At 38.8% G+C, this 126,233-nt stretch overlaps 3 protein-coding genes across 4 annotated transcripts in view; 2 read left to right on the top strand and 1 right to left on the bottom strand.

Moving 5' to 3' along the window:
* Nucleotides 1-11,419: 11,419 nt before the first annotated feature.
* LOC6033770 lies at nucleotides 11,420-107,618 on the top strand. Its single transcript, XM_038254269.1, has 15 exons — nucleotides 11,420-12,160; nucleotides 18,868-19,650; nucleotides 68,440-68,659; nucleotides 68,732-69,712; nucleotides 69,780-69,905; nucleotides 73,722-73,841; nucleotides 73,906-74,066; nucleotides 74,136-75,680; nucleotides 75,757-75,824; nucleotides 101,011-103,812; nucleotides 103,879-104,252; nucleotides 104,322-104,474; nucleotides 104,535-104,638; nucleotides 104,708-104,855; nucleotides 104,926-107,618. The coding sequence occupies exons 2-15, from the start codon at nucleotides 19,517-19,519 to the stop codon at nucleotides 106,282-106,284; spliced, it is 8,295 nt and encodes a 2,764-aa protein (XP_038110197.1). The 5' UTR covers nucleotides 11,420-12,160; nucleotides 18,868-19,516; the 3' UTR covers nucleotides 106,285-107,618.
* On the bottom strand, nucleotides 78,140-80,736 carry LOC6033764 (uncharacterized protein DDB_G0271670). The gene is made up of 2 exons (XM_001844123.2): nucleotides 78,857-80,736; nucleotides 78,140-78,794 (listed from the first exon to the last, which is right to left on the bottom strand). The coding sequence occupies exons 1-2, from the start codon at nucleotides 79,874-79,876 to the stop codon at nucleotides 78,273-78,275; spliced, it is 1,542 nt and encodes a 513-aa protein (XP_001844175.2). The 5' UTR covers nucleotides 79,877-80,736; the 3' UTR covers nucleotides 78,140-78,272.
* A 10,707-nt stretch (nucleotides 107,619-118,325) lies between the features above and the next one.
* The window catches only part of LOC6033766 (acidic phospholipase A2 PA4), a 43,745-nt gene continuing 35,837 nt past the window's right edge, over nucleotides 118,326-126,233 (top strand). Inside the window, exon 1 of one of the 2 annotated variants that reach the window (XM_038256204.1) lies at nucleotides 118,326-118,818. The gene's annotated coding sequence lies outside the window, so the exon portion shown is untranslated. The remainder of the gene's footprint in view (nucleotides 118,819-126,233) is intronic. The other variant, XM_038256205.1, reaches the window with a different exon arrangement.

Raw genomic sequence — 126,233 nt, 5'->3', positions numbered from 1 at the left:
TGGTCCTATGTCTTTCGGTTATGTCTCTGACATACCATCTTGAACTTTTTTTTAAGCTCGCGGACCCATTTCGAATGATCTTGTGAAAAGACCCATCTGTCAAGTTAAGTTTTAGCGAAATTGTAAATTTCGTCAAAAGTTTTTGGACGCGTAGAAATTGACTAAAGTAGAAAACTGTAAAGAAAGCAAAAATATAGGTAATCAATATGAGTTCAAAAATCATGACGTACATTTTTTTTTCATGGGCTGAGCCTCAAACTTATTTTGCATAAACATCCTTCGAGAATCCGGGATTCAAACTTATGACATTTAGGTTACAAATCTGAGTGTCTAACATCTAATTAAGGCAGACGAAAATTTGTTGATACTGTTTTGAAATTAAAGAATAATTGTTGAAAACTTTTCAAAGTTTGTGTTACACCTTTTAAAAACTTAAATAAGTAAATAACATTTCAATAAAAATACACAGCAAAAAAAAGTTGAATTTTGGAATGTTGAAAATTTAGTTGGTTGAATATTAATCATTTTTTGAGTAATACTACATAAAAAATGTGTAAAAATGTGAACCTGATGAATATTCATCAGAAACTGATGAAAATTCATCAATTCCTGATGTAATATTACACATATTTTTTGCCACAAAATCTGTCACCATTTCCTGATGAATATTACCATCATTTTTTTTTCTGTGTACCTTGATAAAATAACTTTTTTTTAATTTCATTATATTTGGCCATAACATGTTCAGGCACCTCGACCCTGACCTGACCTGAAACTGCAATGAAAAACTTATGAGTAATATTGTTTGTTATTTTTTAAGTTTTGATGATTTTTTAAACCAGCTTTTTTAAACCAGCACTGTAAATGAATTTATTTTGAGAAAACTTTGTTTTTCTCAAATAAAATTCAGTGAAATCACCAGTTGGTGTACAGATTGATTATTCCAATTCATAGTTGAGTTCTCATTTTCCAAATTGAGCTAATGTGCTTACTACAAAAAAGATGATTTCGTAAGTAAACTCTGGAATAGCTTGAAGGACCTAAAACTGGGTAGGTACTGCACAACCGAGCTGATTACGACGTCGATGGTCCTGCTTTTTCCCTTCTGTTTCATCCCTTTTATGTATAAATATCGACTGAGTTGTATGCCATGCCATCTATTCATGTTGCGCAATAGTTGCCCTACAACGGAGCATTTCGAAAACTATCTGCTGCTCTCAGTTTAATATGGTGGTGAGCTATTTTCCTCATTCCCGGAGACTTTTCCTAGCCATATAGCGCAGCAGCACTTCCGCTTATATTGTCTGCGCTTATCAAGGACTACATAAAACTTTCCGCCTCTGAGCTGGAAGCCCCGGAAGCAAGAACGGAACTAAAGGGACCAGCAGCAGGGACGAACAACTAGATTATAGACATTTGGGCCGCTTTATCAACCCCCTTTCCCGGAGGACGAGGCAGACTGGCTGAAAGGATATAACATATTTTAACCCCTCAATCAGTGGCAAAAGCATGTGATGTATGTATTGTATTCCGTACTAGAAACAGGTGCATTGAACAAGAATTTATTTTCAAATGCATGCATTATAATAGTTATTATTATTATTATTATTCTGCACACACCATCCCAGGACCAGGACCTGGCAAGCGGACTTCCAAGGACATTAGTACATTATATAAGGATTTATGTTTTTCCTCCTGCTTCCCGCTGTTCCGCAATGTAGTACAGCAGTACATATACGGGGAGGTATGTGCAGGGGCATTTATTTTTATTTTCACTGTTCCAGGATTTCTTTCCCAACATGTATGAAAACCCTCCATTAGGAATTTAGCAAGAATGCTGTTTCTGCTGCTGAGCTGCCTCTGCTGCTGACAGAGGAAATTTCATTTTATGTTATTTTTCAACTTCTGGCTCTTCTCCGGACTTGATGCTTTTTAAAAGCTGACCCGTGTCGGTGTCCTTCATGGCCCTTCCGGCCCCATCAACCATGGAACATGGGAGGATGTTCGGAATATGGTACTCTTGCTACTGCTGCTAGCTGCTACGTTACATGCATGTATGTTATCCTTTTGGATGGAATAATGTCTAATGTAAGTACGAGAAACCCATATCGGCAGGGTCATACTTATTTTTCGTTAATACACGTTGTAGTACAGGGTGGTTTTGGAAACTTTCCACAAAACTAAATTGGCCTCTTAAATTGAACCATAACATTTTCAATATCGATCGAAGGATATCTGTTTCGTTATTAATACAAATGAACTCAGAGCCAGACTCTGAGTCATTTCTTCCCTTCGAGTCTTAGTATGAGCAAAATTTATATTGCGCATCATGGAAATATTTTTGATGTTTGTTCGTTTCTTTGGGCTAACTTTGAAGTATGTATTACTTTAAAAAATCTAGATAGAATGACAAATCGAAGGACGCGTTTCCGGGTCAAACCAAATATTCTGATATCTACACGCAAACGAGAAATTGGGATGCCCTCCAAATTTGAATTGTGTGGGACAGCGGTGACATTGCGCAGAAATCCCTTCCGATTAGAACGGTACAGGTTCTTATTCTGGACTTTTTTTAGTAGGTCCTATAGTTCCGCGAAATTCGATTCGGTGGTCCCAAAAATGGCAATTTTCGTCAATTGGGTACTAAAGTCCTATGTCAATTTTTATGTACAACGGTGAAAAACACGATTAAAAACAATTTCTGATCACTTTTTTTCATTTTAATGCAAAAAAATATATTGACAAGACAACATTTTTTCGATGGATCAACTATGGTCCCCTTGGAACGAGCTGTCAAGTAGGAACTTTTATGTCAAGAAGGACCGCGAGGTTAATTTTTCAAAATTGATTTAAAAATCCATTTTAAACTCTTTGTGGTCGTACAAAGGGTCATTGTACTCAGAAAAATAAGCTTTATCGCTGTAAACAATAATATCGCCAATCCAAGCTTCATTTTAGGACCCAATTTTCGCAAAAATCACCTTTTTCAAAAAATCATAACGCCTTACCATTTCAACCTATTTTAGTTGTCTTAGATGCAATTGAAAGGTGTTTAGTTGGCCTTTCATGGACAATAATTTGAGGGCAGATAAAACCAGCCAAACTTTTGAAAAAGTCGCATGAAAACTTATAATGGCGTTTTGACCGTGTCTAACCAAAGAGCTGTCTGAAAATATTTTTATCGGATTCCCCGGAAAATTTTACGTAACATACTCAAAAACTGGGGGTGTTTATTAACAGGATTCCGAGATATAATTTTTTGAAAATAAAAACTGGTATTTTCGACGCGCCGTGCGCAAAATCGAGAAAATGACAAAACAGGTTCCGTCTTCAAATTAGATAAGTGCAGTGCTTCTGGGGACGCGCAGTCCTGTTTTTTCGCGATAATTTTCATCGTAAATGATCGTAAAAATTTATTCCAACTGGCATCGATCGATTTTATGAAGAGTAAAGCGTCATTTATTTACTATTTTTGAAATTTGCTCGCGTTATCTAAATTGAAAATAGTAAAAATATACTGATAAGTCCAGCCCATAGCACTACTGCTCGGCTGGCACGCGTTCGATAAAAAAAAACTTTTTAAATGATCATTTATCTATCTTTCCGCAGCCGGCTGCCTAAGAATTAAAATGTTCAACCGATAAACAAAATGCTCATGGTCACATCACTGCCACTCGTGAATCCTGACCTCATACCCATCTACTAACCCCCTCAAAACTCATGTGATACTTTGTCGGAGATGCAGTCGATTGGGCGGTCTCTATCACTCAAGTATCGGACTAACATTCCCATCCACTTCCCCGTGACCCTACCACTGGTCGTGGCCGGCGCCGGTATTGATCAGCATGATAGGGGCCTTTGAGAAGTTGCGAAGCGAGGAAAGATAGCTCCCACTTATCTTCCACGGCTCGTGGATGTAACTTCTGGAGGTCCTGGTCAATAACGGAGTAGCAACTGCGGGTGGGCACCTATGCTTATGCTTATGCTTATGCTTAAACAGGTTCCGTCTTCAAATTACGAAAATTTTGGTCCCCAACCATGTATACTGCCCATGATCGCATAAATGTCCCATATGCATTTTCATCACTTTTGAGATATTGATGCAGTTTGGTTCAAAATCGTGTGCTCTTTCAAAAGAGCCTATAACATCCAGTACTTTGTTCTAGAAATCAGGAGGAAATCCAGTTTTTCCGCGAAAACTTAACACGTAGCCTTATGTGTGGGACAAACTTCAAATGCGTTTTTCTCAGCTGGCTGTTTTTGCATATGGGCCATTTATGCGAACATGGGCAGTATAGGTCATCGCTGAAATTTTGAAGCTATCGCAGTTTTAGTGAAAAAAGATGTTTTTTCCCGTTTTCGTCATTTTATCGATTTTGTGTGCGGTGCGCCGAAGATCCCACTTCTAGTCCCACTTTTTATTTTCAAATAAGCATATCGCGGAATCCAAATGATGATCACCTTGTTTTTGTTACGTATTTTTTTTTAGGAATGGCCAAACAAAAAAATGCGGGTCTATTCAAATATTTTCCAAGGAACCCCCACAAAAATGTTATTCCCGACCGGAGACCTTTTCAAATAGAATTACTGTATATTAATTTATGAATTGTGTGCTCTATTTATCGTTTACTAAATGTGAAACATTAAAACGCGTTTTTCTCGGAACGTCAAAAAGCGCCATTGGGTCTGGAGGTGAAATTGAGTCATAAAAATTTCAGCATTTTTGTATGACCCAATCTGATGATGGTTGTTAAGTATACAAAAAATCATGTACATTTTTTTACCGGATTCAAATTTTTCAATGGGGTCCAAAAGCGCTATGTATATTTTTATGTATAACGGTAAAAAACATTTTTAAAAACCACTTCTGATCATTTTTTATTTATTTTAATGCAAAAAAAAGACAACACAACATTTTTTCGATGTATCAACTATGGTCCCCTTGGAGCGAGCTGTCAAGTAGAAACTTTTTCTGTCAAGAAGGGCCACGATTTTTTTTTCATTAGTTGAAAAATCCATTTTCAATCTTTTGCGGTGGTACAAAGGGTCATTGAACTCAGAAAATTAAGCTTTTTCATTGTGAACAATAATATCACAAATTCAGGCTTAATTTTAGGACCCAATTATAGTTGGAATTGGAAAGTTTCAACTTCTCATATTCTAATATTTTTGCCAACTCCACTGTATTGATTAATTCAATTAACAAGTTCTGTGACCTCATGGTTAATTTTCTATTAAATTTTGAAATGCATTTTTTACAGTCCAGAATGGATTATCCGGAGACCTTGGAATGGTGACCAAAATGGCGTAGACGAAATCTAGAATACTTTTTCAAAACAACGAATGCGCCATGGGTTTCCTATGTAGATAGGACCTTTTGAATAAGTAGGCGAGAAATACACCCAACCCCACTTTTTCGTTTCAGACTTTTTTAGTTTGTACCCCGTTGGTTAGTCAAAGTCAAACTAAAAAGTGATGAACTGTCACTTTTTACACGGTGCTCACGCAGACTATCCAAACAAATGTTTGGTAGTATGTATGTATGTATGTATGTACGATCCCCATACCCGCAAGCAACTTGGTCCTGGAACACATGTGAGCGCTAGGTGAACAATTCGTTCATATTTTACACACCCACGTGCATAAGTTTTTTTTGCGTTAATTTGTATGCTACAAAAACCGGCGCATAAAATAAAATGGGTTCCCTCTTCCATCCCCAAGTGCCGGAAATTTGTAGCGGGTATAGGGACACTTTGTATAGACGCCCTTGTTCTCATCACGTCACGGAGGGTATGGAGCGCCAAGAAATTAAAAATCATGCCCCCTCAGTCGAACCTTCATTAGAGAAGCAGGCAATCCACAACTCACAGCGAACGACCAAGGGAACACCCTACCGCGTATTTAGTAAAATTTGCGTGGTTGGTCTTAAATGGATTGCATGAATGTTAGAGTGAGTGAATAGTAGTTTATGCAACAAGTTGCAAAAAGAGGATTTTTTCAGCACAAGTCGTACATTTATCCAACGAGGTTCACCGAGTTGGATAAATACGAAGAGTGCTGAAAAAATCAAGTTTTGCAACAAGTTCCATACAACATTTTTTGCAAATCCGAAAACACCCATTAAGCGAAATTTTAAGTCAAATTTCAAAAGTCAAAAGTAGAACTTTTCAGCATTTATTTTGAAAAGTGTTGCTATTCGATTCTGTTATTTTTGGTACAGAAAAGTAGGCCATTTCGTGGTTCAAGAATGACAGGAAAAGTAAGTAGTTTCACGACGGAATTGCAAAAAGTATATTTTGATATTTATATGGGAAAGATCTCATCAAATCGGGAAGATTCAGTTCCGGCATCATCGGTCTTGAACCTTGACTTGAATCTTCTGGGAATTCTGGCCTTGATTTGCTGCACTACCGAAACCGGAACTGGTACATCACCAAAACAGAAAACAACTTCCTGGTTGTCGGTAACATCTTGAGGGATGCTGGAGTTGATGAAAGCTTCCGATCCCGGCTGATATTCTTGTACATCGAGACTGGAACCACAGCACCCAGACGTGCATTGGCACGCTCTGCACTGGCACTTCAAATTTAGCACTGACACCAAGTGCAATGCTTGCTGTTGCTGCCCAGTGCTAGTGCTATTATTTAGCACTCATAGGATTTTTTGTAATCGAATATAAGTTCCGAAATTCCGAAAAAATTGATCAATAGCCACCGCGAACTATTGTAACTGCAAAATACCTTTTCCAGATCCTTCCATAAACAAAGACTGTGAGGGCCCGCAAAATTTGCAAAGTTTTCAAAATTAAAATACTGCTACCTTCCTATTGCAAACCTGGCCACGTCCTATTAAGTTGAGAACATCAGGAACCGATTTTTGGATACGTTTACAGTGACCACTTTCACTATTTTTTTACAGTTCATCATTTTGATTCCAAGACAATAATCTGCGTTGATAAAAAAATATTACGTATTAAACTAAAGGAAAAAGAAAATTTACCTTGGAGAGTTCAGAACCATGGATCTTTTACTTACTTGTCATGAACACTAGCACTACACCAAATTTACTGATGAAAGTGATTGTTGTAAGTTTAACACATTCTAGATAACGGTGACAGTAGATTTCAAATCAACAATTGAAAAACCAACCTGGTTACCATTTTTGCTAGAGTGCCAGGGCGAGTGCTATAGGTTTTTTTTGGGATCGTAGCAATCGGGACATCCCAACACATTCATATAGTAGTCTACCATATGCACTGATGCTATACGCACAAGATCCGGGGTCAAAATAAGACGACCTCTTGCTTGTTACGGCGGTAGACTCGTAGATCTTAACTCCAGGGAGTCCTTGGATGACCATGGACATCCCAACACATTCATATAGTAGTCTACCATATGCACTGATGCTATACGCACAAGATCCGGGGTCAAAATCCGACGACCTCTTGCTTGTTACGGCGGTAGACTCGTAGATCTTAACTCCAGGAGTCCTTGGATGACCATGAACATCCCAACACATTCATATAGTAGTCTACCATATCCACTGATGCTATACGCACATGATCCGGGGTCAAAATCCGACGACCTCTTGCTTGTTACGGCGGTAGACTCGTAGATCTTAACTCCAGGGAGTCCTTGGATGACCATGAACATCCCAACACATTCATACAGTAGTCTACCATATCCACTGATGCTATACGCACATGATCCGGGGTCAAAATCCGACGACCTCTTGCTTGTTACGGCGGTAGACTCGTAGATCTTAACTCCAGGGAGTCCTTGGATGACCATGAACATCCCAACACATTCATATAGTAGTCTACCATACCCATTGATGCTATACGCACATGATCCGGGGTCAAAATCTCACGACCTTTTGCTTGTTACGGCGGTAGACTCGTAGATCTTAACTCCAGGGAGTCCTTGGATGACCATGGACATCCCGAAGTACCCATAGACCTTTGAGATACATAAAATTTTAGTAAACAAATAAATCAAAAAATATGTTTTTTAAATAAATTAATTTTAAACTTTTATTATTTATTTTTATAATCGTACAAAAATGCTAGCTGTGGACCCTGAGAACTTGACAACTTTTTTATACATTTGTATTGGTTGTTTCCGTTGTGCTTAAAGGAAATGGCTATGCACCAGGCGCTTCCATATTCTTGTAGATGGCTCATATAATTGGGAGGAGACGCATGGTTTTTTTTAAATTGTTCGATTTTTTATGTTAAAAAATTTACCAGATTCGCATCAGTCCGCGTGGACATAAAATCAAATTCTGTCGATTGCATCGGATTCGGGGATGCCTTTTCTCTCAGGAACGGATGAGATATCGTCAATCCCTTGACACAAGTTTTGTTTTGTCGAGTAGTGTAATCAGCTGATCGAAATAATTGTGTTGTTGCTGATCGTCAGTACCCGATGAAAAACATAAAAATCAACACCGATGGCCGAAGATGACGGTGGGTCGGTTCCACGGTTGGTTCCGTTTCCAATGGCAGAACTTCATGTGCCAAATCATGCGGCAGCATCAGCAACGACGCAACACAACCGAAACGACATAGACTAAAAAACTGGTCCTCCCGTTGCTTCCAAGTTCTGTCTAAGATTCCTCCTCCACCGAAATCTCGATACCCCTGGTCACGAAAACACCAGTAGTGACCGCTGAAATAGGAAAATCAATTCAAATCTACCAGAATTGGTCCCCATGATGGGCGTTTGGAAAACCGCGGGAACGTGTCCACGGAGCAGTTAAGTTGCACCAAACAAACCACAAAATCATACATCGAAACAGAATCAAAGAAACTCAACTCTAGAAGAAGATTGAGTGGCGCCCACGATCGACGCAACATCGCCAAAACGACGACCAGCAGCAGCAATCTGAGCAGCAGTTCACGAAGGATAAGCATCAGGTTGCTCCGAAGGAGATGACTCCACCATAGGATCCGGCTTCCTCCGCAGTATCGGGCGCCTCAGCAGCAGCCTCAACATCGGCGGGCTGTTGAGGAGTCCTCTCGGGTTAATAGTGCGGCAAACGGTATGTCCTCGTTAGTCAGCCGCTCATATGACCCTGACCAAGACTGCCCCAATCATGTCCAGCAAAGCCTGGACTGTGGATCATCGTTAGAATTCTTGAATTCCATCATAATTGTTTTGTTTTCATTTGCTGCCTTACACGTGCTCAAGCTCAACTTGAAAACACACATCACACACACTAAGAAAAGACGGGCGAGCTGTCACGACAGCAGCGACATCAGCGCCGGGTGAGTGGATGCCGCAACAAAATTGCATTTGAAATAACCGTTTTAGAAGGACGATGGTTCGGCACTCGAGTGTCCCGTCTGTTTGTCTGTGCTTGAACCCCGATCTACCGCTTATGAGGCGGAAGCGTTATCAATAGGCTACGTGGCTCGGTCATCTTGCATGGACCTTTTAAAAAGTTGTCAAACCTGATGCAAAACCATTTTTGTTTTATACTATCTAATGGAGTATTTATAACCTGAATCATTCTGTTCAGCTATTCAAGTTTAATGTAAAAATCGTAAAAACGTATCAAAATCCGCTCACCCTCTTAGGTGGATACATGTTTATCAGTCTTTCATTCTCGCTCTTTTTTTTCATTCGGTTTCGACGTCTTCACTCTATTCACAAAATTATAATACGAAGTTATAGAAAGCCAGACCGGTTGTTTGTGCGAAGAGCAGAGAGACAGAAGAGAGAGAGAGAGAGCGAGTTTACGAACGAAAGAAGAGCGATTGATCTTGAAGCACGATGTGTTGATGAAAGGAAGGGGAATGGGAGGATGGGAGGGGAGAGAGAAGAACTCAGCTCGGCAAGGACCGTTAGCCAGAGTGAGAGCCCAGCAGTGGTGAGATCGGTAACTATGGGTCATCCCTAAATTCCATTAACGTGATATTCACGGATATTCACCGATTCTTGTGAATATCAGTCGAGAAAATTCACTATCATTGAGAAATGTCGTTTAAATCTCCCTAGACGTTTGCTATGAATGAACCATTGAGCTTCACAAACACGTGCCCAGAAGGCCAAAATAGCAGTGGTGTGCGTTTGCTTTCGCGCTTCATATTGGAGTAAAATGTCAGCCATTTCGCACTGAAAACGGGTACGCTGTAAAATGTTCAACCTATTCGTGAGTAGCTTTCGTGGCAGTGCGGAGGGAAATCGATACAAAATTGTTACGCAAATTTGGTGCATCAAAGGGCGTTACATTCGCCACTGATCACGGTAAGTCCTGTAAAGTGAAGTTCAAGAACAACAAAATTTTCCAAATTATTTTTTCTGAAGTGTACCTCGGCACATCGTAGCCGTTTTCAATTCTTATGCACCGTCTATCGGCGATACTGTGAACTTGTTCATTCGACTCCCGATGGCCTAGTCTTCAGCAGTGTTGGCAGCCACGAGGAGGGTTCCATTGTTGCGCAAAGAAAAGGTATTGCACTGGTAACATAATTATTATTATTAATTATTCAATGCATAATATGGTCCTAAAGCCCCATGCCAATTTGTATGTACAAAAGAAAAAAACACGATCAAAAACCATTACTGATTACTTTTTTCATTTCAAATCAAAAATAAGGAATAAAAGTAAATGACAAGACAACATTTAATTAATTTTATTTCTCATTCACTGTTCATTATTTTTTAGGTAAATTAGATATTATTTTTTTACTATTTTCATCTATTAATTTTGTATTGTTGTTTGCAACTTTCTGTTCTGAAACCATTTTCATAAAAGTTCCAAACAGGTGCACGTTTTCCTTTAATCGGCAACCCTGCCATTCATCTGTGTGTACTACAATAACAACAACAAAAGCAACAACACAGCCAGCCAAGTCTCTGCTCGCTGTTGCGGCTTTACGTTTTTGTACGGGATCTTGAGTTTCTTGGGTGGTGTGGTGGTGGTGGATTGGGTGTGGAGAGCGGGAGAGCCAGAGAGCAACAACAACAACCCGCCAGCCAGGCCAGCCAGCACCGCACGACGAAGAAGCCTTTGCCGTTCGATTGCTCTCTTTTGGGATGGACGTGGTGCGAGAGAGGAATGGTGAGAGGTGTGTGGAGTGGGAGAGGGAGAGCGAACCTGGGGTAGCTGCGTGGTGTATTTGCAAATGACGTAGTTGGTTTGGTGGTAGTGCCTTGTGGGTAGCGGTGTGGTGTACACCCTTACCAAAAATCATGATTTTTTGAGTTCCAAATCCCACTTTTCATACGATTTTATGAGTTCAGGTACTACAACCATAAAAATGGTTATATGGGTTGAACTGAAAAAATCGTATGAAAAGTGGGATTTGGAACTCAAAAAGTCATGATTTTTGGTAAGGGTGTAGTTTTGGAACGGCCCTCGTGCGGTGAGAGAGGAGAGCGCGAGAGAGTGAGCAGCCGAAGCAGAGTTCGGGAAAAGAAAATGGCCGCCGCCGTCGTCGCGTGTGTGTACACTGGCAGCTCTTTGGAACAGCAGCCAGGCTCTGGCCAAAGACGTTTTTGTTTTTCCACGTAAATTTTGCACCTCTGCCTGCAAGCCGCCGTGGTTCATCGACACACACACGGGAAACCGGGAAAGGCCCGGAGATTGGCTCTGTACGAAACGGTTCGCGCGGTGTGTGCAGTGATTTTTCGCGTGTGCGTTCCGAAGTTCCCGGAGAACCGTGTTTCGGGGTTTCGAGTAGGTCGCGCGTTTGCCGGAATCGGTGCACCTACCCCTTGAGAGTGAGTGAAATTCGCGGAGCAGCTGCTGGCCACGGTTCCTCGTTTCGGGTGCCGGAATTCTGTCGTCTCCGTCGTGGTGTGGCCCTGACGGTTGGTCATTGTCGAGGATTGTTTGACGGGAAAGCCCCGGGCTCCGGGTGGCCACCGGACCTAGTAGGCTGTGGAAGCTTCGGCTGGATTTCTTCGGTGGGTTGCTACGATCCGAGAGATTTTTTTTATTGGACGTCAGTCAGTGTGTGGTGCTGGATGTGGCCTGGAGAGGAGAGGCAAGAAAACAACTACGTAGTTGCGGGAAAAAGAAGAAGAACGCAGCAACAACAACAACAGCAGCAACAACAATAGCAACACACACAACAGCAGCAGTAGCAGCAAGCAGAAGAAGAAAAGAGGCGAATTTCTGTGTGTCTATTTCGCGCGATCGGGAAGATGAAGTGAGTGTGATGGGTGGTCCGGGAAAAACAGGGAAATTTTACGGCCAAACCTGGCTGACCCCCCTCCGATAATGTGTGCCAATTCCAGTGAGTTTCCCCCGGGCCCAGGAGGACACTTCCGGGGAATCGAACGCGTGTGTGTGTGTGTTTGTCCCATAAGGTGTGAGAAGTGTGATTTTTTCGTAACCGTGACCACGTCGTAGAACCTGTGTCCACGAGGCAGCTTTATCCAAGGTAATATCACAGAATGCAGGCAGCTGATAGCAATCCCGGTACCCGGTCCATGTGGCCACATCGTACGGAAGTAGCACGCAATTTGGCACCGACATGTGACTCCGCAATATGTGTGTCATCATCGTCATCCGTTTCCCCCCTCGGATTCCCGTGGGCCATGTGATTGACTGGTTCGGCAGAATTCGAAATTTTGCGGGGAAAAAGTGTGCGCTGGCCTCGTTGGGGCCTGGGAAAGTGGAATATTCCACGGGGGCTGCTGCCATGTTGGAGCACCCACCAGCAATGTGGGCCGGGGGCCAAACCTCGTGTTAAAGTTAAAGAGTTGAGCGCAGCACAGAACTTAAAGCATGTTTTTTTAGTGAAAGGAAGTTTATTGTTGCGTAGTACATTTTTTCAAAGTCCACTCGACCAGAACCTCGTGGGTTTTGGGGAACGTGGCCGAAGTAAATCGATGAGAAAGGGATTAAATTGTGACAGAATATGTTGTTTTTTTCCTTTCCATTATGCAATCAATATGGAATGTAAAATCGGTACAAAATAATTTCGAAAAATAAAAAAATAATAATCCTATCAATGTTTTGCAATTGCAAATAATAGATTGAATTTCAAATTGCATTTTCTGCGTAAAAAGTGTTTCCGGGAAGGTTGCAGTGTTCATAAATTGTTTTTACACCAAAATTTTTGCGTCCTTATGCCATGTGGAAAGTAACGAAGATTAGTGTTTGCTCGCCAGTTTTCGAGGTCTCAGGTGTTAATTTGATCATCGCTATAAAAAGATGTGATATTTTTTTGGAAATTAAATTTTGACGAAAAAACAACCCGAGCATTCGAGTGTTAATTAGTGGCACTATTTTGCTAAATAAATTAAGAAAATTTTGCTGCGGAATAAAAGTAAAGTGACGATGAATCGAAAAATGAGAATTAAGGAACGCATGAGGAAATGCAAATTTTGCAGATTTTGGGCTGACGTTGGTGTTATCTGGGGCTGTTCGTAGTTTTCGTGGTTGATAGTGATCCCTAAATTTTGTGAAAATGTTTTCATGTTAAAATGTGAAATATTGTTCGGTGGCTGTGAATACTGATTCTAACAAAATAAAATCAACTTTTTTCCAAAGGTTAATGTTCTAGTCTGCAATCTTAGATTTAAAAAAAAATATTAAAAAGTGCCTCAATCCTGGTGAAAATATAAATAAAAATATCTTGCAGAATATATACACATTTTTGTTTTTTGTTCAAATGAGACATTATTTCTGGAGCAACACGAGGAAAGGTCGGATAAGCAAAATGCTAGAGACAGTTTAAACTCACTTTAAAATTCGCAGAATTTATTTATCTTTTTCACATAACTCCAAGTATCAACCAATAGCTGGCCTCAACAGCTTCCTTTCATCGCTGTGGGCTTTTTAATATGGTTCAATAAGCAAATGTTAACGTAACGTGTATGTTAATTGTGTCGAAACATGGTCAAGTCTGGAGCAATACGAGAAAAGGGCAGATAAGCATTTTGACAGTTTAAACTATTTTGCGCCGGTATTTGTAGCACTTTGGGTGAACAGACTATGTAGTAAAAGATGATTGAACTGTTCACCTAGCGCTCATATTCGATTCCAGGACCAAGTTGCCTGCGGGTATGGAGATCATACATACATACATACATATTAAACTATTTAGCTAATTCTCAAGCATAAAGAATCTTTTTCATAAAACTCGAAGTGCTCCCCAGCTACCTCTAAACACTTCCGGGTTTGTTCAATAGTTATTTGTTGTCTCGGAATTTGCAGTCGAAGCTGTCAAAATGCTTATGCGCCCTTTTCAAAGGTTGCTCCAGAAATGAAAAAATAAGGTTAGTTAGTTTTTAAAAACGCAATAAACATCGGGATCTCAAGAACTTGTCATAGAAGCATTGTGGTTTTTTGGGAGGGACTATATTTTTCTGTAAAATCTTTAATAAGGCTTTCTAGTCAGAAATTTACCAATACATTCAAAGTATGTTTACATGACAGCTGGACGTTTGTTTGCATCAGGTTTCCTATCTCTTTCTAGCAAAAAAATTTTGTCAGACGACTTCTAGCTGGTTTTTTTTGACTGACTGCCCGATATGTCAGCCAACATACTTCGCAGGGCTGTGACAGCTACAGCTCGATCTTTGTTTGCATCAGGACACTGTGACGAGGAGTTCGTAATTTTTGAGTTAAATCATATTTTTTTCAGTGGGCCTAGAAAGCCTTATGTTTACGGCAAAACGTGTGGAAACTTAAGCTTCATCCAAAAAGTACGTCACGCCCTAGGTCGTGCGAGTTGCCAGTTATGGTCAAGGTATATAGAAAATTTTGTCATACTTTTTTCAAATGTTTTTTTTTTTTGCATAAGGCTTTCTAGGCCCAGTGAAAAAAATATAATTTAACTCAAAAATGACGAACTCCTCGTCACAGTGTCCTGATGTAAACAATGATCGAGCTGTAGCTGTCACAGCCCTGTGAAGTATGTTGGAGACTAATATCGGGCAGTCAGTCAAAAAAACCAGCTACAAGTCGCCTGACAAAAATTTTTTGCTAGAAAGAGATAGGAAACCTGATGCAAACAAACGTCCAGCTGTCACGTAAACATACTTTGAATGTGTTGGTAAATTTCTGACTAGAAAGCCTTATGGGCTGAATTTATTCACCATGTACTTTTTTATGATCATATTTGAATGTTTTCACACAGTTGTTCTTTTTCTCCACAATTTACAACTGATTGAATTTCGCAACCACGTTTAACGCAGGTCGCGGCCATCAAGAATCTGAAACAAATCTAGATTTGATTAACATATTACAAAAGACTGAATATAATTAAAATAACTCAGAAAACAACGATTTTTTCAAACAATCGGTTTAGAATTGTAACTTTGCTAACTCGAACCCGGTAAACACCACATGAAGATTGACATGAACAAATCTGCCAACTTCCAATTTATAAGTATTAAAATTCATTAAAAGCCTAATAAAAATTAAAAAAAAAAAAACTTTGAAAAAATATATTTTGATTTGAAAATCTGCCATACATATCTGCCATGCGTTGAAAGCCTTGAAACGCTGGTGCAACTGTACTGTTTTGACCAAATCTTGTTCATGACGAAAATCGATGTTCAAAAAGTTTATTTGAAAAAATAAAAAAATAGAAGTATTGTTTACGTTTTGCACATAAAACTCTAATTTTAAAATGTACGTGGGACATGTCATGACAAAATTCACCCCATATTCCAGCCAATTTGTCCATACAATCTTGAAACATCGTAACACCCTTGAATCAACTCGGTGTTTAAAAAAAAAAGTTCAGAAAGTTTGACAGTTGGCATGGCCAAATTTCAAGTTTCAATCGTTACACACTTCTCGGGTGAGTTTTCAAAAAGCCGTAAGAGCCACCGTGACCTCCGGCACTACTTTCGGTTTTCTCCAAATTGAAACAGTATATAAATTGGTTGGTCGAATACCGTTGCAAAAAGGGCTTTGTTTACCAATTGCTCTTAAGTCCTTTTGAAAACTAATCCGAGACTTTAACCATGACATATGTTCATGAAACTTTCAGAAGTGATTGGAAATCATCTTCTCAGTGGATTCAAAAAAATATGTTTGGCGGGACCGTGGTGCAGGGGTAAGCGTGGTTGCCTCTCAACCAGTTGGCTTGGGTTCGGTCCCAGACGGTGGCATTTTTCGAGACGAGATTTGTCTGACCACGCCTTCCGTCGGATGGGGAAGTAAATGTTGGCCCCGGTCTAACCTCAAGGGTTAGGTCGTTAACTCAGTCCAGGTGCAGGAGTCGTCTCCCTGGGTCCTGCCTCGGTGGAGTCGCTGGTAGGCAGTTGGACTCACAATCCAAAGGTCGTCAGTTCGAATCCCGGGCTGGATGGAAGCTAAGGTGTAAAAAGAGGTTTGCAATTGCCTCAACAATCAAGCCTTCGGACACTTAGTTACGGGTAGGAATCTCGCAATCGAGAACGCCAAGGCAGTGCCTGTAGAGCGAATAATTTTATTTGATTTTTTTTTTTGATTTTCGGATAAAATATATTATATTTCGCATGATTTCACGTGATTTGGCGGAAAGGCTCAACTACTACGGATTGCACGCATTTCGCGAAATCGTCAAAATTCACTATCCCTTTTATGATAAAATATTATCTTGTGTGAATGATCTTGAATAAACCACGTGGTCTTCATACTTCTTTTTTCTGTAGATGTTTGGTGAAATCTAATGAATATGAAAAAAAAATTAAAAAGATTCGTCAAATGGGATGGATCGGAACTACAGTCTTTGTAGAGATAGCAGTTTTCAAAGCAACCGTAAAAGCATAACATTTAATACAGATCTCTGGTTAGTTAGGAAACCATACTTATTTTGTTGTTTTGTGCTTTTTTTCTCTAACCGAAACCAATAGATACCATCAAAACATTGTGCAAAAAATAACTCAAATAGCTGTTCAAATACGCCCCAGATGATGGTGTTAGAAAGGTGAAGTTTAATCATACAAAATGTAATTATGCCAAATTTTGTAATAATTTGGTAATTTTATAAGACATCACCAAGTATTAAGTTGATCGTGATAGTTTGATTGCTAATTAAATAAAAAAAGTGGCTAAATTCTTCAAAATTTTCCGAAGCCAGAAACTGGTTGTGTTGTTGAGGGCTCCTAATCGATATACCAAAGCTACGACAAGAATTCGTTACAACGACCCACGCACAAAATCTGCCATTCTGCTGGCAGGCCGCAGCAGGTTCATTAACGAACGACAAAACAACTCCCTGACTCATGCGAGTTGATTGCGTTCCAGGTCCGCCCTGCTGCTGCTGCAGCCGGCCAACTTTCGGTTCGGTCAACCCAACCCGCTGGCCGCGGGTTTGACCGTAACACACAGTTTGGCAACGGTTTCGTGCTGCTCTGCGTTCTCGGATCGACGGTTGCGAAAAAAATGGCAACAAACTTGTCTTAGCAAGGAACAACGCCGCTTACCTTAGAAAATCAGAAATTGACGACCGTCGCTCCACGGGGCATTACATTCAATTTTATTGGAAGAACCAGTTTGGCTTTGATGGCAATAGTGAGCCGCGTGACTGGCCGTCGTTTGCGCGAAAAACCATGTGCTCCTCGCTGATCCAATCGGTTCAATGTTTGTACATTTTTGGCATACAAAATGTACGTGCCTAATTGATGCTAGAAATAAATAAAATAAAACAACAAAAAAAAAACAACTTCGTCATCGTCTTCATAAACACATTTCAACACAAAATGGCCGACCTACAAATATCTCCAATATTGCCTTGTCTCGCCCCTTTCCCCACCGTTGCTGAGGTTGGGGCTGACTGGTATTCGTTCCCGAGCCAAGAAGTTGTCGAGATCACACACGACAGGCCACGTACCGGTTGTGGCGTGCGAGAGGCGAAGCTCTGTTTGTTGTTTTTTCCTTGCTCTCCGTGGTTGCAATTTTCTTACGCGTCATCTCATCTACCCTCGCCAGTTCCCGCGACCACGACCGACGATGGGGGTGGATCTGGACCATGTTGGGTTGAGCTTGTCCTCGGAAACAGATTGATCAATAAATGATGGCAAATGGACCAAGCTTTGCCCGTTCTTGTTGGCGATAAAGGATATAGAAGTTCTAGCAACACTGTCTTATGTTAAAACTACTTACTGAAGTGTAATTTTTAACATTCGGATGTAGATAATAACTTCTGGAACTGTCTACTACAAATCCTTGTGAAAGCATTTGAAAATAACTTATTCAGTTGTTAAAAGTTGGCAACACTGCCACATGAAAAATGTCCACGCAGGTGGAGGGGGGGATGGTCCCCAAACGATTTTTATAAATATTGAAAATATTTTAAAATAAATCTAAAATTAAGATTACACATAAAATCAATTTAAATTAAAATCTAAGGGCAATCGTGAATTTTGGGTCGTTCGAAAGTGCCACCACCCTTGAAACATACGTTCCGTATTTCGTATTGGATTTCCTTTCCGGGCATCGAAAAGCCAGGATGTTTCGGTCATCCTGTACTGCTGCTGCTGGGTCGTGTCGATAACAAAAACCGGGACGAAGCCGCCAGTGCCGATGCATCCACGACGGAATGAGGAGAAATGGCGCGGAGAGCCGAGACCTGAGACCCCGGACAAGACATTGATCAGATTCAGGAAAGCACACACGAGCCACGGTCGGTGGAACCGGTCTCGGACGACCCCGTCGTGAGGGATAATCATGAAATCATGCAAAAGAAAGTTGAAAGGAGACAAACAGGAAAAATTCGTCGAACTCGTGGCGTGGCAGCGGTGCTCGTTGAAGAGTTAGTTCGTTCGGACGACGACTTTGCTGAGTCATGAAAATCACACTTCTCACGCACCCCTCTTCACTTCCAAGCCTGTCGACTATCACACATCATTCTGCGAGTGTGTTTGTGCTGGAAATTTGTTATTAATTGGCGGTTCTTTTTCTTGCTTGCAGGTGCACAAGGTGATTGCGGGCGGGTTTTCCTACTCGTGGTTTAATTTTCGCAGAGTTTGGGAACAATCGCACGTCGCCGTTTCATGGAATGATGAGCCCGCGGAATGAAGCAGTGATTGTGTATTCGATGTGCAAATAAATCTCTGTAAATATAGCTGTGCACCGTGTAGTTTTCTCTAGGCAGAAAGTTAAAGTTGCGAAAGTGAAGTTGCAAATGACGTACTAGTAAAGTAGTCTACCTAAGGAAAATACAAATAAAAAAAAATCCCAATTTATTCGTGAATCCATGGAAAAAGCCTGCAGTCTTAATGAAGAAGAGAAAAAAAGAAATGTTGTGTTCCATCTGGTGAGAAGCAGAGTCTTGTGAAATGCTCCTTGCAGCAGTGTTACTCACAGCTCTGAGTATGAAAAGTGAAAAGTGTAAAAATTGCAGCTAAAAGTGAATAAAAAAAATCCAAGCTTTGCAAGCTTCTATGAAATTGTCAACCAAGCGCAGGAAGAAGGAAAAAAGCAAGCTCGCCGTAGTGGAGGGAAGAAGAAAACGAAGAAGCAAGCATTTGTTTCGACGACGATTCGAGAGCAAAAAAGCGCATTCAAACCAACCAACTGTGTGGACAACTACGGAAAAATATGCTGACTTCGGAATGAGATGGAAGCGGCTATACGTTCTGTGCAGCAGGTTGGGCCACCAGGCCAGAGGGCCGACACTGGCCCTTCTCCGCAGCCTCCCCCAACGATGTCATTTCAACAGCGTGTGCCACCAGGTGCTGCGCAAATTCATAGGTGAGTTCATAGCTTTATTTACCTTTTTTCCCGGGGGTTTCCAGTGTGTTGAATTATTTGTCAATCCGTTGATGACATTACTGATTATTTATTTATTTTAAAATATGTGTGACCAAAAACAACGTCACAAGCATCCAGAAGTTTGGCACAAAAATACCTTACCGTTACAAAATGCAAAAATCCTAATCCTGATAAGTTATTTTATTGTAATATTTCGATGATCTAAAATAAAATAAAAATCAAATCAAATTATTCGCTCTACAGCATTGCCTTGGCGTTCTCGATTGCGAGATTCCTACTCGAAACTAAGTGTCCGAAGGCTTGATTGTTGAGGCAATTGCAAACCTCTTTTTACACCTTAGCTTCCATCCAGCCCGGGATTCGAACTGACGACCTTTGGATTGTGAGTTCAACTGCCTACCAGCGACTCCACCGAGGCAGGACCCAGGGAGACGACTGCTACACCTGGATTGAGGTTAGACCGGGGCCAACATTTACTTCCCCATCCGACGGAAGGCGTGGTCAGACAAATCTCGTCTCGAAAAATGCCACCGGGACCGTCTGGGACCGAACCCAAGCCGACTGGGTGAGAGGCAACCACGCTTACCCCTACACCAAGGTCCCCGTATGAACTTATGAACTTATGTGTAATTCCCCACAAAATGCGGTTTGAAAAGTTTCGTGAAAGTTTCGTGAAGATATATCATGATTCAAGTGAGTAGAAGACGATTTTTGCCGATTTACAATGTATGTAAAACGAAAGGGTATAGGCTTTTAAGGAAAAATAGTTAGAAGTTTCAAATATCTAGCCGTACATTTGAAAGGGTCGAATGAAAACTTAAAATGCCGTTTTGAAGGTCTACGGATCAAGGAAAAATGTTCATAACATATCAAAAAATGGTGATGTTATTTTTTCAATATTCCGAGATACGATATTTTGCAAATAAAAACTGGGTTATCGATGGGGTCAGATCTTTAACATGCCTGTTTTTCTGTTATAATCTTTTTGGAATTCCGTGGGAACTTTTAATGGAATTACATGACGGGATCCAGACGATAGGTCGTATGATCGATCTAGACATCTTTTTCATCAAAATATCTGAGATCCGGCCTCAAAAAAGAAAGAGTATAACTAACTCTACTAACTCTAAAAATATATCGTAAGGGGGTTTCTTACAAAAACCGTCCTTTTTACAATCTTCCGGACTATTATTTATTGGGCTAAAGCTGGTATAAATATTATTAAAAGTTTTGTAAAAAAAATCGGCCTCAAAAATCAGGGGGCAAAATATTTTTTCAATAAACTAAAATTTCAATGTAAATTCAGGTGGTATTAGCTGAAATCAATTCAAAATGCATTCCTTTGTGTTAATAATCATTTTGAGCATGTTTAAGTTTATTAAAAAAAAATAATAAAATTTTCGATCTACTGTACCGTAAAAAGTTTTTTATTGGCTAAAATTGTTGTTCTCGTCAAATCTTGCTTTTCAAAACTTTTTCAGTCAAATGTTGAAAATATGACTTGTAATTCTATTTTTTTATTCCTTTGCCCTTAAGGCCGTTGCAAAAAGCTTTCAAAGTTTATGTAAGTTATGTGCCCTAATGGAGTAGAAGGCAAGCAATAGATTTGATGGTCTTGCAACACTGTCAAAGGATTGTATGGTTTAAAAGACATTTTAATATTCATTTTTGCAGATCCGTTTTGAAAATAATTATTTTCGTAGAATGCTATAGTGCTTTGAATAATTTTTAGTCCATGTATTGAGTCAAATCTTAAACGGTGATTTGACTCAATACATGAACTATCATCAAACCAATGTTGAAAAATATTATTTTTCCAAACAAGTTTAACTTTTCAGAATCCATTTCAGTACTGAAAAGTAGAACTTTCTAGCAAAAAGTGTTTCTATTCAATTTTGTTATTTTTGGTAGAGAAAAGTAGGCTTTTTCGTCGTTCGAGAATGACTGGAAAAGTCTTTTATTTCACGACAGAATTGCAAAAAAATATTATTACAACACTCATCTGACATTTCTTAAATTTTGAGCGAAAAGTGTTATTACGCATTCACTTTGCATCATACTGCGATAAATATTTTTCCCTACAGATACTTATTCTGCCATGACCGTCTCTATAACACGGTGTGTTTTTTAGAACAAGGTAATGATAACAAAAATCGGTATGTCTGATATTTGGCACTGTGAAAGAAGGGCTCTTTCCCGACATTTATTGAGGGGTCTGGAGTAACTTTTTTTGAAGATTATTTTTCGATTTTATGGGATATTTGTTCAAATAAGTCACAGAAAATAGTGCATTCATGTTGATATCACTCAAAACTTCTTATTAATATGCCTTGGGGACTCTAACCAACTACATTTGACCAATATTTGACCTCCAATAAAAAAATTCGAACCAAATTCACCAGATTTCTAACATTCTTTGAAATTACTTCAAAATCCAAGCTTGAATCTCCGATACGACCAAAAATTAATCTTTTCTTTGTACAATTTGTAATAAAAATACAGCAAAACATTGCCCGGATACGAATTTGAGTGTTTAACAATGCTACATATAGATTATTAAATAAATAAGCTGTTTATTACCCATTTGGTTCAATTTTTTTCCAATCCTCTGCCACATCACACTATTTCATTTTAAAACATTTTAAAATCAATCACATTGTAGAAAACAGTTTTCTGAACAAGTTCCATAAAATGTTTCTGTTTTGGTTCAATATAAGTTGAGATATGCCCAATTTCCTGAAATAAATAGTGCCTTTTTCCAAAATTACTTAATTAACCTTTCACATGATGGGCACTGCCTACTAAGACATTTTTTATGATGATAATATTTTACTAAAACATAGAAATTATAACAAATTTTGACGAAATTCATGAAAATTATTCTATAGCATTCATTACAAAACTTAGTAGGCAGTGCCCATCACGTGAAAGGTAATTAAATTATGAAATTTTGGAGAAAGGCACTATTTATTTCAGGAAATTTGGCATATCTCAACTTATATTGAACCAAAACTGAAACTTTTCATGGAACTTGTTCAGAAAACTGTTTTCTACAATGTGATTGATTCTAAAATGTTTTAAAATGTAATTGTGTTATGTGGCAGAGGATTGAAAAAATAATTTTCGGAACCTATTGGGTAATAAACAGCTTATTAAATAAATAATCTATGTTTCGCATTGTTTAATGCTCAAATTTGTATCCGGGCAATGTGTTGCTGTATTTTCATGACAAATTGTACAAAGAAAGGATTTACTTTCGGTCGTATCGGGGTTTCCAGCTTGGATTTTGGGGTAACTTCAAAGAAAGCTAGAAATCTGATAAATTTGGTTCGAATTTTGTTATTGGCGGTCAAATATTGGTCAAATATAGTTCTTTAGTGTCCCAAGGCATATTAATAAGAAATTTGAGTGATAACAACATGAATGCACCGATTTGCCGTGACTTTTTTTGAACAAATATCCCATAAAATCGAAAAATAATCTTCTTTTTGCTCTAGACCCCTCGACGAAATATTTCGGTATACCTCGATAAATGTCGGGAACGAGCCCTTCTTTCACGGTGCCAAATATCAGACATACCGATTTTTTTTTATCTCTGATGTTTCGAAAAAATACACCGTGATAATATTGATTTCGGATTAAAAATACAGTTAGCCAGTGACAATCATCAGAATTTGAGCTATGTCACTCATTTTGACGCAATAGCTCGCAGCTTTTTTTTTCAATCGATCCCGCATCGAAGGAAAAGATGAGTTGGAAAGGAAATAATAACACAGCGATCAAAATAAGTTTCTAAACCGGTATTCAGCTTGCGGGAAGCACAATCATGTATTATTTATACCAGCAAAAACTGGTTTTGAGATTATCACGATGAGATGAACAACAAGATGATGGTGGAGTGTAGGAAAAAGGAAGAAGTGGGTATGAAAAAAAAACAAGAACCGAACAAAGTCAAAACGAGTTACAGACGGTCAAGTCTGGTCTGGGTATGCGAAATTGGACACGAGGAGAAACTGAAACGACGGACCACGTTTTTTTCCCTTTCCTTACATTGTGCGGTTTTCAGTGTTTTTCCATTTGTGGACTGAAGTTATCATGGAAGTTGTTATTAAAACGAAATTATTTGCTCTAGTTGAGTTTTTTTGACTTCTTTTCTTTTGCAAGCGTATACAAATTTTTGATACCATTTTGGGAATTTTTGTTTCAGAGTCATTTCTGGACTGGTTATAGTAGGTTAAATTATCTTTTTAAACTGTTATTTATAGGATGCCTAGTAAAAACGGTATGCTTCTGTGAATTTTATTGGTTATTCCTTAATTTCAAAAGGCAATCATATACAATCTTTGCAGACTAAATACTCATATTGAATAGAACAAACCCAGACTGCGATAAGGTTATATTCACTAGCGTGCACAGGGTGGGGCAACATGGGGCAACTGCCCCACCATCCTCAGAAATTTGTTCTAAATTTGGTCAGGGGGTGTCCACAAATGACGTATTTTTCACAACGTCCATGTTCTTTAACCTCTCGTATGCCGATGCCCAGTTTAGGGTGTAAAAAACACGTCTTTTTACGTATGGTAAAAATTGCAACGGGTCGAGATTTTAAAAAATTACGAGACTAAAAAATGGAACTCGAATTCGTTATCAGGGACCAAAATTACCCCGTACAATGTTTCACGCAAATCGAAGAGGGGTGGGGGCATCTTTTTTCCCGATATCGTGTGAGTTGGCGGAGAATTACCCACATGGACCTCTGCATGGAAAAACGGGTGGTTTATTAGGCCAACTCTGGTCGGCAAATTGTTGACTCTAATATTCCAAATCTCGGTTCTATAGGGACTTGTTCAAAGTGTGGCACCTTTTGCCACAGCTCTCTCTCTCTATCATTTATCGATGTGCCTTATGAGCCGCAGTGTTATGAAAAGGACTGTTAAAGGTTCAACGAATGTTTATGTTCACATTTTAATCCATTAAAATCTATATTTCGCCACAGCTGGCTCTTATAGCTAAATATTCTATAGATAGAACAAGTAGCTCAAACATCCCTGTTCCGCAATATTTGCGGAAATTCCATACGAGCTTGGTTTTGCGTTGTGTGCAATTTCTGGGAGCGGTGCGGAATGGTTCTGCGACACAATTTCGCAGTTTTCTCCCCTCGCCGTGGTGATTTCGCTGGCCATATTCCAATTCGCAAAGCTACACGCGGGAATTTGTGTTGTTACATGAAACGAAAGGACAAATTTCATTTCTCAAGTTTCTGACAGTATGTCTCCTCAGCACGACAGAATAACAGAACAGCGCAACAGGGAACGAAGCAAAAAAAAAAAAGAAAAAAGAAAATGAAAATACTCGGCGACAGGCAACGTCTGCGATGTTCCATCCGTGAAACGTATAAATTTGCTTTTGAATGAACTAATGCCTCCTGTGTATCGACATACATATTCACCATCACCATCACCACAGAGAGCGCCGTTTGCTATAAATAATATCGCTGTGGGTAAAGTCAAGCAATCAGCTCTCAGCTCTTAGCTGGGCAGGCAACGGAGCAAGGTGGCAATGGCAAGAGGTGAAGAATGCCCTGTTGCCAAGTTTGCGGCTTTCAGTTTTTTTCTTCATTTTTTTTAATGTTCTTCTTTTGCCTGTTTCTTGTTGTTGTTATTCTTCGCTGTGTACGCAGCCCACGGGCAATGCCAGAAGAGAAGGGAAGGGAAAGGGGTTTTGCTGAGCTCTCGCGGTGTGACGGCCGGTCGGTAACAGTGCGCACACACACACAGACACACCATTCGCTCGCTAATGATAATACAAACGTCAGGCATTTCGTGGTCGATGAAGATGCAAAAAAAAAGAAGAAAACGCTCATGTCTATGGCCTTTGTAAGAGAGTTGATGGTTGTTCTTGCCTTATATTTTCCCCGTTTTCTTCTTTCTTTCTTTTTTTTTGCCACTGGCTGGCAGCGCTACCACATACAGAGCAAACAAAAAAAAAAAAAATAAATATACGTTTCATTAGGCTAGTGCATGTGAGTTGTTTTGGAAATAGCTTAGCACGGGCTTATTAACGCTGCTGGTATGAATGAGAAAATAATCCATAAATAATGTAATTATTTATCGTGAGATTACCATGCGCGAAAGCAGAAATTTTACTTTTATTTGACCCATACTTAGTTGCACGTAGCTTTGTGGCATGTATACAATTAATCAGCATGCATATGCAAGTGCAAAACACTAATACACGGCGTGGGATGCAACAAATTTAGGGTTCGCTCCATATCATGAGAAAGTCTTGCTGAGTTTTATGGCCAATCCGCTGTGAATTCTTGACTTTTAACAAGTTATACGAATCCTCGACATCAACCTTCTTTACTTTTCCTTTGAGATCTACGGTTGGACATGGCGGGCGCCGTGAATTGTCAAATATCGGTGTAACAAGCTGTTCGTCGTAGATGTATCACTCAGCATGTTATAAATTTTCCAATGAACCGTAGATCGTTCGTAGCACCTACCGTTCGAAAACTCCAAGGGCACGTTCGTCCTCTTGCCGCATCGTCCAGGTCTCGTGGCCATAAAGGACTACCGGTCTAATCAGTGTTTTGTACATCGTCAGCTTCGTGCGGCGTTGGACTCGATCGTATGTGAGGGTCTTCCGTAATCCGAAGTAGGCACGATTCCCAGCAAAAATACGTGTCCGGATCTCTTTGCTGGTGTCGTTGCCGGCGGTTACCAGCGATCCCAAGTACACGACCTCGCTCACCTCCTCCAACTCATCACTATCCACAGTTAGAGGGGTGAGACTTGGGAGGCCGACGTCCTTCGAACCCCTTCCTCTCATGTACTTCATCTACGTAATTCTCATGCCAAGTCCTAAACGTCTTGCATGTACATTCAGTCGGGTGTAGATATCTTTCACCGTCTCCAAGTTCTTTGCTACAATGTCGATGTCATCGGCAAAAGCAAGCAGCTTGCAGGACCTGTTCATGATCGTGCCACTCGTGTCAGTGTCCGCTCTTCGAATAATGCCCTCAAGGACGATGTTGAACAGCGCACAGAATAAGCCATCACCTTGCCGCAGCCCTCGGCGTGACCCAAAGGGTTCCGCTAAATCCCCCGAAACACGCACGAGACACATCACACCATTCAAGGTAGCCTTGATCAGCCGAGTCAGTTTATCCGGAAATCCGTTCACGTGCATGATCTGCCATAGCTGCTCGCGGTCGACTGTATCATAAGTAAATCTTTCTCCTGAGGGGAACACCCGTGAAGAGTATCGGGGCCGACATTTACAAAGCGGATTCAGTGACAATTTATCAAACGATTTAATGTTAACATTCTATGTTGTCTTCCTAAAATGTCGTGGTAAGGTCCAGCTTGTGATGATACACTACCTTCCCTTTACTAAGCAATCGAATCCAGAAGGGAAAGGATCACCAGTTGTGTTGGTCCGAGCCGGGATTTGAACCCCGATCTAACGCTTACGAGGCGGCTTAAGCGTTACCACTGGACTACGTGGCTCGGTCACTGTATCATAGGCCGCCTTGAAATCGATGAAGATGGTGATGTGTGGGCACGTTGTACTCACGACATTTCTCGAGGATCTGTCGGAGACAAAATAATTGGTCCGTGGTGGAACGCGCACGTGTGAAGCCCGCTTGGTAGGGCCCCACGAAACTCCTTGCATGGGGGACAGCTGACAGCAGAGTATCTGGGAGAGGATTTTGTAGGCTGCGTTGATAAGCGTAATGCCGCGGTAGTTGTCGCAGTCCAGCTTATCGCCCTTTTGTAGATAGGACACACGACACCGTCCATCCATTACTCCGGTAGCTTTTCCTCCTCCTCACCAGTTACCCCGGATCATTGCCGGCAGCTCTGTTGTTCTTCAGCTTCCTGATATCTCTCTTCACCGTCTCCAGATCAGGTGCTGGGAACTTTTCATCAGCTGCGGGCGCTCCAAGGTTGACTCCATTGCCCTCTCCGTCCGCTTCATCGCCGTTGAGATGTTCGTTGTAGTACTGCTTCCACCTTTCCAACACCTCGCTCTTGTTTACGATCAGGTTGTTCCCCTCGTTGTCTCTGCACATATCGGCTCGCGGCACGAAGGTTTTGCGGGACCGGTTCACCTTCTCGTAAAACTTCCGCATTTCGATAGCTCCAAATAGCTGCTCCATTTCCGCGCAATCTCGGTCTTCTTGCTGGCGCTTCCTAAGCTTGAAGACAGTGACTGGCCGATTCCGAGCATGCCCAGCATGGCTTCCGCTACACTGCCAAAGGCTGGGCGAATACGGCTCCAACCATCTTCGAGCGAGGCTGCGAGCTGGAATCCAATGTACTCTGTTAAATAAACTTACGAAATCACGAAAAAATGAAGCCTAGAAACCGAAAAGCTACAATATCTTACATATTGTAGGAAACATCGGTAGACAAGCTACTACAAAACAAGTATATCTCGAGCCACAGAATATATGCGCCAGCATTCTCGCGCCAGTATTCGAAGCTCAACTTGACAACTTGTCGACTTGGCGACGAAGCGTCGGAAATCGATGCAGTGTCATTTTTCATCAATTTTTCCGATGAAAAATCATACTGAATTGTAATATTTACGAAGATGGAAATGATATCCAGCCATAAAATAAAACATAGACCTTTTTTAATAAGTAAGGCAAAAAGTAAATCAATCTTAAAAATTGATCGATATCGCCGATTGATGTCAAATTTGTTTCAGATGCTCACTCTTGGTCTGGATTATGAATGTAGAAAGAAACTTTGGATAAAATTAGAAACGAAAAATGTGGGCGAAGATCACCAGGTGGATTTATACCTTTTATCAGGGATTTTTTTTATGGTAAGTTAATCAAACGGCTCTAACTCCAGAACCAAATTATGAATCTTAATGAAATTTTGGGAGGTTGTAGAGCTCTAAAAATGCATTTTTTTTAGATAAATGAAAGATATGAAAATGAAAAAATTTACCATATTTTCATTTGGAAACTGAGCAGTTCTCTCAGATTTCGGTCATTCGATTTGTTTTTTGTATTTTTTAATCCGACTGAAACTTTTTTGGTGCCTTTGATATGCCCAAAGATGCCATTTTGCATCATTAGTTTTTCAATATAATTTTCCTTACAAATTTGGCAGTTGTTCATACAAAAATGATGTATAAAAATTCAAAAATGAGTATCTTTTCTAGGAATTTTTTGATCGATTTGGTGTCTTCGGCAAAGTTGGATATGGACTACACTGAAAAAAAATGATACACGGTAAAACAAATTATGATGATTGTTTATTTAACTTATTGTCACTAAGACTTGATTTTCAAAAAAACACCATATTTTTTTTATGTTTTTATATGTTTTAGAGGACATCAAATGCCAACTTTTCAGAAATTTCCAGGTTGTGCAAAAATGTTTGACCGAGTTATGATTTTTTTTAATTAATATTGATTTTTTTCAAAAAATCGAAATATCGGTCGCAAAAATTTTTCACCTTCATTTTTCGATGTAAAATCAAATTTGCAATCAAAAAGTACTTCAGTGCACCGTTTTCAAGTTAAGGCCATTTTTAGGTGACTTTTTTGAAAATAGTCGCAGTTTTTCATTTTTTTTTAAATTAGTGCACATGTTTGCCAACCTTTGAAAAAAATATTTTTGAAAAGGTAAGAAAATTCTCTATGTTTTGCTTTTTTGAACTTTGTTGATACGACCCTCAGTTGCTGAGAAATTGCCATGCAAGTGTTTAAAAACAGGAAAAAATATGTTTTCTAAGTCTCACCCAAACAACCACCGTTTTCTAATGTTGATATCTCAGCAACTAATGGTCCGATTTACAATGTTAAAATATGAAACATTTGTGAAATTTTCCGATCTTTTCGAAAAAAATATCTTCAAAAACTTTTTTTTTTACTTAAGAACCACGTATCATCTGGACTTCAGCATTCCGCTTGTGAGACTAATTTGAAGAGACTGGAGAATCCATCGACAAAAAGAACCATATTGAGACTTTTTTTTAGAAATTCTGCTGGGAAACTATTAACTTCTCCTGGCATTCTCGAATTACGGAACGGTATACTACTCATCAAAAATAACAGTACGGACAAGTTTTTTACGTACCCATCTAAGTGCTAAAAAGCTCAACTTTTCAGCACTTTTATCGAAAAGTAATACTTTTCGTTACTATTTTGCTATTTAATACTTATGTTTACATCTTGTTGCATAAACTAATATATGGTTGTTTTTTTCTGAAATATTTTTAATTCCTTTAGAAGGAATTTCCAGGCAAGCCATGCATAACGAAAATACAGGAACTGATTCAGTAATTTCAACCAAGCATCGCATGAGAACTTTAATTTACGATTAACATACTCCCGTAGACCCGACGATACCGGAAAAGTTGAAACGGTGCAAACAATGCTCGTGCAATTCTGTATCAATGCCAGAGTTTTCACGCGCGGCCGCACACCCATCCACTCCTTCTACCAGAGTTGAGTTGTTTAGCTCTTTTCCTCTGGACAACTGGGAACCGTGATAAAGTTGCGTTCTCCAGCATGTTCCAGAAAGCGAGCGTCGCTGGTTGAATTGCTTGAACGTCATCGTCGTCGCCGTTTCCATGTGTGTTGTTCCGAGATTCCCAGTACGGTCGAGTTGCTGGTGCTGATGCGGGAATATGTTATTCGTCTTGTACATAGTCGTGGGTTTTATGTACCTTACTCTCCACAACTGCTCCAAAGCCAGCCGCAAACTTGGCTGGGTGGGAAACTTGTTCTTCTGCCCAGAAAACGCTCCAACATGGTATCCCGTTTTTGCTAAAGTACATGAAAAACTAGTCGACGTCGTTTTAGTAGCAGAGTACATAGGGACGAATGAGAATCAGACCAGCTCGCCGCTGCTGGAGAGAGATTCAACGAGGCAGATACACAAGTGCCTTAGTGTACACGACGACTCAGCGAGAGAGATGTATCGATTTTTCCATTTATAGCAGGAATGAAAATTTATGTTTTATGAGTTTTCCATGCTAACGAGCCGCTCTCTATTCAGGGTCTGCGAGCGTGTGTATGTTGTGTTATTATGCGAGTTGTTGTTCTGGTTTTTCAGCAGAACTTTGCTTTTTTCCATCTCCCAGTCCGGGCCCCACAAGTAGAGCGTTTTATACATTTTCATCGACCGGGTCTGCCTGCCTTGGGTGGGATGCTGCCATCGAAAACGTGTAAAATTACGCAGACGGAATGATTCTGATGGAATGGAAACTTACCCAGCAAAAATGGGTGTAAACCGTATTTTTCCACTCGGAAAAACTGGAATGTTCGTTTGCGAAATACATAATTCAACGAATTTTCGAGCTTTAATACAGTTTAAACAGCAGTGTGACGGACTCCTCTACATTGTTATTTGCCTTAAAGGTTTTACGTGCTTGATGCAATAGCTCGACTGTTTGTTTGAGTATGAAAAGTCATTAATACAAATTTACTTATCTTATTCAAAGCTTAATTGCTTTCTTGCAAGGATATGATTTCGACCACCGATGGCGCCCGCCATGTCATATTACAGATCGATGAAGAATGGGAAGGAATGATAGCATAATTTGGTTCTTTTTGAAGTATCCGGTGGTGTTCACTTGGTATGCAACACTAGTTGCATCGGCCTCAACCCCTTTTCCACAAGAAACCGAACCTGGATTGGAAAGGCATTCAAAAACTGGTTCTGAATAATTCGTGTTTTTTTTTAAATCAGGTTTCACACTTCTCAATCTAGCAAGTGTTAAAATCACTTTTTCACCTATAAGTAGTACTGTAATTTCATCGCAGCCTTTTAGGCGATTATCCTTGGACCATATATTTATTAATAAAGGTAGAGGAGGGTTTTAATGAAACAGGTGTATTTTCGAAATATGTTGGACAACAATTTAATAATTTAAACGACATAAATTTATTGTTGCTAGGAGAACTGAGGTAATGTTTTATGTTAGCGTAGAATACTGTTTTGAGCTGACCAGGCAGAACCAGAACGATTTTTACCTTCAATTCGGTAGATCAGTCAGTTTTTTAAGGATCTCTAAGCTATGGGATTGCCTATGTTTATATGACCTTTCCGAATAAAACTCTAGATTTCGAATGCAATATGTTTATTTAAAATTGGCGGATTTTAGTGGAACAGCTGGTGGATACTGGATAAGATCAAAGATCAAGAAGTCAAATATCGACCAAGGATGATAACATATGAATATTTTTTTGATTTTCGCTGAACATCAGTTAAATGTTGTATAGAGCTGTAGCTGTCAAATATTTTCCCTTACTGAAAAACTCAGCAAAACAAATTTTAGCAAATTTTACTGAATTTACTTGTTTTGTTTGAAGCACCATGTTAACTAATGCAATGTTTCTCTTTCTTTTTCGCAGGTAATGTTCAATCCGGGGTTAGTTTACCTGATGCCGTGTTAGTGAAATAACGAAACGAATCGGAATACGTCACGTCGTTTGAAAGCATCTCTAAGTGAATAAGTGCAATATGTATGTGGCCCAAGTGATAATTTGCAGTTTCGAAGAAAAAAAAGGCCAACAACACAGTGTGCAACAAAAGTCAATAGCAAAGTGAGAACACAGCACCCCAACAATTCAGTGCATGAAAATTCGAGTCAGTTCGAGTGGGTCAAACCATCCGTGGCAGTCCGCGGAACGACGTCTCAATTTAGATTGATCACGTTGATTGACATCGTACATTGCAGTAACTCAAGCGGGAAGGAAGAAAAAGGTCACATCAACAGCACGTCGAGTTAATCACGAGTTATCCCGAAATGCACTTTGGAATAAATGATGCAAAGAGGTCGGTTCGTAATTGAGATGTGTCAAGTTGCAATGCAAAGTTGCTGTTCTGTTTCGAATTTGGGAATTTGGGATTTCTAACTGTTATCGTTGTTGTTACGTGGATAGGGATATTACCAAATTTCATCACTATCTTATACATTTGCAATTTTCCCTAAACTTTAATTCGTGGCAAAGCACATACCATCACCATGAAAAAATGTTGAAAATGCGTTATGTGTTCATGTAACGATTTCTAGGGCCCTGGTTGTACTGGTGACATGCGCAGTTGAGTTTGTGCTTTTCTGCCAAAATAGTCTGCCAAAGGAAATTGAAAATAATTGTATTGGATCTTTAAATTCTTACTGCGAAGGATTTTTTTTTTATCTTTTTAGACGCTCCCAGGGATATTTGGAGCTACTTATTTTGAAGAAATGATTCACGCAATTGCTATGCGACCGACGCCCAGATTGTGTTGGAATGGTGGAGTCTAGCGGTGGGGTTTCTCTAAATTAAATGAGATTCCATTGAGTAGAAATGAATGAAAGCCTAATCGATATCGCATAGATTTCATCATTTGTGGTGTCATTAGAGCTCGATTGTTCTTCCTCACTGAGGAAAGGCTATAATATTGTTCTAAAATTAAACTCTTTGAAAAAACAAGTCGTAGCGGCTATATGATCTGATCTAACCTGTTCTCTAACGGCTATTAAAACAAAAGTGAAAACACAAAAAGTATGTTTTACGTAAAAAATGTATACATTTCACCTAAACTTTCTACCAAGTCATAAAGGTTGTTTTACTCTGATATTCTGATTTAGTGACACTTTGTTATTACAAAAGATATAGTGGTCCAGATAGCAAAATTAAGTAAAATTTGGACTTCCTAACTGTATTTTAGCTTGTTTGAATTGAAAGACTTTCAAATTTTGGACATATCGTTGTTCGCTTACACGGAAAGGGAATCCAGCGCCGTATCAGCAGAAAGATTTTCCTGGTTTGATTTTGCTGATATCTGCCAAACAAAATTCTAAACCAGCGAAATTTCTCGCTAAAACCAAAATTAAAACCAGCAACATACATAACATAGTTCTGCTGGTTTGTTTTCACTAATTCCTGCCAAAAATAACTGACAGCAGAAGAACTTATCACTTGTCAGAATTGATTGACGGAACACAACAAGCTTTTGAGCTAAGTGAAACAAGGAAGCAAAATTTGTTTAGTGAAGTGGTTGAGTGCAGTGCAAATGATCACTCAATTGAAATTTATTAATCTGCTGGATTATCAAAAGGTCAACAATTCGAACGCATAAGTAAACATAACCCATAGTATGAAGGGGAATTTGCCAAAACAAGCAAAATTAGGTTTGCTTTGAAAACTTTACCAACAAAGAATCATCAATTTATCTTGTAAAATCATACAATTCTCCAGATATTTATTGTGATATCGTTTGGTACAGCTTCCAGTCCAGCGGATGTTTTCCCTAACCCAGCGAAACAATCTTCTAGTTTATTTTGGCACAAGTAGATGCTGTCAATTTTGACCGGTTTCCAGACCAGCGAAAAACATTAGCGTTTCCAGGTAATTTTTCTGCTGGCTGAGAAAATAGCGTTTATTTTCGCTAGTATTAGCGAACTTTCTCGCGTTTTGGCGATGGATCCTTTCCGTGTACTTATTATGGTAACTCTGGAACCAATAACCGATGTCCTTTCGTCCGGTGTCCTCCCTACGGTCATGTCGTTGTTCTTTGACTCATCCTAACCACTCCGGAACCGGTTACCGTTGGCCGCTTGGAGGCCAATTCCAGATTATGGAAAAAATGTATCATTAGACCGGAAGTAATCCTAAGTGGCCACCTGTAACCAGTTTCAGAGTGACCAGTACGAATCGAGAACTACGGCTTGGCCGTTGATCGCCGTTTCTTTTTATTTCATGAAGTTTAATATGTGGAATAATAGGGGTTTTCTCATATTCCGGATGTTCCGTCAAGTGGCCAACTGTAAAAAAGTAACTAGAGTGGGTCAGAGAACACCGACACCGACCGTTCGATTGTTCCTTATTTTAATTTCATGATATATCGATTGATAGGGGATTTCACATATTCCGGATTTGTCATGGAAAGGTTAACACTGTTAACCCATTCAAGATGCATCAGCGAAAAACTTACTTACTTATGCGTCCTACTCCCCAATGGAGCATAGGGCCGCATTGAAGGATTTCCACTGTTGACGGTTCTAAGCTTTCGCCTTCACTTTGCGCCAGCTCAACGAAGCGTCCACAGCACTGATTTCTTGGTGGAGGCTTCTCCGCCAGGAGCCTCTTGGTCTGCCCCGACCACGTTGTCCTTGCGGGTTCCAATCTAGGGCTTCTCTGCAGATCTCGTGCGCATCCTTCCGTAGCGTGTGGCCAACCCATCTCCACTTCCGCTCTCGGATCTCGATGTGTATCGGCTTTTGCTGACACCGCCGGTGCAACTCTGAATTCGACACCCAGCTGTCGGGCCACCAAGCACGAATGATGTTACGTAGGCAGCGGTTCACAAAGACTTGTAGTTTCGACGTATTCTGGCTCGATACGCACCAAGTCTCACTCCCGTAGAGTAACGCCGACTTGACGTTCGAGTTGAAGATCCGTAATTTTGTGCGCAAGCGGATTTGGTTTGGTCGCCACAGGTTGCGAAGACCCGCAACAGCACCCCTGGCTTTCTTGATCCGTGTGGATATGACGATCTTGGTGCCACCATCAGGCGCAATCTGATTACCAAGGTACTGGAAAGTGTCGACCTTCTCAACTTGTTCACCAGCTACAGTGAAGCGTTGTGCTCGTTCCGTGTTCACTGCCATCGACTTGGTCTTAAAGACATTGACTTTTAGACCTGCCGCAGAGGAGCACGCCGCTAGGTCGTCCAGCTTGTTCTGCATGTCGTTTCCTCTCTGCGAGAACAGTACAATGTCATCGGCAAAGTCGAGGTCGTTGAGGTGCTCCATTCTTATCGGCTGCCACAGCAGCCCTCGGTTTTGCACACGGTCTAGCGCTCCAGCTACCACCTCATCGATGACGACCCCGGCTACCACGCGGATTGGGTCAGACAAAACTCCGTTGTGTAAAACACGTCAAACGAAAGCGTCGTACTGCGCCTTGATGAGGATGACAATCCTCTCTGGGACTCCCTTGCGCCCAAGAGCTTCCCAAAGGTTTTCGTGGTTGAGACGATCGAACGCTTTTTCATAACCGACGAACACCAGGTGGAGAGAATCCTGAAATTCGTTGACTTGTTCGAGGATGACACGAAGTGTCACTATGTGATCCACACATGACCGGCTACCCACTCCGGAACCCTGCTTGCTGCCGTCGAAGAGTATCGTCTATCTTCGACTTGATCCTGCACAAGATCACCTTGCAGAGAACCTTCAGGATTATGCACAGCAGCATTATGCCACGCAAGTTATCGCAGATGGCGAGATCCCCCTTCTTGGGAATCTTCACCAAGATGCCCTGCATCTAGTCGGCCGTAAATGTCACGGTGTCCCAGATTTTGCTAAATAGCCGATGCAGCATCCGAGCTGACAGTTGGGCGTCAGTTTTGAGCATTTCTGCGGTGATCCGATCTATCCCTGGCGCTTTTCCGGATTTCATACACCTCACAGCTTCCTCAATCTCTCTCAGCGTAGGTGGTTTAAAGTTCACCCGGTTGAGATTCGAGACTTGTAGCAGCTGCTCAAAATGCTCGTACCATCGTTTCAGCTGGTCAGCTGGATCGGTTATCAGCTGGCCGCTCCTGTCTTTCACCGGAATTTGCGGGTACGTGCCTTCGTCACAATGGCTGCCTTTGCATTTTTCCTCTTCTCTATTTTCTCCCAGGTGGCATCCGAGATCCACTCCTTCCTCTGGGTCCGCAGCACCCCCAGAGTATTCTCGCTTGTAGCGATGAAGGCGTCCTTGATGCACTGCCATTCCTCCTCAACAGTGCTGTCCGGGATATCCGAAGCTCGGGCTTGAAGCACACCGACAAAAGCCCTGTGCAAACGTTGCATGTTGAACCTACAACCGACTTTCTCCTCCTGCCGTACGACACCCGCTAACCGTAGTCGTATTACGCCGACGAGAAGATGATGGTCGGATGCGATGTCAGCGCTCCGCATATTCCTCACATCAAGGAGACTCCTTCTCCACTTGTGGCTGACACAGATGTGGTCTATCTGATTTTCGGTTCGCCCATCACGTGAAACCCACGTGACTTTATGTACTGATCGGTGGGGAAAGAGCGATCTCCCGATCACCATATCGTAATTTCCACAAAACTCTGTGAACAGCTCACCGTTCTCGCTCATCTCTCCGAGACCATGGCGCCCCATAATACGCTCAAGGCCCGTGTTGTCAGAGCCGATCTTCGCATTGAAGTCGCCCGCGAAGATCCGGATGTCACCTTTCGGGATCTTTGTCGACTGTACCGCTCAGCTGACTGTAAAACCCCTCCTTCTCCTGCAAGTCGGCAGCGTCGGTTGGCGCGTAAACTTGGACAAAAGTCAGGTTCCTGACTCTCGTCCTAAATCTGGCTACAATTATTCGCTCGCTTATTGGTTCCCACGTTATGAGCGCCGATCGTGCATTCGGACTCAGTAGGAATCCTCAGCGAATAACGTCAAGACTACACAGCAAAAAATCCTATGGTAAAATCGCATGCAAAAGCATGCACATCACCTTCGTCAAAATAAACACTTAATATTACACACTGCATGTATAATTTTTCTACTCACAAAAAAAAAAAGTTGCAACCGACGGGATTCAAACCCAGCACCAACAGTAAGGGCTGGCGCCTTAGCCCGCTCGGCCATCAGACCGATGAAGAATTGAAAGGATAAACGCATATATGAGCTTGACATTTCGGTCAAGTAGGTTTACCATACTGATGGGCTACATATTTCAGGGTGTAATATTACAAAGAATTTCATAAAATAATGCAACATTTATTTTACACCCAGGCCTTTTACACGCAGCTGGATTACTACTTTATTTGCTATACTTTGACATACTTCCAATTTAATGGTTTAAACACACGTAAAATATTTCATATTATATGAAGTTTAGAAAAGTCCTGCAAAAGTTGTAATAAAAAAACGATTTTGGTTAAAGTCCGGAAAATTTTAAAAAGGGTGGTTTTTGTAAGAAACCCCATCCTGTTGTACATTTTTAGAAATTAAGTTAGTAATCGTTCTGATGGCCGCCTATGAGAAATTGAACGACCTTTCCGGCAAAAATAATTTCGAGGCTGAAAAATCAATTCTGTCATATAGAAATTGCGAAAAACAACCAAAAATCCTATTTTTTACATTTTTATTTTTAAAATCGCTGAATCTTCACAAGGATTGGAAATAGGACAGTGGTCAATATGGAGACTTGTAAAATTGTCTGGAGAATCGATTCCCACTACTGGTTTTTAAAAATTTTGACGTTCAGACCACTTTTCAAAAAAACAGCTTTAGTAAATGATTTTTTTAGGAGAGACATACCATTCTGAATTTTTCGTGAGTCTTTTTGCAACATCTTAGGCTATTTTCTCAAAAATTTTGAACGAAAAAAAAATCGTGACATCACCTTAAAATTAAACATTTAAACTTAAAAATTAAAAATCTCATAGAAGTGGCGTGTATTTTTCGTTCAGTGTATTTTTTTTCAGAAAGCCCGTCTAATTTTCTACAAGTTTGACTTTGACCACTTTTTGATACGATGCAACGGCTTCGAGATACAGTAATTTTTATATTACAAAATACAAACATATTTAAATAACTTACGCCCTTCTCAAATGTTATTTTCGAGTACAATTGGCTCCATGTACACAAAAATGGCATATATAAGCCTAGGATAACATGTCTACAAAGTTTCATTGAAATCGGAGAGGGTCGGGTACAGTAGTACCAGAAAAATTCCTGATTTGAGCTGGAATTGCTCGATTACAAAAATGGTACATGCACGTGAGCGCTAGAAACCCATGTTCTGCTTGTTTTTTTATTCTACCAATGTGTCAAACAGAGGTGAGCAAAACCGTTCTTTTTTAGGAGCCGCTCATTTTCGTTCGCTCTTTAAAAAGAGCCGCTCTTTTGAACGGCTCTTTCGCTCTTCCTCAAAATTTGGATGAAAAGGTTTTTTTTCAAGAATCTTGTGATTTTGTAAGTTATTTCACATTGAACTTCTATAAATTAGGCCGTACCAAATATTTTTTGAAGTTTATGTCCCTGAGCTCTGACCAAATCGCAAAAAAATAATACACGTCCCCATCAGTTGCATTAATTAGTTTTCAAAATATCGAAGTATGATGAACTTTTTTTTAAGCCAAAAAGTAAACTTTTGTTTTCAGTTGATAAGACTTCTATTTCCATTGAAATTTGATAGTTTTTTGAAAAAAAAAAAAAAAACTGTTTTGCCCCCTGATTTTGCGGACCGATTTTGAAGGGGAGGGGTGACATAAACTTTGAAAAATATTTGTAGCGGCCATATTTGATAAAAAAAAATAAAACTGAAAACGAGAAAATGCCCTTGAAAACCATTGGTCTTGGTGGTCTCTATGTCAAGATTTCTACTCAAAACTGAACATTCGAGTAATTGAATGACATCCAAACTTAAATCTAGGATGCTGAAAAAATTGCTATTCATTTTAAAATTGCGTTTATTTCTGCAAGAATTGAACTTATGCTGATATTTTATTTGGAGAAAATATTCTGTGAACTCTTCTCTACATTCTGATTTAATAGATAAATTCTATAAACGATACTGTTCAATCGCACAAAATGATTATTTTTTTCCAAAATCTCTCAAATATTCAGTAGATTTTTGGTAATATTTGACAAATTATGCTATTTGAAATGTTCAAATTTGTATTCCGGCATTACTTTAGTGTACACTCAGTTTTACAGTTTTACAATTTTTCCATTTTGTTTAGAAAATCATTTACTTTTGGTTTAAATTTTTATAAGCATTGAAATTTTTGACATTGCATTTTCAATTCTCAAAAACAAATTTAATACTACAATTTTTGGAAATTCAATAAATTATATTTATAACAAAAATCATGCCATATTGAAACGGTTCTTTCAAAAGACCGGAGTTTAAAAAAGAACCGCGGTTCTTTTTTTGTGAGCCACGGTTCGTTCGCTCTTTTCAGTGAACCGGCTCTTTGAGCGGTACACTCTTTTTTTGCCCACCTCTAGTGTCAACCCTTTAGAAAATCCTCGAATATCATGATATTAACATTCAAATTTAGGTTAAAGTCATGAGGGGCTGCTACAGTACTTGGAAAAAAGGGCCGTGAGGATCACTGGGTTAAAGTAATTGTTTATGGCCGCTCCCCTAGGCGAATTTAATTTTTGAATAGACCGAAAATTACCTCAGGAAGGTTATTACTCTTCTCATTGAAAAGTGCCAGCGACAAAATTGGGCGAAAAGTTCATCGCCCGGAGATCGCGAGTTGGCGCGAGCGAATGAACACCGCGAAAAAAGATTCGGGGGTGCATTGGGGTTAAATGATTATTTCGTTATTCGGTTTAATTAGAAAATAATTATTTTTTCGTACATATCGCTACTTTGATGCGATGTAATTAATTTTTACAGTAAATTAGGCATTGTTATATCAAATTTGACCTTTCAATCGCACTAGAATGGCCAAATTTTAAAACAACAATGTTTGCCAATTTGACCTTTTTACCCCCAATTCCCCTTGTAGAACAAAAGAAAAGTTCATCCGCGAACTGTCAGCAGCACGCTGTTTTGTTTGCTAGATCAACATTTGGAAATGTCGAACGTTAAAGGAAATCGCTCAATAAATGGAAATTAACCGATTTTAAATGTTTGGCCGCAAATGAAAGGTAAGGGTGGCTAATTTTTGATTCCGATCTGTAAAACTTGTTCTGGCGAGGGTTCTGGGCACTGCGGCAATCGATTTTAACGGCGGGTTGCTTCCGGTTGCATTTAATTTGCGGAGAAGGTTTTCAATCCACCAGGGGCTTATTCGGGGCAACAGTCCTGTCCTATTTTTGCATTTAAATGAAAAAGTGATCAGAGATGGTTTTTAATCTGTTTTTTACCGTTGAACATAACAATTGACTTAGGGCTTTAGGACCCTATTGTCCGCCATTACGGGGTTTGTTTTCCGGTACCCCCTGAGATCATGCGTGATCAATGGAGGTCTATATGCAGCAATTCCCCACGAAAACAGCATGGAAAAAACAAAAGTGCTCGGATCGGGCTCAAAATTTTTCTGAGGGTTCCCTGGCCGAAATAATTCGACCCGTATTTTTTTGTTTGGTAATTGGGGTGACCTGCGCCGGTGGTCTGAAAAATGGAAATTTTCGTCGATTTTCGCAAAAACCATTTTTTTCGAAAAATCATAACTCCTCGCCATTTTAACCGATTTCAATTTTCTTATACGCAAATGAAAGGTGATAAGTTGGTGATAAGAAAAATAGTAAGAAGTTTCAAAATCTAGCCTAACATATGAAAAGGGCGTATGAAACTTTAAAATGCCGTTTCGACGGTGTCTGAACCAAAGAGCTTATGTCTGGAAATATTTTTAGCGGATTTCCCGGACATTTTTACGTAACAAACCAAAAAATGGGAGGAGTTCATTAAGGGACCATCCACAAACTACGTGGACACTTTTTTTGGAAAACCCAAACCCCCCCTCCCCCTCGTGAACAATTGACCATACAAAAAAAAACTTTTTTGTATGGAGCATGGACAATCGCCATATCTCCCTCCCCTAAATTGTCCACGTGGTATATGGATGGTCCCTAACAGGATTCCGAGATATGATTTTTTGAAAATAAAATCCGTGTTTTTTTACGCTCCGCGCGCAAAAACCGGAGAATGCCGAAATTGGCAAAAAATCAACTTTTTCACTAAAACTGCGATAACTTTAAAATTTCAGCGATGACCTGTTTGGGGATCAAAATTGGTAACTTTTGGTACCCAGACATGTCATCGTTGAAATTTTAAAGTTATCGCAGTTTTAGTGAAAAAAGATGATTTTTTGCCAAATTCGTCATTCTCCGGTTTTGCGCGCGCGTAAAAAACACGGATTTTATTTTCAAAAAATCATATCTTGGAATCCTGTTAATGAACTCCTCCCATTTTTCAGTATGTTATGTAAAAATGTCCGGGGAATCCGATAAAAATATTTCCAGACATAGGCTCTTTGGTCCAGACACCGTCAAAACGGCATTTTAAAGTTTCATACGCCATTTTCATATGTTAGGCTAGATTTTTGAAACTTTACTATTTTTCTTTGAAAGGCTAACTTATCACCTTTCATTTGCGTATAAGACAATTGAAATCGGTTAAAATGTCGAGGAGTTATGATTTTTCGAAAAAGTAGTTAGTCTATGTTTGTTTTTCATGCTAAACACTGCAAATATTAAACTTACCAGAAGTTCCGGATTACCGAAACTGTTGCCCCCAATAAGCCCCTGATGGATTGAAAAACCTTCTCCGCAAATCAAATGCAACCGGAAGCAACCCGCCGTTAAAATCGATTGCCGCAGTGCCCAGAACCCTCGCCAGAGCAAGTTTTACAGATCGGAATAAAAAATCAGCCACCCTAAACTTTCATTTGCGGCCAAAACATTTGAAATCGGTTAATTTCCATTTTTTGAGCGATTTCCTTCAACGTTCGACATTTCCAAATGTTGATCTAGCAAACAAAACAGCGCGCTGCTGACAGTCCGCGGATGAACTTTTCTTTTGTTCTACAAGGGAATTGGGGGTAAAAAGGTCAAATTGGCAAACATTGTTGTTTTAAAATTTGGCCATTCTAGTGCGTTTGAATAGTCAAATTTGATGTAACAATGCCTAATTTACTGTAAAAATAATTACATCGCATCAAAGTAGCGATATTTACGAAAAAATAATTATTTTCTAATTAAATCGAATAACGAAATAATCATTTAACCCCAATGCACCCCCGAATCTTTTTTCGCGGTGTTCATTCGCTCGCGCCAACTCGCGATCTCCGGGCGATGAACTTTTCGCCCAATTTTGTCGCTGGCACTTTTCAATGAGAAGAGTAATAAGTCAACGACTATTCGAGTGAGTCCTGATTAGAATCTTGATTTGGTTTTATGTATTGATAGAAGCATTACGTGCCATAGCTCTTATTGTTGGGTAAAGAGCTAAATTCTCTATAAATTTCTATGAAGAGCCTGTATCTGCTGATGGTTTTTATTACGGATTGGTATGATGATTCGTCACTATACTCCTCGCTAAGCTAATACCTTCGTTGTCCAACAGGATGAAATTTCTGCGAATGCAAAGTTGTTTAATAGCTCCGCTACGCTGCAAATAATGCCAGAACAGTTCACTAGCGCAAAGGACAGTGAATGCAGATAAATTGTAGATGCCAGCAAACCAGCCAGAAACGTCGGATGACATCCTTTTCAGGGTTTCAGACTGACTGCTGCTGCTGCCGCTGTTCTGTCCCCGGATGAATGTTCGATCCGCATTCGCACTTGTCGTGTCGTGTTGGTCGTTTTCTGGCACAAGAACCTGTACCGTCGTCGTCGTCGTCGTCGTCAGTGGCCACGGTACATGGGCGCGCATTTCTCCCAGCCACATGGCATTCGAGCCCCTGCTTTGACCTCACCTCACACCAAAAAACCAAACCAGCACGTCGTCGTCAAACAGTGCCAAGTGTAGATGTGGTGGAACAAACACACTCACACATACACACTCACACAATGCAGGGGACCGGTTTATGTACACCAGCAGCAGAAACTCCCCAGCGGATCCGGGGCCACAGCTCTGCCGCTGCTGCTTCTGCAAATACATAAGAGAACCGTGCTCTGTTTTTCTACATAAATTATTCCAGTACGCTGAAATATAATATAAAGTTTGTTGTTGCCATCACCGTCGTGTCGTGTTGAACTTTGGCGAGGGTGGACGGAAGACGGAAGGAGGCAGCGGAAGGGACGTCAAACTGGCTGGCGACGCAGTGCGGAAATGGAAAAAGGAAAGGAAAGAGTGGAAGGAGGGGGAGGGGAACGCGTGTGAGGAATACATAATAATAAAGGTTTAAAGAGGATATGCTGGAGGAAGAATTTGAACTGGGTGTAGTAAATATTTTTGCCTGGTGCCCGGTGCTGCTGCTGGTTGCTCTCAAAATGAGTGTTTATGAGAGAGACCGACCACGACGACGGTTTGATGCACGGTGTGGTGCGGTGCCCGTGCCCGTGCCGCTCCTCCGTGTGACATGACCTTGAACTCTTGGGAATATTTTTTTCCCCGTGTCGTGTCGTGGCGGGGGGTGATTGGTTTATGATTGTTGGGTTTTTAAAACTAATGATGAGTGCGGGAATTGTTTTGTCACGGTAACAGATATTCCACCTGTTAAAAATTGTCCACACGGAGAGACTGTGCCCAGAAATTTTAACAATTAAAATTGTTGATTTTACTTTCGTAAATTTCAACAAAAGCGTACTTGTTGCGGCCAATTTTCAGTTAAATCAACCAAAATTAAGTAATAATTTAATAACCTGTTTGTTGAAAATGCTAAAGGCAAAAAGCTAACAGATTTCCCGAACTCGAATGAACGTGCTCGACTGTTAGCTTTGGTTTTAGAAAAATCAAGATTTTTTGGTTAAATGTAAATATCAATTGGTTGAATATTAAAAGATGAACTTGGGTTTGTTTACGTTTGTCATTTGAAGTCAGGATTCGAACAAGAGCGGTCGATTTGTTGAGTTTGTGTTGTTAATTGTGAAGTGAGAGAATGTGAAAGGTGAAAATCACACTATTTGGCTAATGTTGAAGTGCAAATCGAAGTGAACACTGTTGCAACTGTGGAGGTGCAATTGGTGAGTAAGCTTGTTGATGATTTCTTTGCAGGTGATAAACTATGAAGAACAAGACGAGGACATTCGCAATGAGGACCTCTGATGCGAGGGGACTTCATGACAATGCTTTAAGGAAAGGGAAGGGCAGTGAAAGGAAGAGGCGGGCGAACTCTTGCACGACAATACTTGCACGGGCAAATTTAACAAAAGGTTGGTTAATCTAAGTAAGTATGGATTTATTTTTACATAACAATTTATCTGTTGTGATTTTAATTAGAAAACTGAATAATGAAAAACCTTCGTTTTTACGATGGATACAAATTTAATGAACCATTATTTTTTCAGAATCATCAACCATAAAATACATGGAAATGCGTACACATAATATTAAAATAAAAATTAGATGATGGGAAATGTCTAAAAAATAAAATTTATAAAAGATATACAAAAGAAGATAGAAATATTTTAAAAATGCTGTTAATAGAAGACTGTTAAATAAACTGGTAAGTAAAACTCTAAATATTGTTTTCAGGAATCGGAGTATGTTGAATAAATTTAATGCAAGCTTGGTAAGTAGCATTATTGATATTTCTTCTTTCCTCATCATAACTAAATTTATTTACGATCCTATTTTCAGTTTATAGCCAAAATTAAGAATTTTGTATTAAATTACTAATAGATTTTATATGTCTATTTGCAGCAAAAGGTTCACTTTGGTGTAAATTCTGTGTCCAACCACAAGAAAAATAACTAAACCTGAGACCGTTGTAGATGATGATGACTTATCGGATGATTGCACAGTGATGGTAAGTGAATACAACACTTAATTTTATACAACATAATAACTTAACTTTGTGAAAATTTGGCTCGGTTTTCTATTTTTAAGGAATTCACATCTTTTTTAAATATGTTTAACAAAATTTGTAACATGTTTTATTATTATTATTTTAGATTTATGCAACGTAATTTTTTCAAACTTTAATCAAACTTTACATGTTTTATAATAACAGTTAATAAAAAGTTTTGTTTTTATGCTTTTTAACAGTAATTTAATAACTTCATGCTAAAAAAAATTAGTACAAAAAGTTAAAATTTTAGGCAGAATAAATGCGAATATTAAAACAACCAACATTAATTTGTGGGGCATTATTAAAAAATTTACTTCAAATTCAATAAAAATATTGCTAACAATAGCTAATTATTGACTACATGTACGAATATTTTTCTGTATTTAAGTAAGACATTAGTTAAAAATATAGCTAGAAATTCAGCCCGGCCTGTATCGTTAGATAATTAAAGAAAATATATATGAACACTTACATAAATTATGTCTAATTAAGAAATGTTTTGTTATAGACCACTAATAATTTGCTGCATGCAAAAATATTTCAGTTAATACAACGAAAAAAAATGTTGAAAAATAGTTGAAAAGTATGGTCCAGCCTGTTTTTTACAGAATATTCCACAATATTTCAGCTGAAAACAAGAAAAAAATAGTTAATTTTCTGAAAAAAATATTCTAGCAGTCGACTGCTAGAATTTTTTTCGGCTATTTAGCCAACAAAAATGGCAATTCCAACTATTTTTTTAGTTACTTTTAGTTATTGGTGGTCAGCAATTTTGGGTTAACAAAATCAACAATCGATTGTTGAAAAAAAGCTGTGTAAAAAATTAACCCATACTTTTAGTTAAATTAACCAAGATTTTCTTAGATTTGCCCTGGCCGGTCTCTCCGTGCACAGTAATAAATAATGGATACATTGCAGATTCGATTGTCGTTGAACAATTTCAATGTCTGGATAGTCGACATATTTTTCTCTTTAAAAATTAAACATTTAAAGTTTGAAAAAATATGTTTGAAAATATTCTATCGATATTTGTACGATTTTTTAACTTACCTGACCTGAGTTTCACAAATATATATTGGAAGAAACAGTTTTTTTCAACAGGAGTCTGAGATTTCAAAAAAGCGTGTATGTGGTTTATGGATGGTCCCTTAAATATTGGTAGTCTAAAAATAGAACATTTTTTCACTATCAAAATAGACTGTCGGAATTTTTTGAGTGGTTTAAAGGTGAGGAGTTTCTTTATAAGGCAAATCTATCCACGTATAAGGTCAGGTTATTTAAAAATCCCTTCATTTTTTTTATTAAATTAATATTCATTTGATAAAATATTTGAAAAGATTTTTTTTCTAAACATGCAATAAAGCCTTTGCAAATATTTTTTGAAGTTTATGTTGCCCCTTCAAAATCGATCCGAAAAATCAGGGGACAAAAATATATATTTTTTAAAAAAAAACTTCCAAATTTTAATGGAAATAGAATTCTTATCAACTAAAAAATGCATTTTCCTGCGTTTAAAACTAAAATATTTGATTTTTTTTGTGAAATTCCGTTGCACAGAAATGCAAAAAGTTCGTCAATACTTAGATATTTTGAAAACTAATGATTGCAATACAACTAGGCAGGTGTAAAATGCATTCTAAATTTATTTTTTCATTAAAATGTAGAGCGTCTAATTTCCCGTCCCGGGAAAAAAATTCCCGGGAATTCCCGGGATTTCCCGAAAAAAAATATTTCCCGTTTCCCGGGAAATTTGTAGATTTCCCGGGAAATCCCGAAATTTAAGCGGATGTATACATTTTCTCAAATTTTTGGAACTATTTTTTTAAAATGCTCTGATAAAATAATAAATGAACAAACTCAACATGATTTTGTTCAATTAAATGTATTGTTTGGTTTATATATAATTAATCAGATTATCAGAAATTATGATATGGGTAATTCTCTACCAACTCACACGAAATCGGGAAAAGTTGCCCCGACCCCTCTTCGATTTGCGTGAAACTTTGTCCTATGGGGTAACTTTTGTCCCTGATCATGAATCCAAGGTCCGTTTTTTGATATCTCGTGACGGAGGGGCGGTACGACCCCTTCCATTTTTGAACATGCGAAAAAAGAGGTGTTTTCAATAATTTGCAGACTGAAACGGTGATGAGATAGAAATTTGATGTCAAAGGGACTTTTATGTAAAATTAGACGCTCGATTTGATGGCGTACTCAGAATTCCGAAAAAACGTATTTTTCATCGAAAAAAACACTAAAAAAGTTTTAAAAATTCTCCCATTTTCCGTTACTCGACTGTAAAAAAATTTGGAACATGTTATTTTATGGGAAATTTAATGTACTTTTCGAATCTACATTGACCCAGAAGGGTCATTTTTCATTAGAACAAAATTTTCATTTTAAAATTTCGTGTTTTCTAACTTTGCAGGGTTATTTTTTAGAGTGTAACAATGTTCTACAAAGTTGTAGAGCAGACAATTACAAAAATTTTGATATATAAACATAAGGGGTTTGCTTATAAACATCACGAGTTATCGCAATTTTACGAAAAAAAGTTTTGAAAAAGTTACTTTTTGCGTTTCTCTTTGTTTCGTCGTCCGTGTCTGTCGCGGGTGACCATGAAAGGCCATGATCGATGACGACCAACTTTTTCAAAACTTTTTTTCGTAAAATCGCGATAACTCGTGATGTTTATAAGCAAACCGCTTATGTCTATATATCAAAATTTTTGTAATTGTCTTCTCTACAACTTTGTAGAACATTGTTACACTCTAAAAAATAACCCTGCAAAGTTAGAAAAAACACGAAATTTTAAAATGAAAAATTTTGTTCTAAATGAAAAAATGACCCTTCTGGGTCAATGTAGATTCGAAAAGTACATTAAATTTCCCATAAAATAACATGTTCCAAATTTTTTTACAGTCGAGTTACGGAAAATGGGAGAGTTTTTAAAACTTTTTTAGTGTTTTTTTTCGATGAAAAATACGTTTTTTTCGGAATTCTGAGTACGCCATCAAATCGGGCGTCTAATTTTACATAAAAGTCCCTTTGACACCAAATTTCTATCTCATCACCGTTTCAGGCTGCAAATTATTGAAAAACACCTCTTTTTTCGCATGTTCAAAAATGGAAGGGGTCGTACCGCCCCTCCGTCACGAGATATCAAAAAACGGACCTCGGATTCATAATCAGGGACAAAAGTTACCCCATAGGACAAAGTTTTACGCAAATCGAAGAGGGGTCGGGGCAACTGCTGTGTGAGTTGGCGGAGAATTACCCATATCTGAATTATTTTTGATAATATTAATTTTTGAAGCAACTGAGAATAGATCTTGCTTAATGAGCATTAAATTATTACAATTAGTTAAGCTTTTAACAGATTGATGTTATTTCATCAAAACAATATTAACTCCTTACCTCCAAATTAAAATTGAGATTTTTTTTACGTTTTTGTTAACCATGATCAAATGATTTGAAAATCGAATTTGTGCAAAAAGAACTAATTCAATTGGTTGAATACCTAGTACTAAAGAAATTACAATTTGAAGTAAAAGAATTATGGAGCACTGGTGCAACTACAGGTGTTAGAGGGTTTAATGTGAAAAATAGAAGACTTTTTGTGGAATGATGTTAATTTATCGTATAATTTAAATCATGTTACATAATAATACAAAAAAGACATTGAAAGATTAGTTTCTATTGTTTGTTCTCAAAATATGCAAAAATATATTCAAAGCTTGTTTCAAATATTTGAAAACATTGGGTTGTTTGGAGTAGAACTAACTGTATAAAGCTTTACCATTTGTTCAAGAGCTGAAACAGTATTTGTCATGAATAACATAATTTCTGATTGTTTTTTTCTCATTTCAATAAATTGGTCACAGAGGCAAGTTCAAAATTTCTCATAAAAAATACCAAAATACATTTTCTTGTAGTTGAATGATTTTTTAACATACAGTCAAGCTGTTAATTGATCTTCACACTTATTTAAACCATTAATGTTGATGTGCTATACAATTTTATTGCATAATTTCAATTAAAACCAAGATCATAACAATTTTCAATAAATTTAAAATTTCCCGGGAATTCCCGGGATTTCCCGGGAAATTGGTTGAAAATTTCCCGTTTCCCGGGAAATTTGTAACCTCGGGAAATTGGACGCTCTATTAAAATGTGAATACCATGGCTTGTTATTTCATTTTTTATATTTTTAAAACACTTCGAAATAATACCATACACCGTAACCTGGGGTCAATCGGGACACATGGGGCGAATTGGGACAGCCATGTTGGAGCACAATATTTTGGTTGGTTTCGGTTAAAACAGACTCAGACCAACAAAATGTGTACATCCATTTCCAAATTTCAAAGCTTTAAGTGCTCCAAACACTGATGTCCCTATTCAGACTGTAGTCCCGATTCACCCCAGATTACGGCATATCTAAAGTTTTTGAGCGTTTTTTCTCGAAACACTAAATTTATTTACGGGTGTCACGAGATTGAATGTACAAAATTGGCTAAAAGTATGTGTGAAGACTGTGCATGACGAAATCCGGTTTGATTTTTTTTCTTAAAAAAAACAAATTGTTTTTAGTCGTACATTTATACGCAGCGAAGCTCTGCCGAAAAATCCGAAAACGCGATTACATAAAGCGGGGAATCAAAAAAGTTGGGAAACCATTCCTGTGTTTTTGGAATTGTAGATTGTTAGAAGCATGTTGCGATACCCGATTTTTACAACACTCGTCATATTTATCTTGCTAAGCAAAGGCTCGCCTGACAACAAACGACTGACGAATATTTATTTAGCGAGGTTGAATGGAATTGAAAATCAAGTATTTAGTCAATCCACGGTTCATATCATAAGAATGTTGAAAAGTATTACTTTTTAAAACATGTGCTGAAAAGTTCAATTTTTCGGCATCCATTCCAGTGCTGAAAAGTAGGACTTTTCAGCATTTGTTTCGAAAAGTGTTTCTATTCGGTTCAGTTGTTTTTGGTAGAGAAAAGTAGGCTATTTCGTCGTTCGAGAATGACAGGAAAAGTAAGTAGTTTCACGATGGAATTGCAAAAAAATGTTGTCGTAAATTAGACCGAAAAAAGAAACATGTATTTATGTTTAACAAACTTACGTCAGCCATATTGTTATTATACAGTGTACCATTTGATTGAGCTGAGATTACATAATAAAAATCATTGATTGAGTTAGGAGTGCGTACTTACTTACGTTTTTATCATAATATGTTGAGCATAATACTATTGCTGTTATGTGTCAGTTCACTTTCATGTGTTGAAGTGTTCCTACAAACAAGTTTAACTTCACCGTCAAGCTCGAGTGAGTTTCCTCTGTGTACATTGAGTCATGCCATTACCTTGCACTTGTATCTGCGCATTTTAATTGCCTCCGCTGCCGCCGGTCGCTGAAACTGTGAATTACTAGTGAAACGAACCATATGTGTGTTTGTGTTTGTGTGATTACTACAACACGACTATGACGATGGTCGTCGTCGTCGTAAACCGGATGGAACCGGTGTAGATTTATTTGTACGGCCAGAACGTAATTATTCAAGTCGTCGGTTCAACAGCGGAACGACTATTTACATCGTTTCACACAAAAGCAATGGCAAGACACGAAAAAAAAGTAAAATCATGGCGTCTACGACGGCTGCCAACAAAAACAGCTCGAGTTGTGCCCGGCTTTGATCGAATGAATGCGATAATTCGGATGCACTCGACAAGTTTATTTTTGTCCTCAAGTCGACCGACGGATCGTGACCTGTCTGACTGCACACTGGCACTTGCTGCCTAGAGGACGCAATAAAACTGTAATCACTGAGATTACAGTTAGGCTGCTGTGCACGATCGGCCGTATGTTGTTGTGCGAGCGCGCCACAAATTCCACCTGCGCCTGTGTCTGTATGAATGAATTAAACATGAGCCGCAGTGAGAGGGGGAAAAATATCAATTACACCATCCCCAAAGCTATCTATAACAACCGATGCAAAATACTCGGTCTGGCTGAGTGGTCGGTCAGTTGTTTGCGATAATTACCATGACTTTGTAATCACGAGAGTGCATCGTAGTAGAGAATGTTGACCAAGCTGTACACCGACTTGATTGTGTTTGACGTAATCTAGTTGGAAAATCCGGCAACAAAGCTTTTGATTGAAGTACACTGATAATGACCAGAATATGATACCGGTTATAATTACTTTAATGATAGCATTATTCAACTTTCGATTAGGAAAATCATAAAGTTTTCCATTTCGTGCGATCGATGTATTCATGACAGCAGTTTTAAAGCAACAAGAAAACTCTCGGTTCTTTTGAAGAATAAGTAAAATATTTAATACAGGATAATGAGGATAATATTTGGTGCGGGTTGTACCCAACTGGATTGTTGCACCTTTTTTTCTTTCTTTCTAAAGAAAGGTGTAGGATTTGCTTTTGGATCTGACTAAAGATCAATCTTCGTAATCCGAATATTTCTCTAGGATAGCTCATTGGATAAGTGTCCAAATAAATATTTCTAGTGCATCAATTGGCTGAGGCATACTGATAATGGTCTTTTTGCTGTCATTTGAGTGCTTTGGTTTTCATAACATTCTATTTAAAGTAAGGCCGTTGCAAATATTTTTTAAAGTTTATGTCGCCCCCCTCTCCCTCAAAATCGGTTCGAAAAATCAGGGGGTAAAAACATATTTTTTCAAAAAAACTTACAAATTTTAAGGGAAATAGAAGTCTAACCAACTGAATGTTGAAATATACAAACTTTTCAACCTTGGAACCACCCCAGCTAGTAATAGAATTCCGAGAACCACTCTAGGTTACTCGCGAGCTTAGTACACGCAAAACAGCCAATGTGAATTATATGACCATTGGTACCGAAATTTTGACCATCGAATGCTCATAAACGATCATGAGCATTCGATGCGCAACACGAATTGACCATTCGATGTTCAAAGTGCTTTCTGGAAAATTTGACAGCTCGTTTATATGTGTGCGTGTCGTCGCACGCAGAATTTTGTGGTTTCATCTATCCAACACTGGCGGCGCCACCGTACGTCTCTGCAGTAGCGATAGTGCCACTTTTCACCACCAGATGGATATAATCGATATTTAGGACGCAAACCAAAATGATGGAGGAAATATTCATCAAAACAGACCATTTTTGTTGTTGTTTAACAAAAATTAAACTAAATCAACTGAAATTACAAAAGAATTAGTTTAATTTAAGGTTTAACAACAACATAAACTCTCTGTTTTGATAAATATTCCTCCAAAAGAGAATACATCAAATAACTCCTTTTTATTAGTTGTGTAACATAAGAAATCAATTTTCCTGTTGATTTACAAATTATTACCAAAGTTCCAAGTATATCTTAGTTTTTGGTCATCTTTTTGACACACTTATATCACGAGTCTAGAATCTGATTTTGCAGGATCACGCAGGACTTTTTGCGCCGGTAGTCGATCACGTTTCTGGCGTATTGCGGCCAACAAAAGCGACACCATTAATCGTTTAAGCTGGTGCCGAGCTCAAGTGGCCACCCCCGCTGAGCAGTACGAAGCAGTTTAACAGAATGTTGCTGTGTAATACGTCGTCTTACCCACCTCCTGAGACGGGTAAATTGATCTGGATGGGTTGGTTAGGGTAGGTCCGCCTGAAAGCGTTTGAGCGGCTAGTACTCGAATTATACCACCTGAACGGGACCCATTTCTGCGAGCTTCATTGAGTGCGATGGCTTTGCCGGCTGATGATGCAGGGACTTCGATTGACCAGTTACGTCGTAAGCTACCGGTGGTGACCGACTTCCTCTTGACCTTGGCAGCTTCTGCCATGGCGACGGACACTTTGCTCAGTTCCTCGAAGCGCTGGTGAAGTTAGAGAAGCACCCCAACAGCAGTATTTCCGCGTCGATGAATTCAACTCGCACGAGCAGCACTGACTTCCCCGATCTGATGGATGCAACTGATTCCGGCGAAAAATTTTCCCTCTCGAAACCCTCTCGATGATGGTAATGTTGAAAGGGCCAAATCGATGAACCTGGAAAAATGTATTGCTTTGAATAAATTCTAATTAAATCACTAGCAATTTTACCCGCAACAACAGGACAGTGTATGAACCCGTTTGATTGGTTGGTTGTTTGGTCGTCGTTGTCGTGCTGTTCGACAAAACCCGGACCCAGATCACGGGGCCCGACTAGTTCCGCTATTGAAGTCTTTAACGACTAAATTCGCGATCGGGGCGAGGGTTTCGGTCAGCGGTGAACCCGACGGATGAGCTGCGATCGTCCTACTTGCGGGGTGGACTTAGTGATCGTGCGAGCGATTCGAAAAGGTTTCTACAGGACGGAGGATCGAGGCGATTCGAAGAGTTCGAACGAACGTTCCTTCTTCTTCTTGGTCACCTTGACCGTGTACATCAACTCGTCGGTCTTTCTCCAACTTGCCTGATTCAACTTCGTACAAACCTGGATTTTTTTTCTTCGACCTTTTGTCATGGAGTTCCTTCTACGGTCCAAATCGGCGGAATGGTGGAGACTGTCGACGGAACGGCAAAGGACTACGACGTCGGTTGATCAGTCGAGCTTTTTGACACAAAAGGGTTTCGTTTGCCGCAAGTGGTGGCCAACAGACGGAACGCGAGTATCACTGCCGAGACGATTTTCCTTGGATTCGCCGTTCCGTCGACAGTCTCCACCATTCCGCCGATTTGGATCGTAGAAGAAACTCCATGACAAAAGGTCGAAGAAAAAAAATCCAGGTTTGTACGAAATTGAATCAGGCAAGTTGGAGAAAGACCGACGAGTTGATGTACACGGTCAAGGTGACCAAGAAGAAGAAGAAGGAACGTTCGTTTGAACTCTTCGAATCGCCTCCATCCTCCGTCCTCGCCCTTCCTGATAATCGGGTCCTCTTTCGGTCGGAACGTGCTGGCTTGGATCTCTTCTGACTGGAGGTTGCCGGAACTATCAGCAGCGAAGATCCCGAACCCGCGAGGTGGCAGGCTCCTGCTCCTCCTCCTGCCGGCCCTTCGTATCACGTCGCAAATTGTAGCCCTTTGCGCTCGTTGAATTACTTTTACAGCACCTCGAGCGATTCGCGCACAAAGTTAAAGAACGTCAACAAAAGCAAAAAAAAAAGGAATAATATTTCTCTCACAGAAACCAAAAACAAAAAACTTACTGACTATAACACACTGGAAACCTGAACTTTTGGAGGAAGATCCGGAAAACTGCGGATTTAATCCGGGCAAAACAAAAAGCTGCGCGAGAAAAAATTCCAACTGTCAAACGTGAAGAAGGAAGAATCTCCGCTATTAAAACAAAGTAGAAGAGGAAGACAACAGTTCGATAGGGAGGCGAAACACATACATTTAAATGGGTTTGATATGTGTTGGTGATGTTTACGAAATTTGAACGTTCGATCTTCGATGTTCAAAGGTATGAACATCGAATGGTCAAAGCCGAATGCGCATCCGATGTTCCCCGGATAAGGTTTGCGTGTAGACACAGTATACTGAATTTATAGTAAGCTAATAGAGCTTTATGGCAAACTACAATTAAGTAGTATTTGAAGAAGTGGTGTAAGTGACACATACATGTAAATAGTAATATTAAGTAAAATGTGAATTATGGTATGTAACGATAACGGAACATGTAAAAGATTGTTGATGGGATTAGGATTAATTTAATAAAATTATCTTCTGAATGCACTTGAAGCAAGACTTGAATTCTTATTCTACGCATAAGATCACAACCTGGTTTTCCGGTAGCACGTAACCTTCAACACTGAAAACAATTAGAAATACATTTTCCTGCGTTTAAAATTATATTAAGCATGTCTGGGATCGATCAAAAATATTTCCAATTTTTGTGAATTCCAAACTTTTGATTCATGCTTCGAATTCAGTTTAAAATGTAATATGAATCGATCATTGCATGAAGAAAACTAGTTTTAACGTATTTCAGGCAAAATTCTGACTTTTTAACAGTTTTACCTAAAATTTGTATGCATTTGGTTAAAAGCTTACAAATTTAGTTAACTAATTATAAACATTGATTTTTTTTCTTAAAAACTATATCAGCTAGTTTAGTGATGGTACATTTGACTTAAAAATAAAATTTTATCGCCTTAAATCTGGTATCAACAAGAAAAACTATGACTATCAAAGTCACCGTGGATTTCAAATAAGAATTTTCAAAGCATTTCTTTGTTTAAACACAAACGGAAAAAAACATTTTTTTTTTTCAAAAATAGTACATGGACCTTTTTTTAAATTAAATCTGTCTTTATTGAACATTCTTATAATAATTCCATTTCTTAAACATGCTAAGTGGTATGGCTTAATGCCCTTCATCTTTGCTGTATTTTTAGTTTATTGTTAACTGATCACATTTATTTTGTTTACTTCAAATTGTTTTACATTATTGCATTGCATTTGGGTAAAAAGAAAAAAAAAATACTTTAACAACTAATCCTAACATAAAACTAAAAAACTAAATTGATTGAAATATTCAAAATCATTAGAACGAGTAAACTTCGAAGATGAAGGTGAATGCTCCAATGGTTCTTACTTGTTCTGCACGAGTTTTACAACCACGCAGTGTTGTTGTCATCTCGATGAAAATGTTCTGAAGTTCTTGTGGTGAAAACAGGTCACTGCTGCCTTCATCCGTAGATGCTGGTTGGTTTTCCCTTGGTTGCTGACTGAAGCCTGGAGGTGTTGTATTCTCTGCAACTTTTTGCCGCTGATTCAACGGCAATGTCTATAGATTTGTAACCCCTCGAGCAGATCCCGCTCCTGGTGACCCCACAGCAGGAAAATCCACGTCCGTGAATGCTGGTGGTGTTTTGCGGCGATTTGGTTGATGCCTTCTTGGTAGAATGGTCGCCGCCGCAATTGAAGCATTTAGCTTCGATGTTCTCGTTGATTGTGTTGCAAGCTTGAGTTTTGTGCTCACCTCCGCAGGTTGCACAACGACTCTTGATGAAACAGTTCCTTCCACCATGTCCAAACTGCAAACAGTTCGAACACTGTGTCACGTCACGGTGCACTGGACGATACACAGAAAAAAATCAATTCTCGTAATCGTGAACTAAGTTCACGAATGTGAGAACCACGAAGGAATTTATTCATGAGTATGGTGCATTTGCACTATAAACGTGAATATATTCCTTCGTGGTTCTCGCATTCGTGAATTTAATTCACGATTTCGAGAATTGGTTTTTTTTTTTCAGTGTAACGTTCCCAAGTCACGATGATGTTGAAAATTGCCCGAACTGCTTTCAGCTCAGACGGCGTTGTCGATCCTTTCTCGAGATGAACCAGGTACAGTTGATCACGATACTTGATGTCCTTGTTGTGTCTCGTCATCTTGAAGACTTCGATCACGTTCAACTTAAGAGTATTGAGCTATTCTTTCAGCACACTCACATCCATGTCGTACAGGCCTCGGAGGACCTGTTTCATGGGGCGTTTACCTGGATCGTCATGGCTGTAGTATTCAATCTTTGTGTTGTTCAGGAAATCCCGAACCTAGTTGTAATCCTTTCTGGTAGGTAGCAGAATTTTGAGTCCATCAGCACACAAGCGAATGGAAGCTCGTAAAGCACCAGATTTGATAAACCCGGTCAGCCACTTTCGCACCGATTCCTTCTCGCTCACGTCCACAGGGAGTGTAGCGAACTGGTTTCCAGACGAATTTTGAGCGTCCTTGCTCAAACTGCCTGGCTTTGCAGGTAGCGCTTCGGCATTCTTTAGCTTCTTCAAATCTGCCGATCCTGCTGGTGAGGATCGCCTCTTTTTCTTGCCGTGAGGCATTTTTGCACTTTTTAGAAGCTAATATCGTACTCCTCACTGATTGCTTGTCCACAAAGGAATGAATACATGGACCTTGTGTGACATACCTCAGACTGATTAAAAAAATTTACCCTATAAATACCAAAAGATGCGCAAGGATTTGGCCTACACGCCAAAGATGTTGAAAATAAACGCTTCAGTGGCCAAAATGCCTCAAAAAGAGACATTTTTGAAAAAAAATCTTTTTTCACGGGTTAATCACCCACATCCCACAAATTCAAATGCAAAGCGCCTGCTCCTGTTACGTCCAATCAAGCTCATATTGTGGATTTTGGCTAAGTATGCCCACCGGAACAAACCCTTGAATGCCCGCCAAAAGTCATTTTTGTTACATCCTAATGGAGATAAAAAAATTAAATAAAATTATTTAGCAAAATGATTGGAAAAGTGCAACACTAACATAACATACTATACAAAAAACTGGGTCTCGTGGCGCAGGGGTAGCGGCTTCGGCTGCCGATCCCGATGATGCTATGAGACGCGGGTTCGATTCCCGCCTTATCCACTGAGCTTCTATCGGATGGTGAAGTAAAACGTCGGTCCCGGTTTCTCCTGTCTCGTCAGAGGCGCTGGAGCAGAAATCCCACGTTAGAGGAAGGCCATGCCCCGGGGGGCGTAGTGCCAATAGTTTCGTTTTTACAAAAAACTTCTAAACCTTATTTTTGTGTTTCATCTGGAGTTTTTTGCCTTCCTCACCTTACTGAGGAAAGGCTATAAAATCACTCGAAAAATGAACTTCTTAATTCGACCTCGTAGACCCACCTTCACGTATACCTATCGACTCAGAATCATGTTCTGAGCAAATGTCTGTGTGGATGTGTGTAGGTGGGTGGACAAAAATTGTCACTCGATTATCTCCTGACTGGATGAACGGATTTTGACCGTATTAGTCTCATTCGATCCGTCTTGGGATCCCATAGGTCTCTATTTAAAATCAGCAAGTTTAGTTAAGTACTTCAAAAGTTATGCTAAAAACGATTTTGGCGTATGTCCGGAAGATTGTAAAAAGGTGGTTTTGCAAGAAACCCTATCATGTTATACATTTTCAGAAAGGTATTAAAAAGACCTTTCCAATGAGCCTAAAACATTGAAGATCTGACAACCCTATCAATAGTTATTAGCACTTAAGTGTTATTTATACACTTTTTGGAGGCCGGATCTCAGATATTTCAGTAAAAATGATGTCCGGGTCCATCATGCGACCCATCATTAGTTAGATAATTGAAAGACCTTTCAAATGAGCCTAAAACATCAAGGATCTGACAACCCTATAAAAAGTTATTAGCACTTAAGTGTTATTTATACACTTTTTGGAGGCCGGATCTCAGATATTTCAGTAAAAATGATATCCGGGTCCATCATGCGACCCATCGTTAGTTAGATAATTGAAAGACCTTTCAAATTAGCCTAAAACATCAAGGATCTGACAACCCTATCAAAAGTTATTGGCACTTAAGTGTTATTTATATACTTTCTGGAGGCCGGATCTGAGATATTGTGATAAAAATATTGTCTGAATCTTCCATGTGAACTTTCGTTGGATAGGTTTTTTTATCAGACCTTTCTGATGAGCCAGAAAAATTGAAGGTCTGCGAACCCTATCAAAAGAAATCAGTAATAAAATTGATTTGTTAAACATGTTAAGGGAATGTTGCTATTTTTACTGAATGTATTGACTTTATGAATGTGAGGAAGGCACCAACCACCTAAAGGTGGATTAAGTATCGTTTTTTTTTAAATGTTCCGTTCCCTCTTATAATGTTTGCAGTTTGGGTAGAGTAGATTTCCATGATAAACGGGGAACGAAGAAAAATTATTCTCACAAATCGTAGTTTCAACCAATCATATTGGGTTGGGAGGGGAAACACCCTTCTGCCACATGAGTTTGAACTTCATTTAGCCCATGATCTAAAGCACTGATTCCAAGACCCCACCTTCCATGCATCAATGGTGGGGCCTAATGAGACCCATGGCCATTCCAGGAGCTTGTCCGGTCCTACTAGTGGGGCCCAGTACCCACTTTGGGAAACACTGGTCTTATGTTTTAGTTGTAATGAAAGGTTTTTATGAAATTATAGTACTGTCAGCGTGGAGAGATTGAAGAAAAATTCTGCACATTTTTAAGACTAAATCTCACCCATCAGACCCAATATCACCCGTGCTGACTTACTTTTGTTAGTTAAATTTGTAAATTGGCACTTTATACTGTAGACGAACATCTATGCTAGACCAGCGCCAGCACTTACTTCCCCATCGAACGGAAGGTGTGATCTGACAAATCTCGCCGCGAAAAATGCCACCGGGACTGACTTGGACCAAACACAGGCCAACTGGTGTGAGGCCAATCCAAAGATCGTCAGTTCGAACCCTGGAGTGGAAGGTTCCTTGGAGTAAAAATAGGTTTTGGGTGTTCTCCCCATTCAAGCCTTTGGACTCCTAGGTTCGAGCAGAATCTTGCAATAGAGACCACAAAAGACCTGGGGATCGTTAAAGTGGATGGTTTGATTTTTTTAAATTTATAATCAGACATATCGTTGGATTTAAGTGGCATTTATGTACTTCATTATGATGATATCTGAATCGTTCTTTTACACATCATTGATTACCTATGAACAATTTTCCCAATCTTTAAAATTTTCAAAATTTATAACATTGCAAGTGTGAGGAAAGCATCAGCCACGTATGTGGATTCAGTTAGTTTTTTTTTTCTAAACAAAAATTATTTTGGATGATTTCCATTAAAAAGTCATTGCTCTATCTCTAGCATACCGCACTGCTCACTGCCCCGTTATAAGAAAGGTTGGCCTAAAAGGCCATGTTTGGGGTGATAAGTAAGGTGGCTCTGATAGTGATTTATTGAACCTCTCCTCATACCATCGCTTACGGCACACAGCTCAGCTATCGTCAAGCGAACAAACGGTCGATGGCGCTGGCGCTGGTGTGTTGGTGAGGTGTCGGCCGGAGTGCTCGACCGACGACGTGTGAGTTTTCGAAATAATGGCGGTCAAGGTCAGAATGATTCATTTATTAAAATGGTGTAGTATGGTGAGCAGCGACCGCGGCGTGTGCGATGGCGGATGTTTGCGTGTTCACATCAGCGCAAAAGCAGCAGCAGCAAACTAAACAGAGTCAGCAATTTGTGTGTTTATCTGAGTGATGTTTGTGCTTTTTTTTTCACCCTGCTGTGTGTGTACGTGAGTTGCTGCTGCTGCTGATACGGCATGTGCACATTCCACGCCGTACAAAGTCCCGGTTAGGTGGAAAAAAATGTATTTTTTTTCTACCCCGTCGCCATTCCCATTACCTCGGCCCACGGCTGTGTGTGAATGACTTCATTTCCATGGGCGATATAATTAACCTTCTGATAGTGTCGAACCAATCAAAACATTTCAAGTCTGTACCGGATTTGTTTCTTCGTATTTTTCACACCGACTATTCATGTGGGGGGAATGACTTCTTGATGTGAATCTATGGATGAGCGCACAGGTTATTGTAATGGTTGATTGAATTTGAACTTTCATGCAATAGTATACTGCTTAGTTTTATGAAAAAAAGAATCATCTCGTTATAAAAATCTCGTTATAAAATAATCTCGATATCTTCATTACATCACCACAATTAATCGATATTTACTGGGCCTTCACAAAGCTGAAAAAATTACCGATTCAGTTATAAAAAAACAACTACTGGTTATTTAAACAAACGATGTTAGGGGAATATTATTTTACTAAATTCAGATTTTTTCAACCAGTTCGGGTTAAAAAATAATCCAGATCATTTATCTGCTGGTTCCGGAAGGATTGCTGGCCCGAAGGATTTTTTGCTAGATTAGCGGGGGTTTTTGCTGGTTCAGAGTTTTTCCTTGCTGCTGTTTGGTTTTTTCGGGCAGCTAGAGAATTACGCTTAAAGAGCAAAAAAAATCGTTACATTTTCTCCTGTCAGACATTTTGGCAGTAATTAACGAAACACCAGAACAACCAAGTTTTTAGTAAAAAATGTAACTTGCTTAGTAAAATTGTTGGCAAATATCAGCAAAATCAAAACAGGAAAATCTCTGTTGACTTGGCGATGTACTCCGTTTCAGTGGTTTTTTAAATTCCTGATCACTTGGCCTTCCATTATTTGAAGATGGATTTTATGGAATTCAGACTACGACTCATCTTTCAAAAAGCTAAACTGTTCGATTTAAATCACTTTATTTGTCATACACTATAACTAGGACTAGTTTCAGCTTTTCAGTGTTTGAGATTTTAATGCAAACACTCCACATGATTTGAACTAGCATTTTGGAAGCATTGTATTGTACCTGATAAAGAATTATACATTGGTAAGTTTAGGTGAATCGTAAATTCAGCAGATAAAAATTCTTATATCTTTGCCTTCCTCACCTTACTAAGAAAAGACTATACAATAGGGTGACAATAAAAAAAATCGACATCAGAGATACCCTCTGACTCGATTCCTAATGCAAAAATAAGTATCTGTGCCAATTTTGAGCCAAATCGGTTAAGGCTAAGGGGTCGCTTTTCATCGTTGAAGTTTATATGGGGAAAATCACGAAAATGTATGGGGAAAACCATCGCTTCAGGATTTTTGCAGCAGGTGGCGCAGGTCTCGCCCAAAATTGTCCAAGTGTGAGATTCTTGTAGGAAATTTAATTCCCTACAACTTTGTCGAAGGGTGCAAAACGATCCGAGTTTATCCTGATTTTTGGTGATTTTTCTAGAATTTTTTTTATATATACTTCCTATAAACCCCTTGTATACTTTCAAGTATATAAGCCGATTTCTTTTCATCGCATTGCTAATAACTCATCAGGATCAACTTGGATCGTCTTGCACCCTTCGACAAAGTTGTAGGGAATTAAATTTCCTACAAGAATCTCACACTTGAGCAATTCTCTACCAAAACCGGAAATGGATTTTATTTGTATTTTTTGATTTGGCTCAAACTTTGTGGGGGCCTTCCCTATGACCAAAGAAGCCATTTTGCATCATTAGTTTGTCCATATAAATTTCCATACAAATTTGGCAGCTGTTCATACAAAATGGTACGTAAATATTCGAAAATCTGTAACTTTTGAAGAATTTTTGATCAATTTGGTGTCTTTGGCAAAGTTGTAGGTATGTTAAGGACTATTTAGAAAAATAGGTACACGGAAAAAAATTCCGATTTTTTATTAACCTTTTTCACAAAACTCAAATTCCCAATACGTATTTTTGATTTTCGAGATTTTTGATATGTTTTGGGGATAAAATCCGCAACTTTTGAGCTATGAGAACATGGTCAAAATCTGCCGCCGAGTTATGATTTTGAAAAACTGGTGATTTTGTAAAAATAGAAATTTCATATAAAATTTTGACCTCATTTTTTTGTAAAAATTGAATTTGCAATCGAAAATTACTGATTTTTCGATAAAGGCCCGTTTTCAGATATAGCCACCGAAAGTTTGATTTCAGCAAAATATTTGCAGTTTTCAATTTTAAATAGTGACCATGAGTGACCATTTCTAAAATATTTTTTTGAAAAGTTCAGAAAATTTGCTATAAAATTGTCTAAGAGACATTGAAGATTGGACCTCTGGTTGCTGAGATACAGCGGCTTAAAGAAAAAGAAACACGAAAATTGAAGTTTTCTAAGTCTCACCCAAACAGCCCACCACTTTCTAATGACGATATCTCAGCAATTGATGGTCCGATTTTCAATGTTAATACATGAAACATTCGTGAAATTTCCGATCTTTTCGAAAAAAATATTTTGAAAAAAAAAATCAATACTAGCATTTTTAATGGGCATAATATTCAATGTTTGGCCCTTTTAAAATGTTAGTCTTGATTTAATTTTTTTCAAAATATTTTTTTCGAAGAGATCGGAAAATTTCACGAATGTTTCATGTATTAACATTGAAAATCGGACCATTAATTGCTGAGATATCGTCATTAGAAAATGGTGGGCTGTTTGGATGAGACTAAGAAAACTTCAATTTTCGTGTTTCTTTTTCTTTAAGCCGCTGTATCTCAGCAACCAGAGGTCCAATCTTCAATGTCTCTTAGACAATTTTATAGCAAATTTTCTGAACTTTTCAAAAAAAATATTTTTAGAAATGGTCACTCATGGTCACTATTTTTAAAAATTGAAAAACTGCAAATATTTCGCTGAAATCAAACTTTCGGTGGCTATATCTAGAAAACGGGCCCTTTATCGAAAAATCTGTAAAGTAATTTTCGATTGCAAATTCAATTTTGCATAAAAATGAGGTCAAAAATTTTATGTATGAAATTTCTATTTTTCAAAAATCACCAGTTTTCAAAAATTATAACTCGGCGGCAGATTTTTTGACCATGTTTCTCTATAGCTCAAAAGTTGCGGATTTTATCCCTAAAACATATCAAAAATCTCGAAAATAAAAAATACGTATTTTGGTTTGAGTTTTGTGAAAAAGTTAATAAAAAATCGGGAAATTTTTTCCGTGTACCTATTTTTCTAAATAGTCCTTAACAATACCTACAACTTTGCCGAAGACACCAAATTGATCAAAAAATTCCTTCAAAAGTTACAGATTTTCGAATATTTACGTACCATTTTTGTATGAACAGCTGCCAAATTTGTATGGAAATTTATATGGACAAACTAATGATGCAAAATGGCTTCTTTGGTCATAGGGAAGGCCCCCACAAAGTTTGAGCCAAATCAAAAAATACAAAAAATAAAAATGGTCGAAATCGGCCGGTTTTGTAGAGAATTGCTCACTTGGACAATTTTGGGCGAGACCTGCGCCACCTGTGTGTGTGTGCAACCATCCAAACGGGACCACGCGGCCACTTCTTACAAATTGAGTTGTTTCCATGTATTTTTAGATCTACACTCTATACATGCAAATAACTCGCATAGGCATATGGAAGGTGTTAGCTCTGCCGAGCTTCGGTGACCCATTTCTACGCTGGCTAGCCGAGTGCGCGGTACTTCAGCTTTATCGACAAGCCCCGCCCTGAAGAACGTTTGGACCAATCGGATTCAAACGTTATTTAGAACTTCCGAACCCTTGTCAAATGGACAAGGACCCAGCGCGTATATAGTTGATAGCAACAGTATTCCTAATTCCAGTCATAGCTCACCAAGTGGTTAGCATTTTTGCTTACCAATTCAAAGGACGGGGGATCGAACCCCGACTCAAGCGACTTTGATTTTTCGTTCTTATTCAGTATTTCAAGTATTTCTAAGTCTTAAACTTTCTCTTTCTCGTTGGGAGCAGATGGGCATCAAACCTAGGACCATTCGCTTACAAAGCGAACATCGTAACCAGTCGGCCACGGCCGCTCCTTTAGGGGGAGACCTGCGCCACCTGCTGCAAAAATCCTGAAGCGATGGTTTTCCCCATACATTTTTGCGATTTTCCCCATATAAACTTCAACGATGAAAGCGACCCATTAGCCTTAACCGATTTGGCTCAAAATTGGCACAGTTACTTGTTTTTGCCTAAAGAATCGATCCAGGGGGTATCTCTTGCGATTTTCCGAATTTTTCAATTTTTCTTGTCACCCTACTATACAATCACTCGAAGATTAACTTTTTAATTTGAGCTCCTCTGACCAAAGTCAGAAATCCTAAGTTTGGTCCTAATTGGACCATCCCTCTATTTTTGACACCGCCCTCTTTTTTGACGATTTTCTAAAAAACTTTTTTTTTCTTCTTTTAATCATAACTTTGCAACAATTTGAGCAAAAGACTTGCTACAGGTTGCATTTTATAGAAAAATGTCCAAGAAATTCAAATTAAAATAAAATTTTAATCCTTAATTGCCCCCTAATATTATATTTTAACGATTTATGTATTAACATTCAGTTTTGATCTATTTTTTATATTTTTTAATGTTTTTTCTCAACATCGTGGTCCGATTTATGTATTAAGAGCGAGTCCACGAGCAAAGCATACCCATCTCGCATCGACCTCACCAATCTGCCTGAAATTTTCAGAGGTTGTTTGTACATATAAAACTAGCATCTGGCCAATCGGGACACAAAGTTTGAAGGTTCAAAAATGTAAAAAATCTTAAAAAGGCTATAACTGAGGCAAAATACAATTTAATTTCAAAATTCAAAATGCATCTTAGAGGGCTTCAAAAATGCAACAAAATGCAGGGTAGAGCATCCAAATTGGTTAATTCTAAAGGGAGTTATTGGCATTTTAGTTAAAAAATGGCATAACTTTCAAACTCAAATAAAAAAGTGTTCCATCCAGATATCAACTTGGTTCGACCTGCAGCTTGTTGGGGACATCTGGGACTACCATCTGAGACTGAGAACGCTTTGGGTAAGGCAGTTTAACATATTAAATAGACACTTTTACTTTTAGTGAATTTTTTGGTAGTAAATTTTTGCTCGGAGGATCCCTTAGATCCCATTTTCTGGTGATAATTTTATCATAATCGTGTTCCTGAGACAATTTCACATTAGAAACATGCATGAAAATGTTTGTTTACATCCATTTTAACCCTTTAAAAAATGAAAGTTAAAAAAAACTTTGATTCACATTTATTGAAAATCAAGTTCGTTTCCAAGGATACTAGATGACACCAGAAAAAAAGAAGCTTCTTATTTTTTTTATCTTTCATTTTTAAAGGGTTAAAATGGATGATAATATACATTTTAATGTATGTTTCTATTGTGAAATTGTCTCAGGAACACGAATATGATAAAATTATCACCATAAAATGGGATCTAACTGATCCCCCGAGCAAAAATTTACAACCAAAAATTCACTAAAAGTAAAAGTGTCTATTCAATATGTTAAACTGCCTTACAAAAGCAGTCTCAGTATGGTAAGATGTCCCTACAAGCTGCAGGTCGAACCGAGTTGATATCTGGATGGAACACTTTTTATTTCAGTTTGAAAATTATGCTATTTTTCACTAAAATGCCAATAACTCCCATTAGAATTAACCAATTTGGATTCTACCTGCATTTCTTGCATTTTTAAGCTCTTTAAGATGCATTTTAATTTTAGTAAAACAATTATGCCTAAGTTAAAGCCTTTTTAAGATTTTTACGTTTTGAACCTTGTGTCCCATTCCCGTTGACCTAGAGTGCTCATATTTTGGCCAGATGCTAGTTTTATATGTACAAACAACACCTGAAAATTTCAGGCAGATTGGTGAGGTCCAAACGACGTCCCATACAAAGGGGTATGCCCTGTTCGTGGACTCGCTCTTAACATTCAGTTTTGATCTATTTTTTATATTTTTTAATGTTTTTTCTCACCATCGTGTTCCCCGGACAATTTTACATAATAATCAATGCAAACCTCAAACTAATATAAGCTATTGGCGAGATACAGCGATTTTACTGAAAAAAGTTTGATTTTGCGCAGCACTCGGAAGTACATGGTATACTTTACAACAAAAAGGGATGAATCCCGCATAGTTCGGTTTTTATAAGTGAGAAACTTATTTCGGATTTGAATTCATAGGACAGAGTGCTGCGCAAAATCAAACGATTTTCAGTAAAATCGCTGTATCTCGTCAATAGTTCATTTTAGTTTGAGATTTACATTGATTTTTATGTAAAATTGTCCGGGGAACACGATGGTGATAAAATAACAAAATAAAAATATAAGGAATTGGTCAAAACTGAGTTTTAATAATTAAAGCATTAAATTTTAACACTAGGGGTCATTAAAGGGTTAAAATTTTATTTTTATCGAATTCCTTGGACAGTTTTCTATAAAATGCAACCTGTAGAAAGTTTTTTGCTCAAATAGTTGCAAAGTTATGATTAAAAGAAAAAAAAAGTTTTTTAGAAAATCGTCAAAAAAGAGGGCGTTGCCAAAAATAGAGGGATGGTCCAATCAGCACCAAACTTGGGATTCTACAATACAGATTTTGAGAAATACCTAGATTTTATGTGGAAAAAAAGATAGGTAAATTTTTCCACGCACCTATTTTGTTAACCAGTCATCATCAATACTTACGACTTTTCGGAGGCACCAAATCGATCAGAAAATGCCTTAAAAGAAACAAATTTTTGAATATTGACCTACCTTTTTGTATAGACTGCTGTCAAAATTGTATGGAGACTTGTATAGATAAACCAAAGACCAAGTCATAAGGGAGGCCGCTGTAAAGTATGAGTCAAATAAAAAAAACTGTTCTATTCTCCATTTATGTATGGGAACATGTTTTAAAATAGTAGGTATGTGAATAAATATTAAAGTTATTATCTTCAGAATGAATTTATGATCGAATTCTTGTCTCTAGCAAAGCTTAAAGTGTTTATTGAGATGACTTTACAAAACTTGCATTGAACTTCATAAAGAGCAAACATGTACTGTTAACATAGATGAAAGAATAAAGAAATCGAAAAGATGCTTTAACAAAATGGCAAATTTTTGACTCGATTTCACACGCTAAAAATCCAGTTTAAGATTTATTTGTGATTTACAAAAAAACAGGTTTTCAAGTCAATAACTTATAAACTATGTAAATTTGACAGTTTCCAGTCATTTGCTCCGTCCGTCGTCTACCACGAGCGCTCGACAAAAAAATATGCTAAATTATGTACGGTACTTGCCACCCAATTCACCTGTCTCAAAGCCAGCCACCCCCCAAAGGAGGGGTAGGAGTGCTCTTCTGTGTGATTTGTGACCCACTCGACCTCTCATCGGTGTTGTTAAACGTGGTTCCGCACCGTGTGCTTCTGGCGACGACCCGGCAGTTGTTTGTAAATAATACACCATAACTATTTTAATTAAATTATTGTAGCGCTTAAATTCAGCGCCCGGTTTTGTTTCTCTGGCTTTTCGTTGGTGGTTAACCCTGTTATGGTCAAGTTCAGTTTTTCAGTAGTTTTTTTTTTGTTTTTGAGAACTTTTTTCTAGATTTCATAATTTCATAAAATAAAAATAAAAAACAAAAAATCAATCAGGGTCCGGATATTAGAGGGTTAACCGTCGCCACAGTTCGGTGGTTGCCCTCAAGCAAAGCAAGAAAAAAAAAATCAATGTCACTATTCAACGTAAAACATTTGCGCCCCGGACTGTGACTCATCGCCATAACCTTCGCTTCCGCTTGTTGTTGCTGTTGTTGCGTTCATTTGTGGTGGTCGGTGGGTCGAGCAAACGGTCCACTTTCGTCACAGCCACATCGGAAAAGTAGCACGTCATTATTTTTTCTTCTTTTGTTTCATTCCTTTTTGCGCGTTCCGTGCACCAATTACAGGGTAATTTACTTACTTAGTTTTGCTGTATTTACATTGTCACATGGGACGACGACGTGCTCACTTTCATTAAATGCGGTTTTGGGACGGTATTTGAGGCAAGAGTCCATGATTTTGGAACGCTTTCCCTCGTGGGAACGTGCAATGTTGTAATAATTTGATTTCAGAACTTGTGTGCGTCTTTCATGTCTCAAGAAGCTAATGATGGTTTCTTTTCCTTTTCTTCTCCCTTCCCCGCAGATCTGTTGACGCGTCCCAAAGTTACAGCAGAGGGGGCCCATCGCCGTCTCAGTCCGCCCCCCGGTCGGCAGCTAGTCCACTCTCGCCACCCCGGCCCGGTCCGGGAGCGGGAGCCGCGAATTATCCACCATTCGCAGGAGCACCCGCACGCGAGGCACCGCTTAGGTATGGGCCGAACAACTCGTACTATCGGGACAACCCCTACACCCGCGTGTCACAGGTGAGTTTCGTTGAACACGTGGAGTTTGTAACGTGTGATCGGTAACTTTTGCCTTTTTCCCGTTCCTTGCAGGTACCACAGGTTTCCGAGTACCATCGATCGGTGCCGGTGGTTTCGGTCTCTAGTAGCATACCCGCCCCTATTAGTATAGCAAATTCCATGGAGCCAGTACAACAACAGCAACCTACTAGACACCGGATGTCCCTGTTACCCCACACGCCCGATTACCTGCAGGGGCGGTCTGCGCAGCAATCGCAGTCGGCCCAGTCGGATTCCGGTCCACCTGCATTTAAAAAGATTCGCCTGAACGACACCAGCCAACCTGCGCAATCCCCTCTGAACGTTGATACACGTGATCCACCGGTCTCTTCCGGTGCGTATCATCCTCAGGTGGAGGCGATCTCACCCACGCTGCCAAGCGATCCGACTGAAGAGCTGCGTGCCACCAAGGACGACCTGTTACAGCAGATTGCCAAGGTGGACATGGAGATCGACAAGGCGGAGAAGAAGATCGCCATGCTGAAGAAGAAACAGGAATCGCTCGAAGAGGCTTCGTTGAAACCGGCCGTCGAGGAGAGTGCCGCCGAGGCGCAACCCAAGCACCGCAGCTTAGCACAGCAAATCTACGCCGAAAATCGAAAACGAGCTTCGACGGCGCACGCTGTCCTGAGCGCGCTTGGCACTGCCACCGATCTGCCGCTGTACAATCAGCCGTCCGATGCGGAAACCTGCCGCGACATCCAGGACCGCCACAAAACGTTCCGGCAGCATCTGCTGGCGCATTTCAAGAAGATCAAATCGGAACGGGCGGCCAAACAGGTCGAACTGACTGAGCGGTACGCGCAGATGTCGCAAGACTGGTCCAAACGTGTAGATAAGATGGAAGCGAGTGCAAAGCGGAAGGCGAAAGAGGCGAAGAACCGGGAGTTTTTCGAGAAGGTGTTCCCCGAGCTTCGAAAGCAGAGGGAGGATAAAGAGCGATTTAATCGTGTAGGTTCTAGGATTAAATCCGAAGCCGATCTTGAAGAGATCATGGATGGTCTTCAGGAGCAGGTACGCTTCAAACAATCTCATTTCTTTCTGTGTACAGCTGAACTATATTAAATCTATCTCGTTTTAGGCGATGGAGGATAAAAAAATGCGTTCATATGCTGTGATTCCACCTTTAATGTTAGACTCCAGACAAAGAAGGCTAGTGTTTAATAATGAAAATGGAGCGCTAATAGATATGGAAACAGAATTCAAGGTAAGTGGAACATCGGAGCGTATCCCTTCATTATTAAAACCAGGCAATAGTTCTGTAAATTTCATTAATCATAAAATTAAAACAAGTCACCTATTTTACTTTTCGGCTTGACGTTTATATCATAACGCAACATTTTGTAAAATTTTATGGTTAGTTGATTTTGACCTACTTTATTTTTAAATGATTGTGATTCGAGGAAAACTGTTGCTATAGAATTTTTATAATTTTTAGTAATTTTGTTTAAAACCATGACAACCTCCTGACTTTCCTTTTATTTAAAGTTAGGTAAGTTTTCTGAAAAGTGAGATAGTTTGAAAAAGTTTGTTCAATGCTTAGAATGTTACCAGGAGCTATTAGCAAAGTAAAAAAAAAACAAGAACGGAACCTTGAAATCATTTAGAGGCTTGGTAGTGGAAGTGTTAAATTAGGGGCAGAATGGACCACCCTTTTCTTGCCCTATAAAAACAATCAAATGTTACGAAAATTCAATAAAATTGATTTTTTCACTCCTGGTAGCTTCAAAAACCACGTTTAATGCAACATAAGTTGATTTTTAGTTGTTTTGATATTTATTTGTAAAAATATTGTCTTATTTTTACATATTTACACTATTTTCAAAAATGTTTGTTTTTTTAAGTGACTATTTTTATAAAAGTGATCAAACTTCATGTTAACTATGAATCATTTCTAATCACCCTTCAACGTTGTATTAGACAAAATGGCTTGTTTTCTAAAGTGGCCCATTCTGCCCCGCACCCTGGAAAAGTAGTCGAAAAAACACATTTTTTAAAGTGCATCAAAATAGTTTTAAAAGGAAAAAATCAACCAAGTAACCAACATGGAACATTCCAAAGCATAAGCCTACTAAACTGAATTCATAAATTTGTATGTTTTTCTATGGATTTTGGTGCATTTTACTTAGGTGGGCCATTCTGCCCCTAATATGTGTCAGTCTTGGTTTAAGCTGATACTGATTATCGCAGTCTCGGACATTAGATGACCCATTACAAAATGATAGAGGTCCCATGCCGAGATTATTGGACATTGCACAGTGGTCCAGATCGCAAAATTAAGTGGAAAATGGATTTTCCGAAAAATGGTGACGTTTTGGAGCTTTGGTGTCTTCAGAAGAGTTGTTGCAAATGGAAAGGGGCAACTTTTGGTTTGGTTCAAAATTAGGGTGGTTCACGATTAGGGTGATTTTGAAAATCTAACTTTTCAGGAATATTTTGGGAATTTTTGTCTTCTAAAAGTTGATGGGCTTGCCAATCCAAGCAACTTTGTCGAAGACACCAAAATTTTATCTCGTAATCTACGCCTTCTATGACCAAATTTATAAAAGCATCTGAGCAAACCTTCAAAATCAGTTTTTGAACGTGGCAATTCAGGGTTAACTTTTAGAAAAAGTGATATTCGGAGCACTTTTAGAGCTCTACAAAACAAACATTTTCATTTTTGACATGTCAATTTGGACTTAAGGGTCAAAAGTTACAGCCATTTAAGGTAAAAAGATGCAAATTTAAAACTTAAATATCTCAAAATGGCGCAAGCCAAATTTTAAGCACTAGGTTGCATTTGAAAGAAGAGATCTAGCACTACAAACGCTGAAAAATCTCAGGGTGTTTTCTTTAAACTTGAGATATCTTCATTTGAAAAGTCTAATTTTCAAGGAAAACCATATGGGACCACCCTAACGAAATTCGAAAATTGTCCAAATATATGTTTTCCATGTAATTTTGCCCGCTGAATCTGAATCTGCCCTCAGAATTGAGCCAAAATGTCAACAAATCGATTTTTGGTCATATTTTGGGTTTCCATGTAAAATTATCATTTAAACCCAAAATATGACCAAAATCGATTGTTGACATTTTAATCTCTGAGGGCAGATTCAGATTTAGCAGGCAAAATTACATGGAAAACATATATTTGGACGATTTCGATGGTCCCATATGAATGAGACTTTTCAAATGAAGATATCTCAAGTTTAAAGCACCTTTTTTCAGCGTTTTGTAGATCTCTTCTTTCAAATAACCTATGCTCAAAATTGGCTTGCGCCATTTTGGATATTTAAGTTTTAAATTTGCATCTTAAAATGGCTGTAACTAACCCTTAAGTCAAAATTGACATGTCAAAAATGAAATGTTTGTTTTGTAGAGCTCTAAAGTGCTCCGAATATACTTTAAAAGAGTTAACCTGAATACCACGTTCAAAAAACTGATTTTGAAGGTTTGCTCAGGCATTGGTCATAGAAAGGTAGATTACGGATAAATTTTGTGTCTTCGACAAGTTGCTAATTGGCAAGCCCATCAACTTTCAGAAGACAAAAATTCCCAATAGATTTTCAAAATCACCCTAATCGTGAACCACATGAACAAACCAAAGTTGCCTTTCCATTTGCAAAGACACCAAAGCTCCAAAACGTCACCATTTTTCGGAAAATCCATTTTCCACTTAATTTTGCGATCTGGACCACTGTGCATTGTCTGGCCCGCCAAAACCTAAACTAAGTACCAGAAGAGTCCACAAATCTGGACGCGATCCTGCAGTTTGAGCGCAGTGTCATTTTCACCATCAACGATAGGCTTACCAAAATATCCCGGAAAGAGCCCGGAGCTGTTGAAATGATGATGAAAATAGGCCTGCTGATTTCTTGTTAAGCTATTCATCCCTTAATTTCAGTTGAGAACTGCTTTTTAACTGGGCGCTCGATAACTGGGCCGTAGCCCAGTTAAAAAGCAGACAAATGTCAAAAAACCAAAACAAACCAAAATGACCGAGGGGTTAATGGATGCAAAAATCATATTCAATAGATAAAAAAACTTTTTTCAAACTTTTGTTTAATTTCAAGTTACAATTAAACAAATATAAAAAGTAAGTATTGTAAATAAATTTGAGTAACTTTTATTCTTATATTTCATCTGGAAAATATTATGCATCGGTGGTCCCCTCGTTATTTTTTGTTCAGCCCAGTTAACGAGCAACATTCGGTGACTGGGCTACGTTCTCAGCCCAGTTACCGAACAACTACTGTACATGTTGTCTCCCTTTTATGTTATAGGCAAAAGTGTGTGTTTTCTAGCCCATCCACCGGCATTTCGTAGTACAATAATTCAGAAGCTCGCTTAAAAATGTGTTAGGAAAATTTTCACGTAACCCGCCCATATCATCTCATTTTCGAGATTTTCGTAGGTGCTTATCCTGGGAACAACAGTGTAAAAATCGCAAAGAGCTAAGTATCAATTCCATAAAGTTACAGAAAAAAACAAATTCTGTGCAATCACTAAATATAAAGATAACAAGCAATCTATCGAGTTCACAAATTGATTCAAGTTGGCTTCTACCCGTAGTTGCTTCTCCGTTAATGACCAGGACATCAAAAAATTGCTCCAAAAACCACAGATGAATAGTTGGAACCAATCATCACCACTTTGCAACTTTCAATCACGGCGCCGGCCATGACCAGTGGTACGATCACGGGGAAGTGGATAGGAATGTTAGTTCGATATTTGAGAAATGAACACCGCTAAATCGGCTGCCTCTTCGTCAAAGTATCACATGAGTTTTGAGGGGTTAGCAAAATGGGTATGAGGTCAGGATTCACCATGGTAAGTGATGCGACCATGAGCAATGTGTTATCGGTTGAAATTTTAAATAAAAAAAACTGTCCACGTTTTTTTAATAAATGGTCCCTTAGTTATTTTAATTTTGATCCACTTAACTTTTAAATAAAGGACTCAGAACTATTGACTGGTTTTGTAAAGGTTTAATTTACGTAATATTTAAATTACAATTTATTTTCTCTTTCACTTGATACAGGAACGGTTAAATTTGAATGTGTGGACGGTTGGCGAGAAGGAGGTTTTTCGGGAGAAATTTTTGCAACATCCGAAAAACTTCGGTATGATTGCAGCCAGTTTGGATCGTAAATGTGCGCAGGTACGGTAACGAATGTGACTAAATGTGAATACGGTAAACTAACAACAATATTGTATAATTACAGGACTGTGTGCGATATTACTACCTCAGTAAAAAGGCGGAAAACTATAAGCAGTTGTTGCGAAAGTCTAGGCAGCGGACACGGAGTTCGAGGAATATACAGAAAACCAATCAAAATCAGACGCAGTGCATAGTAGATGCATTAACAACTGGTGTTACAACAAGGTATGGGTTTGCTCGATCAGGTTTGGTCGTTTTTGGGAGATTATAGTTTTTGTTTTCTTTCTCTTGCAGACTACAACGTGAACAACAACAAAAGACTGTAGGCCGTGATCGTGCCGCGAATTCAACAAATAGTTCAATAGGAAATAGTTCGGCATCTAATGTCACAACAAATTCATCTTCAAATATTACTAATAACAATAATGGTAGCAGTAGTAGCAGTAGTGCAAATAGTATTAGCGTGAGTAACAACAGCCCGCAACAGGCGAAACACGATCAGCCGCAGCCAAGTGCGACTTCTGGAAGCACAACGGTTACGACGGCGTCTGTGGCGACAGCAGCACCAGTAACCAGCAGCACGGTAACAACATCTACGGCATCTCCTCCCTCGTCATTGTCAACGGTTTCGTCATCCTCGGCATCAACGACGGTGACGACTACGTCAGCGGCGGGTTCGACTCCATCGTCCACATCTGCGACTAGCATAGGAAACAGTACCAGCAGCAACTCCAGCAGTACCATCTCGAGTAGCAATGGCACGACGAGTACTAGCGAAAGCAGCAGCAGTGCGACGTCAGTTGTTCCGGGCAGTGCGGAAAGTGCGACGGAAGCTATCGCCAGCAAGGATGAGACTAGCAAAGAGAAGCAAGCAGCTGGTTCTGATGCGACTGTGACGTCTCAACCTGGCCTGGTCGCGCCTGTTACGGAGAATAGTACTACTGTACCTACTATTACGACTACTTCCACAACTGCCACTGTATCGACAGCAGCGAGCACGGCACCCGGCACCACGAACGCAAGTTTATCGCGAAGTGCAACGCCTTCATCCGCAGCAGTTCCAACACCTCCATCGATCACCTCCTCCTCGTCGTCGTCGTTGTCTTCATCGGTATCGTCTTCGCCCAGTATATCGTCGTCCGGCATCGCTCCGACGTCGACCATCTCATCGTCCGTTGCGGCCTCACCATTGTCTGTCTCATCAACCATCATCAGCAGCAGCAGTAGCAGTACCTTGGCCACGTCTGTCAGCAACACAGCAAGCAGTATCAGCGTGACTAGCAACAGCAGTAGTAACAGCACCAGCATCGCGAACAACATCGGTGGCCATCCGCTGTCGAGCGTAACTGCCGTGGAAACGTCTTTTGTACCTAATTCTAGTAGCTCTAGTATATCTACGATTCCGCTGAACGGCGTGAAAACGGACGTACTAAACTCGACCACGGTGACCGCCACGACGGTCGCGGCGACGACGCCCCTCAACAACAACAACAACAGTTACGGCGGCGTTGGCATCAATGTAAATAATGTAAATTCAACCATGCCCAACCTAACCCACGGCTCAGTACCAGTTACGCTTACGGCAGCGGCGGTCCCGGGCGGACCGACGTCGATGCCGCCCAGCTCACAGCCACCATCGCATTTACCCTCACTGCAACAACAGCAGCAGCAGCAGTTGTTCAACAATACGACCAGCACGCCCAAGAACGCGTCCTCGGCGGCCTCGTCGATGGAGATCATCATCAAGGACTTTACGCTGGAGACGCTCGTGTCCAACGTGGTGAAGAAGAAGTTTGGCGTCAAGGACAACAACCTGCTCAAAGACGAACTGGAACCTAGGTAACGGGCGTGGTTGTGGGAGGGGGATTTTGTTGTAAACTGTATTGATTGTTTTTGTGTTTTCGTTTACTTTCAGTGATCCTAAAAAGATGCGGTTAGACCTTGATGGCATCAAGGACGGCAGCATCAATCAGGACGGCAAAGGTAAGTGGCGATTTTATTTTTGAAGAATTATCTATCTTGAAGGAGGTTTGGTTTTAGAAAATATGACACAGACATGACGGAAATATCAAATAATTGCGCTAACAACACGCGTCAGCATTTCTTGCATCTGCATTTTATACTCAACTTGACAACATGGCGACATAGCATCAAAAATCGATGGAAATTGATTTGTTTGTAATTTTCAAGATGAATTTTATCGATAAATAATTCTGATTGATGTTCAAGCAGAAAAAAAATCAATCTATCTTTAGAAAAGATGGAAAAAAGTAAAACTGTCCGCAATCTGACTGGCTTATTCGATCAATGTTAAATTTGTTGATGATGCTCATTCGCGGTCTGGACTGATAAGGAAAAAAGAGTCGACTGATTCTTACCGAAGTTACGCAAAAAAATTTTAACTTTCAATATGATTTTCTAAATGAAAAAAAATGAGATTTAACATTTGCAATATTTAAATGCCTTTTTTAATCCTTTATAAGATTCAATGGGAAAGGATTTTTTTCAGCTCACATTTTTTGCCAGTAGGTTGATCAAACAGCTTCAGCATTTGAACTATATAATTGTTGGCTCGAAAACTGCAATCTCTTGATTTTAAAGTGTTAGCCGAGCCCAAGCTAAAAAATACATTCAAATTCTGTGGACGCCGGCTTGAGTCCCAAGGGGGAAACAGACAATTTTAAGTAACGTCTTGTGAAAAATCTTCAAAACATTTCGCATTCAGTCAGAACAGCTTATTTCTGGTCCTAATTAGTCCCCAGAACAACCCCCTAAAATTTGGGAGCCATTTTGGCCACCATCTTGGATTTATAAATCACCTTAGGGGTTCATATTCGAGCTAGCATTCAAAAATAAGACAAAGAAAAAACTATGGAGGCAGATTTTTGTAGCAAATTTTTATACACGTCTGTAGATCCGTTGACGAAACCACATGGTTTAATAAGTGTTAACGTCGAATCCGTTTTACCGATGTAATCCATGCCATAAGCAAACCCCATAATGATAATATTTTGAAATAGATTTTCAATGTATATTTCCAGCAAAACGAGAAAATTAAAGATTTGGCATCCATTTTTATACCTAAAGCTTTTTTTGTCTATAAAGACGAGCACTAAAGTTATCTGAACATAACCTCAAGAGCCTAGCTTACACGTGAAATTTGATTGATCGCTCACACTCAACGCTTGCTTGATCGACGGTCGGTGAACGTAAACACAAAGACGAAACGAACGAAAAATGAGAACCACTCAAGCAGCCCCCGAACGAGGCAACGTGCTGTTTCTCTTTCTCTCGTTGTTCGTCTCTCTCTTACTTTTGTTTGCTGCGTGGTGACAGAAGTCTTTTGAATGCGATCACGGGAGAGATGATTGGAATCTCGGTAGGATGCTAAACGACCGATCTCTGAACGAATGTATTTTTAGAGGGAGGTCAATGACTGTGTAAGTGACTTTGCGTAGCACTGATTCGTTTTATGTGTGAAACGAACGAAAGCAGAATGTCAAGATCGAGTTATCGTGGTGAAGACGATTGAAGTGTTCTGTCACCTATCACAACAACAAAAATCAAATCAAATTATTCGCTCTACAGCATTTATTTGGCGTTCTCGATTGCGAGATTCCTACTCGAAACTAGGTGTCCGAAGGCTTGATTGTTGAGACAATTGAAAACCTCTTTTTACACCTAAGCTTCCATCCACCCCGGGATTCGAACTGACGACCTTTGGATTGTGAGTCCAACTGCCTACTAGCGACTCCACCGAGACAGGACCCAGGGAGACGACTCCTGCACCTGGACTGAGTTAACGACCTAACCTCTGGGTCAGACCGGGGCCAACATTTACTTCCCCATCTGACGGAAGGCGTGATCAGACAAATCTCGTCTCGAAAAATGCCACCGGGATCGTCTGGGATCGAACCCAAGCCGACTGGGTGAGAGGCAACCACGCCTGCCCCAACACCACGGTACTCACAAAGAAAGTCGATATTTAGTAAGCACTTGGCTGGATATCGTAAATATCGATGTTATGACTATGAAATCCACATTGCTGTTCATTGCTGGATATGTACGTCGAAGACCTTATCAGTAAGCCCAAAAATTGATATCCTGGTAATTCTGTTCTGGAAAAATATTACCTTAGTGATATTTATGTATTTTTTCAAGGCCTACTCAAGTAAATTTGGATACACATTACTTTCGGGTGAGGTGGATTTAGCAATGTTCAACGAAGTCTAATTTGCTTGCCTGAGTGTCCAGTCTTATTTGGTGCAGTGATTTCCACTTTTCAAAAGACAAAGTCCTTTCCCTCTGACAGTCAATAGTAAATCGAAGATGAAGTTTATTAGTTTTGATATGTAGCGATCGTTTAACAATACAATTCCATGCTAATGTTTTGATTATACCCTGTATAAGTTATGTCGTGCGGTGCATTTTTTAAAGCACCTCCTCGTCCGCGTGGCACATCTTCCGGTGCTTGTGCACAAAGTAGTAGCTGGGGAACTTGCTGCCGCACGTCTTGCACGGATAGTACTGCACGTTCATGTCCAGCGGTTTGACCTCACGTTTTGCTGCGTGGTGTGATTTCGCGTGCCGCACCACCGACGATGACGACGACAAACTCGTTGGTTGTTTTTCACCATGCCCTTCGGAATCGACTTCCGGATCTGGCTGGACGCCACCACCGACTTCAAGCGATAGCGGAATCAGATGACGCTTGGCGTGCTTCTGGTAGCAGTACTGCGACTTGAAGGTGTGCTTACAGTACACGCAGTTGTACGTTTCGCCCGTCGTGGTCGTGGTTGACGCGATTGTGTTGGTCGTGGTGGTTGTCGACGCACTTTGCGGCGAATGGGGCCGGTTGGTGTCCTGGCTGTTTTCGTCCTTGCTGCTGGTGTAGCTTTCGCCCGAAGCTAGGCTGCTTGCCGCCTGTTTGCGTTCGTTGATGTTGCGCACCATCTGGTGGGAAACGGTTAAAAAATGAGCTTTGGCTTCTTTTTTGGATAGTGGGTGGTAGTTACCTGTTGATGGAAGGATGTGCTCATGTAGCGCGAGTTGCCACCCTTGGACGACTCGTCGGGAGTGCAGATGGTCTTGTTGTTGTTGGCGGTGTTGATTCCGTAACTGTCGTTGAGAACGCGTCGGAATCGCACCGGACCGTCGCAGCTCGCAATGTCTACGATTACGCCCTTGTCGTTGTTGCTGTTGTTGGTGGAATCTTTGGATGCCGTCGTTACAACCGAGTCTGATTTGCTGGACGAGGCTCGTTTGAGGGATTTTGATGGCCGTTTATGGCTGGTGGTCGGTGGCAGTTGGTGCTCCTTGGAGGGTTTGGGTGGTTCTTCCGGCGTAGCTGTGGCAATCGAACATTCAGTCAATTCTGTCAATTTGACGCTCCCAGGAGGTGAGAATGAGTCACGTTTGGTGTCTACGCTCGTGGCCACCGTCGGACCAACGAGGCCAACCCCGGACAGACTCTTGAACGGGGTGTGAGTGCTCGGCAGTAGGATGTGGGACGTGGGTGGTGCGATGAAATTCAGCCCAATTCCGGTCGCTTTGCTAGCGATTGGTCGTACCACCTTGCTCGTTTCGGCTTCGAGCTTAGGTTTGGACGCCACAGCGGATATGGCATTCAGGCCACTGAAATAATTCTCCGACTGCTGCTGCTGCTGCTGTTGCTGCTGACTGGCAGATAGAAAGGCTCGGCACAGCTCCAGAGCTCGTGGCATATGCAGAATGTGAGTGGCCAACAGGACGCCGAAAATGTTTTCGATATTCAGGTCCAGAAATCCGGTGTACATGTAGGCCAGCAGCGGCGTGAACTGCTCTGCGGTCACGTTCGGGACGTAGATGGGGATTGTTTCTGCCGTGGTGCTTCCGGTTGAACTGTCGGAACGCAACGCCGCCCGCAGGTAGCCACTGTGGGCCGACACCAGGGCACTGTGCGCGGCATACCGGGTGAAGGGCGGCGGGCCAACCTCAATTATTGTGTCCGGCGGTAGACTCGTTGTGGGCGGAGGTGCAAGCCAATTCGTGAACATTTTGCCACGCTTTTTTTTACTTCCTCTTGTTTACTTCACCACAAACTCACTGGCATTTTTCGTCGATATCCAAACACGCATAATTGAAATGTGCTCTATTTTCCACTAATTTGATTGTATTGCACCTTTTTTGCCCTCTCAATTTGACCACCACGCGCGTTCAGGGACACGCATCATTTTTGCATGAATATTGCACTTGATGGGCACACCGCGCGCGGTTCTTCCTTTTTATTTTTCGCTGCGGTCCTCCGGTTGTCAATTCCCAGAGGTCAGGAAAAATTCAGCTCGAACCACAATTGTTCGAGCGCGCGCGGATTGTGGATGGTCAAATTGAATTAATTTTCGCCGCTGCACACATCACACCAATGACCACAGTTCAAGGCTTATTAATGCCACTTGGTTTCTAGTTTTTCCCACACACAAACACACACTCGTGCAAAATCAATTGCAACTAGTTTTCCAATTTGATGAAATTTAATCCGTTTAAAATCCATCCATCTCGATTGCTGTCAGGATTTGAGAGCTCCATGAAACTATCAATGTATCAATTATCCGGCCTTAATTTAATTACACGTGTCGTAAATCCGATTGAGTGCTGACCTCCTAAACCACACCAGCAACAGCAGGAAACCGATTTTAACTCTGGAAGGCAGGTAGTCTACCTTTAGGAGCGCACCTGACCTGTGTGCGATTCGGTTAACGACATTTAGGCGAATGATGAGTGTAGCGGCGAGCGAAGATCATATTTCATATTTCAGTCGCGATGCCGTCGTCGTCGTCGTGATCCGAGTTTCGTTTCCCGCGCGCGCGATGATATCCTTTGAAGAAGGGCAGTCGAAAAAAAGGCAGTTCGGAGAGAAAATCTCTCCCAAATTCTCTCACACAATCTGTGTGCGAGAGAGAGAGAGAGTATCTCGCGGAGAGAAAAAGGACTCTCTGCTTGTTTATCTATTTTTTGTGTTGTGGAGGAGGGTTTCATCCCTTTTACCGAATCATCATAATCCGTATCCGCGTGTGGGTGGGGGTGGTGGAATCAATTGGATCGTTGATTGATGTGGTGGATCGCTTCAATGGAGGGAAATTAGACACCGGGTATTAAAAGGCAATTTGGCGAATGCGCGATATGGATGCTGATTGCTGGTCGGTCGCGTTGTGTTGCGTTCGGCAATCGTAATCGGGTGCAATCAGGGTGAATTGGTTGTGCATGATTTATGAATTCTTTTTTAATTGCTGGAGTGTTTTGAAGTGATATTTGTATGTTTGAGCAACAATTTGAATATTATTTAGTACAACTTTTGTTGGCACATACATTATTTGCTGGAAACGATTGTTCAATAGGGTGTCCTAAACAAATGAAAAGTGATTAAAACCTTGGTTCTCATCCCTAGAATGATAGAGAAGGATGTCAGGAACAACGTTTCCATACAACCAAAAAAATCTAATAAATGGTTTAAATGAAAAAGGGCCTTTTCCGAGTATGTTTCTGAAATGTACCCAACAAACATACCAAAGTCATTCAAATTTTGATCGTTTCGGACTTCAAGTTATAGTTTCCGGTACAGACATAGCTTATAAAAGCGTTTTGTTTGGGCATGGCATGGCAGAATGTTTTTTCGAAGAAAACAATGTATTGTTCAGTGAAAAACAAAAAAAAATCAAAAATCGCTCTGCAAAATTAGTCAAAAAAATTCTTAGTTTAAAAGAGTTTTTAGCATCAAACATTACAAAAGGGAAGGACTATATTTTAGTCTTTCAAAAATGCAATTTTTTATAACATTTCATGAAAAACATGAAATTTTCTTACAATGTGACGTAAACGACTTATTTATAAGTACTGTTCTCCAAAGAAAATATCCTTTATGCATCGTTACACTTATTATACTGCCGAAAAAATAACAAAATATCAATAAATACAAAGAAATTTTTCCCAAAGTTTTTCGTCTTTTCCAATCTGTGTCACAAAAATCTAAATTTCCAAATGATTTAAAGTTAGAATTGATTCCAAAAAGTTAAAATTATTTCATCAAAAATGAAAAAAAAATCGGTCTTGCTGTGCTGTTTTGCATCAAAAAAGATCTTAGTTTTGGCATCTAGGTAAGATTCAGTTTGTAAACTTACATTTAAATGAATTTAAATTTGATAACCTTTTAACCCTTTCGAGCCTGAATTTTCAAAAAAATATTTTTTAATCTAATGATGGGAAAATGATTCTTAAGGCCGTAAGAAAATTATAGGCCAGTTTTGAAAATTTTCATTTTTGGGTCATATATGACCCATCAGGCTTGAAAGGGTTAAAACATAACCTATATTGCTGCTATACAGCAAGGATAACAGATGCACAATATGAGCTATTGCCAGACTTTTTTCGAGATGCACAAACATTTTGAAATTTTCATAAAAATTCATATTTTGTACAAATATTGCATAAAAATGCATTGCCTGATGATTTGTTGTTGAAGCGAAAAATTAGTTGGGAGAAATTTCATTGGATTCTCCTAATTTTAATTTTGAATTTTAAATAAGATTTAAGGTAAATTTCCATGCAATTTGCATTAAAACTAACACTATTAATCAATTTAACCTTTTGGTACATGCTATCATGTAACATTTTTCTGTGTTTTTAGAAGTTTAATTTTGGTCGAGATTTAGGCATATGAATTAGTATTTAATATTAGGTCAATACCGATTATATTTGTAGTTTTTAAAGCATAAGCAATCGATTGTAAAATACTTAGCAAACATTGTGCAAAGTTTAATTTTGAATTTATTACAAAATCAGACAACTTAAAATCCATTGGAAATTTAGACATGATTTAACTTGTTATTCAGCAATTTACCTCGAATCTCAATTTTACATCATTTCCGTGTTGAGTGAATTCACATGATTTTTTCTGTTTAGATCCAGTAAGTGGGCGAAAAGTGGACCCTTTACCCCAATAAATTTTGAGTTATTCAGAATGAAAAAAAAAAAATAATTAAACACAGTGAAGATCGAACGTTTTTGTTAATTTAAAGTTTTCAGAGCATGGAAAAAGTAAGATCAATACTGCAGTCGCAGGCATAAGTATTCCAATTATGTAAAATTTAGTCAATTTAGTTACCTTTCAAAAAGTAACTGCAATTCAAAGTATTATATTATAAAGAGCACAAACCTCGGCACAAACCCACCCAAAAAAGAAACGCATAAAATTGAAAAAGTTGTTACCAATGGTCGCAAACACAAAGCTCTTTACAAAATTCATTTCCGCATGTTAGAAACCAAACTTTGCTGAAGAGGCAAAAAAAAAAGCTGCGCGTTCGTTCGCGTTTGTGTATCTTTCCCGCAGCATCAGCACAAACCCTGGCAGTCAGTGCCAGTTCTAGAGAGCAGCAGCAGCAGCTGTACATCAGCGGGAAAAAATGTCGAATTAAATTGAAAAACAAATACTTTCAACTTAATTCGATTTTTTCGACTCCCTCTTTTTTGCTGGGCAATAGCAGTAGTCTTTTTTTCTCTCTCTTCTGCTCTGTTTATCTAAATCGCAAACAGCAGCAGCAGCAATTGCACACAGGAAAATCCATCAGTGGAAAAAAAAAATCACGAAAGAATCTCGCTTTTCTTGGACCCATCATCCGAACCCCGCTCTCGATTTGTGGTTTTAGGCAGCAGCACCCCTTTCCTTGCCGGAAGACGGGGAGAGAGGGAGAGCGGCCCGATGATGTTTATTTTCCCGATGGTTTTCCTATTTGTTTACCTTCGGTTGGTTTCGACGTCGACTTTTATTTCTTGCCGTGTTGTTTTGGTCTCGCGATTGGAATCGTTCCGATTTCGGCCTGCCCGAGGGGGCGGTTTGTTTAGAATGTTGTGTGGCGGGCTTGCGTTTGTTGTTTGCGCTTAATTAGTGCTAATTGTATTAATTTTTGTGTTTCCATTTTCGCTGTAATTAATTAGGAACGGTTAGGTAACTTCATGGCACAACAAAAAATGCAACATTGTTGCGGGTTATTGGTTTGCAATTGATTAAACTGATTATCCTTTCCGGATTAGTTTTATTCTGACGTTATTTTTCGTAATTTGTTATTCAACTGGAAATTTTCAACAAGATCAATACTTACAAATTTCAAACTTGTATCAAAAATAATTTCTCAAATTTAATGAAAACGTTTTTTTTAAATCAGCATCATTTCTGCAACCCAATTAAAGCAATTGGTTCATCGTGCGCCAGTCAAACGGATCAAACAGAAAAATAATTGTCCCAATGAATTGCTTGCTGCCGAAGAAACGCTACATCCTCCAGGGCAAAATCGGCAAACCCACCGAAAGAGGAGAAGTCATTGTGTAACAACCGCGCGCCAGTCTCACCGTCCTGCTGCCACTGGGGAAATAAATCAAAATCCGTGGAGAAATTTGCAGATTCGTTTAATGGTTTGCAAATACCAGCAGCATCATCCGACAGAGAGAGAGAGAGACAGAGCGTGGTGGAAAATATGGAAAATTGAACGAGACAAAAAGCGCTGACGACTCTTTCTAGATCGCTCTCTCATTCTGTGTGTTACTTTTGCAACGCTCAAGATATGAGGTTGTAAATATTTGACGATGGGTTTTTTGGGACTTTTTTCTCGCATCAGGAAGACCCACTTTTCCCAAAGGAACGATATTCATTTTAGCCTAAATTGAGGTGTACTTTGTGGTTGGAATTCCTGTCACCAACTAGAGTAATTGCCTTCAGTTCAAATGGGACGGTTTTGTCAAAAAAACGGCCTGGGGGCATTGACTGTGGATCCCTTCGGATTTTTTTTAATCGTTTTATTATACCACTACCCTGTACGTATAATTTATCCCCCCAAGAGTGGAAATTGACATCGAACCGAAAACACTCGATAGTCAATCTATCAAAAGTCGTGCCTAACCAGTCGTGTTGATTGAAAATGTACAAGGTTTTCGGTTGAATTAACTGTACTTGAATGAAATGTCAACCATTTCATTTGAAATGTTGTGTATTTGCATATCACTTGACAGAAATGTAAATGGTTTTTTGTATCTACTCAAACTACGATTGAAAACTCCAAATAGCAACACAAATCCCAAGTTATATTTAAAGCTTTATCGTAGCTGTTACAACCGCTATAAAACCTATCAGCCAATATCAACATTAAGACCACTTAGTCGTAGCAAGATCCCCAGAACACCGTTAAACCCCAAAGGGACCTCCGCAAATGGTTGTTATGGCCTATTTATAAAAACCTTCATAGGAGTTCAAGGTTTCACATCTGAATCCGAATTACCTAATCAAAGCCTTAATAAAACCTTGCGGTTTTGAGTGACCCTTTAGCATGCCTAATGGCACTTGACTGCTGAGCAAAACATTTTTATTTGTTGTATTTTTTTATTCGGATCAAAATTTGTGAGGATTTTTGGAAAAAATCGAAATTCCATACAAAAAAAAAAATGTTTGACTTTATTTTTTGAGGTAAAATTAAATTTGCAAGCGAAAGAACTTTAAAGATTTTTTGATAAAAGGCTCCGTTTTCAAGATATAGCCACCGAAAGTTTGATTTTAGCGAAATATTTGCAGTTTTTCGATTTTTAAAAATAGTTACCACGAGTGACCTAACATTTCAAAAGGGCACATAACTTTTGTAAACAATAGTGTATCCCTTCCCCTCAAATGACAGTTTACATAAGGTGTGAAAGGGACACACAAGTCTCACCCAAACAACTAATGTCGATATCTCAGCAACTAATGGTCCGATTTTCAATGTTAAAACATGACACATTTGTGAAATTTTCCGATCTTTTCGAAAACAATATTTTTATAAAATTTGAATGAGGACTAACATTTCAAAAGGGCGTAATATTGAATGTTTGGGAAATTGAGTTTTTGTGAAAAAAAGTATATAAAAAAAATCGCCATATTTTTTTCCGTGTACCTTTTTTTCTGAACAGTTCTCAATAATACCTACATCTTTTCCGAAGACACCAAATTGATCAGAAAATTCGCTCAAAAGTTACAGCTGTTTGAATATTTACGTACCATTTTTGTTTGGACAGCTGCCAAAATTGTATGGGTGAACCAATGACAAAAAATAGCTTCTTTGGTCTCAGTTTAGGCCCCCACAAAGTTTAAGCCAAATAAAAAAAAAATACAAATAAATCCATTTCCGGTTTCGGTAGAGAATTGCTAAGGTTGTTATAACTGACCTTAGTTTTAAAGAAGCATGCAATAAAACCGTTTGGCATGGCATTGTCATCTGGTTTTCAAGACTCTTTTAAAACTTCCATAAAACCTTTTTGAAAGCCAGTTGGCTTTTATTTTCACCAGGTTATATGTCCGATACATAAAACCTTGTTACATATTAATTGGCTTTTGTTTATTGGTTGCGGTGAATGCCGAAATAAAAGTATTAATTAATCAAGATGCTGGTGGCTAGTTGGTTTAAAAATGTTATTTGGGATGAGCTTGCTGTCAGCACTGATAGTTTTCTATCACTTTAAAAGCCTTCCAACGGCTGAAAAAAAACTTTGTTCTGAATGATTAAAAAAGTTCAAATATTGCCCAGATATAAAACATACAGTCAATTAAGAAATAATGCATGAAAAACTTTTTGCATTCCAGTTTGTAAATTAGAAGTTTATGCAATAATTTGCAAAATGATGGTTGGATAAATACGACGAGTGCTGGAAAAATCGAGTTTTGCAAATTGCTTTGAATATTTTTTGCGATCACTAAAAAAAACCTTGCATGGGAGTTTTCAGTAAAACTCTTGACATCCGTGTGTTTTGTCAGCTCAAAAATTAAAAGAATGCCAAAAAATATTACCTTTCGCTTAAGTTTTGATAAGTTGAACTTAGCAGCTCTCAAAAGCGTGCTATAATGGACTTTTCAGTACTAATATGTTGGTGCTGATATGAAGACCATTTCTGCCCACCATTGAAAAAACGGCTAATATCCACTTTTGGCAAAAACGATATATTAGCACCAGGTGGTAGAGGATGTTCCAACGCATCTTCTGGAACTTGAATTTCACTAAAATAGTTTTTAGACTTGACTGCCGATGTGAAAAACAAAACGGCTAATATGCCACTCTTATGGGAAATTGCCTTGACGGAGATTTTGTGACAAACACTAAAACGCGTTTTTCTTGGAATACTTGATTTTTCATAATAGCCGAATTTTCAATTATGGGCAGATTTCGTTACAATAGAATTACAAGAAACGGAATTACAAAAACAGTTTTTTCTTCTCAGTTCGAATCGTAAGTGGTTCCAATTAACTAAAATATTTTAAAATATTCTAAAAAAAAATAGAGCTGAATCTAGTTTAAATCAATCAATGTAAATTTAACATGCAGTGCCGAAGCTATTGTTTTTATTAACCCTCTAACGCCCAGAGCTGTTTGCTTATCTTAAAAATAGTAAATGGCTTAATTTTGGTACAATAATGCAGGAAATACTTTACTTTGACCCACAAACATCGAATTGGAGAAAAAAAGTATAATTTGAAGTGGTGCACCAGAGCACCATCAGGAAGATGAACAACTTTTTTTTAAACCACAAAATCTCGTTTTCTTCAAATCTATTGGATCATTTGTTTGAAAACGCGTCGAAATGTGTTTAAAACTACTTATTCTTTGCTGTAAGACCATATTTTTGAAGTATTAACTACAAATTCTAAAATCTCTGCATTTTCAGGTTTCTTTGATTGGCTCATTCAAAACCCACAAACAACCATTTTCATGAAAAATGAGGAAAATAATAAAACTATTGATCTAATAACAATGTTTTGTCTTGTTTATGAATAGTCAAAACGTTTATAAACTTTTGTTTTGATAAAAATAAGCTTTTTCTATAATTTAGAAAAAAAAAGTGCTCCTAGGTGGTGCTCTGGTGCACCAAATGAAAAAGGTTAAAAAACACTTAAAACCGGTCCAAACTCACAATGTTATTCACAGGGGTTCTTGTCCAAGGTTCAAATGATAGCAAAACATTTTTTGTTTCATAAAATTTTGTGTTTGGTAATTTTTACGGGCTTTCGAAAAAAGTTCTATTTTATTTCCCTAAAATTGACCCATTTTTGTTTACATTTCACATTGTAACTTTGCTTGTGCTTAACCAAATTTGATGAATTTTGGGGAGATGTTAGTATACATTCTGCCAACCTCCTGTGGCCGAATGGTTACGGGTTTCGCCTCATAAGCGGAAAGTCATGGGTTCTTCTCAGGGTGGCAGCCTTAGGTTTAAGTTCAGAGGTAGCAGCAACCGCATGAGTATAAAACGGTTGCTTCACGTGCTCTTCAAGCATGTGATCGATCTTGGGATATCCCTTTGCGCCTCTTCCCAAAATACTTTCCTCGTGTCTTCGAATGTAAATAATGCCCAGCCGATCGGTATTGCACTGCAGTCCAGTCGCATTGTCCAGATCAGAGCAAAGGGAACACCGCAAGAGTAGCGCCGCAAAAAGACAATTGTCTTTACAAGACCCCGCGCGGCAAATAATAGCTGCTGGGAAGAGCTTGAAAAATGACACGAAAAATTCACCGCGGTTCTAGCGATACATAGCGCACAAGGCACAAGGAATGGAGTTTACAGCATTTGGATGGAACAGCACTTTTCCTCTCAATAGGAACTGTGTTATAGATCTGGAAATGCTTAATAACAGTAAAAATGGGTAACACGATACAATAGTCCTTGTAATCAGGATTCCGTGTCTTAATACTCAAACAGAAAAAAATAGTATACATTCTACATGAACACCTGCAACTTAAAGCACCGTGAAAAGTTGTGTCAGTTCCGAGATATTGGAGTTCAAAGTTTTGGTGCTCTGGAGTAACCATGGGCGGGAGAGGGTTAAGCAGAAAATCAAATAAAATTATTATATTTTTGCAAAAGAGCTACTGAATCGATTTCGCTGTGGACAATTCGAGCCAAACATTTCATTAGGGCACAAAACCAAAAACCGCGATTCGAGAAAATCGCTTGCAAAAAGTGCACAACTTGTTTCAATTCCTATTTAAAAAAGAAGCTTGACTGATGGTATTTTTACTTATGATACGATAAAACACATCGTTATCCTCAACTCTGCTTTAATGCTTTTTAATTTATGTTGATTTTCGCAATAAAACTCATTATTTAAAAAAATCTCGTTATTAGGCCCTTTTAACATTCCAACTGTTGTTCATAATGGGCCCATTCTTGATGCAATTTCAAAGAGAATTGAAAGGGCACTAAAGCGCTGTCATCCGATTGTTGTGTTGAATGATGTTTATGGGACCTTTTGTTCAGTTAGAAATAATGAGGAATTCAGCGAACATTATGTTAATTGGTGAAGTTTTGTGATCGAATGGTGAGAATAAGGCATGTGAAGCATAAAAATTCTTCAAATGTGTACTGAACAGCATCCGCGGGACCGTATTAAATATTGTGTTCCGGCGAAGTTTTTTTCTGCAGAAATCTTTGGTGAAACGTAAACCAAACGTTGTTTTGAAGTGAATTAGTGTTAAGAATGTATGAAAAGTTCACTTTATAACATAGAAAGTTCCTCAACTACGAAAAACTAACGAAAAATAAAAGGGCACAATTGAACTTTTTTTCTGGTTCGGAGTGAACATTGTTATGGGCCCTTTTGAGTTTTTGATTTTTTCAATAGGAAATTGTTTGTTATCAATCTGATTCTTGGAGGGCATGTAGGGAGTGTACTAATGAATGGAATAGTGGAATAATCCCGAATGTTTACGTTTTGGTTTTGTGCCCTAATGAAATGTTTGGCTCGAATTATCCAAAAGTGCCCCTATTTTACCTAATGAGGACGTTCCACGGTGGCCGTCATCATCCAGCGAAGCTTTGGTTGACAGTTGCGATGACGCCTCAACGACGATCCAAATCACGACACCCCTTTACCAATTTACCCAAGCCAATCGACAAATTGAATCATAAAATATCACACTGCAAACAAATCAAAGTGGTGCCACCTGTCACTGAAGGACGATTCGGACACACATTGATTACCTCTCTCCCCGGTAAACCGGTAAACCACCTGCTCGACACTCAATTGGTTGTTATAGGGAAAAGGTGGTGTAGAGTTCACACAAAGAACAGTTACATCGACCAACCAGCTAACCCCCCCTTTTGTCGTTTCGTTCTGCTGGAAAATCGTTCACCGAATGAGAAAATTGTGAATAATTAAGAGAAAATTGACTTTCGCCCTTCCCGTTGTTCGGACGCAACCAGCAAACTCATTCCTGTTCAGCTGGAATAGGGTGGCTCACGATCCTTTTCAATTTGGTTTTGAAGCCAATTTGTCAAATTCAAAGTGATTTTCTTTTAATTTTCTGAACCACCCTATCGAACTCGCTTACACACACAACTTTTGGGCATCTTTCCACCACCACACAGTGTTGGGTGGCAAAAAAAGACTGCAACAGCATATGCTCCTCCCGCCGATCACCGTGAAGTGATGTGGTCCAAGGGAGGAGGATGGGTGAAAAATGTTTGTGATTCTGATGACCGAAAAATATGAGTGGCTCTGCTGCCTTCGAGCTCATGTGCGTGTATGTTTTCGCAAACTCCCCTCTGGCTCCATTGTATCCATTAAATTTGTGTGCAATTCAATCACACAAATCCATTTTAACCATTTTTTCTCGGGGAGAGCAGAGGGCGCGCGCGCACGTTCACGTAAAATCTACAAATTAGTATAATTGCATTAAATTTTAATATATTCAAATAACGTAGGAAAAATTTCCGCCGAATTTTTCGCCTTTTCTGGCGTGTGACGAGCTCGGCGATTTTTTTTTCATTTTGTGCCGCGTTTTTTTTGTCCAAAATTCCAGCAGGGAAAAGAAAAAATATCAGAACCAGGAAAACGGAGTGTCCCCCGTGCATTTCGACGTTTCTCGTAAATTTGTCGCGCTTTCATATTGGCGGCCACTTTCGACTCATCCCTGTGTGCATCGGGGTTGTCATTGTAAAAGAATCGTGATCCTCTCTGGGGAGATTTGAGTTGTGAGCTCGATTTCAGGGCAACAGTCGCAATCGCAATTCATTGGAGGATGATGAAGGAATCAGAATCGGTTACACCGAGTTATGTATCGTGTTGTTACTTTGCTGGATGGCGAAATTTTACACGACTTGACAGATCAAACGAATTGAGACGTGTAACTGGAAAACGATGGCCAAATTATTATTGCTTTTCCTTCCTTACTGAGGAAATGCTGTATATCTACTAGTTAAATGAATATTTCGATAAAAAATCGTTGTACTACTTTCATGTATACTAGGATGTAGAGCGTCCAATTTCCCGTCCCGGGAAAAAAATCCCGGGAATTTCCTAAAAAAAATTTCTTGTTTCCCGGAATTCCCGAAAATTAAGCGGAAGTAAACATTTTCTTAAATTGTTGGAACTATTTTTTTTTAAATGCTACGAAAAAATAAAAAAATAAACAAACTCAACATGATTTAGTTCAATTAAATGTATTGTTTGGTTTATACATAATTAATCAGATTATCAGAAATTATGATATCAGAATTATTTCTGATAATATTAACTTTTAAAGCAACTAGGAATAGGTATTGCCTAATGAACATTAAATTATTACAATTAGGTATTTTTTTAATAGATTATTTCATCAAAACAATTTTAACTCCTTATCTCCAAATTAAAATTGATTTTTTTCACGTTTCTGTTTACCATGATCAAATGAGATGAAAATCAAATTTGTGCAAAAAGAATTAATTCAGTTGGTTGAATACCTAGTACTAAAGAAATTACAATTTGAAGTAAAAGAATTGGAGCACTGGTGCAACTACAGGTGTTCGAGGGCTAATTAAATGTGAAAAAATAGAAGACTTTTTGTGGAATGATGTTAATTTATTTAAATCATGTTGCATAATAATACAAAAAAAATATCAATGAAAAATTACTTTCTATTGTTTGTTTTCAAAAAATGCAAAAATATATTCAAAGCTTGCTTCACATATTTGAAAACATTGGGTTGTTTGGAGTAAAACCAACACTAAAAACGTTACTTAATCCACCTATAGGTGGCTGGTGCCTTCCTCGCATATTTTTATCAAAATGTCTGAGATTCGGCTTCAAAAAAAGTTTATAAAAAAACTTGTGTACTTATAGCTACTGATAGGGTTGTCAGATCTTCAATCTTTTGGGCTTGTTGGAAAGGTCTAGGTCTAGGGATTACCTATCCAACGATGGGTCGCATGACAGATCCGGACAACTTTTTCATCAAAATATTTGAGATCCGGCCTCAAAAAAGTGTATAAATAACACTTAAGTGCTCATAACTTTTGATGGGGTTGTTCTTGCAAAAACCACCCTTTTTAACAATATTACAAACTACCAAATCGTTTTTTAGCATAACTTTTTAAGTACTTTTCTAAACTTCATAATATTAACTAGAGTCTTGTGGGACCCCAAGACGGATCAAATGAGACCAAAACGGTCCAAATCGGTTCAGCCAGTCCGGAGATAATCGTGTGCATATTTTTCGGACATTTGTTCATAATTTGATTCTGAGTCGATAGGTATACGCGAAGGTGGGTCTACGAGGTCAAATAAAGAAGTTCATTGTTCGAGTGATTTTATAGCCTTTTTTTGTTTTGTTCAAGAAGTGAAACCAGTATTTGTCATGAAAAACATAATTTCTGCATGTTATGATTGTGGATTATGGATTAATTTTACTCACAGTTTTGATAAAAAATATTTCTCATCAAAAAATACCAAAATACATATTCTTGTAGTCGAATGATCTTTTACATGCAGTAAAGCTAATCTTCACACTTATTTAAACCATTAATGTTGATGTCCTATACAATTTTGTAGCATAATATTAATTAAAACCAAGATCATAACAATTTTCAATAAATTTAAAATTTCCCGAGATTTCCCGGGAAATCGGCTGAAAATGTCCCGTTTCCCGGGAAATTAGTATCCCCGGGAAATTGGACGCTCTACTAGGATGTAACAAAAATGACTTTTTGGCGGGCATTCAGGGGTTTGTTCCGGTGGGCATACTGAGACTAAATCCCAAATATGAGCTTGATGAGACGTAACAGGAGCTGGTGCTTTGCATTTGAATTTTAAAAGGGCTTTAACCCGTAAAAAGATTTTTTTCATAAATGTCAACTAAATGTCATCCTAATGTATACATATCGACAAAGAATCGATCATTGATCAATCAATCGACCTTTCCAATTTGATTTCCAAAAATATCCTTGCAAGATCTTTATTTCAAATTTCCCAATTCCAGCAAATTCACAGTCGAGAAAAACAGTTTTAATTACAACTCAAATTCGAGTTTCGATACACAGAAGAAAAAGTTCACCAACAGTTGGCCAGAAACAACAATAAACAATACAAACACATTTCCTGCTGACGCTGGTCGGTCAACAATCGTTCCCAAGCCTCGGGGGGGAGGCCGGCCAAATTATGCCATTTAGCTGCTGGCGCTCGGAGGAGGAGAGCAAGGTACGCTGAGAACGATTTGTGCAAGACTCCAGCAATCAGCCCCGGTGAAGAAGTTTAATTTAGCAGCAAGTTTTACCACTCATTTAATTAATTCAATTTAATTAGTCTGCACACACAAACCTCTCCGTGCGCATTCGCCCCCGCTCCTCCTTCCTTTTTGCAACTTTCTTTTCTTGTGACTGAGTTGAGATGCTGGAAGGTTTTGCAGAAATCGCAGGTCCTTCGCGCGGTTTTCCTCCAGAGAGTCAATTTCGAGAAGTGACGACGACGACGACGACGGTGTACCCACCGCAACCAAAGTCAATAAATTATGATTATTAAATGTACATGGCTCTCCGTGATGAGCACGGACGGAAGGGCGTGTGCCGATAATTTAATTTACATCATCATCTCTGTCAGCTTGCCGCCGCCGGTGTACAAGTCTTGTCACCATCGCCATCAAGAGCAAGTTTTCGGTCGCACTCATTTCCAAGCGGTTACACTCGTCATTTTTGATTAAACAATTTTCGCGCCAGCCACCGTCAGCGAGTGTGTGCTCAACGACTCGCAAGAATTTGCACCGGTTGGATGGGCTCTGTTTGATTTCTGATTTCAGTCTAAATTAACTCTGTTTGCATTTGCACGCTGTTTAAATCTTACCTCTTGTGGCACAAGCACCATCGTCGTCGTCGTCGTCGTCGTCAAAAGGACGAGCGAGGGAAGAAACATGTGCAAAAAGCGACCCACCCACCCATTGCACAGTAAAAAATCAGATGATTTTTTTAAGTGTCCGCTGAAAATGTGGATATTATCAGCATTGGGTGAAATATTTTTTTTTAGCTGTGCAGCAGCGAAAGCGAAACGATGCTCGCGTGTGTTTCACGAGGAAACTGAAATTTTGCTGAGGTCGAACTTTTGGAGACATTCTGACTGGTGGCGGGGGAAATTTCCATTCCAGGTGGAACTCTGGTTGATTTGTGGTATGTAACGAAAGAAAACTTAAAATATAGTCCGTTTTTGATTATGATTTGTGAACTATGTCCTAGACCAGGCCTGCCCAACGTCCGGCCCGTAAAGGCATTCTATTCGGCCCGCGACGGCTTTTCAAAAAAGTTCTTTGACCGGCACTTAAGACTGTTCATGAAATATTGAATAAATAAATTAAGTGTCTAAATTTAAAAAAAATATGCAATAAATTTTTAGTAATTCAACGTTTTTCTTGGATTTTGCCTTTGATTTTAAGTTTTTTGTTTCAAATTCGAATATTCTTTATGTTTGAATTTAATTCTTATTATTTATATATTGATGATTTTAGAATCAATTATTGTACTGAAAAATGGCGTGAAATGTATGAAAAATCATAAATTTTTGACTAATAATGAAGTTTTTCTTTTTTGAGGAACTTGATTAAGATTGATTTTTTCAGTGATAAAGTTGTGTTTGAAATAAAAGCTTATAAAAAGCAAATTATTCAGACAGAAGACAAAAATAGCTGCACATATTTTTAAATATTAAAAATGTCTCAAAATGAGTCCAGAACTTAGAGAGCATAAATATATTTTTTCATAAACTTCAATAGTTTAAAGAAATTTAAAGAACTTAACTTGAAAAGTACTTCAATATATATATTTTTTAGACTTTGTTGTGCCATTTATCATATTTTGCTATATGGATCATTCCACCTGAAGTGTGCAAGAAAAAATGCAAATTTGAAAACTACCATCTCCAATTCTGCTCAAATTTGGCAGAGTCTAAGACCGACCCTCTAAGATGTGTGGTTCCTGAGTTATCGTCGTTTGAAGATAGAGGTTTCGCTCAAAAATCGCCAAAAAGACGATTTTTTGGGAGGGTACAAAAATGGAGGGGGTGGTCCGATTTGGATGAAATTCGGGATTTTTGCATGTTTTGATAGTCTCAACAGCTCTGCCAATTTGAGCATGCTGCTGTTTCAGATGGAATGACCCATATATATTTAATAAAGGTGCACAATAACCCAAACAAATGTTTTTTTTTGTAATGATGATTTGGATCCATTTTACGTTTAAATATTTTTTTACAATTCCGTCATGAAACTACTTAAAAATGCTGAAAAGATCTACTTTTCAGCACTGAAATGGATTGTTTCGAAAAGTAAAAAAATAAAAAAATATATACAAATTGAAATTACCAGCCTAGGTTTCACCATTTGAATGAAAAAAGTGTTTTAAAATGCATTTTACAGGCGTACAGTTGCTTTCCAATCGTTAGTTTTGAAAATATCGAGGTATTGACGGATTTTTTTTTTCGCAAAAAAAACTTTTCGTGGGACTGTACAATGGTATTTCATGAAAATTTAAAATGTTTTCAAAGGAGTTCAAACATGCTAAATATGATTACAAACGCGAAAAATGCATTTTAACTGGTTTTCAGTTGATTAAACTTTAATTTTTATTAAATTTTTGAAGTTTTTCGAAAAATGTTTGTTTTTGCCCCCTGATTATTCAGCCAACTTTGAAGGGGGACGACATAAACTTTGAAAAATATTTGTATCCGCCTAAATTAAAATTAATGAAATAAACATATTTTTAAAAGTTATCTTGGCTAATCTTTCTTTAAATCAAGATATATTTATACTTATTTGCATCAATAGTTTATTTTTTTCTTTACTTTAAAAGAATCTAATAAAATAATTTTATAAAAAGTTTACTTTTAATTGATTAGGCATTGGTTCCGGCCCGCCTTTCCTTCAGAAAAAGCAAATCTGTTCCGCAAGGCCAAAAGGTTGGGAGCCCCTGTCCTAGCCTTTGTTTTACCAGTAGATAGGGCGTCCAATTTTCCCGCGTTTTGAATTTCTCGGAAAACGGGAAAAATATTTTTCAAATCCCGGGAATCCCAGTCTGAATAGGTACAGGATTTTTTAGAGCAATTAATTTGAAAATTTGTGTACTAATTGTTTTGTTAATTAAAAAAACATCAGAACATTATGCTGTCTTAATTCGTTACTATTGTCCTAAATTGCTCCAGATGGCGATGTTTGATGAAAAATAATAAATAATATGTTTTTTTTTGTTTAAAATCATCATTAAACGTAAATTTTTAAAAAATAAATAAAATTTATAGAAAAAATATTTAATGCGCTAGGTATTTTACGGATAGGTAAACTAAAATTTTAATAATTTTCCCTTATAAGCCAAATAAATGTTGATATATGCCGAATACAAATTTGCTAATGCTTTAAAAATGTTATCGATTACTAAGTATTCAACTGTTTATCTATTTCCACAACCAAGTGTGAGTTTCCTGAACAAAAAATGAGTTTTTATTTAATTTCGGGAATTCCCGGGATGGACGCACTACCAGTAGAGTAAACCGTCATCATGGGTGACATTGGGTCTGGGGGATGAGATTGGTATATACAAATTTCAGCATTTTTGTATGATCAAATCTAAACCCTGAGATCCAATGTCACCCCTGATGACGGTACTATTACCATTAAACATTATAATTTTAAAGAAAAAAAATCTGCTGCACCCCTTATTTGAACGGCTTAATTATATTTTAAAAAAAGATTTGTTAATGTCTGACTTAAAAATTACTGTTTTAATTAATGTATTGTTTAAAGCAAAAAACAATTGAAAATTCTTAACATTCAATTTCGATGCTGATGTGCTCTTTTGTACTATGCTTGCTGGGATTCCTATTCAGATAGAACAAGAGAGCACAAGGGCACCGATTTGTTGGGACTCCCCCCAACTAATCACAAGTTCAAAAAATCACAAAAATCAAGGGTTTACCTGCAAAATATTGTGCAATTAATTTAACTATTCAGAATCCTTTTTAGAATGTTTTTTTTTGTTATTTCATTTTTATTCGTTTGGGGCAAAAAGGTTTTGAAGGTCACAAATCGAAAAAAGACGCAAAATTTATGAAAAAAGGATCATGGCAGTAGCATTGATTTCATATTTTCTTTGCAACTCCGTCGAGAAACTACAAAATAACACAATCGAATTGAAATTTAAAAAGGTAACAGAAAAGTTGAACTTTTCAACAACCTTTCGTTTTTCGGAATTGCAAAAACTTCGTATTTATCTAAATCGTTAAACTAAGTAATGTACGACTCGTTTTTTTTAACAAATCTTCTTTCTACAACTTGATGCATAAACTACTTATTAATCTTGAAAGATATAATTTAGTTTGTTTACTCCATAGTTTTTTGACGTTTAGACAAAAAACGCACAACCTTTTGTTGTTTTTCATCAATAATTTAAAAAAATCCCAAATGACTGTCCCAAAATAGGTTTGCTATATTTCATCCTCAAAATTTATAATGATTGGAACAATCACAAAGTGCACCTCTTCGACTGCTATTCCACATTCTTGTAAACGCACATTCTGCGCGATGGTTTATGCCCAAATTTCGTGAATATTTGCACAGTTTCCGCTACCGAAAAAGAGAGGAAGCGAGACAGGAAGCTGCGGCTTGGCTTTCATCGTCATCGTCCGACCGGAGCCATCGAACGGTTGAGTCGGATGACAAAGATTCTGGTTTCCGCCTGTCGATTGGTGGTCGTTCCGCTGCCCTCTCACTCAATAAGCAATCCTCCACAGCAGGGATTCCGAGTGGTATTGCTAAAATTGCATTATCATCAATAGCAGCATATGCGAGTGGGTGTGGGCGGGTTCATTGTTGCATTTTGGCCACGAAAACCTCGCGATTCCGGAATGCAGCTTGGATATTTCCGTTTCTGCCGGCGGATCCACGCTTTGTTTGCGCCGATTTCGTGCCGAACCGCAGATGATGATAATTCAATAAACATCGAGATTAGCGTTTATTATTTATTTCAAATTGGATTGGGCCGAACAAAACCCCTTTCGCAAGCAGTTTCCGGCTTTGTGTGTTTGTTTACGATTTGTGTGTGTGTGTGTGTGTGTGTGTTGTGTGGGGGTGCAAATTTGGATCGGACTCGATGTAGTGGAGCTTGTTTGCACACACAATTTCAACTATTGCAACGGCGGTGCAAGAAGAGTAGCAGGAGGTGGGGCAAAAAAGTGCACACGAAACGAAACACTTTCTGCACGAACGACGACAACACAACGACGAAAGCAGCATTTTAATTTATTATTTAAATATAATTACAATAATTTCAGTGATTATCAAACAATTAATAATTGATGGAAATTGCCTACCGGGCAAGAATTCTAGGGCCTGGGGGGGTGGGCACTTGCTGGCAAACGATGGCGGCCAAGTGGCTGGTGTGACAATCGTGGACAGAGGCAGATATCGTTTCCACATAATTGCTACCCTTCCGTAGAATGCATGCACGCACGAGCGACAAAAAACTGCAACGTGGCACGAAAAGACATCCCGTTCCGTTCCCGGAGAGGCAGGGTGGCCACTAGCCTGTCCCATTTTGAGGTCATGTCGAGGAATTTCAGGTGCTCACTTCTTAAATGATAGATTATGATGTTGAGAACAATGTTTTCTTAGACAAGAAAAAAAAAACTTTCTCGCATCCCCTAGTAGTCGATTTACTGAAAAAATCACTTTTTTGAACAAATTTTCTAAAATCGCTTGGAACCAATACAAAAACTGATTCGATCTGGTGAGTATTATCTTCAAACGATAGGTTTTTGTCCATAGATTAAGATGCACTATCAATATTGGACCAAAACCTATGTTTTTGGACTCTCCCTGGCGGATTTATGTCGAAAAAATCGCATTTTTTCGAAACTTTTTCCCGAAATGCTCATTTAATTTAGGGTAGCCTATTTTCCTCAGTAAAACCAATACATGCAGCTTGTAGGAAATTTCATGGCGAATATTTTTCTCTATGAGAAAATGCAATTTTGACACTCCAGAGCTGAGATATTTGAGTTTTAGTGAGAAAAAATAAATGTCAATTTTCAAAATTTCTCAGAATTCAGAAGCAAGGCCTACTAATTACACGCTTGCAACCGTGTGTCGCAAAGGTCAGGGTATACTTTCTTATAGTAATTTTGGCCGCTGAATCCGAATCTGAAATCAAATTTCGTGTAAACGTAAAATTTCGTGAAAAGTATGACCGAACTTGCAAGCAATTTAAATTGCAGCGATTTAATCACGCAAATAACATTCCAAAAGGGTGTAGCTAAAAACATCACTGTTTACACGGAATTTGATTTCAGATTCGGATTCAGCGGCCAAAATTACTATAAGAAAGCAAACCCTAACCTTTGCGACACATGCTTGCAACATCGTGTAATTAGTAGGCCTTGCTTCTGAATTCTGAGAAATTTTTAAAATTGACACTTTTTTCTCACTAAAACTCAAATATCTCGGCTCTGGAGTGTCAAAATTGCATTTTCTCAGAGAGAAAAATATTCGCCATGAAATTTGCATGTATTGGTTTTACTGGGGAAAATAGGCTACCCTAAATTAAATGAGCATTTCGGGAAAAAGTTTCAAAAAAATGCGATTTTTTCGACATAAATCCGCCAGGGAGAATCCAAAAACATAGGTTTTAGTCCAATGTTGATAGTGCATCTTAATCTATGGACAAAAACCTATCGTTTGAAGATAATACTCACCAGATCGAATCAGTTTTTGTATTGATTCCAAGCGATTTTAGAAAATTTGTTAAAAAAGTAAATCGACTAGGGGGTGCGAGAAAGTATTTTATTATTTTTTTCTTGTTTAAGAAAACATTTTTCCTAACATCATAATCTATCATTTAAGAAGTGTGCACCTGAAATTCCTCGACATGACCACAAAATGGGACAGGCTAGTGGCCACTCAACTTAAAGTTCTGAAAATGTTGTTGAAACTTAAACTAAAACAAGTATTTAAAAATTAAGTTAAAAATTAGAAAAAAAAAACTCGAAATTAAGTTTGAGGTGCCACCCTGATCCCGTCGTCCGCTCTGCGGATGTGCATGCAATGAAATTAAAGGATCTCTCTGTTTATCCGTCGCAATCGTCGACACAATTTGAGCAATTACCATTGAGTCGAGTTGTCGTTGTTGCTTTCGAGTGAGTTCGCGATATCATCGAGGTGGATTAATTGTCCTGTTCAATTCTCAATCGAGTAACAGGTTCCGACGCCTCGTACGGCGTAACGGATATTTTAATTATTCTAAAATGGGGCTCCTTTTTTTATTTCTATTATGATCACGATATTGTAATTACTGGAGAGCAGTTTGTGTAATTGTTTAGTTCTTTATCAATTTCCCCAATATTGAACAGCTACACACAAAGAGTGTCCTCCCCCACACAAATGGTGCCAAACAAACAGACCGGTCAAGATTGGTTAGGGTGGCAAAGGGTCGTGTAAATTGTAAGCAAATTACCGAACCGAAAGCAAACATTGATTCTCAAAGCAGCAGCAGTCGAGATGACCAAGTCTACCCCATTTTTCCTTCCTTCAGACAGACACTAACTGTGCACACAGCACACACAAACCCTGTGAATATTTTATTTGATTTGCACTTGTTTTGCCTCCCCACAACATCTGACAGAAAGAATATGTGTCCAACCGAACTAACCTCCAGGCCGGCTGAATTGCCGCGGGGACCGACAATTAAAAACGTTGACCACACTGACCTCGGACAAAGTTCGCATAATTTATGCAAAACGAAAAAAAACCCAAACCTCAACTCAGTTTAACTGAAATTGCAAAAACCGAAAAATGTTCAATTAAATTAATGATTTTTTCTTTCTTTTTCGTTCCTTCTCCGAAAACAGACAAAAGTGGTCCGCTGCACGCGTGTTTCGTATGCAAAACCGAGCTGTGTCCCCGCACGCGGCCCCTGGAACGTGGCCGCGGTGCCCAGTACGGCATCCCGGAGGAGGCGATACCGCCGGGGGCACGCGTTTGCAATACGTGCCAGTGCAAGTCGGTCAAATCGAGGTACGACCCGTCGCAACAACAATATCCCAATTACACAACAAACCCCCAACAACAACTCGGTCATGGCAATCAATCATCATCGGATCAATCCGTCCATTCTTCTAGATACACGCACTGTCCGCTGCCGACGTGTCCCAATCCGAAGGATCGCGTCAAGCGGTTCCGCAATCTACCGCCGCGGTTGTTTGAGCTCGCGCCGGAGATTCGCGACCCGATCGTGCAGGAGCTGCAGATTCCGCCGAACGTGAGCAAATGCTGCACGGCCTGCCTGACGCGCATCCGGCGCAAAATGGGTCCGCACCTGTTTGGGACGAATCTCACCGACGACGAGGTGGCCCGGATGAAGAAACTGCTCCAGGACGTTGGCCCCAAGTGGAACCAGCTGGCGGAGGCGCTGAACAAGACTCCGGTCGCGCTGAAGAGCTTCTACTTCCACTACAAGAAAAAGTGCGGCTTTGACGCGGCTGTAACGGAGTACTACAAGCAACATCCGGGCGAGGATCGCCGGCCCGCGATGACCGACGGGGACGAGTCCGATCTGAGTGCGTCGTCTTCGGACGAACGGGACGGCAGCAGCGATACGACGGCCTCCGCCGAAAGTCCAAACAATTCTGTCCCACTGAACGTGACAAAGGACGAAATCAACACCGTGCCGGAAGCGCTCGCTCCTCCTCCCCTCACAAAGTCCTTCGACGACGACCTCCGGTTGCTGCCTCCGGGTCAACCTCCGCGGAAGCAAAAACTCACCGAAGAGTACGACAGCTCGGCGACGGAAACGGCCGACGAAGAGAACGAAACGTCCCCGGCGAATCGACAAAGTCCCAAGGTGCACTATCCGCCGATGAATCCGGTCATTTCCGTGCACCATCCGCTGCAGAACGGACCGCGACTCGGCGAAGTTGGCTCACCGCAAAACGTGCGAGACGCCATCCAACACGTGATAGAACGATCGCTCAAGTCCAACAACATGATGTCGGGCTCGGTGAAGCCACCGACGATGAAACCCATGAACGATTCTCCGTTCGTGCGAGACTACCGAGACCTGTCCAAGGGACCACCTCCTCCGACGTCCATCCAACGCTCCGAAGGAATGGCCACCCTTTCCGTGGTGAACTCTCACGCTCCCCACGGTCAGCTCATCTCCCATCATCCGCACTCGATCGGATCGCAGATCCAAGCCACGATCACCCCAGTTCCGCACCAGCAGCAGCAGCAACAGTCGGGACCACCTCCGACATCTCAACCGCAACCTATGCAGCAGCAACAGCAGCCGCCGCCATCGTCGCAGTCGGTCAGCTCCAGCGAAAAGGACGTCCCGGTGGTGTTCCTCCGCGATCCGGAACCACAAACGCTCGATCTCAGCATCAAAAAGCCCCAGCGGGACAATTTCCCACCGCCGGCGCACAACAGCAAACCGCCCAGTCTGGCGTCCACGCAGGGCACGCTAACTCTGTACACCCACGGATCACGGACGGAGTTTCCCCCGCCGAGCCAGCAGCAACAACAAAACATTCCAACGCACGGAACACCATACGGATTGAGCTTCCATGGCGATTCGATGGGACGGCCGTCAAAGTCCCCGTCCGGCTACATTACCACCCTCTCTGGAGGTCCGACGCTGACGCTAAACCAGGGCGGTGGTCCACCGAATCAACCCCCGAATTCCGTCATCGGAGGACGGGGTGGGCCGATGCAGCAGCAACAGCACACGATCTCGCTGACTCCACCGCCGATGAAAAAGTCCAACGCGCCCAAACTGAGCCCCAAAATGCAGCCCCAACACCAGCAACAACAAGTGCAATCCGGAATGCAGCAACCTCCGCCGCAGTCCGCCCACAGTGGTGGTCCCAAGGGATCGATCACCCACGGAACGCCGGTCAACGCCGCCGGCCAGCAGATCATCATCCAGGGTCAAACCACTCTCAGTCCACGGTACGACAACATGCTTCGGCAGACGCCGCCCTCGTCCAACGACAAGCACGGCTCGATCACCCAGGGAACGCCGGTTCATCTGTCGCACGCACTGCCCGACAAACGGTCCGCGTACGAGTACAAATCTGCGTACAACAACCGACAAAGTCCGGCGCAAGTGTCGCAACCTCCACCCCAAGGCAGCCCGCAGGCACCACCACCACAGTTTGCCTACTCGAGAACCGGGCCGACCTTTTCGCTGGAACCGCCACCGCCCCAGTTCAGCTCGCAGCAGATCATCATGAACGACTACATAACCTCACAGCAGATGCAAGGCCGAAACGCCGGCTCTGCTGGTGGTTCCAGTGGCGGCGGTGGCCGGCCAGAAAAAGAATCTCCCTCTCCGCGCAGCGTTCCAACCAGTTCGCCAGCGTCGCTACTGTTCTCCGTTCCCGACCGGTCCGACCGATCCTCGCGGCCAGAGTATCTGAGCCGGGCGTCACCCGCCGACCACGTCAACAGGGTCTCGCCTGTCTTCAGCACTCCGAGCCCCCATCGAACACCTCCTCCACCCCAGCGGCAAGGAGTCATCCAGCGGCACAACACCGGAAGCGGTGCCAGCGGCGGAATTGGCAGCAGCAACAGTGGGGCCGGTTCCAAACCACCAAGCCCGGCGCCAAATCGGCTGCACCTGGTGCCACCGCCGTCCCATCACTACATGTCAGGTACGTATCGCCGGATCGATGCTCAGCCAACTCTAAAAAAAGCTAACCCTGTTGCTCTTCCCCCAGGACACGACGCATTTACCTCGCTGGTTGACCTAGCCGTACAGCAGCAACCGATGACGGTGCCGCACAAGGACGAGAAGCGACCCTCAATTGCCGAACAGCAGCAGCAACAACAACAGCAACAGCAGCAGCCACCTCCACCGCCTCCGACGCATCACGACATCCGGTACCATCCGGCCGCCATGATCCAGATCCATCACCAGCAACAGCAAGCGGTCGCAGCTGCAGCCGCGGCAGCCGCTGCCCAACAACAGCAGCAGCAACACCAGCACCAGCAGCATGCGGCGGCCGTGGCTGCGGCCCAGCAACAACACGCTGCTGCGGCGGCGGCAGCAGTCGCCCAGCAGCAGCAACAGCAAATCCAACGGCAGCAGCAGGTAAGAAAGAATTGGGTTGAGTGTGCGACTTGAGGTGCTAAATTTGAGATTTTTTTTTTTTCGTTACAGATGGACCTCCAGCGTCGGCAGGCCCAGCTGCATCCGTCGATCCAGCAGCAGCACCAGTCGGCGGCGCTCGCCTACCGAGAGCAGCAGATGGAGCGTGATCGGGAGTTGAACTATCGCATCGAGCGAGATCGCCAACAGGCGGAGGCCGAGAATGTAAGATTGACATGGCGAAGCGTTAGATTAGTGGATTAAATGTTATGTTTTTTTTCACAGGAGGATCGACGCCGGAGGCAGCAGCAACGTGAGCGGATAGCTCATCAGGAAGAGGAAGATCGTCGCCGGAAGCATTACGACATGATCAACGAGCGAATGGAGAGGTAAGTTAAACTTGGTTCGGAAGGTGACAACTTGAAAGTAATGCAATTTTTGCCTTCCTTCCTTCACAGACCAATGGAAACGATCGGTATACGCTCGTCGTCGGACGGATCGCTGACCGCGGCGAACCTGATTGACGCGATCATCACCCATCAGATCAATCAGACCGCTTCGGAGCCACCGTTTCCGCCAAGCCGTGACATGCAGCGGCCTCCCTTTGTAAGTATCACTGATCACTCGATCAAGACTCGATCAGCTCAACTAATTACGATCATTTTCCGACCCGCAGTTCCCAACGCGTGATCACCGGCCCTCGCCCATCTCCGAAAACAACGGTAAGTCACACTCGCCGAACGTGATCAACATCGACGTGGACTCGGAACCATCGGTCCCAAGAACCAAGAACATCACGATCGGCGAGCTGGCCGAGAGTATAATCGCGAAAGACTACTCGCCCAACCCGATGCCGTTCCTGCAGCTGCGTCAGTCGATGATGGCTGGACCGCCAGGTTCCGGTCCTCCCGGCGGGTTGGATCCGGCCGCCATGGGGGCGCCGGACGCGTGGAAGTACCGTCGGATGGCGCCTGGAGGTAAGGACGATCATCCGCCACCTCCTCAGTCTGCAGCTCAGCAAAAACAACAACAGCAACAACATCAGCAGCAACAGCAGCAGATTCACCACCAGCTGCAGATGCAACAGGCGGCCCAGCAACAGCAGCAACAACAACAGCAGCAGCAGGGACCGCCGGGTCATCAGTACATGCATCCCTCGCAACAGCAGCAGCAGCAACAGCAACAACAACACCATCAACAACAGCAGCAGCAACATCAGATGCAACAAAACAAGGCTATGGGCAGATCGGCCCAACCCGACGATCGTCACATAATCCGAATGGCACAGTCGCCGCGACCGCGCAACAAGTTCCACGAACCTGTTGGCCAGCAGGACGCGCAGTTCTTCCATCCAGGAGCTCCGCTAAGCCGCGGTCCGCGAGACTTTGCCCTCGATTGCTACGTCAAGAACCGAATCGTCGAAGCGATGCGAACCGAAGACGACAAACGTGGGGACGACGGCCGGGATCACCAACAGCAGCAGCAACAGCAGCAGTCGTCGCGTAATCCTTCGCCGGCCCAGCAGCAACAGCAGCATGGTCCTCCACCGCCGGCTCACCACAACAAAGATCACGACCGCAGCTCAACGCCCGGCGACATGATGATTGACGAGGAAACGGGTCGTCCGGCGTCCGGTGGAAACCATCATCGTCAACCGCCGTCCTCCCAGCAGCAGCAGTCTCTGCCTCCTCACTCGCAGTCGTCCCAAGGAGGGGTCGTCCACAACTCGCTCCACTCGTCGCCGTACATGGGCGGCCAACCCGTGCCGGTGACGACGTTCCCTCCGCAGACCTACTACCCGTACAGCGCCCTGACGGTGTCGGGTGGTCCCGTGACCGTGGGCAGCCTCGGACCGCCGCCCGGACATGGCCCGAAGGTGTCGTCAATGGGTGGAGTACAGAACATGGGCGGAGGTGGCCCCGGCGGTGGCGGAGGAATGAACGACGACCGGCAGCAATCTTCGTCGTCGTCGGTCGCCATGGAACCGAAGCCACTGCTTTCGGCCCAGTACGAGGCACTCAGCGACGAAGATTAGAACAGGTCTTCCGGATGGCCACCGCCCACGGCGGGGAGGAGCCACCGGATCGTCAAATGATAGAACAGAAGGAACAGGACAAACGCAGTATGATTCTATCTCATGCAAAACTTGTAATTTATTATAAATATTAATTATAACACTGAAAGTATGATAATAATACTACAAAAATATGCTGAATAATTATCGAAAACAAGATAAAAAATGTATTCAGAAAAAAAATAATTAAAAAAAGCTAGAAAACTTTAAAACTGATAGAAAAAAGGCAAACCCAGCTAGAGATATACAACGAGAATTAATATTAAACCAAACCAGAGAGAAGCAGTGGCGGAAGCAGAAAAGGGGTAAAGATTATCAAAACTACTACATTAAAAGAAGGAGAAAAGGACAAGAAAATACACACCAGAAAAAAAAACTACAAAACTATCCTGTAAAATCATCAACACTGCAAAAAAAAAAGTAATCTTATTCAGAAGAGTCAGTAAGTGACGACAAAAAATAAACAAAGATTAATGCGCTTAACCGTTCTCAGTAAACACAAGACAAAACAACAACCCCCGGCTAATACAGAAGAATATAGAAAACAACAACAACATTCACAATCACACACACACCCAACCACTCACACACACTCTTGTAGCGGCAATAGTAGCAAAATTGTAACAAAAAAAGGAGAAAAAGTGTGACGCGCGTTGAACGACCAAGCGCGTGGGAAATTCAACAGCAACAGATCACAACTAATAATCGCAACAAAAAAATAAGAGAGATACAAAAAAATGTTTTAATGTGTTTAAAAATGATGCAAATGTAAAAGTAACAAAACAAAACTGTCGGTAGTCAGCAGAGGGAGGGAAGAATTGTACGAGCTTGTCGCGTGCGGCACAGCTTGCGAACAGAACGCGCAGTGAACAGATAAATAAACTCTTGAAAATTGAAAAACCAAAAGCGAACAAACACACACACACACCGCGTCTTTGCCAACTAGCTCCGGGGGAGACGGGAGCGAACAACCAGCGAATCCAGCAGGTAAGAGAAACATTCTTTCCATTTTGGGTTCGATTGCGATTTGAGTTCTTTTTGAACCTTGACTTTCACTTTGATCCGGAAAACGCATTTTTTTCCGCCGTCACAACTTTAAGGAGACGGTTCAGATTTTTGTCGCGGAACAACACCTTACCAAGGCTTTACCCATTGCTAGAAGGTTGCAAACTAGAATGAAGCGATAAGAAAAAAAGAAGAAAAAAAAGTCCAAACTAAACACAGAGATTACCGCGCGCTGTATAACATTACACACATGAGAGTAAGAAAATTAAAAAGATACAACAGAAAAAAAAGTTATGAAAAACGCATATTGCAGACAAAAAAAACATGAATAAAAAACGTTAAACAAATGAAGAGCGAGAACACATTGATTTACGTTCTCTCTGTAAGGAAAAGTAAACTGAATGTAATATTATTATCACGTTTATTGTAGTTTTTCGATTTTAAGTTAACTCTTAACTTAAAAGAAGTGGAAAACCCAATTGATTGCTGAAAATATAAATTTAGTTAGGTAGACAGAAGAATAAAATTAGAGCGTCGTAAGTCATAAGAGAGAGAATCAATGATTAATATTATGTAACTTTGCGTTAAGCCTCTTTTTAGTTTGTAATTATTTTCCTTATTTTTCTAAAAAAAAGTATATATTAACACGATATGCAAAATCTAAGCATTAAGTGAATAAAACATAAAATAATTAAAAATAAATGGTGTTTTTGTTTTGTGTTGTTGATGACAGTCCTTTTAAAACGCTGGCTGGAAATCGTTCGAGTTTGACAGCTGGGAATTCCTCAATATTGGTTAGTTTCAGACAATTTTGATAACATTTTTTTTTGAGCATCAGTGAAATTTTCTTGTACTTGTTTTTTTTTCGTAAAATCATTTTTTGAAAAGAAATGATAGGGTTTCATGCACTAGGTTAATTTCTTGGAAGAACAATTTCTCTACCGTTTCATTTATAAGATAGAATTCTAAAATAAAAGGCATTTAAAAACGTGGCTTTTATAGAAAACATAGATGTATGGCTGTCAAAAGATCGGAAATTTTATGCCCTTTCCGATGCCACATAGGTTGACTTGTGAATCGTGGACCTATAATCTATTCTATCGATACAAAGACGGTGTTATACCCACTCCAAAATGTTTATTTAGCAATTCTATGGTAATATATTGAAATTTAGTTAAATTAAAAGTTTGCAAAATTCAGTTTGGATAAGTTTTCTTTAGAATTTCCAGAGTTATATAAACTTTTATACTAAAAAGTTAGTAAACTTTACATTCAATCCAAATTATTTTTTTAATCAGTCAAGGATGCCTATTTGGAGTTGGGGGACTGGATTTATGGTGATTTGTCAACAAATAACATCATTTATGTTAGTTTTTCAAAAGGTGTACAAACTTTTTTTGCACTTTTTTGATTTCTGTAATAGTATTTGTTAAATAACTTTTTATGGAAACCATCTTTTCATTAGCTTTTCAAAGCAAAATGTTTGGCATGAGTTTCTGAACAAAACGTAGTACTAGGTTTCTGTCAAACTTTAAATTGTTTACAAGTTTCATCACAAAATGTGCATAGTGCCCAAGAAGGGATGTAAATACTTTTTTTTACATACTGTAATTAGGTACACTAAAATCATTTTAAAGGATATTTAAGTGTAATTTCCGTGAAATTTTGTGTTTTTGGATAGTGATCCCCTTGAAAATTGCATTTTATAGCGTAAAAAATAACTGAACCTAATCATAATGATTAATTTTTACCTTCATTTAAGATGGTAGATGGTGTCTGTGGTGACGGAACAAAACAAAACAATTTATTTTTTTCAAAATCCACTTCTCGATTTCTCGCGTACATCCTATTCTTTTCGCGTTCGTCAAATGACTGTCGTTCTCGAGCAAGCAGCTGTCAAAATTCAACCATGCACGCTGAAACGCGACAACTCATTCAAAAGTTTAATGTAATTCTTATGGAACGCAACTCATTCTTCTAGGCATTCTACCCAAATTTGAGTAAAGAAGGTTTGACCAAACAAAAGTCGAACTTTATTTAATTATTTTGCATTTACCTTTTCCTTATTATTTTCGGTTTCTTTTATTTCACATTAGCACAACTCATTCCCTACAATCTCCCTTGCCACTACTCTTTTTAATTTCTTTAATATGTTTTTTTTTCTTTTGTTTTGTTGTGTTGTAACGCTCAAATAAAATTAGACAAAAAAAAATTCACTGTTATTATTTCAAATAAGATAATTATCATAAATTGCATAAAAATTCATTGTTTTCCTACGTGTTTCATAGGTTTCTTTACACTTTTGCGATATTGATATTAAATTCACACATTTCTCCAGATTTCCTAAAAACTCAATCATAAGCACGAATATGAGGCAATACGGTAGCAAGCCAATTACATCTCAACTCATTGCTCTTGAAATAGACTGAAATTCCTTTAAAAATCTCCATTCTTGCACAACTTGTACTAAATTTACACATTTGTTCAGATTTCCATAAAACTCAATCCTAAGCACGAATATGAGGCAATACGGTATCAAGCCAATTACATCTCAACTCATTGCTTTTGAAATAGACTGAAATTCCTTTAAAAATCTCAATTCTTGAACTACTTGTACTAAATTTACACATTTATTCAAATTCCCAAGAAACTCAATCATAAGCACGAACATGAGGCAATACGGTATCAAGCCAATTACATCTCAACTCATTGCTCTTGAAATAGACTGAAATTTCTTTAAAAGTCTCCATTCTTGAACTACTTGTACTAAATTTACACATTTATTCAGATTGCCTAGAAACTTAATCATAAGCACGACTATGAGGCAATACGGTATCAAGCCAATTACATCTCAACTCATTGCTCTTGAAATAGACTGAAATTTCTTCAAAAATCCTCATTCTTGCACAACTTGTACTAAATTTACACATTTGTTCAGATTCCCAAGAAACTCAATCATAAGCACGAATATGAGGCAATACGGTAGCAAGCCAATTACATCTCAACTCATTGCTCTTGAAATAGACTGAAATTTCTTTAAAAATCTCCATTCTTGAACTACTTGTACTAAATTTACACATTTATTCAGATTCCCAAGAATCTCAATCATAAGCACGAATATGAGGCAATACGGGAGCAAGCCAATTACATCTCAACTCATTGCTCTTGAAATAGACTGAAATTCCTATAAAAATCTCCATTCTTAAACTACTTGTACTAAATTTACACAATTATTCAGATTGCCTAGAAACTCAATCATAAGCACGACTATGAAGCAATACGGTATCAAGCCAATTACATCTCAACTCATTGCTCTTGAAATAGACTGAAATTTCTTTAAAAATCTCCATTCTTGAACTACTTGTACTAAATTTACACATTTATTCAGATTGCCTAGAAACTCAATCATAAGCACGACTATGAGGCAATACGGTATCAAGCCAATTACATCTCAACTCATTGCTCTTGAAATAGACTGAAATTTCTTCAAAAATCCTCATTCTTGCACAACTTGTACTAAATTTACACATTTGTTCAGATTCCCAAGAAACTCAATCATAAGCACGAATATGAGGCAATACGGTAGCAAGCCAATTACATCTCAACTCATTGCTCTTGAAATAGACTGAAATTTCTTTAAAAATCTCCATTCTTGAACTACTTGTACTAAATTTACACATTTATTCAGATTCCCAAGAAACTCAATCATAAGCACGAATATGAGGCAATACGGTAGCAAGCCAATTACATCTCAACTCATTGCTCTTGAAATAGACTGAAATTTCTTTTTAAAATCCCCATTCTTGAACTACTTGTACTAATTTTACACATTTAATCAGATTCCCAAGAAATTCAATCATCAACACGAATCATAACCACAAATATGAGGCCTCTTCTATTGCTTTTTTTTTTACACTTCTTTACCTTTACCTATTTTTAATAACTTATTATTTATAGAGTCATAAAACCCATGGCGCATATGTGTTTATAAAAAAATCACTTTAGATTTGATCTTTACTTTACTCTGTAACTTTGTTCTTTATTCAATCTCTTCTTTGATAGCCCTTTCTTTTTTGGCTTGTTTTTCTTGAGTAAACCGCCGTTTCTTTTTTGGCTTGTATTTCTTGTGTCCTTGCCCTTTCTTTTTTGGCTAATTTTTTTTTTGAGTTAATCGCCGTTTCTTTTTTGGCTTGTTATTTCTTGTGTCCTTGCTTTTTCGTTTTGGCTAGTTTTCCTTTGTAAAACTGTTTTCTTCATTGAATCACTTCTTTGCCTGATTCCATCGATCTTTCTATGTTTTTTTTTACTGTTTTTCTTATCACTTCTGCGCCATGGATTCATTGCCCTTGTCTTTATTTTTCTTTTTCAAAATAATTAAGTTTTTTTTTTTTACATCGGTTAGCAAAACAAACCATTAAAATTACAGTTATGTTCCTTCTAAGAACCACACACACTATCAAAATTGATTTTTCTAGAGCTATATATTGTGTGTACAAGTTAAGTTAAAGTTTGCACCGGACATCTCAGGACTCCCTCGACTTATTTAAATGAATTCAATTCTTCGCGCTCCAACCGGCGCAGAACTCTTGATTTTTTTTTACAGACTTTTTCTCTAATCCATACAGACTTGGAAAATCTTCTGGCAACCCAAACGCTTGTTTTTTTTCTGATTCTACAACCAGTTGGCCATCGTTTCTCTTACCTTCTTTGGTGAAATCAAGAAAACACAAACACACATATATACCACCTTCTAGATTTCCATCTGCCGTCCTTGTGATGAAATCGCCAATTCAATTATTTTTCCTACACTACACTGAACCTGCCGAACTGCGCCATGTGGTGACGGAACAAAACAAAACAATTTATTTTTTTTCAAAATCCACTTCTCGATTTCTCGCGTACATCCTATTCTTTTCGCGTTCGTCAAATGACTGTCGTTCTCGAGCAAGCAGCTGTCAAAATTCAACCATGCACGCTGAAACGCGACAACTCATTCAAAAGTTTAATGTAATTCTTATGGAACGCAACTCATTCTTCTAGGCATTCTACCCAAATTTGAGTAAAGAAGGTTTGACCAAACAAAAAGTCGAACTTTATTTAATTATTTTGCATTTACCTTTTCCTTATTATTTTCGGTTTCTTTTATTTCACATTAGCACAACTCATTCCCTACAGTGTCTTTTACTTTGGGGCAATGACTGTCAATGATGGTTCTGAATTTAGGGTCCAGAAATAGTAAATTGAAATGAAAAACGTTACTTAATCCACCCTTAGGTGGTTGGCGCCTTCCTCACATTTAAAGGGTGCTATCCAAAATGCTCTTTCGAATACCTATCCAACGATAGGTCGCATGAGAGATCCGGACAACGTTTTCATCAACATATCTGAGATCTGGCCTCCAAAAAGCGTATAAATAACACTTAAGTGCTTATAACTTTTGATAGATTTGTCAGATCTTCAATGTCTTGGACGCGTTGGAAAGGTCTTTTAAATACCTTTCTGAAAATGTATAGCAAGACGGGGTTTCTTACAAAAACCACCATTTTTATAATCTTCCGGACTGTTGTTAAAATCGTTTTTTTAGCATAACTTTTGAAGTACTTAACTAAACTACATAATTTTTAATAGCGACATATGAGACCCCAAGACGGATCGAATGACGCCAAAACGGACAAAATCGGTTCAGCCAATGTCGAGATAATCGAGTGACAATTTTTTGATCAACATCTTACCACACACACAGACATTTGCTCAGAATTTGATTCTGAGTCGATAGGTATACATGAAGGTGGGTATAGGAGGTCTAATTGAGAAGTTCATTTTCGAGTGATTTTATAGCCTTTCCTCAGTAACGTGAGGAAGGCAAAAATAATCACTGTATGTAAAATGCTTCTACAAACAACACAAAGAAAATCATTTTTTGATTGAAACATTCTGAATCAAGATTTGAATGTTTAAAGCAAAAATTTGGCGGCCAAGGGTAAATAACAAGGAAAATACGTAATAATACCTTTCTCTGGTATCAATACCAAATTTTGGTATTCCTGGACCCTTTAAAATTTGTCTTAAGGATTATGCAAGAGCAAAATGTGGTATCATACCAATTTAAGGTATTGTTTTGATATTGCAAAATTGCAAAATTTGTCAATGGTCGAACACCAAATTTTGGTATTCCTCTGAAACTATGGGAAATTTTTGACCAATTTTGACAAAATAATTAATTTTGCGCTAAAATGATGTCTCAAAGCGGATGCCTTCATTGCAAACCGGAAATTTCAAACTTGATTTTAAACATTTTTGATATACCCCCTGAAGAAATGACTTGAAATTGTAGAAAATTTTCTTAGTCAGGATGGCACATTTTGGTATTATTTTGGTATTGAAAGGATTCATCAAATTCCTCTGAAACTATGGGAAATTTTTTATAAATTTTGACGGGACAATTTTGCGCTAAAATGACTTCAAACCCAAAAATGTTGAAGCTGAATTTCAATTATTGTTTTTTTGTACCCACTGAGTTTTTTTACGTTGAAATTTCTCTAAGTCGGGGTAACCAAATACTTTGAAAAACGAGTTAATCGACAGATTATTGAATTTTGGTGAATTTGAATCCTGATTCATTTTAACGACACTATTTTTTCAATCTTGTTATTTTTCAGAATATTCAAGAACTTCAAGCACAGGCCGTTCATCAATGACAATTGCATTCGATGTGGTGAAGAATATCACTAAGAACAACATGGAATCATCAGGTGAGTAGATTTGGCTGTTGCATATGGATCAATTCCGTTTTTCACTAACTGCAACTGCAAGTTTGTTCTTTCGATTAATGTGTAGAAAAATTGCACATTTTAATAGTTAATGTAATAAATTAAAAGAAAAATATTGACTCATGAAATCTGCAAATTGGGAACAGATGTAAACATTTAAACAAACTTGGATTTTGTCTTAACTAAACTTAACTAAAAAATGACAAAAAAAACTGAAACTATAATTTCAAAGGTCATCTATGGTTTTATAATCAGTCTGATTTTTTTTTGTTAAATGTGGTCCTAAGACCCTATGTGCATTTTGAAGTACAACGTTGAAAAAACATGATCAAAAACTAGGGTACGTTATCCATTAGTGGACCCCTTTCCTATAGTGGACCCTCTGAAGGGTTTTTGATGAAAAATTCAATAAAATCACAATTTCAAGCGTGTTGTTGTCTACAAATCTTTTATTTGGCATGTTCAGCATCATTTAAAACAATGTTGACTGACATTGAATTGTCCTTTTCACAAAAATAAGTGTTTTGAGTTCGATATCTGAAATCAGCCATGGCCACTAGCATTTTCACAACAAAACTGCATTTATATTTTTTGATTGAATTAACTATCCAATCATTTTTTGACTGATTATTTAACTTCAGCAAGTCGAAATAATGTAAGTTTAAGGATCTTTACTAAAATTAAGCGAAGAGCTGTAATTTTCGAGCAAAAATTAGGGGGGTCCAATATAGGACAACGAAATCCAAACTTTTCCAAAAGAAGACCCCTGTTAATTTAACCTTCAAAAATGAAGAAAACTTTGTATTCAAGCAAAAGTTTCTCTAAAACATACAATAAACGCTTGTTATTATCAACCTAAACGCATATTTTTTCAATAATGAGTATAAATGTAGCTGTTTTCATGTTAAAAGTACCAAAAATGCTGAAGCCGTAAGAATTTATAATTAATCAAAACTATAGTTAATTGTACTTAACTGAAACATCATAATTGCAGTTTGAAATGATATTTTATGATAATAAATCAATAACAAAACATTTTTTTAAATAAACATGCGTGGTTTTATAGGCAACTGTAAACAAATCCATTATTTAGTTTCGGTCAACCATTTATGTAATTAATGTAATGCATCAAGATTACTTTTTTTAAATTATTTTTCTGTTTATAGTGGTTTTTGAAACGTTTTCTCTGATCTTTTTCGGAAATAAATGTGTTTAAATGTCTGTAAGGTTTTTTGTTGTTTAAAACCAAATTTGTTAACAAAACATATTTGTTTATGATAAAAAGTGAGTAGAATCCATCATTTATTCATTATATCTATCATTAGACCTACACCATGCATCAAAACATCAAATATCGGTTACATTTGGTATAAAAATAACAGTTTGCCTCAGGGCTCAGAGTCGTCAAAACTCGAACAGCTGGAGTCGGAGTCGGCTAAATTTTACGAGCTGGAGTCGGAGTCGGAGCCGAAAATTCCTGATAACCCGGAGTCGGAGTCAGAGTCGGAGTTATCTAAAATTCAACAAAAATTATCTTTTTTTTTATTGTTTAGTATTTGTTATAATGCAGGGTAATTCATAAAACTTCTTATTTTTTAATTGTTTTTTAAAGTCGCATGCATTGCGTTGCCATTTCTTTTTCTTTTTTTTAAAATAGACTTATCAGATGAGCAATTCTCTGTGAAATCGGCCGATTTCAACCTTTTTTATTTTTTGTTTTTTTTTTTTGCTATTTGACTCAAACTTTATGGGGGCCTTCCCACAAGAAGCCATTTTGTGTCAATGATTCACTCATAGTAATCTCAATACAATTTTGGCAGAAGTTCATTTAAAAATGGTACGTAAATATTCGAAAATCTTTTCAAGAATTTTTTTTATTTGTTTTGGTGTCTTCGGCAAAGTTGTAGATATTGTAGAAAACTATTAAAAACAGGTACACGGACAAAACATTTGATGATTTTTTAATTACGTTTTATTTACAAAAAATAAATTTCAGAAAATCAAAAATTTTAAATTTTTGAGTTTTTTTTTGTTTTTTTTTTGAACCAAAACTTTGCCGACGAGTCATGATTTTTTTTAAAATAGTGATTTATGTAAAAATTGAAAACTTGTACTTAACATTTTCTGACCTAATTATTGATGTAAAATCGAATTTGCCATCGAAAAGTATTTTACACATTTTTTGAGTAAGTACACCGTTTTAAAAATATATCCATTCAAAGCAAAATTTTGCCGAAAAATCCGGCTTTTTAATTTTTAAAATAGTGTCCATGATTGTCCATTTCTAAAAATATTGAATGTTTGGCCCTATTAAAATGTTAGTATTCATTAAAAAAAAATTTCCGAAAAGATCGGAAAATTTCACGAATGTTTCATTTTTCAATATTGAAAATCGGACTGCTGATGTATAGACATTAAAAAATGGAGGGTTGTTTGGGTTAGACTTAAAAAAAATCAATTTTCCTGTTTCTTTTATCTGCTGTATCTCAGCAACAAGTGGTCAAATCTTCTTAAACGAAATAGTAGGAAATTTTCTGAACTTTTCGATAAAGATATTTTCAGGAATGAACAATCATGGACACTATTTTCGAAAATAAAAAAAAAACCGGAATTTTTCGGACAATATTTAACTTTGAATACTATATTTTTAAAACGGTACACTTAATAAAAAAATTTGTAAAGTACTTTTCGATTACAAATTCGATTGTATTCGAAAAATGAGGTCGAAAAATTTTAAATACGTGATTTATTTTTTTTACAAAAATCACTATTTTTTTAAAATCATAAATCGTAAGCAAAATTTTGGTTCATACTTCTGAATTGATCTTCTAAAATCCCTTAAAAACTGGAGATATTTTTTGATTTCTGTTTCAATTACGTTTAAAACTTGTTACCTGGATAGTTTTTTTTTTCACTTTTGTGATTCGAACTTATTTTCCTTGAGAAAAACATAACAATTAGAGAGTATTTAAGTAATCCTATTCAACAAGGTTTTCAAAATAATAGTCAACTAACTTTTGAAATTTTTTAAAATATGTGGAGTCGGAGTCGGAGCTAACCATTTGTTGAAAGCTGGAGTCGGAGTCGGAGTCGGCTAGAGTTTGTAGACCGGAGTTGGAGTCGGAGTCGGTTCGAGCTGAAAGCCGGAGCCGGAGTCGGAGTCGGAGTCGGCTTATCTCAGAAAGCTGGAGTCGGAGTCGGAGTCGGAGTCGTTTGAAACATGACCCGACTCCGCAGCCCTGGTTTGCCTATAGTGGACCCGGGTCCACAATCGGATTATGGACCCGGGTCCACTATAGGAAAAGGGGTCCATAACAAGGCAAATAAACTTGTTTTTCAAATGGCTAATTTTCTGCTCAAAAACAAATAACTGATGAAACAAATAGTCAAAATTGTTCAAAAGACTTCAGATTTCATTGTTTTGTACAAAGGGTTATGAAAAAGTGCTTAAAATAATAAAAAAAATGTGAAAAATGTGCTTCGGCTCTACTAGGGGGTCTACTAATGGTTAAAATACCCTATTTCTGATCTTTTTTTCCATTTGAATGCAAAAAAAAAATCACAATGCAACCACCGACGACGTCAACGGTTTTACTGCAAACCCCTTTGCAGATTTGTACACACCGTGAAATGTTTCCCGTAACACACGTGCCAGTGAAATGTTTCAACCCGAACGAGCGCGCACGTTCACGGAAACATTCAGCGTAACGCGTATAACGATAGAGCACGCGAAGCACGTGTTCGGCGACTATTCGCGCGAGGGCTAGATTTGGTTTTAGGTTTTTTATATGTGTCGTAACGTTTGTAATTGTCCCTTTATAAACTATTATTATAAATAACATAGATGTTTGTCAAAAATAATTATGATAGACAAAATTTTATATATTTTTCGGATTAGAAGTTATCACATTTTTACTGAACTAGATGAAGGATGAAAAAAATGTGTTAGGTTTCTTTACAGTTGAGATTGAGATTGGTTCCAGATAATAAAAACTCTTCACAATATTATTAGTGTTTCACTCCTCAGAAATCTCTCCAAATAACGCAGGCCACGATCGGCACCGTTCTTATCAGTGTTCTGAAACGAGTAAACTCTCCCTCTCTCTTGCTGCTCTCAAAGGATGCTGCACGCGAGATCACCTCAATCAGATTCTTCTCGCGCATTTCATCGTTGTCGTCGTCGCATATTAGCTTGGATGCTGGTGGCGCAGAACAGAGCCCGCATGGTCTGTTGGTTTGTGTGTTGCTCTCTATTATTTGATGTTCCTCTCCTCCGAATGTCCGTCTGTCCGTCCGTTCGTTCGCGATTCGCGTGATTATTTTATGTCCGGCCGCGAGCTTCTCTGTTGTATCAGTTGACATTTGACTTTGCAACGGTTCGGTCGATTTTTTTTTTGAAAAAGAGAATCGCGCGCAGGTCATCCCTTTTCTGCGCTGGACGACACGGTTCAGGCAGTGATCGTTCTATGTTGTGCCGGGGATTCATTGTGAGATAATTGAGTGCATTTTAAATCAGTTTAATCCGCTTGCGTAGTAGAGTGTGCTGGGAGTGAGTTTTGGAGCAAAGAAAAAAGAAGGCGAACTCGGCTGGACGATTGCGCCTAAAGATTTGAGTGGTTTTCCAGGTGCAGAAATTGGCGCAATAGTGTTTTTCGAAGGGATTAATTGCTTGGAAAGGCGGAGTAGCTGAAGTGCTGAGGATTTTCTAATAGAGTAAAAGGTAATGTTTAAGAAAAGAAACACTTTTCGTGGTATCAATTTTCATACACCGAATGGAAAATTTTTTGAGCTGTGGTTGCAGTAAACCCATTAGTATAGAGTAGTGTAAGCTAGTAATTTCAACCGATTGGCATTCGTTATCAGAACGGAAAAAACAACATATTTAGCCTTGAACCCTGCATTCTTGGAAAAAGAAATCGATTTGTGCATGAACTTTGTCCATGACAAATTGAAAAGAAAAACTAAAAGTAACTTCGTTTGATAGAATATAAATCTTAATTGTAATTTTTAATTGTTATTGGTTTCCTTTTACTTTTTCTTGACTTACATGTTTTAAATCTAAATTTAGTTGTGTACAGCTAGTTTCCAAACCTTCATTTTTTACTATTACCAAAGAAACATAAAATAAAAAGAACAGTAACTGGATCGAATATCAAACCAATTTTTTTAAGCATCAAAATTTCAATGGAAAAAATTGCAATTTAAAATGCACATTTCCGCCTTTAGGGGAAAGTGGGGCAAGTGTAACAAGCTAAGGAAATGCTCGTTAAAACCCATTAAACACGTTAAAAATCTGTCGGATTTTTTATAATCATCTTATTCCAGGTTTTGACTGAGACTTTGATAGAACAAATTTTTAAAAAATCCTGTTTTTTAATGTAAAAAATTGATTTTAAAATTTTTGTACGTTCTACTCAACTAGTGGGGCAAGACGAACAACCCGTTGGGACAAGATGAACAATGCATGAAAAAACATGTTAATTTGCTAACAATTGAACTGTTATCAGATTAGAAAGTATCTGAAACGTTTCTTTCAGTTTCAAATTAAAAATAATATTTTACTAAAAATTTGATCGATTTTACGAAAAAAATATTACTTAGATGATAATTAGTAAATTTTCATGATATCACTATATTTTGTATGGACAATTTTTTTTTTAAATTGTTTATTAATTTTTAAATACTTTTATGTATTTATATCACAATAAAATATGTTGTTACAGCAATTCGTATTTTTTTCCATACTAAAAATCCATATGGTACACTTGCCCACCTAATATAAGCATTCTTATGTTCTCATAAATGTCCCATGTGCATTTACATTACAGTTTGATTCAAAATCATTTACACTTTTACAAAATTCAAAACTATGCAATACTTTGTTCTATAAAAAAAAATAAAGCCATAATTTTATCCGTCATCTTGAGTTACACACAATCAGATCATTTTAAAGCAGTGACAATTTTGATAAAAATAATAATTTTGTAATTCGAAAATCCGTAATGTCGGAGATAACGACGGGAAACGATAACAATTTGTGATCAGAGTGTTTAATTTTGTATTTTTAGAATAAGATATTGATTTTTTAATAGAGTTTTATTTTTGTATTGTTTTTTGTACTTTTGGGGGTTGGCAAAAAGACCTTATTTCAAATTTCAAGCCCGATTTTCAAAATTTTTAAGCAAAAGTATAACAAAATGCTTTATTGATCATTGCAACATACAAAATTAGCAAAATTTCAATGAATTTACTAAAACATTTTGTTTCTGCTCAACTGAAAACAATTAGAGGCAGAGGGGGCAGAATGGCCCGCCTAAGTAAAATGCGCTAAAAACCATTGAAAAACATACACATTTATGAATTCAGTGTAGTAGGCTTATGCTTTGGGATGTTCCCTTCAATGTTGTATGTCTGGTTGATGAATTTTATTAGGTTAAAACTATTTTTGAGTCACAGGGTGTGGGGCATAATGGGCCACATTAAAAAACAAGCCATTTCGTCTAAAACAACGTTGAAGGGAGATAAGAAACGACTTAAGGGACCTTTCTAACATAGTTTTCATGAAGTTAGACCACTTTTATAAAAATAGTCACTTACCAAAACAAACATTTTTGAAAATTGTGTTAATATGTTGTATTAAGGTTCCGTTGTTGTTTGTTTACCTTGCTAGTAACATCTAGTAACATTATAAGCATTGAACAAACTTCTTCAAACAATCAAGCTTTTCAGAAAACTTATTTAAAAACCTCGAAATAAACAACATTTGCGTGGTTTTGTCAATAAATTCACATTTTTGCTCATAATTAAAAAATGCAATGAATTCAAACGTCGTTTTCTGTGTGATGAAGTTATTTTACGTCCTTTATAAGACCCTTGTCTTACAGTTGGTCTAAATCCATTCTAAAGCTCAAAACCAAGGGTGGCCCATTCTGCCCTTTAGTATAATCTATTGTGACTTAAGATACCTAATCTTTGTAAAATTTTGAGCCAAGTCGGTTAAGGTTCAGAGTCGGTGTAGCGTTAAAGATTGCGAAAAATAATATTTCCTTAAAACTGTTACAATAAAATCATAAAAAAAACTATGGAGGGAAGTGATCCTTAAATAATAATTCGACGGAATCACAAAAAAGAACCTTTTAAGCCATTTTTTTTAGGTGAGGTCTACGGACTTCATAATGGATTTGGCAACACCAACTTATTTGTATATATTAAGGATCGATTCCTAGTTTTCGAGAATCATACTACTACTACAGATAAAGACCGTCAATTAATAAACACTTTTTTGCAATTCCGTCGTGAAACTACTTACTTTTCCTGTCATTCTTGAACGACGAAATAGCCTACTTTTCTGTACCAAAAATAACAGAATCGAATAGCAATACTTTTCAAAATAAATGCTGAAAAGTTCTTCTTTTCAGCACTCAAATGGGTGCTGAAAAGTTGAACTTTTCAACACTTGTTTCGAAAAGTAACACTTTTCAATTTTTTTTTTATTTTTATTCGATTTATTGACAAAATACATGAAAATTTGACTTAAAATTTCACTCAGTGTGTGTTTTTTGGAATTACAAAAAATGTTGTATGGAACTCGTTGCAAAACTTGATTTTTTCAGAACTCTTCGGTGAACTCGGTGAACCTCGTTGGATAAATGTACGACTCGTGCTGAAAAAATCCTCTTTTTGCAACTTGCCAGCCCAAAACAGGATTTTTTTAGGTATTTTTTTCTCGACCCTCTCCGATTTCAATGAAACTATGTAGACATGTTTTCCTACGCTAATATAAGCCATTTTAGTGTATATGTAGCCAGTTTCACTCGATAATGACATTTGAGAAGGGCGTAAGTGTTTTAAATATTTTTGAATTTTTGAATTTAAATATTGCTGTATCTGAAAGTCGTTGCGTCGTATCAAAAAGTGGTCAAAGACAAACTTGTAGGAAATTTGACGGGCTTTTCGAAAAAAAATCACTGAAAGAAAAAAACACTGTAAACTTCACAAGGATTGAACTGAGGACAATGATCAATATGAAGATCTTTATGTAAAATTGTCTGGAGATTCGACTCTCGTGTTCGGTTCTTAAACATTTTGATGTTTAGAGCAATTTTGAAAAAAAGTAGTTTCAGTGAATGATTATTGTATTTTTTTAAGTAAGTTGTTCGTGAGTCTTTTTGTAACATCTTAAGCTATTTTCACAAAAAAATTGAACGAAAAAAAATCGTGGGCTCACCATCAAATTTGACTTTTAAACTTGAAAATCAAAAAATCTCATAAAAGTGGAGTGTTTTATTCTTTCAATGAAAGCCCGTCAATTTTCCTGCAACTTTGTCTTTGACCACTTTTTGATACGATGCAACGGCTTTGAGATACAATAATCCCGAGCATGGGTAAATAACAAGGGAAATGCGTTATACTACCTTTCTCTGGTATCAATACCAAATTTTGGTATTCCTGGACCCTTTAAAATTTGTCTTAAGGATTATGCAAGAGCAAAATGTGGTATCATACCAATTTAAGGTATTGTTTTGATATTGCAAAATTGCAGAATTTGTCAATGGTCGAATACCACATATTGGTATTCTTTTGGTATTACTGTGTTTTATCAAATTCCTCTGAAACTATGGGAAAATTTTGACCAATTTTGACAAAATAATTAATTTTGCACTAAAATGATGTCTCAAAGCGAATGCTTTCATTGAAAACCGGAAATTTCAAACTTGATTTTAAACATTTTTGATATACCCCCTACAGAAATGACTTGAAATTGTTGAAAATTTTCTAAGTCAGGATGGCACATTTTGGTATTATTTTGGTATTGAAAGGTATCATCAATTTTCTCTGAAACTATGGGATTTTTTACCGATTTGGACAAGATAATAAATTTTGCGCTAAAATGACTTGAAAAAAAACCAAACACTTTGAAAAACGAGTCAATCGACAGATTATTAAATTTAGGTGAATTTAAATCTAGTTTTATTTTAATAACACTTATTTTTCAATCTTGTTATTTTTCAGAATCTTCAAGAACTTCATGCACAAGCCATTTATCAATGACAAATGCATTCGGTGTGGTGAAGAATATCACTAAGAACAACATGGAATCATCAGGTGAGTAGATTTGGCTGTTGCATATGGATCATTTCCGTTTTTTCACTAACTGCAACTGCTGCACTAAAAATGGTATGAAAATACCAAATTTTGGTATTACTTGTGCAAATATCAGCGACCAAAATGTGATCTTGGTTGCCCATAGATGGTAAAATACCATCAAATCATACCAAAATCTTGTATGTGGAAGACCACAGGAATACCAAAATATGATTTTCCAAGGGCGCGGGAATACCTAAAATTAAAACCATGCCAATACCAAGTTTTGGTATTCAAGCAATGTTCAAAAATCCAGAAGACCTCAACTTGGTATTGAAATGGTTCTATTTTGAGGTATTATTTTACCCTTGGAATAACATGGTTTGGTATTTTTTTTTTTTTTTTTTAATTTATATTTATTCAAATTTCTTTTCCATGTACATTCATTCAGTTAAAATATTATTGAGTGTCCAATCACAAACGATGACTTTTCACCTCAATTTTAAATACTAGCAACTTTCATTTATTCATGAAATATTGTAGCTTTCGCTATTCAGTGATTTCAAATGTAGGAGGTCCTACATGTACAAAAGGGAAAAGGGATACCTTAAAACTAACTTATAAACTATATAAAGAGCGGATCAATGCAGCTGAAGACTGCAATGATTTTTGTCGAAATGCATCAATTATCTTATTGGACATAACATCCAAAGTGTCAACTTCGGCTAATTGATGAAGTTCACTGGTGCTGAACCAGGGAGGAAGTTTCAGAATCATTTTCAGAATTTTGTTCTGAATCCTCTGAGTTTTTTCTTCCTGGTTAAGCAACAGCTTGTCCAGATCGGCACAGCATAAAGCATGGCAGGTCTGAAAATTTGTTTATAAATTAACAGTTTATTCTTGAGACAAAGTCTAGAATTCCTGTTTATAAGTGGATACAAACATTTAATATATTTGTTACATTTAACCTGGATACTTTCAATGTGATCCTTGTAAGTAAGGTTTTGTCAAAACCAAGTCCAAGATATTTCACTTGATCCTCCCACTTTAAATTTACCTCATTCATCTTTATAATGTGATGACTTTTTGGTTTAAGAAAATCAGCCCTTGGTTTGTGAGGGAAAATAATAAGTTGAGTTTTGCAGCATTTGGAGTAATTTTCCATTCTTTCAAATAAGAATTGAAAATATCCAAGCTTTTTGTAATCTTCTTGTGATGACACGAAGGCTTCTGCCTTTGGCGGAGATGCTTGTGTCATCAGCAAAAAGTGATTTCTGACATCCTGGGGGCAAATCAGGCAAGTCAGAAGTAAAAATATTGTATAAAATTGGACCCAAAATGCTTCCTTGAGGGACGCCAGCACGTACAGGTAGTTGATCAGATTTGCTATTCTGATAACATACCTGCAGAGTACGATCCGTCAAATAATTTTGAATAATTTTCACGATATAAATCGGAAAATTAAACCTTTTCAATTTCGCAATCAAACCTTTATGCCAAACACTGTCAAATGCTTTTTCTATGTCTAGAAGAGCAGCGCCAGTAGAATAGCCCTCAGATTTGTTGCTTCGAATTAAATTTGAAACTCTCAACAACTGATGAGTAGTTGAATGCCCAAGGCGAAATCCAAACTGCTCATCAGCGAAAATTGAATTTTCATTAATGTGCGTCATCATTCTATTAAGAATTATTCTTTCGAATAATTTACTAATAGATGAAAGCAAACTAATGGGCCGATAGCTTGAGGCTTCAGCAGGATTTTTATCCGGTTTCAAAATCGGAATTACTTTGGCATTTTTCCAACTACTGGGAAAATATGCCAAATCAAAACATTTGTTGAAAATTTTGACCAAGCAACTTAAAGTTGCTTCTGGTAATTTTTAATTAAAATGTAAAAATGCCATCCTCACCAGGGGCTTTCATATTTTTAAATTTTTGATAATAGATTTTATTTCATTCAGATCCGTATTAAAAACTTCATCTGATGAAAATTCTTGTTCAACAATATTCTGAAATTCTATTGAAATTTGATTTTCAATAGGACTCAAAACATTCAAGTTGAAATTATGAGCACTCTCAAACTGCTGAGCAAGTTTTTGAGCTTTTTCCCCATTAGTTAATAGAATATTATCACCATCTTTTAAAGAAGGGATGGGTTTTGAGGTTTCTTAAGAACCTTTGAAAGTTTCCAAAAAGGTTTGGAATAAGGTTTAATTTGTTCGACATCTCTTGCGAACTTTTCATTTCGCAGGAGAGTGAATCTGTGGTCAATAACCTTTTGCAAATCTTTTGAATTCGCTTCAGTGCAGGATCACGAGAACGTTGATACTGTCTTCGGCGAACATTTTTCAGACGAATCAGAAGCTGAAGATCGTCATCAATAATGGGAGAATCAAATTTGACTTGGACTTTAGGAATAGCAATATTCCTAGCATCCAAAATTGCATTAGTTAAAGATTCCAAGGCTGAATCAATATCAGCTTTGGTTTCTAAAACAAAATCATGATTTAAATTATTCTCAATATGATGCTGATACCTGTCCCAATTAGCTTTGTGGTAATTAAACACAGAACTATTGGGTCTGGTAACTGCTTCATGAGAAAGTGAAAAAGTTACTGGAAGATGATCAGAATCAAAATCAGCATGAGTCACTAAAGGACCACAATACTGACTTTGATTTGTCAACACCAAATCAATTGTTGATGGATTTCTAACAGAAGAAAAGCAAGTTGGCCCATTCGGGTATAAAACCGAATAAAGACCAGAAGTGCAATCTCTGAATAGAATTTTACCATTGGAATTTACTTTTGAATTATTCCAAGATTGGTGTTTGGCATTAAAATCACCGATGATCAAAAATCGAGATCTATGCCGAGTAAGTTTATTCAAATCCCCTTTGAAATAATTTTTATTTTCCCCAGTGCATTGGAATGGCAAATATGCAGCTGCAATCATAATTTTCCCAAAAGAAGTTTCAAGTTCAATGCCCAAACTTTCAATAACTTTTAACTTAAAGTCACGTAACGTGCTATAAGTCATACTACGGTGGAT

This window comes from Culex quinquefasciatus, chromosome 2 (genome assembly GCF_015732765.1).
Source record: "Culex quinquefasciatus strain JHB chromosome 2, VPISU_Cqui_1.0_pri_paternal, whole genome shotgun sequence".
Taxonomy (NCBI): Eukaryota; Metazoa; Arthropoda; class Insecta; order Diptera; family Culicidae; genus Culex; species Culex quinquefasciatus.
This window is presented reverse-complemented; position numbering and strand designations above follow the sequence as displayed.

What these genes read in the sequence shown, in the direction of transcription:
- LOC6033770 (XM_038254269.1), top strand. Translation starts at nt 19,517, where the DNA reads ATGGAAGCGGCTATACGTTCTGTGCAGCAGGTTGGGCCACCAGGCCAG. An exon ending in TGGATGGTCTTCAGGAGCAG is followed by an intron (nt 69,713 to 69,779) that starts GTACGCTTCAAA and finishes ATCTCGTTTTAG; the next exon opens with GCGATGGAGGATAAAAAAAT. An exon ending in AAATCCAACGGCAGCAGCAG is followed by an intron (nt 104,253 to 104,321) that starts GTAAGAAAGAAT and finishes TTTTCGTTACAG; the next exon opens with ATGGACCTCCAGCGTCGGCA.
- LOC6033764 (XM_001844123.2), bottom strand. Translation starts at nt 79,876, where the DNA reads ATGTTCACGAATTGGCTTGCACCTCCGCCCACAACGAGTCTACCGCCG. An exon ending in GCACATCCTTCCATCAACAG is followed by an intron (nt 78,795 to 78,856) that starts GTAACTACCACC and finishes GTTTCCCACCAG; the next exon opens with ATGGTGCGCAACATCAACGA.